Raw genomic sequence first — 144,179 nt, 5'->3', positions numbered from 1 at the left:
TTGAGGTACTCAGGGCGGATGTCATCCACTCCCGGTAGCTTGCCACCGAGGAGTTTCTTGACCACCTCAGTGACTTCAGCCCGGGTGATGGACGAGTCCACCTCTGAGCCCTCATCCTCTGCTTCCTCAATGAAAGACGTGACAGCGGGATTGAGGAGATCCTCGAAGTACTCCTTCCACCGCCCGACAACATCCTCAGTTGAGGTCAACAGCTGCCCACCTCTACTGTAAACAGCGTTGGTAGGGCACTCTTTCCCTCTCCTGAGGCGTAGGATGGTATGCCAGAATCTCTTCGAGGCCAGCCGATAGTCCTTCTCCATGGACTCACCGAACTCCTCCCAGGCCCGAGTTTTTGCCTCCACAACCACCCGGGCTGCAGCCTGCTTGGCCTGTCGGTATCCGTCAGCTGCCTCAGGAGTCCCACAAGCCAACCAGGCCTGATAGGACTCCTTCTTCAGCTTGACGGCATCCCTTACTTCCGGTGTCCACCACCGGTTTCGGGGTTTGCCGCCTCGACAGGCACCGGAGACCTTACAGCCACAGCTCCGAGCGGCCGCTTCGACAATGGCGGTGGAGAACATGGTCCACTCGGACTCAATATCTCCAGCCTCCCTCGGGATCCAGTCGAAGCTCTGCCGGAGATCTCTCTGACAGGAGACTCGGCCAGACGTTCCTAGCAGACCCTTACAGTTACAGACCCCTTACGCTTGGGCCTGCCGAGTCTGTCCAGCTTCCTCCCCCGCCATCGGATCCAACTCACCACCAGGTGGTGATCAGTTGACAGCTCCGCCCCTCTCTTCACCCGAGTGTCCAAGACATCCGGCCGCAGGTCAGATGAGACGACAACAAAGTCGATCATCGACCTGCGGCCTAGGGTGTCCTGGTGCCACGTGCACTGATGGACACCCTTTTGCATGAACATGGTGTTCGTTATGGACAAACTGTGACTAGCACAGAAGTCCAATAACTGAACACCACTCGGGTTCAGATCAGGGGGGCCGTTCCTCCCAATCACGCCCCTCCAGGTGTCACTGTCGTTGCCCACGTGGGCGTTGAAGTCCCCCAGTAGAACGTTAGAGTCCCCAGTCGGAGCACTTTCCAGCACCCCTCCCAGAGACTCCAAGAAGGTCGGGTACTCTGCACTGCCGTTCGGCCCGTAGGCACAAACAACAGTGAGAGACCTATCCCTGACCCGTAGGCGCAGGGAAACGACCCTCTCGTTCACCGGGGTAAACTCCAACACATGGCGGCAGAGCTGGGGAGCTATAAGCAAACCCACAACAGTCCGCCACCTCTCACCATGGGCAACTCCAGAGTGGTGAAGAGTCCATCCTCTCTCAAGGAGTGTGGTTCCAGAGCCCAAGCCGTGCGTAGAGGTGATCCCGACTACCTCTAATCGGAACCTCTCAACCTCACGCACGATCTCAGGCTCCTTCCCCGCCAGCGAGGTGACATTCCACGTCCCTAGAGCCAGTTTCCGTGTCCAGAGATCGGGTTGTCTAGGCCCCTGCCTTCTACTGCCGCCCGATCCTCTTCGCACCGGCCCCTTATGGTCCCTCCTGTGGGTGGTGAGCCCACGGGAAGGCGGCCCCACGTCGCCCGTTCGGGCTGAGCCCCGGCCAGGCCCCATGGGGGAAGGCCCGGCCACCAGGCACTTGCATACAAGCCCCAACCCCGGGCCTGGCTCCAGGGTGGGGCCCCGGCTGCGCCATACCGGGCGACGTCACAGAACTCAAAACTTACGCATCATTAAGGGGGTTTTGAACCGCTCTTAGTCTGACCCGTCGCCTAAGACCTGTTTGCCTTGGGAGATCCTACCAGGGGCATATAGCCCCAGACAACATACCTCCTAGGGTCACTTGGGTACTCAAACCCCTCCACCACGTTAAGGTGGCAGTTCATGGAAGGGGAGTTTGAATGTGATTGGTTTATTCTGAACACAGCCACATCTCCAGTTATAAGACGTTGTGCCTGCTTATAGGACCAGGTTACTGTAAGTTTTTTTTTTTTTCATCTTTCCCCCTCGAAGATTTCAGTTTCTTTTTCAATTGAATTGTTCACATTGTAGGTCACATTGAAAGTGGAAATAGTTCTGACATGATTTATCTTTGTCTCTTTCTTTTACATCACAAAAACGTGGCAGGGGTGTGTAGACTTTTTATATCCACTGTAGGTATAGAGGACACATACACATTAACAGAGTAGTAAGAACATTTACTTAAACTCCAATAAAGAATACTACAAAAGAGAATACTGTGGACCAGGTATTCCAAAACCGTTCAAAGGTTCTACCGAAAACAGTCAAACTTATGTGTGAGTGAGGGTGAGAGAGTAAGTGTGATTGAGTGAGGGTTCATGACAATAAGGCACACGTTTGTGCATTTAACAAGTTACACTATATTGTGGTATTATAATGTAATGTTGTACTACACTGAAACACTTTTCTATGTGCACAACCGATAAAAACCTAACATAGGCTGTCAGTAGCAAGCTAACGTTAACTGTGAGGGCTGCTACTCGGGTCAAATACTTACATAAATGTGTAAATGATTTAGCCTACAGTAGGCTATGCCAAAGGACATGAAAACTTAACATGAATTGTAAAAATGTTATGCTAAAAAATCGATGGAAACCTGGCAACCTACACATAAATCCTTCACCTTCTTCTTTGGATATGGATACATTTTCAGTTCTGATCTAGGTATTAAGTAGGCACCAATCAGAGGCAGCATTTCTCTTGTCAGTTGATTATTTCAGGGTTCATCGTATACATGGGAAGGAGTATCATTACAAAGAGTACAAGTACCGAAACCATAACAGATTAGTGTCAAGTCAATTGTTCAGATTTTACATTGCCAAGGTTCAAACTCATATTCCTTCCCAACTGTATAGGTGATAACATCAGTACCTGCAGAATGTACGTACAAGGAATAGTTGTTGCCATGGGTAGCCTAGGGAAAGCAAGGTTTGTTAAAAGACAGGAGGCATAGGAAATCATAGAATGTCAGTTACTCAATCAACCCAATTAAAAGCTCATATACACACTGTACTTGTTCTCCCAACTGTATATCAACCTGGACAGTTACTGTATAGGGTTTTCTGCTAAGATGGCACTCTCCATTAGGGGTAGGGTCCTGTTTCCTGTTGACCTTTACAATACAGGTTACAAGAACCCCCTGCTGCTGTTAAGCATTCTCCCTAAAAGGTCAGTTCATATGGTGGTTTTGGAGCCCATGCCCTAGGCATGTCTCTCTGTAAATAGACAGAGCCAAGACCCTGCACAGCCGAGATTCCACTCATTACTGCCCCTGAACAGAGAGACATTATAAGTTGCAGAAAAAGAAAGATAAGTATGTTATCATACATAATGTTTCAAGCACACAGAGTGCAAAGAACATAATAATAATCAATTAAAAAGGATACAATAATACATGAGTTTTCCATACACAATGCTTAATTTAACTGTCACATGATTGCATGTAAAATAATTTTAATCCCAACCTACAGAATCAAAACCCCCACAAGAGTCAGAATCAGTATATTCTCATCATGGAGACATACAACATACAGTTGTGCTCAAAAGTTTGCATACCCTTGGAGAATTGGTAATATTTGTACCATTTGTAAAGAAAAAATAACGTATTTTATTTGTTATGGGATACACATTCAACTGTACTCATAATAGAATGGCAACAAAGAGAAAAATGAACTGACCTCTGTTGAAAAGACTGCATACCCTTAGTTCTTAATCCTGTGTATTGCCCCCTTAAGCACCAATGACAGTGTCCTGTCTTTTGTAATAGTTGTCTATGTTGTCCTGAATTCTTGAAGGTGGTATAGCTGCCCATTCGTCTTGGCAAAATGCCTCCAGGTCATTCAAAGTCTTTGGTCGTCTTGCATGATCCGCATGTTTGAGATCTCCCCAGAGTGTCTCCGCGATATTACGGTCAGGAGACTGCGATGGCCACTCCAGAACCTTCAACAGTTTATGCTGTAACCACTGGAGGGTCAACTTGGCCTTGTCCTTAGGGTCATTGTCATGCTGGAAAGTCCAAGAGCGTCCCATGTGCAGCTTTCGTGCAGAAGCATGCAAATTGTCTGCCAGTATTTTCTGATAACATTATTTATTTATTTTTATATAGAGAATAACATGGCCTAGTTTGTAACAACAATAAACAACCACTAGGAAAAAATTTAAAAACTAGGAAAGAATTAATTATTATTTACATTAGTCCTACCCAGTGCTTTGTCTAAAACCGAAACGTGAATGTGTTAATAAAATACGGGGCCCTACTGAACAAAACAGAGGCCCTACTGAACAAGGCTGGGTCATAAAGAAAGAAGAGAATAGGTGGAGAGGTTTTATTTATGTATTTTTTTCACCACTGGTGAAGGCTAGATGACAGTATAGTGGGATTAATGCTAAATGATTAAATGATTAATGCTAGCTTGCTACTTGACCTGCTTTATATTTCTCAGCCAATACGGATGGGTCACCCTAATAGATTTAATTTTATCATAGAACTGTAAGTCTGCATTCTCCCCTTTTTCTTACCCTATTCAACCTTTGTCCTTGGACACCACTCTCTCGACACTGAGGGGAGACAGAAATTGTTACTACACATAGATCCCATCTGGGAATCTAACTAGTGTTTACCATTAAAAAAAATGTGGATCTAATCCAACAGCATTGGTGAGAAATGTTGAATTGAACTAATGTAACATTCGGGTTATGGGAAGGTTATCACCATGCTAACAATTTTCTTTTTGGGGCAATACGTCAACCTACAAGGACGGCTGTCCTTGCTTTTAGAGAGTTTTACCAAATGCATGGATCGATTGTGGCGTCACCAATACGGTTAAATAGGTAACTTGACCATCTCAGTAGTGCCTCCAATGTCGGATTGATACGGACCTCACCACAGAGATAACCACATACTCCTTAAGACTATGTGTTCTTTCTAATAATGCGAACCGCACGTGTTAACAGTACTTTGCCACTTTTGGTGGGCCAAGAAACCTGCTAACCCCTCTCCTATTCTTATAACCATTCTGTAACCATGTTCCCTGGTGAAAAGGAGAAACAAGTCAACTCCCTCACCAGTCCCTTCACCAGTCCAGCGTGTTGGCGCCTATTTGCCCTGGTGAAAAGGGATTGGGACAAACTTGTCAAACATAGGGTCTTCTATTAAAACTCAGTTTTGGATGTTATTAGTCTCTTTTGTACGTGGTATGTCAGTATAGGTGTGGGTGTATATCAAGAGTTCTGTGTGGATACTACAGATGGTGTTTATTCATTTAAAATGTAATAACAGAATTTCATGGTCTGTTTATAAAACGTCTTTTTTTTTACTTTGGTGTAGAATTGAATCAGAATTGAATCATATAAACATTAAATAAAGCCAATCAGCCAATCAATGATGAGAGGGATCTAGTATAAAGCCACCACATCCCAACACGGAAAACAAATACACCTTTTCCGTGTGTGTTGGGATGGAGCCCACCATTAGTATGTTTATTTATTCATCTATTCTTTTTTAGAGACTAGTAGAGTGCACTATTTCCTTCAGATTAAAATCTTAATTTATAACTGTCACACATTCAGGTCTTAGCACACGCGAAATCTTAGCAAGTTAAACTATAAACAATTTTGTGTCTCCTGCCTTTAATCTATTTGAATATTTTATAGTACCAGAATGAGAATGACCCATAACCAATTCAGTTGTATTAATAAACATAACCCAGTTCTATGTTGGCTACACCTCAACAGAGAATGGAATTGCATTGTATACATATATTCAGTTCATTTGTATTGCCTATATTATTACATCATTTTATGCGAGTGGTTGGCACAGATCTTTCTTCACCTGTAGAGTCATATATGTACTAGGAGAGTTAAGCGTATGGACCTGGTACCACTTCTACCCTGTTAAATGTTTTGTTCCGTTAAATGGCCTATACAAGAGAGCTAGTGACAAAGACAGGTTTAGACTAGTCATGATAAATAGTAAAAATTACTTTTTCCTATAACACCCCAAAAGATGTGTTTTTAAATTCCAAAATATGTTTATAACTGAAAATGTGTATTAATGGTCTCATAAAACCATTCATACGTTTATATGAAAGATACGTTTAAAACAAACCATAGGGAAGATAAAAGTGATCTCTGCCTGCGTGAGAGTTAATGATGTATGGGAATTGCCACTCCAGTGTTTATTTTGAAGATTACAGAGAACTTTGGAAAATACAACGCATACCCAATACAGCACACTATTATATTCAATGTGTTAGTTGTCTATACTGAACCTCCTTCCAATCCCCCAAAGAAGAATAGAGAGCTGTGACGTAATTTAAATATCCAGCTATACCATACAAGCCCTAATGGCTTATATTCATAATAATTAGTCACATATACACCTCTTGCTATAATTTTCATCAGAACATAGATCATTACATACCAAAAAATGGAAACACAGTGTAATGGTGCGATAGAAAGGAATGCAACCCAAACGCTCGTTTTATTGAGCACACATTCTCATTCTCACACACACCCAGTCTCCAACTGCGCACACACAAAAATTATTTGCTCATTTGCTCACACACGAACACTCATTCAAGGTCGACCATTCATACTTCTGTTTAACAGGGTAAAGATTTTTTTGTTCCCAAACCTAGTGTTATTGGGTATCCTCAACCTAGCGTATCTTAGGATCATTACAGAATGTTATTGGGTATCCTCAACCTAGCGTATCTTTGGATCATTACAGAACGTTATTGGGTATCCTCAACCTAGCGTATCTTTGGATCATTACAGAACGTTATTGGGTATCCTCAACCTAGCGTATCTTTGGATCATTACAGAACGTTTTTGGATATCCTCAACCTAGCGTATCTTTGGATCATTACAGAACGTTTTTGGGTATCCTCAACATAGTGTATCTTTGGATAATCTCATTTGAATTAGTTAATATATATATATATATTTTTGGACCAGCCTTGGTTTGGCCTTTAGGGATTTGTCAACCACTGCTATTGCAAACCACCAAGGGGAGTAATGTGACCAAATTAGGTTGCATCACACACCCGTCTAATCGCCTGCAAGGGGACTCTAACCACCTCTTCTGCAGTTGATAACCGGTCAAATAGCTCCCCAACTGTCAGCTCTTGAGAACCTTGCGTTGGTTATACTATACTGTTTAGGGGTTACCTTAATGATCAAGCTTTTATTAAATAATAACTGGTCAGGATAGCTCCCTCACTATTGAGTGTAATGAGGTCTCAGGGCTATACAGACATATCTGGTCAAATAGCTCCTTCACTATTGGTGTAATGAGATCTTGGGACTATGCAGACACTTTTAATGCAACAACAGTAAAACATGTACCATCAATAATCAACTGTTATTTTACATGTAATAAATCGGACTTTGTCACTCCCAGCTCTGAGGCAAACAATTCAACTCTCAAAACAGACTGATATGAACTATTGCGAATTTTATCTAGTAGGTTTCACTTACCTATTTATGATGCCGGTAGTTCAGTCAGCTGGAGAGAGTCGGAAAGCAAACAACGTCATCGTGGAGATATTGAAGTCCCATCTGGGGTGCCAAATTGTGGAAGATGGAAAATGTTCGCGATTTATACAAATGAGAACTTCTGGTATAACAGTTGATTATTTCAAGTTTAATTACATGGATCCACAGGAAAAAGTATCATGACATTGATAGAGAATTAGTACAGAGACCAGCAGAGTAACGTCATGACAGATTGTTCTGATCACATATTATGGCTTCCAACTGAACAGGGTCGTGCAAAAGATAGGGTTGATGCCTGGTGCCTTGGTTGTGGCCCTAATCACTTCTAAGAGCAGGGCAGGCTGACCTAGGTCTTCTTCTGTATGTGGCAACCATGAAAATTCTAAAGCAATTTCAGGCCTAGTCTAAAATAGTCCATTTATTACAGTTAATTTGCAGAATAAAGGATAGAATAAGAATAGGGTAATAAATAGATCCTTAACAGTTTCAATTAATTGAACATTCTATGTGGTTTTGCTGGTTGATTGCTTGATTCCCCTTATTGTATGTTAACTGTATTCATTTTTATTTTAAACAGTCTTTTACTTATTTTACTGTCTATAAATTATATAAAAGTGTATGTATGAAAAACACAATGCATAGTATTGTCAATAAATGTTGTATTTTTAATGTACGAAAAACATTTCACACTTTTAAAGGGTAATCAGAAAGAAAAAATGTTGGTACTTTATCAGACACACAAACAGAATTACACACACAAGTATCAGCTTCTGCCAACTTTTGGCTTCATTAGACACAAATGTGTAAGCGAATAGTTACACTTCACACATACACACACACAAATTCATACTTGTCATCCTTAGGTATACACCTAAGACATTCAACATAACTTGACATCAGCTACGATGAATATGAAAATGACTGGGCTCAAATAAATAACTTGTTTGTTGGATGTCTTAGGTCTATACCTCATATTCATGTTCTCAACACAACATCAACACAACAGTTTTTTATGTTATGCAGGCACTGAATTGAAGAGATGTTGATGTTGTAATGCCGAAGATGATGAGGTTAAATAATGATGAAAAGTACCTTAAAAGGCCTTGACTATAAACACAACATTAATCTTATATTACTGAATTCATTCTGTTGGATAATGTCTTACTACCCATGCTCAGAAGGAGTTTCATTCTTGGGAACCCAGCCTGGTTGGCTTCAGTAACCATAGAGGTCCAGGATTCCTGAATGTGAAGTGGTGTACTACTGAGATCCACATTACAGCATGATGAAAACTAGTCCACCAAGCAGGATCAGCAGAGCTGTGAAGAATGAGAGAGACATTAGAGATGAATGGACCCTATTATATATTACTGAAAATAATATTAAATATTTTCTATGGTATATTGAATGATATGAAACTATACACTTTGGTAATAACGCATTCATTATTTATCTTCATCTAATTGTGTAAATGCTCAAAACGTAATACCTGTATTGCTAAAAATAATCATATACAATATTCAATAAATACTTATTAAGTGCTTCTAAGTTATCATTTCAGCAGTACTTCCTATTTGGTTTTGTTACCTTGAGACAGGGTGCGTTGTAGACAAAAAGCGTGGTTAGCTGTGGTGGTTGGTGAGGCTGTTGTAGAACTGTTGCTGTTGTTCGCATTGGGTTTGGACAGGTCCACGGCTTCAGTGCTTGTAAATATAGCATTAGGACTACCTAGCACCCCTGAAGGAGGAGAGAAATAGAGGGTTCAAGAAAGACACACAGAAGGGATGCATCGTCCACAGAGGGTTTGGAGGCATGAAGCAGCTCTTAGGTGCTGATGTTGGTTAAATTGAGCATTTCCATAACTAATGGATAAGGTTAGGATTGGACGAGGGGAAGCTGATCTTAGATCTGTTCTTTGGATTGTGTACTTCACCATTAGACACGGTCCCGTTGTAGATGGAAATGAAAAAGGAGGTACTGCTGCTCTTGGTGGAAGTAGCATCGGGGACTGTAGCAGAGAACATGCACTGGATGGTCTGACCACTGACTGAGCCAGTCACCAGGTTAGAGGGCAGCTACAGGAAACAAGGATAAAAACATTATTAGAGAAACATCAGTAAAGATTAACTAAACATTTTGTCAGATATACTTTAATTCACCAGGCCCATATACCAAATGGACCACAAGTGTGTAATCAGAGATTAACCTTGCTAATTAGTATCAAAGTAAGGATCAATTAACATTAACATTGAAATTCAAGTCCATTTTTCATCTTAAGCATGTTCACAATTTTGCATGTCTTGTTGAGTTTATCAGCCCCAAACAAGAAAAACATGAAAAGTCTAATAATTCTGGCTGATGGGCCAAACCCACCGTGTTGTTCGGAGTCAGAGTTCCGTTGTTGTAAAGATTGGAAGAGAAATTAACGTTGTTGTTGATGTTAGCACACACATAGACAGAGTCATTTTGTCCCTACAGAGAGAGAGGATGAATATATAAAAATATACAATAACGAGAAGGTTTTATATTAATAAAAATATTGGAATGTGTACATTTTGGGGATTATTATTTTATTCAAAAATGAAATGTAGAATTTTATAGAAAGTAAGTTTCTAGAAAATCAACACTAATATCTAGTCAGTTTTCATACCGTTGTATTGGTTCTGGACAACCCTACAGCGACGTAGCCACTGGATTGTCCTTGAAGCTGGAAGGAAATGTTCTGTCCCGAGATTAAACTGGTTGAGACGAAGAAACAGGATCCAGACACAGATGGGTCACAGCCTGCTGGCTGAGCAGCACAGAACTGTGAGGTTCCACAATTTGCCCTTGAGATGTTTAGCTGTGTGTAAAGAGTTCCTTATTAGTGGGTCTGGTGTTTGGTATTTATTTGACCTAAAAAGGCAACCTGCAAGTGGTTAATGTAATGCTTTACTTTTAAATATATCATTTTATATATAGAAGGACATAACATCCCAACAACCCAGAAGTTAATTGTACCTTTGCTGCCCCATATAGAATTCAGTATACTCTATAAGCTTGTTTCTTACTTTTTACCTACCATGTAAAACTTTAACATGACATTTGAGAGTAGCTATTATTTGGCAAGTATCATTTTGTACAATTAGCGTAATATAGTACATTTAAAGTATTGTATTATATGTCACTACATATAATACCTGCTTTGATAACATCATTACAATACAGCAGGTATACTGTATTTTAAAATACAGACTAACTATTTGCCCAAGCTGTCTGCAAGCTACTGTAGAAGTCACTTTTACCCATTTGGGAGTTATTACATAATTTTAACTCAAAACAGCTGCTCTATGGCTTAACCCATTTCCTTTTTCCATTTGACTTTGTGAGGCTTATTGTTGAGATCTTTTAAATGTCTGCGAGGCCAAGTGGGACGTGTAGCCTAGGTAACTTACTGAAAGAGTTGTATTTGTTGTATTTGGAGCTGTTGTGGGGATCTGTGCCTCAGCTCTCATTCCCATGCACGCCATTACCATGACGACTGCGAACACAACTCTGCTTCGATTGTCCATTGCTGTTACAGTAATGTAGATACATAATGTTACGATAAAATTATAATAACAACCAATTTTAAGATATGGTAAGCCATCATGGCTTATACTGCATTTTAAGGCTTCCAAATGATGATGCATTTTATTCATGAGTTTGGATGAAGACAATAATATGAAAAAAATTAAATAAACACAGGCCTACCATTATTGTGGCGATTGGTAATTAAGTATTATGGTGGTGTATTAGAATACAACAAGCACTGAATTGTGAACTCACTAATTTTATACTGTTGTTATTACATTATTAATAACTAGGTACCTTATTTAAATTCCATAATATCAACAATATCAACAGGGAGGAAATTATTAGGATACAGCTAGTCAGCAAATAATACCCATTAAATAAAATCCATCATTATGCCAGTACTGAAATTGCCTTCCAGTATTGAAATAAATAAATATACATTTAAAAATAAAGAGTTTGTATTTGTTTAGATAACATAGCTGGTAAATGTACCTGTAATTTTGGATCTCAGAAGAACACGAAGTAAAAAAATATGTTGCTGTTCTCCTTGAACAAGTGGTTGTCACAGTCTGACTAATGGATGGCACAGGTGCGTTCAAGAAGTAGATACTCTTCTCCCAACTAAGCTTGCTCTCTATTTAAAACAGAACTCGTGAAAGGAGGAGGGACAAAGGATGAAGAAAGCCTGCCTCACTCCTTTTACATGCAGTTATTTTGTTATGATGTGTGACATCATAACAAAAAACACTGTATGTAGGTGTAAATAGGTGCACGCCCACACATTTCCAGTTCCACGTCCACAGCGTAGCATGCTCTGATTCAGTAACATGATGGTATCAGGGTGTGTGTGACAGTATGACTCAAATGCATTTACAACTCTCATACTTGAGTAAAGGTAAAAACACATCCATAGTAAATGTGATGTAGATGAATTAAAGATTCTCATCTGAAATTATGAACAGTAAATTAGATTGAAAAAGTAGTTATGTAGTACATCACTGCATTTATATACAGTTGTGCCAAAAATGTGCATGCCCTAGGAGAATTGGTAATATATATACAATTGTTTTAAGAAAACATGAGTGGGAAAAACACGTCTTTTATTTCTTATGATACACATTCAACTGTAGGTCATAACAGAATGGCAACAAAGAATACAATTAAATGATCCCTCTTCAATAGTCAGCATACCCTTAGTTCTTAATACTGTGTATTGACCCCTTTAGCATCAATGACAGTGTGCAGGCTTTTGTAATAGTTATCTATGAGGCCCCACATTTTTGCAGGTGGTATAGCTGCCCATTCGTCTTGGCAAAATGCCTCCAGGTCATGCAAAGTCTTTGGTGGTCTTGCATGAACCGCACGTTTGAAAGTGGCTCGATGATATTACGGTCAGGAGACTGTGATGGCCACTCAAAAAGCTTCGCCTTTTTCTGCTGTAACCACTGGAGGGTCAACTTGGCCTTGTCCTTTTGGTCATTGTCATTCTAGAAAGCCTTGTTGACCCCTCTCTGAACATAGCGTTTATGGTTATGACCATAAAGCTCTATTTTGGTCTCGTCACTCCAAATAACAGTATGCCAGAAGCTGTGAGGAGTGTCAAGGTGTTGTCAGGCATATTGTAACCAGGCTTTTTATTGGCATCGGCGCAGTAAAGGCTTCTTTCTGGCAACTCAACCATGCAGCAAATTTTTTGGTCAAGTATCGTCGTATCGTCTCCTTGAAACAACCACACCGTCTTTTTCCAGAGTAGCCTGTATTTCTCCTGAGGTTACCTGTGGGTTTTTCTTTGTATCCCAAACAATTCTTCTGGCAGTTTTGGCTAAAATCTTTCTTGGTCTACCTGACCTTGGCTTGGTATCAAGAGATCCCTGAATTATCCACTTTTTAATAATTAATTGAACAGTACTGACTGGCATTTGCAAGACTTTGGATATCTTTTTAAAATCTTTTCCATCTTTATAAAGTTCCATAACCTTGTTACGTAGGTCTTTTGACAGTTCTTTTCTGCTCCCCATGGCTCAGAATCTCGCCAGCTCAGTGCATCCATGTGAGAGCTAACAAACTAATTGACTATTTATACACAGACACTAATTGCAAATTAAAAAGCCACAGGTGTGGGAAAATAATCTTTAATTGCCATGTTATCCTGTTTGTGTCACCTTGTGTGTCTGTAACAAGGCCAGACATTCAAAGGTATGTAAACTTTTGATCAGGGCCATTTGGAGGATTTCTGTTATCATTATGATTTTAAAAGGAGCCAAAGAACTATGTGTTAATAAATGGCTTCATAAGATCCCTATCCTTATATAAAATAAATATTTTGCATCAGTCATATTTTCTAAATCAGTGCCAGAATTTCACAATTTCTGCCAGGGAATGCAAACTTTTGAGCACAACTGTATATTTTATCAGCAGTGACTTGATTCTGCATCTTATGTTGTTGTGCTGTTCTCTTCTTTCATAGTTCCTGGGTCCTCTACATCAGTCCTAGTAAGAGCAGTTGTGGGTCTGGTTTTTGCTGTTGTTCTGCTGACCATCGTCTTGGTCTTGCTCTGTCTATATAAAAAGAACAAAGGTTTTACTATTTATGCAAACACATGAGCACAACTGTACCTAAACTAAACACACCTCCGTTTCTAGACGGTGACCGAAATCAACAGAAACAAATAATTTTTATCTGAAACATGTCAGTCTGTTCTGAGAAATGAAGGCTGTTCCTTACGAGAAATTGTACAGGAAATAGTTTGGTTTATTCTTTGCATGGTAGAGTTTTAACTTGCATTTGTAGATGCAGCGAAGTACTGTTTTCACAGACAATAGTTTTCGGAAGTGTTCCTGAGCCGTGCAGTGATTTCCAGTACAGAATTGTCTGTTTTTAATGAAGTGCCACCTGAGGGTCCAAATATCATGTTACTACGGCAACATACTCTGTGAAGCTAGCGAGCAGGTTTGATTCAACTAACTCTGAGTTTGTTCTACTCTTTAACTGAAACCTGCTCTCTGAAGTGGCTCTTTTTCTCAAAGAGCCACTTGAAGCACAAATACTCTGCAGAAATCTCAGTCGGAAGACAGTAATCAGACCCCACTGTTTTTTATAATTCCCTAATGATTATCTGTTTGAGCATTACCGTTTTTTTTGCACAATCGATCATTCATCGGGACAATATTCTCAGCCCTCATATCGTTCCTATGCTACATGGTGGATGTGCTATCTGTTCGGAATAAATTCTTTGTGTTGCAGTTTTCTGCATAACATCAGTGATGCTGGGCATCTGTCGGGCTGTCATAGATGTGACTCTTGTACACTTTAGTAGTGTTCCTAAGTCACAGACACACAAGACTCATCAAAAGAATAATTCCACAGAATTGCAGGTATCAGTCTGAGCCGGAATCAGTTTATTTAGTATGAGGCTTTGAAACCTGAAGCAAAAATCTGTTAATATTTTAGGGTTACCAGGGGTGATTGGCTGCATAGATGGCATTCATACTCCTATCACAGCTCCTTCAGTAAATTAAGTAGATTATGTGAATAGGAAGTCTTTCCACAGCATTAATGTGCAAATAGGCCAACAAAGAAATGTACTTTTTCAGAGAATGTTACTTTTTTTCTGCTTAGAGAATTTCATTTACTACTTAAATATAGGTTGCATGTAGCCACTGAAATCTGTTTAATTAGGTAGGGAAGGCTAAATAGCATCGCAACTGCTGTTTAAAATATATTTTCTGCCAAGTACGTTTTGTGCCTGTTGGGTTACACCTGCATAAACAGATGACCTCACTTGGTCCAGGCAAGCGTACTCGGCAGTGAAAACTTCTCAAAAGCAACTGTACTTCCTGTAAAAACTCTCACCAACTACTACAGGTGCACCATTGAAAGCATCCTCTCAGGCTGCATTACTGCCTGGTACGGTAGCTTGTCTGCTGCAGACCGCAAGTTTCTCCAGAGGGTGGTGAAGTCTACGGAGTGCGTCATCAGCTGCCATCACCCCTCCATGCAAGGCATCTACAATACACAATGCCTTAAGCGCGGAACATCAAAGACTACAGCCACCAAGGCTATGGTCTGTTCACACCGCTACTGCAGTCTGGTAGACACTACCGGAGCACTTCCAGACTCAGGCCATGACTCTCCTCAACCAGCATACTGATCACACATGAACATTCCAAATGCTCTTTTGTCTTTCTATGAATATTATATTATTATGTATATTATTGCTATATTTTTGCTTTATATATTTCTTAATTCTTACTATGTAGATGTGTGCCATGTCACAAGAATGTCACTGTTCAGAATGATGCTGTGTTATTCAGTGCCTTTGATAAATACATTCTGAACTTGATATCACACCCACATGCACAAATGATATAAATGTTTAATGAGTGGAAGACTCGAGATGTGACTTTTCTTTTTTCCAGTTAATACTCACGCATTGTCTCGGTCAGCACTTTTCAGCCACGCTAGCTCACGTTCTTTTGCTGCTTATACTGTATTGCTTGAATATATACTCATGTTCTGCATGTGCATTCATTAATATACACTCACCTAAAGGATTGTTAGGAACACCATACTAATACTGTGTTTGACCCCCTTTCGCCTTCAGAACTGCCTTAATTCTATATGGCATTGATTCAATAAGGTGCTGAAAGCATTCTTTAGAAATGTTGGCCCATATTGTTAGGATTGCATCTTGCAGTTGATGGAGATTTGTGGGATGCACATCCAAGGCATGAAGCTCCCGTTCCACCACATCCCAAAGATGCTCTATTGGGTTGAAATCTGGTGACTGTGGGGGCCATTTCAGGACAGTGAACTCATTGTCATGTTCAAGAAACCAATTTGAAATGATTCGATCTTTGTGACATGGTGCATTATCCTGCTGGAAGTAGCCATCAGAGGATGGGTACATGGTGGTCATAAAGGGATGGACATGGTCAGAAACAATGCTCAGGTAGGCCGTGGCATTTAAACCATGCCTAATTGTCACTAAGGGGCTTAAATTGTGCCAAGAAAACATCCCCCACACCATTACACCACCACCACCAGCCTGCACAGTGGTAACAAGGCATGATGGATCCTTGTTCTCATTCTGTTTACGCCAAATTCTGACTCTACCATCTGAATGTCTCAACAGAAATCGAGACTCATCAGACCAGGCAACATTCTTCCAGTCTTCAACTGTCCAATTTTGGTGAGCTTGTGCAAATTGTAGCCTCTTTTCCTATTTGTAGTGGAGATGAGTGGTACCCGGTGGGGTCTTCTGCTGTTGTAGCCCATCTGCCTCAAGGTTGTGCGTGTTGTGGCTTCACAAATGCTTTGCTGCATACCTCGGTTGTAACGAGTGGTTATTTCAGTCAAAGTTGCTCTTCTATCAGCTTAAATCAGTCAACAAGGCATTTTCGCCCACAGGACTGCCACATACTGGATGTTTTTCCCTTTTCACACCATTCTTTGTAAACCCAAGAAATGGTTGTGCGTGAAAATCCCAGTAACTGAGCAGATTGTGAAATACTCAGACCGGCCCGTCTGGCACCAACAACCATGCCACGCTCAAAATTGCTTAAATCACCTTTCTTTCCCATTCTGACATTCAGTTTGGAGTTCAGGAGATTGTCTTGACCAGGACCACACCCCTAAATGCATTGAAGCAACTGCTATGTGATAGGTTGATTAGATAATTGCATTAATGAGAAATTTAACAGGTGTTCCTAATAATCCTTTAGGTGAGTGTATCTAACTCCACTGGGGATAAGTCTGAGGTCAGAGACCTTTTTCTCCTGTTGCCATGATGAATCACATTATCTGTGTTCCATTGATGAAGGAGGATGGAGGATAGCCAGCTAGTTACAGTAGGATGGTCCCAGAATTTACACAATTTGTACCAGGAATAATATTGCGAGGGGTTGTGTGTTTTTTTTTCTGTCGGGGGAGTGTTTGGTATCTTTATTTATTTTTTATTCAAGGGGAGGGACGTGTAAATAGTTTTTCCTTGTTTAGGTATACCCTGCAAATTCTGTTCCCATAATGCTCTTTGTCATCCCCAATTATTAGCTTGAAGCATAATATCCCTGAAATCCTCTTAAAGTACTGATCTACAGGCAGGATTCAAACACCGGTCCCACAATGATTCACCTAACTGCATGGCAGAGACTTTTCTGCTACACCATTCTGAGGGCCCTGATTGTATTTTAATAACAAATTGCAACAAAGTAATGAAAAAAAACAAGTAACACCTACAAACAATGTGTGATTCTAATAAAAGTGATTTTTAACTACGTGAACATCCAGTTTGATAGAACCCAAAACATGAATCTCATATGAACATATTCACATAATGTTGTAATAATTCAACAGCTATAAAACATCTGTCAAATCTTTCACTTACAGTACTCTGCAACATCTTAGGTGCAGGTTTTGAACAAAACTTTGACTTTCAGGTGCCTAAGGCTTTGCACAGAACTTTTTGTTTTTTTTACTCATGTCTAAAGAGTTGGTCGAACTACAAACAAATAGATAGGCTAAATAGATAGTAGCTAAGATAGTAGCTCATTATCACCAGCGTTGACGTATGATGCCTCACATTCATGTATTCATCAATATAGTAGAGGCATTACATTCATGTATTAATCTGTATATTAAAGGCATTACATTCATGTATTCATCAATTTATTAGAGGCATTACATTAATGTATTCATCTATATATTAGAGGCGTTACATTCATGTATTCATCAATACATTAGAAGCATTACATTCATGCTTTCATCTATATATGAGAGGCATTACATTCATGTAATCATCAATATATTAGAGGCATTACATTCATGTATTCATCAATATATTAGAGGCATTGCATTCATGTATTCATCTATATATTAGAGGCATTACATTCATGTATTCATCAACATATAAGATGCATTACATTCATGTATTCATCAACATATTAGATGCATTACATTCATGTATTCATCTACATATTAGAGGCATTACTTTCAAGTATTCATCTATATATTAGAGGCATTACATTAATGTATTCATCAATACATTTGAGGCATTACATTTATGTATTCATCTACATATTAGAGGCATCACATTAAAACAGCCAGTAGAAAACGCCATACAGTTAGTTCATAGACGCTATTTGTGGAAGTGGCTATACTGACACCCGTCAAATGTACTGCTCTGTGGTGTAGTAGTTAACAAAACAGCCTTCCACGTGGGCAACATTTCCTATTGTGGGCCGGCTGAACTAGGCTTGACTAGATTCTTGTTTTCAGAATAAAGAAAGGGAGACCCACACACCGGCAAATGAAAAATGGAACTCCGATGTGAAAACATTCAAACTTGCCCAAAGGAAAAATGTCCATAGTGCTTGAGGAAAAGGTGAAAACGTTTTGGCAATTGTCAGGGCAATTCAGAATAAAAATCTAAGTTTAAGGTACTCTGTCATCCCAGTTCCATATTGAGATACTAGCAGTCTGTCTTTGTGTAACTTTATATTTATTAGTAATGAATGCACCTTTATCATAGCTAACAATAAGCTTATTAAGGATTTGTCAGTAACAAATTACTTAAGGTTTGAATTCTTACAAAAATTAAGTCCTAATATATGGCAAATAAAACACAATAAAGGACATATTAGCTAATTCTACATACTTAAAAACAACAGTTAGTGGCTAGTATGTGTCTCTTTACAGAAAATTATATTGGTCGAAATGAAATAACACATTATTTTCCCACATTCTGCCCCCATCAGTATGGTAGAAGACAAATGTTTTTGCCTTTGCCATTGCGTATTCATACAGCATTAATCTAGATATGGTACACTTTGTTATCCCAATAACTAGACATTTCTAAACTGATGTCGGAGATTGAATATCTTAGTCAGAATGTTTGGTAATTTCTAAACATTTAACTTTTAAACATTTAAATATTTTAGGTCCAAGAAATAAGTTTAAAGTCTGTAATCATTGATCAGTCTCTTTCTATCTTCACATCTCTCTCATACTCTAAGAAACCAGTTTTGCAAGATGTTCTTCTATTTCCCATTTGGCAAAAAAAACCTGCTTGTCTTCTGATCATGCAAAAACATTGACATGGCCCCAAAAGTAATGTACTCATATAATCCTTACCTGGAAAAGGACTGGCCACCGATTAGAACCTGGTTCATCTCTAGGTTTCTTCATAATTTTGGACCCCACTAAGGGGTTTTTCCTAGAAACTTTGTATTAACACTTGTTGCTAGCTCTTTGGGGTTTCAGACTGGGCATCTGAAAATGCTCTTTGTGGCAATGGATGATGTAAAAAGTGCTTTATAAAATACATTTGACTAATTTATTGATTTTTTCAGCATGTACTTTGGTGCCCGGTGACTATCTTGTATCAGTGAAACTAGGAATATTTGGTAGCACAAAACATACTGGTTACCTGGTGATAGTGCATATGTAAGACAGACAGACTGTTTTGCTTGTGTGCTTAAAGCAATCTTTACTGGCATATGATGTACCCGTGAAGGAATGCAATCCAACCTGTTTATGAATATAATAGTTGTTTCTCTCCAAGTCACTTCTTCTCTAGTTCTGTTCTCTCTCTCCCTCCCCTTAATCACTTTCTCTATATATCCTCTCTCACTCAACCTCCCTAAATAATGTGTTTCAATATTCTGAAAGATCAAGTCATCTCATTAATTCTGAAAAAGCCTTCAGGGATGTAATTTGATTGGTCGCTTTTGGGTCGCCTATGATTCCTACAAGAGCTACGTGGGGCTAAGCCTCTATTTTTCAGTCCATTAAGAAATGTATTCACCATCACAAGTCACTGACTTACCCATACAGTATATAAACCTTCATTCCACACAGCTGTAAAATGATAGCTATGACAAAAGCATATCTTTTCATCAAACTGTTCTGGCAGGTCATGTTGTGATTGGCTCTCACCTAAAGCCGTGGTTTCTCGTGGACTGACAATAATCATTAAGAAGATTTTTTTTGTTGAAGACAAAATTCCTCTCTGTTTGTCTGTACTGTTACTGAATGCCTCAGATATGCTATACAGGTGCTGGTCATATAATTGGAATATCATCAAAAAGTTTATTTCAGTAATTCCATTCAAAATGTGAAACTTGTATAATGTATACATTCATTCCACACAGACTGATATATTTCAAGTGTTTATTTCTTTTAATTTCGATGATTATAACTGACAACTAATGAAAACCCCAAATTTAGTATCTCAGAAAATTTGAATATTGTGAATAGGTTCAATATTGAAGACACCAGGTGCCACACTCTAATCAGCTAATTAACTCAAAACATTTGCAAAGGCCTTTAAATGGTCTCTCAGTCTAGTTCTGTAGGCTACACAATCATGGCGAAGACTGCTGACTTGACAGCTGTCCAAAAGACGACCATTGACACCTTGCACAAGTAGGGCAAGACATAAAAGGTCATTGCTAAAGAGACTGGCTGTTCACAGAGCTCTGTGTCCAAACACATTAATAGAGAGGCGAAGGGAAGGAAAAGATGTGGTAGAAAAAAGTGTACAAGCAATAGGGATAACCGCACCCTGGAGAGGATGGTGAAACAAAACCCATTCAAAAATGTGGGGGAGATTCACAAAGAGTGGACTGCAGCTGGAGTCAGTGCTTCAAATACCACCATGCACAGATGTATGCAAGGGTTTCAGCTGTCGCATTCCTTGTGTCAAGCCACTCTTGAACAAGACACAGCGTCACAAGCGTCTCGCCTGGGCTAAAGACAAAAAGGACTGGACTGCTGCTGAGTTATGTTCTCTGATGAAAGTACATTTTGCCTTTCCTTTGGAAATCAAGGTCCCAGAGTCTGGAGGAAGAGAGGAGGGGCACAGAATCCACGTTGCTTGAAGTCCAGTGTAAAGTTTCCACAGTCAGTGATGGTTTGGGGTGCCATGTCATCTGCTGGTGTTGGTCCACTGTGTTTTCTGAGGTCCAAGGTCAACGCAGCCGTCTACCAAGTAGTTTTAGAGCACTTCATGCTTTCTGCTGCTGACCAACTTTATGGAGATGCAGATTTTCATTTTCCAACAGGACTTGGCACCTGCACACAGTGCCAAAGCTACCAGTACCTGGTTTAAGGACTATGGTATCCCTGTTCTTAATTGGCCAGCAAACTCGCCTGACCTTAACCCTATAGAAAATCTATGGGGTATTATGAAGAGGAAGATGCGATACGTCAGACCCAACAATGCAGAACAGCAACCTGGGCTCTCATAACATCTGAGCAGTGCCACAGACTGATCGACTCCATGCCACGCCGCATTGATGCAGTACTTCAGGCAAAAGGAGCCCCAATTAAGTATTGAGTGCTGTACATGCTCATACTTTTCATGTTTATACTTTTCAGTTGGCCAACATTGTATTGGTCTTAAGTAATATTCTAGTTTTCGGAGATACTGAATTTGGGATTTTCATTAGTTGTCAGTTATAATCATCACAATTGAAAGAAATAAACATTTGAAATATATCTGGTTCTGGTCCAGCGGGTGCATCCACCCAGTTCAATTTAGTCTGTGCACCTATCTTAGCCAACTTGTGTTTACATTTTGGTTCATCCTTTCTACCTTTCCCTGGGACTGTGGGTGGTATACAGTGCCAAAAGCATGTTTTAGGCCCAATAAGCTCTCTACCTTCTGTAAATCACTGTTCTTAAAGTGAGTCCCGTTGTCTGACCTAATTTTCTCTGGGAAGCCGTGTCTGGGAATGTACTGGTTCACTAAACACTTGATCACTGTCTGACTGTCCTCCCTTCTTGCCGGCCAGGCTTCTGGCCACCCTGTGAACATGTCCACACACACTAACATGTAACGGCACCCCCGTACTGTTTCCCCCATGTCCGTGTAGTCTATCATCTCTTGTCCAGGTCTCGTCGTCATGGGGAACGCCCCCATCTCAGGTTTAATCGTTGGTTTTGGATTGTGGTGAGTACAGATGGTGCATGTCCTAGTGTAGTTGCGTACCATGTCTACCATAAACGGGTGCCACCAGTGGCACAAGTTTCTTAACATTTGAGCCAGCCCTACATGGCCCAACCCATGAGCTTCTGCAAATGTATCTCCTCGCATGACTGGTGGAAGTATTACTCTACCGTCTGGCCCTCTCCAGAGCCCTCTCGTCTCTGTTGCTCCTCTCTGTCGCCAAATTGTTTTCTCTTGTGGGGAAGCCCCCTTTTGATGTCTCACTAGCCCGTCTCTCTCAGGGCCTTCTCCCCACCCCACTTCATCTTCTGCTCTTACCACCATCACTCGCGGAGTGTACCCTGCTGCCTGTTTCGCTGCTGTGTCTGCTGCTTGATTTCCCTGAGCTACTGCACTATTTGAGCTATCGTGTCCTTTGCATTTTATGATTGCTACCTTTTCGGGCAGGTCCAGGGCCTCGGCTAGTTCTCTCATAGCCGCCTCGTGTTTAATCGGTTTGTCTCCTGCTGTTCTAAACCCAGCTTTTAACCACTGTCCTAGCTCCACGTGTGCTGCGCCTACCACGTATGCCGAATCTGTGTAAATGTTTACTCTCTTCCCCTTGGCCTGCCTGAGTACCTCTATCACTGCTCTTACTTCTGCTCTCTGGGCTGACTGCAGCCCTTGAAGTCTCTCTGCTTTTACTGTGACTAGACCCTCTGGTGTTAGTTTCACTACCTCAAACGCTGCCCTCAGCCCATCTTGTTCGTGTCTGAAACAGCACCCATCAGTTAAGAGGTCTTCTGCCCCTTGGAGGGGTTCTGCCTCCAGATCGGTTCGTGTCTCACTCTCCCTCACTACCTCTTGCGCCCACTCATGTGGTAGCCCCGTCCCCATCTGGTCTGCCATATTTATCCCCTCGTGTGTGAAAGTCAAATTTGGAGCCCCAAGAATTTTGCTTAGGTGTTGTTGCCTGAGGGTTATAGTGAACATATGTGAACTTACATACGCCACTACACTGTGTGTTGTAAGTATCTGAAGTTGATGTCCCATTACTATGTATGCACATTTTTTAATGAGTCTCGCCACCCCCGCTGCATGCTGTGTGCAGGTGGGGTGCCTTTTTTCGGTTTTGTCAAATCCTACGCTTATGTACATAAGGATGTTCCTATCTCTGCCTTTTTTCTAAAACAGGACCCCGTTCATGACTTGTCCTGTTTCAAAAACATCTAGAAAAAAGGGTTTTGTGTAGTCGGGAATTTCCAAATCAGCTGCGGTGGCTAGTTGTTGTTCAGCATAATGAAGGCCTGGTCGGCAAGTCCAATTGAGTGTGGCTTTAAGTTTACACATTCCCTGCTCTTTAACTAGCTCTTTAAATGGCTCTGCGAGCCCTGAATAGATGTAATTGCGGCTGTACCCCGTGAGCCCCAAGAATGATAGCATTTCCTGCACTGTAGTGGGTTTAGAATGGTGGAGAATGGTTGTGCGGTGAGCTGGGGAAAGCCCCGCTCCCTTGTGCGAGATAACTCTGCCCAGAAAGGAGACCTGTGTTCTTACCAACTGTAGCTTTTCTTTCGAAACCTTGAACCCTTTCTCTGCCAGTCTGGTGAGGACCGTCATTGTAGCTTGGATGCAGGCGGCCACCGTCGGGGCCGCCAGCAGCAGGTCGTCTACGTACTGGACCAAAGTTACCCCTTTCGGCAGGCAGCATCCCTGCTGCGCTTCTCTCAGTACCTGGTTGAATATGCCAGCGGAACGAGAACCCCTGTGGTAGTCTCGTGTATCATCATTGTCGACCCCTATGTGTGAAAGAAAAGATGTCACGAAGTTCATCTGCTAATGGGAGACAGAAAAAAACATTAGCCAGGTCAATGCAGGTGAACCATTTTGGATCAGGGGTCAAATTAGTGAGTGCTACATACGGGTTAGGTAACGGTATGGTGGGTGTGAGTAAAATGTCGTTAATAGCTCTGAGATCATGGGCCATACGGTATTTCCCTGTCCCTTTTTGACCAGGAGGATAGGTGTGTTCCACGCAGAACATGACTCCTCCAACACCCCTGTGGGCCACAAACCATTCAGTGTTACATCCAACCCTTCCTCCGGCCTCTGGTTTGTGTGGGTATTGGGGCAGCCATATGGGCTCTCCCAGGCTGATTTTAAAGGTAACTGGTGGGCAATCAGTGAGCCCTACGTCCGTGGGGCCCTTGGACCACAGTGAGTCCGGCAACTCATTGAGTCTTGCCGTGGCTACAGGGTGATCCATCTTTTCCCTCCCATGATCCCGAGTTATCTCCCTTCGCTCTAAATATACCCAATCAGTCCCTGGTGCCTCTAACCGATACGTCTTACAGCTGGGTGAGTACCATACGTTTGGCGCCTGAGTGGGTGTCCAATCAGTGCATTCGACCGCCCTGGGCCCCAGGTCTTTTGCTTGGTGTTTAGGATGCAGGGCCAGAGACACATGCGGGACGGACTCCTACACCATCATGTACCACTGTTCCTGCTCGTCTGTCAACTGTACATCTGCCGCTACCCCTTCAGGGCCTACATATATGAATTTAGACCCGACCTGCCACGTGTCCCCACACACTACATCCCCAAACTCCTCTCTATATACCCCATTGCCCTGCCAATCATAAAATAGAGTCACGTGTGGGGGGTCTGGCGGAGGAAAGTACGGCTCGAGGAGGGAGATCCACGGCCTCCATTTGAAGTACTGGGACAAAATGTCCTGTTTGTCCGGCTCTTCCGGTACTAATAGTCCCCAATATATTTCCGCTATTTCACCCTTCACCGGTTGTACCAGGTACTGCCTTTGGGTGTGGTTTCAGGTCTGCACACCGCCGACGTCCCGTCTAGTAACGTGACAGTTAGTCCATCTGGAGAGCATAAGATATTAGCCCCCAGTTTTATCAACAAGTCTCTCCCCAATAAGTTCACTGGTGTGTTTGCCGACACCACATGTGTGAGGGCCTGTTTACCCAGTATCGTTTTAAGAGGAAATGTCACTGGCAAAGTCTGTCCCACCCCTTCAAACCCCACAACTTCCAGTGTCTTGGAGGATAGTAGTCCTGTGGTGTGAGGGGCGGTGATGGTGGAAAAAGTGGCACCTGTGTCAACCAGAAAGGGGAAGTCCCTCCTGTCGACATTCAGGGACAGCATAGGGTCTGCCTTTCCTCCACTGTCCCCTCCCCTCCATGTAGACCGTCACGCCTGGTCATACCCTCCCTCATAAGAGAGTGGGTATTGTCCAGGTGCACTAGGTGGTGGGACGGCGTGTGGGTTGGGAACTGGAGCTGCCCCTTGGTTTGGGTATTCTCTGCCCCTCCCGGCATTCTGTGGGCACTCTCTGGACCAGTCGTTCGGTTCCCCACAGGTAAAACAGGCTCTGTATGGGACTTGGGCTCCTGGAGCCCCTCTGCCTCTACCCCGCCCCTCCCCCTACCGTAACGTCCCCTTGGAGTCCCTGGTCGATAAGGCGCGGTGAAGGCCCCCCGGCCACCGTGAGGTTGTGGGAACAGGGTATAAATCGGGTTTTTCAGGTTCTCCCGAGCCTAGGGCTGCCATCTGTCTATGTTTCTTTTTCCCTTCATTGGCTTTTACTTTGGCTTCGCCCAGCTGTAAGCGCAGCAGTTTTTCTTTCAGTTCATCTATCTGTTTCTCTTTCTCTGTTTCCTCATCTTTAGCCCTCTGTAAATGATGCACTATGTGTCTTTCCCATACTTGTGATTCACTGCCCGGCAAGTCAGGATTTGCCATCATTGCCTCTTTTATTTTCTCTGGAAGTCCCTCTAAGACCGCCCTTCTAAACTACTCCTGCTGCAGACCTCCCTTCCCCGGGTGGTGCCCTGTGTGTTTGGCCCATGTGTCCTTACATACTTCTAGATACTGTCTATGGTGTTGCTCTTTTTCCCAAGGTAACTTGGGCATCGGGGCCCCAGCCGGCAAGGGGAAGCGGTCCCTCAAAGCTGCGGCTATACGGCCAACCACATGACTGAAAGGGGTGTCGTCAGGGTTCTGCCCAGTGGCGGCCCCTTTTTCTGTCTCAGTCATAGCCTGGGCGGACATTGTTCGGCCAATTAGTCTTTTGAGCCGATTCTACTGCGTCATGGTGTAGTTTTTGTTCTGGTGGGGGCGAACGCGGCAGAGGTTCTACATCTACGTCTTCCTTCCCCCAGTCTCTACTACTGTCTGATTCTGTGTCTTCGTCTGAGTCAGTCCATCTCCCTACTGCTTTCCCCGTGAGTATCACCCGTCCTCTATGTGAATTTCCCTTTTCCTGCTTATTTTTTGTCTTTCTCACTCTGACTCTGCCTTCCTACTCAACTTCCTCTTGTCTTGCTTCCCTGTGAACTGAGGTACGGGCTCGCTGTTCTCTGTGCCTAGGCTCAACGTTCCTTGTTCTATGCGCAGCACTGGATACAGTGGTGCGGGCGGTGCGGTAGGCGACACCGGGTCATCTTCATAGGCTAGGGATTCTATCTCTCCTTTCCTTCTCTCCTCCTCCCCACCCATTATCGTCCAATTCTCTCTCAAACTCCCCGTCCATTCTAAACTATTCGACTGTCCTTCACGCTAAATATTTCGAGGTGCCCCTAAGTCCTCGGGCCTCTAACCCGACTGGTTGCCGAGACTCTAACTCGCAACTCTCCACCATGGCGTAGGGTAGTCAACCCCACAACGATTAACGGGCCTCTAACCCGACTTACAGTGAGACTCTAACTCACACACCGTTACTCTGACCTCCTGAATTTAAACCAGTGTCCCAATACGATCTCCACAGGTTCACAATTTGGTTCACAGCAAATACGCAGATTTAGATATAACAGGCTCTGCCTACCTTTCTGATGCGCCAGCGCTGGAACCTGTGAATCCCGTGTAGGTTACCTAGACCGGATCAAATTCCTTCTCCTTTTTCCAATCCCGGACCGAGCCCCCAAAATTGTAGAACTCTAACACTTCCCTGAGTTGGTTTATTGGAAAGGAGAATAAACCACCAGAAGTCAGGTCAATTACCATACCACATATTCCGTTTATTACAAAAGCTTTTGGAGACCAGGGGTTCGCCGCACAATATTTATACTTCAAACACGCCTAAAAAGTGGGGGCGTTAAAGTAGCCAAGCAGTGTGCCATTGGTCCAATTTATGTTCTAAACCTTATATGTGTAAATGCAGCACAAGCGTCATATTTGGCCCTTATGTCTTCAGCTTTGAAGTTCCTCAGTATGTGTGTGCGTTGTCAATCTGTGTCCTGTTCCCTGTTTGTCTGAGACACACAAGCTAAATCTACTTCCTCTTCCTAGCAACCGCCTAAATAAGATTTCCTGTTTTTTCTACTTGCAACTTTCAATTTCCGCATATGCTACAGACATTCAACATTTGGCCTCAATGTTCACAACAGTTTAACAGCTTATACATTCAGTGTATCCACAGAAGCCATAGAGGCAAAAAATGTGGTGGAACAGACACTCAGCCATTTCCAAGGCTGTGGGCAGGCACGGTAAGGGGATGAGTCTGCACATTTTTAAGAACCGGTCGACAGCAACAAGGATCGTGGTGTAGCCGGAAGAGGTTGGGAGGTCTGTGACCAAGTCCGCCGCAATGTGAGACCAGGGTATGGCAAGGGATGAGGTGTAGGCAGGGGATGTAGCGCCCCCACAGGAAGTTGACGGGGGCTCTTGCACTGGGCACAGATAGGGCAAGATAGAACATAGTCACGTACATCTGCAGGCAATGTGGACCACCAGTAGGTCTTGGAGATAAGGTCAGTGGTTTCGGTGATGTCGGGGTGGCCGGAGGCCAGAGAGGTGTAGCACCACTGCATTAGTTGGGGTCTCACCGCCACAGGAACAAAGGTTTTACCGGCCGGGGTGCTGTCTAGGGCTGGTTCCGTCTGGAGTGCGTCCTCGAGGAGGGTCTGGAATGCCCATTGAATCAGGGCGACGACACAGGAGGAGGGCAGGATGGTTTCGGAATGGTTCGTACTTGTGGGTGGGTCGAATCGCCAACAGTTCACGGTTGCCAACGTCGTAGTTCCGTTAGGGGGGAGTGAGCTTTTTGGTGAAAAACACACAGGGATGGAGTTTGGCGGGGGAACCGTGTTGATGTGAAAGAACAGCCCCTACACCCACCTCCGACGCATCTACTTCTACGACGAAGGGCAGAGCAGGGTCCGGTTGACGAAGAATAGGTGCCGTGGTGAATAACTCCTTCAGATGTCGGAAGGCCGTGTGGGCTGCGTCAGACCACAGCAGGTTTCGGCTCTTTTGGCTTTTCAGGTTTTGGCTCTTTTGGCTTGCTCTTTTGGCAGTAAGGGGGGCGGCTATGGTGCTGTAGTTTCTGATGAACCGGCGGTAGTAGTTGGCGAAGCCAAGGAAACGTTGTAACTCCTCCATTGACTTGGGTGTGGGCCAGTCCTTTACCGCCGTGACTTTATCATGGTCCATACTGACCCCTCCTGGTGTCAGTACGGACCCAAGGAACGTGATGGAGTGGACATGGAACTGACTTTTCTCGGCTTTCACATATAGGTGGTTGTCTTGTAGCCTCTTTAGGACCTGCTGTACGTGCTGCACATGGTCTGTCAGGTTGTTGGAGTATATAAGGATGTCATCTATTTATACTAAGACAAAACGGTCTAGAAGATCATGAAACATTTTATTCATAAAGGACTGGAAAACAGCATGTGCGTTGGTCAGACCGTAGGGCAGGACGAGATATTCAAAATGTCCTCGGGGTGTGATGAACGCAGTTTTCCATTTGTCTCCCTCGCAGATCCGGATCAGGTTATACGCGCTGCGGAGATCAAGTTTGGTGTAGACTTGAGCCCTCCCGACCTGTTCCAGAGTTGCGGGGATGAGGGTAGCGATTTTTCACCGTGATGTCGTTCAAGGACCAGTAGTCGACGCACGGCCTCAAGCCGCCATCTATTTTGCCCACAAAAAATAAGCTGGCAGCCACCGGAGATGTAGAAGGGCGGATGGATCCCGTTTGTAAAGCCTCATCAATGTAATCATTCATTGCCTGTTTTTCAGGTATAGACAGTGGGTAGATGCGTCCTGGGAGGAGGTTTATGGAGTCTGGGGAGGAGGTTTATGGCGCAGTCCCATTGGCGATGAGCCGGGAGTTGAGAAGCCTTCTCCTTCCTGAACACCTCCGAAAACTGGGTATATTCAGGCGGAATAGGGATAGGCAGCAGAGTTTTGGTATCCTCGATGGTCGTGGCGCGACAGGGCAGGTCCATCCAATGGATTAGACAATGGTCATTCCAGGCGGTCAATTCCCCTTGACTCCAGGACAAGGAAGTATCATGTTGGCTTAACCACGGATGGCCTAGTATGAGGGGGTCTGTAGCAGAGGGAATGACCAAAAACGGTATTCGCTTGGAATGAAGGGCGCCGATCTAGGAGGGTGACAGTGGACGTTTGTTGGGTTATATAGCCGTCTCCCAAAGGCTGTCCATTGAGGGTATTAACCTGAAGAGGGGGACACACAGTATTGAGCGTCAGCCCCAATTTAGCAGCAAGTGAGCTGTCGATAAAATTGCCCGCAGCCCCGGAGTCTAAGAGCGCTGCTGTGTGTTCTTTGCGATCTGCATGCAGCAACAGGGCAGGCACATAGAGTTGCTTCTTTTTAGTGTTCATCAGGGCCGAAACACCTACCGTGACCGGGTATTGGGGCTGGGTTTTCCGCGAGGCTCGGAGACGAACTGAGCAGTTCCCCACTTCATGCCCCCCTTCTCCGCAGTATAGGCACAGGCGTTCCTGGAAGCGTCTGATCGTCTCGGCCTCTGTGAGCGGGGCTCTCCCGATCGGTAACGGCACGGGAACATGTTGGGGAATTGGGGCAGCCGGCTGCAGGGCAGGGCAGGATGACAGGGGTGCAGTTGTAGCACGTTCCTCTGGTCTGCCAGTAAGCGGTCGACTGCTATGGACATATTGATGAACCGGTTAAGGTCTGTAAGGTCTCCTCGGCAGGCAAGCTCCATCTGCAGTGCTCTGGTAAGTCCTCTGCTGTAAACAGTTAACAAGGCGGACTCACTCCATCCGCTACCGGCTGCCAGAGTCCGGAACTCCAATGCGTAATCTGCTGCCCTTCGGTCTCCCTGTCGGATGTCGCACAGCTGGTCCCCCACACTACGTCCGGAGAGTGGGTGGTCGAACACCTCCCTAAAGAGGTTCAAAAACTGTTCCAGTGTTTTCATCTCGGGGCTGTCAGCGGACCACAGGGTGGTGGCCCAATCCAGGGCTTTACCAGTCAGGAGGGAGATGATGAAGTGGATCTTATCAGTGTCCGTGTTAAAGGAATGGGCGTGGCGCAAGAAATTGATGGCGCATTGAACAAGGAAGTGGTGACCTGATGGAGCAGGCGACACAACACCTCGATGCGGTCCTCCTGTTGCTGTAAACGGTGGAGTAGCTCCGCTGGATCCATGCGTTAAGGTGAGGTATTCTGTAAAGAATGGGGAAAGGGAGAGGGAGAGAGGCTGGTTCCAATCACGGAGAAGGCGGTTTATAAGGGAGACGAACTCCCAGTAGGGCAAGACGAAGGACGGACGTACAGGCTAGGGTCAGAATCACGAGATACGAAACAATACAAAATCACAGGGCTAAAGATGAAGTCGAGGAGCAGATCAGGCGAAGGTCAAAACACGAGAATCGATATCAGGATAACACTAGGCAACGGCGAAAACAGAAGGCTCAGTAATGAATGACGGAGTGACAAACAATACCTCGCAAAGGGCAGGGAGAACTGAACCAAACTAAATAGGGGCATAAACTAGACACATGTGGAGGCACAGGTGCTCAGAATGAGGGTGATTGGGATCTGATGACTGGGGTGCGTTCGTGTGCCGTAGAGCTAGAGGTGCGTTCATGAGAGGTGGAGTGCGGAAGCGGGTCTACGCCGGCGGAGGACGTCACAGTCTGTGTGTGTTGAATGAATATAATATACAAGTTTCCCTTTTTGAATGGAATTACTGAAATAAATCTACTTTTTTATGATATTCTAATTATATGACCAGCACCTGTATCTGCATTCCGGTTGCACATGCTACCTTACTCTTTACTCTTTTATTTGCCTTGACTGCACATCTAAAATGCGTTTAGAATTGCCACACAACTATTATCTCACTTGTAATATACATTACTGTCTCTGAGATCCTGATTTTATTTTTTCTATGCTACTGGAGAAAATAAACAACTTTCAACAACATGTTTTCATCTCAGGCCCCATTCCAACCTTGGGGAAAGGAATTGAATCTTTTAGCAGACTCCTTGGGCTGAATACATGGCTGACATCGGCATGCATCAACCACGGAATAATGTTTATTGACAATTTCAATATATTTTGGAACTGTAAAGACCGCTTTAGACCTGATGGGGTTCATCCAAACATCATGAGATGCCAACATACATCACGCTATTGGAATGCCATTTCCAAACAAGATAAGAAAGAAGGACAGTACTCATAGACAGAGTATCCACCCCCCGTCTCCTGACCCTCTGACTAAAATCACCCAATGCTTCCAGAAGTTGTCCTTGTCCCCCACTACCACACTTACCCTCCCCCTTTCATCACACTCACCAATCAGGGAGCTAGTTCTAACCGAAGAGAGCAGAGCTCACCTCCCTATGCCCCCCCCCCCGTTTAAAACGTTTGCTTAGACAACTGCCACATTGTCAAAAACCTTGTCCTTTATTTCCACAGAGCACAGAATACACTTGGTGATGTGCTTTGGGTCCCTACTATTGTAAAAATAGCAATGCTGACTGTTTTGAGTACAAGCTAGGACCCAGTATCTCTATTCCTGTGTTGATTAGAAATAGAAGGAACCGTGAGCATGCAACCCATAAAGTAAACTTGTCTAATCTGTTAACTGAAACATGTACACCTACTAGTCAAAGAACCCCTACTATATCTATTAAGCTGGCTTTACTGAAAACCAGATCTCTCACCAACAAATCATTCTTGGTAAATTACATTATAATATCCTACAACCTAGATTTTATGTTTCTCAAGAAATGTGGCTAACAGCAGATTGTAGTGCTACTATTTTTAACAAGACAGCACCTGAAAAATGTGGCTATATGAATATGTGTCGAAATGGTATGAAATGAGGAGTGGCTGCCCTATTCAAAGATACATTACAGTACAAAGAAAATACATTTTATTTATTTGCAATATCCCTGTTTTTCATTGAAGGGTACCCCCAAAATGTAGTTTTTAACCATTTACAGACCTGCAAATTGTATTGATGATTTTGCTGAACTGCTCTCTCTTATATCAGATGATTATAACTTGTTTAGGATTACAGGGGATTTTAACATCCACATTGATAATAATACGGACAATAATGCTAAAGAATGTTTTGCACTACTTAACACTTTTGATCTCATTCAACATGTGAAAGAGTGTACACACACTGGAGGCCACATTCTAGATCTGGTATTCTCTAAAGGTCTGGATATATCCTGTCATGGTTAAAGACTTCGCCCTGTCTGATCATTTCGGTGTCTTTTTTGAATCACTTATCATCCCCGAATGTTCCAGTAAACTCTGTTTCTGTTAAGAAAAGGTACATTAATGAGAGTACCAATGCTCAGTTTATGGAAGCGATCTCTCCAACAATAAGTGCTGAGTCAGTTGATGTACTCCTGGATAATTTTAATGCCAAAATATTGAATGTCATGGATCGAGGTAAAGAAAACTGTGAGCAAACAGAAAACACCATGGAGAACCATCATGATGATAAGCGCCTGAAAAGAGAATGTATGAAAGCAGAACGTAAGTGGAGGAATTCAAATTCACTGTGACATCTATAAACAAAACCTTGGTAGCTTCAACAATGAGTTACACAGGGCCAGACAGGAATATTTATCGGGAATGATCAACAAGAATAAAAACAATATCGGCACTCTATTTTTCATGGTCGACAAGCTTACAAACACAATAAAGCAGATAGCATCAGAACTCATGTCCACTGTGAAATTTAATGAATTTGCATGTTTCTTTAGTGAAAAAATTATAAGTATTAGACGGACCATCAGAACTACACAGTCTAACAATGATACTGTACCATACCTAGACCACCAAGACATAACTTGGTTATAATGTCACAATTTATTACAATTGATCAAAAATCCCTATAAGAAACAGTTCGACATCTTAAAGCTTCCACATGTTCTCTCCACACACTGCCATCAGACCTTTTAAAATTAATTTCTAACTCTATAACAATGGACCTACAGCAAATAGTTAATAACTATCTGCAATCAGGCATTTTCCCAACATCTCTAAAAACAGCTGCCATTAAGCCCCTATTAAAAAAAAGAACAGTGGATCCATCTATAATGAACAACTATAGACCTGTATCAAATCTCCCTTTTATAGCCAAGATCATAGAGAAGGTTGCATTCAATCAACTCAGCAATTCAGATAAGATAACACTTCTACTTCTATTAGATCTCAGTGGAGCATTTGACACTGTAGATCATAGAACACTTATAGATAGGCTGGAATATTGGGTAGGACTCTCCGGGACAGTCCTTGATTGGTTCAGATCTTATCTAAATGGCCGGAGTTACTTTGTCAACACAGGGTAATCATGAATCTGATAGGGTGGCTATGGCATGCAGAGTTCCACAGGGATCAGTTCTTGGACCGCTTCTGTTCAAACTCTATATGCTACCTCTGGGCCAAATTCTACAGAGCAACAACATTAACTACCACAGCAATGCTGATGAGATTATTGTGTTTGGCAACAAAAATAAAAGAACAAGAATCAGTAAAGAGCTGGATTCTCAGGCCCTTAAAACCAGGGATCAATTGCGTAATCTTGGTGTTCTGATAGACTCAGACCTCACATTTAACAGTCATATCAAAGCAATCACCAAAACACCATTCTATCATCTAAAAAATATAGCCAGAATCAAATGCCTGGTGGCCCAAAAAGACCAAGAGAAGCTTGTCCATGCGTGTATTTCTAGAAGGGTTGACTACTGTAATGGCCTCTTAACTGGACTCCCCAAAAAGACTATAAAACAGCTGCCACTCATTCAGAATGCTGCTACTAGAATGTTAACCAGGACCAAGAGAACAGAGCACATCATACCGGTTCTTAAATCTTTGCACTATCTTCCAGTCAGATACAGAATAGGTTTTAAAGTGGTGCTTTTAGTTTATAAATCTCTGGTTTACATTAAATACTTGTCAATGGTTTAGGACCCAAATACAATTCTGATATGTTTGAAGAATATAAACCGAGCAGGGCTCTAATATCCATGAACACAGGTCAGCTAGTAGAGCCCAGAGTCCAAACTAAACACTGAGAAGCTGCGTTTAGTGGTTATGGTGTACACAACTGGAATAAACTACCAGAAGATCTTAGACGTGCCCCAAACATATACATTTTTAAATCCAGGTTAAAAACACTTCTCTTTTCACGTGCCTGTGACTGATCACTTAAACTTAACCACACTGTTTAGTTATAGCTTCCTATGTTTTTATCGCCTAAACTTAACTGCACTATTTAGTCTTACAGCTTTTATAACTTCCTATGTTTTTATCACGTTTTATTCTCTTTCTATTTTCTTATTCTATGTTTTATTATTAGGCTGTTATTTTATGTATTTTATATTTATTTTGTTAATACATTTTTATTTTGATATTTTTTACCAATCAAGTTCTGGTACTATCAGAGGAATAACCTGTGTAAATGTAACAATCTGTGGATGACTTATAATGCAAGTTGTTGTTGTTGTTAAAGCTGCTGTTTAGACATTGATGTTGGGTATTTTCTCACAAAAGGTATATCCAAGCGCTGGAGCGCGAGGTGTGTTGAAGTTCAGGTACAGTCCCTCTGGAGACAGAATTGTAACAATCTGACTGTTTTAATTTCATTGCATTTCTTATTTTTTATTTTAACTGTAAAGCACATTGGATAGCTTCTATGTAGGAAATGTGCTACAGTGGACATAAAGTATTCACACCTCTGTTAAAATGCCAGGTTTTTATGATGTAAAAGACTGAGACAAAGATAAATCATGTCAGAACTTTATACACTTTTAATGTGACCTATAATGTGAACAAATCAATTGAAAAACAAACTGAAATCTTCGAGGTACGTCGAATGAAAAATGAAAAATAAAAACCTTACAATAACCTGGTTGCATACAGTGGGGAGAACAAGTATTTGATACACTGCTGATTTTGCAAGTTTTCCCACTTACAAAGCATGTAGAGCATGTCTGTAATTTTTATCATAGGTACTCTTCAACTGTGAGTGACAGAATCTAAAACAAAAATCCAGGAAATCACATTGTATGATTTCTAAGTAATTAATTTGCATTTTATTGCATGACATATGTATTTGATACATCAGAAAAGCAGAACTTAATATTTGGTACAGAAACCTTTGTTTGCAATTACAGAGATCATACGTTTCTGTAGTTCTTGACCATGTTTGCACACACTGCAGCAGAGATTTTGCACTCCTCCATACAGACCTTCTCCAGATCCTTCAGGTTTCGGGGCTGTCGCTGGGCAAATCTGTTTCATTGAGTGTGTGGACAGGTGTCTTTTATACAGGTAACAAGTTCAAACAGGTGCAGTTAATACAGGTAATGAGTGGTGAATAGGAGGGCTTGTTAAAGAAAAACTAACAGGTCTGTGAGAGCCGGAATTCTTACTGGTTGGTAGGTGTTCAAATACTTATGTCATGCAATAAAATGCTAATGAATTATTTAAAAATCCTACAATGTGATTTTCGTCTCTCACAGTTGAAGTGTACCTATGATAAAAATTACAGACTTCTACATGCTTTGTAAGTAGGAAAACCTGCAAAATTGGCAGTGTTTCAAATACTTGTTCTCCCCACTGTATATGCTTAAAGTCAAGTTATTATATTTGAATAGAATTTAGATTTACTATTTTATTCTACAGTTGTGAGAAAGAAATGTAATGAATTTACCAGGTACTCTGTTTAGAAAGAAACCAGGTTTTATATAGTTGAAAAGTTTAATTTAATCAGCATTTGTCTAGCCATGATGATCAACACTGTTTTCCTTTGGCACTGTTGCTAAGAAAAATGTATTTTAAAAACAGAAGTTTGTGAAATACAATGGTTCTGTGTTGATATTTTTATTCATGTTAAGGACATTGGTATTTATTAGTTTTATATATATATATATTTTCAAAAAGGAGGTTTGTAATTTAATTTGTAATGTAATAAAATGTTAAATGACTTTTTGATTTGATTTTGTCATTCACATTAATTCCCTATAGTGATAATGAAACTTCCTCTGTAGAGAATACTTTGTTTTAACCTGGTTGGAGTAGTGATTATAAAGCCTCCTGTAATCTCCTGGATCCCGTATAGACACCACACCTCTTCATTCACAAATGAACCCCCTTATTTTAGGGCAAGCAACATGCATTATTAATATCATAACATGTTAGATCATTGACTTTAGCCTGAATTGATAGAAGAGTATTACATGAATACAACAGAACTATGGTGAATTAAACAGTGTATTAATTAATATAATAAATTAAACTACCCAAAAAGGTAAAAAGTCATTTTCAGTTTAATTTTTTAATTTTAAATTTTCCATATATTCCCTACAAAATCACCCAAATCATTCTAGATTAATTAATTATTCTCAAATAGAGCTTTTCAAGTCATCTGGTGAAGCCATCCTATATTTTTTTATTTAACAATATATCACAGAAAAACAAAATATTGCATTATTAACGTTTCTTATGAAATGAACAAAAATAACATCTACTGTATGAAGTGTATGGCTTTTGACACTGTCTGTTTTAATAGCTCACAAGCCAGTAATGCTATAATCTTACTACTTGGAATAGTCATAATAATGTAGCCCATGCTAGAGAAACTGAAGATGAAATTTACACTGCCAAAGCTATTTCATTGCATGACACAACAATGTTTCATATGTGAATGATATTGATGCAATAACTATCAATATTGGTGATGATAACTGACTTTTTTCTCAAGTGAGAAGATGAATCATGGAAACCCCTCTTTTACTGCACAAGGGGCTACGGTCTATATTAGCCATGTCACCAGTCATAGAAATGGGATGGTTGCTCAATTAGCAAATGTTCAGAGTTCCTTATTCCCGACTGTTGACATTTTTCAAACATGATCTGTCAGTAAGTTAACCTAACCTGTTTGCGTTTATTTCCTTCAAATCTGAGAAACACCTTAGACTGGCAATGAACAAGCACTCGTGATGATGGTAATAAAAGTTCCTGCCAAACATGGATGACGTGTAGAAACAATTGTATCTCTGGAGTGTTCTTTGTTTGGTCACATTTCTCAAGTTAGGAAATTCCTGTTTTCACCCATGAATGGACTGTATGCTCAGTACATACTGAATGTAATACTATATGTATGTATTAGTATTTCTCATTGGTACTATAATTAAATATTTAATGTAAAGTTAATATACAACATATACTGTGTATGTGGCTGTCGTTGAGTGGTATGGTCTGATTAGTGGCCTCTGGGTAATAGCTTTTGGGAGATATGTACTTCAGGTGCCAGCCCTGTATCGGGGAGGTTCTGGTTTGTATTAGTAAAATTTCTTTATTTCAGTGAACCTATGATTAGGAATGTAATGACGTGTGCAGAATGATCTGGCACATATGATATTCTCGGCTTTGACTGGTTTAAATTTTCTGTATTTTTGTATGTGTGACAATACAAGGAAAGGCTAATTATTCTGACTGAGATGCAATTTTCCCAGGGCTTTTTTTTGAGAGATCCAAAAAAAAAGGCCATTACACAAGTTCGATCTACTGAATATAAGCATGGATACGTTTTTCTAGAAAATGCAGACCTGATGGGCTCTTTCCTACTAAACTGTGGGCTTTGGCTTTCGCTGTGTCAACGTGTTTAACTTAAAATCCTTAACATAATAGTTGTATTTTTTGATTTATTTATAAATATATTATTTAAACAGTAAATCTATATCCAATGGGCTTCACTTTGGTTCGTCTGACAACTTAGGTTAGTCTGACAACATCTCATTAAAACCCATTAAAACCCAAGTGTCCCTCTAGTGGTTTTGAATAAAAACGGTCTTACAACCTGTACAAATACAAATGCAAATACAGTATATTGCAGAGTTGATATTCTTTGGAGACAATCACAATATACAAGTAGCACAAAATATTTTGTATTCACAAGAAATTCAAAAGTAACAATTCATGGCAAAACCTAGTTTCACAAAGGTCAAAAACCTTGAAATAAAGAACCAACCATATAGAAATGAATATAAATGTATAGTGGATCAGGAAAGTATTTACACTCCTTCCAAATTTTCTTACATTACCGCCTTATTCTAAAATTTATTAAATAGATTTTTCCCTCATCAATCTACACAAAATAACTAATAATACAGTTGTCAATATCTAATCTTCATGCTAAGCTTTGCATGAAGCTTAACATGAAAAGCTTAGCTGTTCAATCTCTACCTATACTACCTCTGAGCCAAATTCTACAGAACAACAACATTAACTACCACAGCTATGCCGATGATACTCAAATATATATAGCTCTCGAACTGTATGACAACAGCTCAATAGACTCTGTGTCACTGTATAGAGCACATAAACACCTGGATGAACAAGAATTGTCTACAATTAAACCAAGATAAAACTGAGATTATTGTGTTTGGCAACAAAAATAAAAGGACAAGTATTAGTAAAGAGCTGGATTCTCAGGCCGTTAAAACCAGGGATCAAGTGCGTAATCTTGGTGCTCTGATAGACTCAGACCTCACATTTAACAGTCATATCAAAGCGGTCACCAAAACACCATTCTATCATCTAAAAAATATAGCCAGAATCAAAGGCTTGGTGTCCCAAAAAGACCAAGAGAAGCTCATCCATGCTTTTATTTCTAGAAGGGTTGACAACTGTAATGGCCTCTTAACTGGACTCCCCCAAAAGACTGTAAAACAGCTGCAGCTCATTCAGAAAAGAGCAAATCACTCCGGTTCTTAAATCTTTGCATTGGCTTCCAGTCAGTTACAGAATACATTTTAAAGTGTTGCTTTTAGTTTATAAATCTCTGAATAGTTTAGGACCCGAATACAGTTCTGATATGTGTGAATAATATAAACCGAGCAGGGCTCTAAGATCCATGAACACAGGTCAGCTAGTAGAGCCCAAAATCCCACCTAAACATGGCGAAGCTGCGTTTAGCGGTTACGCTGTACACAACTGGAATAAACTACAACTAATCTTAGACGTGCCCCAAACGTATAAATGTTTAAATCCAGGTTAAAAACACTTCTCTTTTCACATGCCTATGACTGAGCTCTTAAACTTAACCACATTGTATAGCCTTATAGCTTCCTATGTTTTTATCACATTTTCATTATTTTTATATTCAGGTATTGTGGACAGATAAGACATAAATATGTACCAGAGTGATGCCAACAGGAAGTGGCCATTAGTAGTGGAGGGGGTTTTATGTTTCTAAATGGTTCATCTGTTATGGATGAAAACACCTCAGAAATGACAGCAAGGCTGCACTTGAACTTACTACATAGTCATTTAATGAATTGAAAAAATAAATAATAGGTGTCACTGTTTAAATACTTTTGGAGTTCAACTAGTTATCTTTGGTACATTCATCAACAAAAAAATTATGATACTATCAACAATACTACAGGAAACATTAAATATATACAAATAATTTTCTTCAGTCCTCTTCCGCCACAGTTTTTTTGAACCAGATTAATCTTTGTCCCCCTCTTCATCTTCCTCCTCCTCTTCCTCTACCTCAACTCCATCCATGGTCTTTTGCAGCTGCTCTTTGATGCGGTTGAGCTCCAACAGTCCATTTTGAAGCTCCTTACACACCTCCCTGATCTTTCCAGCAAACTCTGTCTTGGCCCCCTTGTTTAGCTCGATGGAGTCCTTCGCCAGGAAGAAGACATCAAGGGCCAGGAAGAGACCCGACATCACACCTGTAGTGATGCTTATGACCTAAAGCATTTCAGCACATGAAGGGAACAACAAGAATGTAAATATTTGTGATCCAGTTTGTTGTGAAATTTGTTGGTTGAAATTTATGCAAGGAACTTGACTGTTATTGATTCAATGCGTCAAAGTTTTCATAGTAGTTTTCCCTGACAAATAATGTATTGTTATGTTTCAGTATTGTTTATTAGAAGCACCCAAATACATAAACAATACAATATATACAGGATCTGTGATCAACATGAGAAAATCCATCTAAAATATTCAGTACAGACAAACTTCCCTTTTATCAAAAGATGAATTAACCCTTCAGATGGTTGGCAAGGTTTAGAAGCCAATTCTTTGTGCAATTTTGACTTACTACAGTGCTTTTTACCTATTCTGTTTTTTATTGCCAGAATGTACACTCACCTAAAGGATTATTAGGAACACCATACTAATACTGTGTTTGACCCCCTTTCGCCTTCAGAACTGCCTTAATTCTACGTGGCATTGATTCTACAAGGTGCTGAAAGCATTCTTTAGAAATGTTGGCCCATATTGATAGGATCGCATCTTGCAGTTGATGGAGATTTGTGGGATGCACATCCAGGGCACGAAGCTCCCGTTCCACCACATCCCAAAGATGCTCTATTGGGTTGAGATCTGGTGACTGTGGGGGCCATTTCAGTACAGTGAACTCATTGTCATGTTCAAGAAACCAATTTGTAATGATTCAAGCTTTGTGACATGGTGCATTATCCTGCTGGAAGTAGCCATCAGAGGATGGGTACATGGTGGTCATAAAGGGATGGACATGGTCAGAAACAATGCTCAGGTAGGCCGTGGCATTTAAACCATGCCCAATTGGCACTAAGGAGCCTAAAGTGTGTCAAGAAAACATCCCCCACACCATTACACCACCACCACCAGCCTGCACAGTGGTAACAAGGCATGATGGATCCATGTTCTCATTCTGTTTATGCCAAATTCTGACTCTACCGTCTGAATGTCTCAACAGAAATCGAGACTCATCAGACAAGGCAACATTCTTCCAGTCTTCAACTGTCCAATTTTGGTGAGCTCGTGCAAATTGTAGCCTCTTTTTCCTATTTGTAGTGGAGATGAGTGGTACCCGGTGGGGTCTTCTGCTGTTGTAGCCCATCCGCCTCAAGGTTGTGCGTGTTGTGGCTTCACAAATGCTTTGCTGCATACCTCGGTTGTAACGAGTGGCTTTTTCAGTCAAAATGTCAAAGTTGCTCTTCTATCAGCTTGAATCAGTCGGCCCATTCTCCTCTGACCTCTAGCATCAACAAGGCATTTCCGCCCACAGGACTGCCGCATACTGGATGTTTTTCCCTTTTCACACCATTCTTTGTAAACCCTAGAAATGGTTGTGCGTGAAAATCCCAGTAACTGAGCAGATTGTGAAATACTCAGACCGGCCCGTCTGGCACCAACAACCATACCACGCTCAAAATTGCTTAAATCCCCTTTCTTTCCCATTCTGACATTCAGTTTGGAGTTCAGGAGATTGTCTTGACCAGGACCACACCACTAAATGCATTGAAGCAACTGCCATGTGATTGGTTGATTAGATAATTGCATTAATGAGAAATTTAACAGGTGTTCCTAATAATCCTTTAGGTGAGTGTATAGGCCTTAGGTATATATTCAAGTACATTCTATAGTGGACAAATAAATTGTGGTAGAAATAAATTGTATCAAGAATGTTTTCAGGCATCGACCTTAAGAAACTTGCTGTAGTGTGTGTTGGATAAAATAAAGTGTCCAGGTATTAAAGTCAATTACCACCAGCAGTGTACCACAGTTTCAATGCACCACCTACAATTTGAAAATTGTTATCCACAAGCAACCTAAAGTTGTTATTGCAAAGAAAGAAGGCCAAATAGTAATACTGAGGGATGAATAATCATAAAAGCAACATATGTTACAATTGGTCTGGTGTCTGACTGTATATACAGTATCCAGAACAGCTTTTGTTCAGAAACAGGAATTAAGAAAGGGTGCCAAGAAGTCAAATGAAGCTCTGATAGAAGCTTTGGTAAAAAAATAAAAAATAACACTTAAAGATGCACTTCTGGCTTCTGGTATCTTTGTAGGACTTCTGGAGCTAAAACAGGTACCGGAGAAATTGTGTTCATTTACTGTACCAACATGTTCCCCCATATTGGAACCACTCACTTTCAAACATTAATTTTACGGCTAAACGAAGTATGACGTATGATACAAGATTATGCACATCTAAACATCGCTTTACGCATCCAAGTCCCAGAATGCATCTGTCAACCAGCATGCCAACTAGAATTTCTATTATTATTATTTTCATCCCGTACCTGGGCTGCTTTGGCTGCTCCTCCAGCCACGTTGAGGACCTGCACAGTGCTGATCAGATTCTCTGTGTTGATTAGTAATGCCTTGCCGGCCCGCCCGCCCTCCTTCACCACATGTTTGACATTTTGGTTAAGATGTTTCTTAGATATGCTCTCCACATACTGGTCAAAGTCCCACTCTTCCAGAGTCTGCATACCGACCTGGAGCGAATGGAGGAATGGACCAATGCAAGGTGGCGAAAGAGAAAAAAAAAAGGATGAGTAAGAAAATAGATGAAACAACATTAAGACACCCTCCTCACTGCACAGATAAGGTTTAGCTTCCCCTCCCACAATTCTAACTCTCATCAATAGTAGTAAAAATGTAAAACTGACCAAAGATCAGTCTCTAGGGAAAACTCCACCTTACACCACCAGCAAACGCTGGTGCACCCTCTGTCACCCTCTTACTCTCATGGCATAGCAAAACAGACTTGATTTTGATAAAAGTTTGAGATTTCCTGCAGTATATTTCTATGTTTCCAGGGTTTAACCAATCACCGGATCTGGGTGGGCACTGGGCTCCGGAGGGTTTGCAACTAGTTTGCTAAAGGTTACTTGCGCTGTCTTAATGTTTAGGACCCAAACCACGGGACAAAATTCCTTTGTTTTCAACACAGGTAATTAATGATGTCACATCTTTTCAATTCATGACCTACTCAGTCACAATCAGCCAATACTTAACTTCTGCACATATTTTGACATTCTCTTTTAGATTTGTCCTTCCATTTCTTTACTCCTAGTTTTGGCTGCATGGTGGCAATGCTTTAGTCAGATAGCTACTGTAGTTAGACTAATCTAGTTAAATTTTAACAACTAGGATTTTGTCAGGAAAAAAACAATTACAGCATTTTGCAATTACTCACCTGTCAGAAAGCATTTCTGCACCAATGCCTGATAGAGAATGACATTCCAAATAAACCTATGAAAAATTGAATTACCTGTTCCAAAAAAAGCGCTAACTCAGAATTCAACATTGTTCTTAGCCTTGCTAACGTTAGCTTAGAGTTCCTGGTAGCTAACTATGGAGAGTTTGGTCTAAGTCTTCTATCTCTTCTTTGCCGTTTTTGTAGCATATGCTGTAGTAGACAAGGGAGGAATTGACAGTTTGTCGTCCTGGTCTCTAGCTGCCATTAGTTTCTTTCAGTAAGCAAACTTCGCTCCCCATGGCGTTCCGATGCTATATATATCATCCAGGTAAAATGCAAATTCACAAAATAAGCTAAGGAGGACAGCCTGCCTCGCAGAAGGCAAATGTCTGGAATGAGACTGCTGGAACAGAACTGTCTGGGAAGTAGCAGCATGCTCCAAACATTATATATTGACATTCCATTAGCACTGAACTTTTGTTTTTTTACTGAAGAAATCATACCTAGTGCAGCTTTAACAAAGTCTTGTTGGTGCTGGTGTTAGGGTATCACTGATTGGCTGTTGGTAGTATAAAAATTTTTTACAGAAAAAGGTTACTAATTAATAATTATATTTAAGCCCACCAAAATGGTCCCCCCCAGGCCTGGGCCCGGAAAAAACGTTCACAAACGTTGTTATCAACGTTGTCCCCCCTGTCGGCGTTACTGCTGGGTGTTATCAATAATTTGCAGATAACTGCAAATTTAAAATGAAAAATCTTGCACCTTATTGACACCATTTCCCACAAAGTTTCCCATCTCCCTAAAGGTATCGTTGTTGAAGCCAAGTCGCACAATGGCCGGTTCTACTTCAACTACCTTGGGCCTCTTGTCTAGTCGGACCCTTCCACTGCGATGCACAGGTGACATCAGCAATATCCTGGTGCTAATTTTATATCCAAACCTACCTGCAAGAATTCCAGACACTCCTTGATATCCTTAATCTCCTCCTGGTAATCTTGAATCATCTTCTCCACCTTCTTCCTGTCCGTCTTGGAGTGGACTGTATCCGTAATATTCGCAGAGGCAGACGTCACACCGCCGGCGGTCGCCACGCCGATGCCCACCGCCGTGACGATGAGCGACGTCCCCATGGTGAAGGGCGCCAGGATGAGTCCAGTGATGGTGGTGATGCTCCCGGCTATGCTGGCGACGCCGCCCCCCACCCGGGCCGTCACCGTCTTCTTGTGGAAGCTGTCGGCGGCGTCGGACAACGAGAGAAGCTCCAGGATCTGTCGCTGTAGAGAGCAGCCTCGCTGGTTGAAGAGGCGCACGAAGAGGCGGGCTGCCAGGAAGACTCGGTCCGCTACCGCCACCACCGCTCTGGAAAGAGAGATGGACGGTGGGAAAAAGGAAAGTACAATATAAGGAAAGGATGGTGGAGGATAAAGGAGAGGGAAGAATCATTTCTAACCAGAAGGCCTTTGGAATTAGGAATAGTGAGACTTTAAACTAAACATTATTACTTAGCTTTTATTAAGTGCAGATTGGGTTCCCTGAAGATGTAATGTAACACATGCTGTCTGACATACATGAGAACTTAATGGATAAGAAATAACGCACATCTCGCCTTCATCCTCTTCAAAAGTGTTGGACTCGTTCCAAGTTTCCCAACCTGGATGAGGAAGACATATTAGCTGTATTCAAATGACCTTGCTTATTTTACTTGGTTTAGTCATTTGACAGAATGCCCAAGAGAAATGTTTAGGTCACCATCAGGCACCCTGGGAGCAATTAAGATGAACTGCCTTGCTCAAGGGCAGACGACAGATTTGTTTCAACTTGTTGGCTTTAATGTTTGATCTTGCAGTCATTGATCCAATGCTCCTGCTGGGCTAATAGCCACCCCTTACTGTTACTGAACATGCACATAGCTACACACCGGTGAAAAATGGTTCTCTATGTCAAACATACCCTCAACTGTTTTCCACCAGTCCAGAAGGCTGTCCACATCCTAAGAATGGAAAACTATTAACCACTAACACAGGTATGTTGTTACACCTGCCTATGCTCTAGGGTTCGGAATGTAAGCCATACACTCTTCAGTTCAAGTCTTGGTAAATTAGAAGGCTGTACAATGTGACACGAAGCATGTTATTAATGTCCTTGTGGGCTTCCTTCACTGGTTACTGGCACCAGAGCTATCTCCAATATCATAGTGTAATGCAATACAAGCATGTCATAGTTTAAAAAAATATTCTGATGTTGCAATATAGAACACGTGTGTTGATACGTACTTCCTCACTGTCTACTGTGCTTCCTTCACTGGTTACTGGCACTGCAGTCAATTCCAGTGTCTGGATATCCATGACGCCCCCCTGCGCTGCAGCTTGAGCATCAACGTTCTGTGGGAAAATAAAGAATTTTACATATGAATTAATGAAAGAACACCTAGAGTGGAAAGGACAGATGACTAGGAGGAAAAGGTCAACTGGGAGAATCTTTCATATCAGGACCATCTACCTCAGGCAAACAAAAAGACAGAAATGCAAGATATTCTTAATAAAAACAGGAAGAAAAATGCTTGAATTAAGTAGGAATATCTGCAAGTGGGGTGTGAAAATGCCACATGTAACTAGATAAGATTTATGAAAACAAGCTACATCGTCTAATTCAGTTACCCTTGCTGCTCTGTAGGGAAGCACCATGGTCTAGTGCAGATGGAGGGGTCTGATGGTAAAAGCAGAGAGCCCAACCAAGCGTTTGGGAATTTATTTGGGTATATTTGGGTATAACAGGGCAGGGTGGTAGTTTGAACAAACCCAACCCTATCTGAAATGGAGAGCTATGGGCCCTGTCATGATGGTTGGCCCTGGGAGAAATCCATGCAGAATATTCATTTTAATTGTTTTCGCACTCTCTAAAAAGGACTTTATATAAAAGGAATTATTTCCATCTTGCATAATCACATTCCAGATACATGTAGTCTGTAATATACTGTAATATACAATATAATACAGAAATAACACTGAATAAGAGTAACAGTCACTCATAAAGATGTATAATTTTATATATGAATACTTTAAATGCATTATAATCACTTACAATGTACTGTACAGCAACATAGTGCTTCATAATTACTGGTACTTTTTCCTATGATAGCACTATAAATGATCATCAATGTCATACATTCCTGACATTTTGGTCAATGAGTAGCACGTCACTATTACTTATTATTACATCAATAATAATAATAAGTTGATGTGGTGTTTAATACCATACCCCAGTTTGCTCGGGTAGTGGGTGTTCACTTGTTGCTGAAGACATGGCATCATTGTCTGTGTACCACACAGTCTGTAACAAATCATGGAGTTATTTTGGGTCGCCATGGGTGTGAAGTACATGAAACATTTAGTATTTTCCCAGGCGGGACATTGCAGACAGAAAGAAATACCGGATTTTCTGACGGGCTGAAGTTGATGTCATCCAGACTGTCTGAACTGGAGGAAGAATATCTGGGCAACGGCTTAGTCTCCTTGAAAAGAAGGGAAAGAGGGAGGAAGAGAGTGAGAGCAAGACAGGAATATTTTATGATATGTTACTGTTATATAGAAACGATTCCCTTTTATTCATGTAAGGAATGTGATACATAAATAAACTTCAATTTTCTTTAAATGCATATTTGTATGTTGAATCGGACATGGTATAAAACACGTAACCACCTGGATGCATTTAATTCTAGTAAGGCTTCTTACAATTTCACTAGCTTTCATAGCCAGAAGAAAAACAGGAACCACCAGTGTTCCTGAAACACGACACCATCTCACACCCTAAAACCTGAACGCAGCCCATTGAACCATTCTAGCGAGGTGAGACAAACAAATAAATGTTTTGTTTTTCTACTATAATGATTTAAGCCTTAACAGCTGGGTTTCATGGGTTTACCTTTTGGTCTGCAGAGTTGTTACTCTCAGCCAAACTGCCAGCACATGAGGACTGATCACACAGAATAGGCTGAGAGCCCCGAAAAGAATAGAGACAAAATAGAACATGTCCATTTGTAGCATAACTTTGAAATATGATATTGCATGTACATCACTGTCATTGTCACTACCCGGTTCTACATTGTGGATTTGAAAGGGTTGACCTTATGCATCATTCCCTTGAACATTCCAGTATTCTCCTGCAGCAAGACACAGTGTTTGAACGCATGGCAAACAGAAATGCGGTATGACACACAAGAGTTCTTATCTGTGCATCTGTAAGATGTATCCATCATGAACAGGTACCTTATCTGGAACGTGCTGTTCCACAGTGTCGGTTGGTTGGCCCTCATTTAACACCTGAAACATACAAATGAAAACATTAAATATCTTCTAAAATAACAAAGGCTTGGTGTTCTAGTGGCCCTGTCCATATGAAGTAAACAGTTGGGCATTGATTAAATAGGGTAGAGGCTGTATAGGCTTAAGAATAAGGATGTTGTACTGTATCTATTATAGACAGATTTGTAGTACAATACCACCTTAATACAGCACTGGAAACAATTACGAGACCACTGCAGCTTTTTCTTTTCTTTCCCAAAAAGTCGAAAAGGTTTTGAGTGAGGAACAGAAGGGTTAAAATTAAGAGACCACTGCAAATTGAATGCTTCTGTTCCTCACTCAAAACTTTCCTTTTCATCTTTTTTGAAAAAGGTACAGTGGCCTCTTAATGTTTTGCAGAGCTTTATTTCCCTGTACCTCTCTTCTTGTAAGACTGTCAGCACCAGAGGACAGCTTGTTGTATGTGGACTGAGCACGACAGAAGAATGCAAAAAATGCACAGAAAGGAAAAATAAAACGGTGTTTCAGGATTTTGCATAACATGGTTATGAATCATTTGCATTTCAGGCATTCCCCTGATGCTCTTATCCACATAAACATCACAGTTACCATCACCACCATGATTCCTCAACATCACCACTATGACTCCTCATCTGTACCGGATTCTGTGCTGTAGATTTGAATGGGTTGACTCTCTGCATCATTCCTGAGAACATTCCAGGGTTCTGTGTAAGAATGGATACATTATTTTCAATACAATAACACTGAAAGTTGAGATCTTTAGTTTCAACATACATTTCTTGACTTAATACACACTGATTCTTGAATCAAAAACTATAAAATAATTATGATCTAGTTCAACTGTTGTACACAACAAAACCCAAAGCGTCAACCTGTTTTACTCTGATATTGGTAAATGTTAAAGACAAATACTGTATATTAACATACCAAAAGTAAAACTATACAATTAGTACTATTTCAATTAGTGGATGGTTAGGCTATGCTTTTAAAACCCTGTCAGTTCATTTCACTGTAGTTACATTTCAGACGCATCGCTGAACTTTTAACAAAACACATGTGTGTGACCATGGTGTTACGTTTAAAGTTATGGATGTAGTTCTTATATTCATATCTAGTCATGTATATACTTTAATGTACATGGATGAACAGGTTTACCCGCTTGTCTTCAGGCAGCTTCTCAGTCACAAGGTGATCCACAGTGTCTCCTGTAGGGTTCTCCTTTTTCAACTGAAACTCACACAAATAGGTACCAAATGAGCTCTCTTCTGTGTAGCTGCTCCCTGCCAGACCACCAGTACTGGAGAGAACCGATGCCATCGGAACATTTGCTGTTCTGTATTAGTTGCTTAGTTTCATTTATAAGTCTGAATTGTTTTTGTGTTATAAAAGAAGTACATTATTTTGGGACCTTCTGGGCAGATCTGCCGTCAGAATGTTTGAGTAAGTAAACTGTAAGGTGACAAGTAAACCATCAACATCCTAATGTTCACTACCTGTGGCTTTGCAGTAGTCTTGAATGGGTTGACTCTCTGCATCATTCCAGTGAACAATCCAGGGTTCTGGAAGATGTAGAAATTCAACACAACTTCTCCATGAAGCAGATTGTACAATGTTACTATTCTCTCTAACACATTCCGATACTAAGGTTTACCGGTTGGCCTTCTGGTAGAGTTTCCTGATCCACTGTGTCTGCGTGAGAGTCTTCTTTCCTTAACTAAAACAGACACATGCACACACAAATGGGTACCGAATGTAACACATTCTTGTATGAGTGAGTGGATATTGGGTAATATTTGAAGAATGGATGTGAAATACACATGCAAACAACACGGTTAATGAAATGACTAATCATAACTAAAGACAAAAATGTAAAGGATCAGTAGTCAGGTGAGTGGGATTCGTTTGGATTGATGTGTAGAGCATGCAGAGCAAAAAATTTACCTGTTTTGAGTCAGATAAATTTCCCTCCCCTGTTTTCACGAACACTGGAGCTGTACTGACAGTAGAGGCCTGGAAGGAAGAGAGGGATCAATGAATATAGTAACCTGGGCCTTTATCTCTGTCTCAAGTGTTAACCTCTTACTTCAGCCCTGCCAGCAAAAGTACTATTAGCATATCTTATATATTACGACCTGAAAAGCAACACCGAAACTTACATTTTTCAAACATATTGACTGTGAGAGGAAGCCCATTGGTTACCGCATAGTTTGGCATGTCGGTAAGGGCAAACTACAGCTTTTTAAATGCCAGCACAAAACCTTGTCTAGAAATGGTTTTGAAGCGCCGCTGCATTGACATTTCCATGGTTTGTAAAGAAATACAGAGTCTTAAAATGTGCAGTTACATGCAAGGCCCCCCGGACATTGTTGGCATACTGCGATTAAAATTTGAACTCCTGGCCACAATGACAGAGCCCTGTAACCATATTATATTTTCTACACCGTGCTAACTTGTAAGGATATTGTTTTGAATAAAAGCACTGAAGAACAAAATGATTGGGGAACAGTCTAGGAAAACAATGTTATCAGTCTAGGAATAACGCTAATATAGTTACCTGTGTTGAGGATTTGAATGGATTCACTTTGTGCACGATTGCCATCACCCCAGTCTTCTATCGGACACACAGAAAAACACATCTCATCACAAAACCCACAGTCAAAGGGCTGCTAATCCATCCAGAGTTGTAGCCACACATAGATACACTGAATCCTTTTAATACCTTGTTTTGGGAGAACAGCTAAAATGAGATTTATTGTATTACATTGCCACACAACGAGTTTTAAATTACACTGACATCTAGAAAACAATGTGAAATTGCCTTGTTTGGGTAATAACTGTTTAAAATTGAATTAAATGCCTGGAAAATCAGCCTGTTCAGGTAAGATGGAACAATGTCTCAAATCATGACATCACAATGTTATTATAATGAATCTTTGACTTTGCATCTAGGTATGGATGAGCTCTAATCCATCATCTTATTACAAAATAATAGCTGCATATGTAAATATCTTCCAATTTCCAATCTACGCATTTCAATGGTCAAAGACGGCTCAGGGAAATTAAGAATTGCAGTATAGTTTGTTGTTATTTTCATTAAATGGGGGAAATGGTGTTGCTTCAACCAGGACTCTGTGGCAGTTAGTCTTCTTTCTGTATTCTGGTCTGTCTGGTCTTGCCCAGAATGAGCAAAGAAAGCTGCATGTCTTAGTCAAGTGGGGTGGTGACAGTGGCAAAGACAAAGACAAAGCCGGTCCTGCCTGGCTCTCTTCCTGCATGTTCAAGGGACTGGCGCCACCAAGTGGCTTGGCTGAGCAGGTACCACTGCCACGCAGTTGAAGCATTCCCTCGGTTCCAAAAGAGCTTTGCAAACATTCTTCACAGTCAGTGTCAAGAGGAGCAGGGAACCACCGCCTGTTGCAATTATCCAGCAAGGATAAACAATCGCTTTCAACACAACCTGCGGATTGCGCTATACTCACAAGATAATCGGAGGCCTATGATGTCACATCAGTGCAAGGGTGTAAATCCATGCCATTATGCACAGATCTGTACTTCTCGACAGTTTGGCTGTCTCAATAGTTCTGTGTGTTAGCATATATGCATGGGACTGAGGATAACATTGTTGGGATTTCAAAGGGCACGTGAAGACCTGAAACTAATATTCTATCATTTAACTTCAATGATTGTCTTTAGTAATTAAACGGACAACTCTTATGAGAACATGCTGCCTGTTGTGTAGCGACCATCATAGCGGCAAGCATTATTGCAGTTATTGTTGAATACTGAAGTAACCTGTGCGTTTAGGTTCTCTAATTTTACTATCTTCAACAAGGGTTGAGACCCTACATTTGTAAACAGGGATACACATTTTATGAATGGGTTCGTGAAAGTATTGAGACCCCTAATTACTACACATTTTGTTGGTTTACAAAGGTCATACATTCTTGACTGAAATACCTCTCAATACCCAATAATAGAAATGTGTGCTAATTTTTGGAAAACCAAAAAATAAACAATCTCCTATACATACAGTTGTGCTCATACGTTTGCATACCCTGGAACAAAAAATGTAATTATGAAATTTTACAATACATTTGGCATTGATTTTGAAAATATGATTGATCATGCAGAAAATAACTGTCAAAAGACATGCGTAAAAAAGGTAATGGAACATTATAAAGATGGAAAAGCCTTGCAAATGCCAGTCAGTATTGTTCAATCAATTATTAAGAAGTGGAAAATTCTGGGATCTCTTGATACCAAGCCACGGTCAGGTAGCCCAAGAAAGATTTCAGCCAAACCACATTTTGGTTGTTTCAAGGAGCACAATATGACGATAAAAATTAGCTGGTCGAGTTGCCAGAAAGAAGCCTTTACTGTGCCAATGCCACATAAAAGCCTGGTTACAATACACCAGACAACACCTTGACACAACGCTATGTTTGGAGAGGGCTCAACAAGGCCTATAGTGAACATAATACCATCCCCACTGTGAAGTATAGTGATGGCTCATTGATATTTTGGGGTTGTGTGATCTCTAAAGGCATGGGGAATCTTGTGAAAATTGATTGCAGGATGAATGCAACATGTTATCAGAAAATACAGGCAGACAATTTGCATTCTTCTGCACAAAAGCTGCGCATGGGACGCTCTTGGACTTTCCTGCACGACAATGACCCTAAGCACAAGGCCAAGTTGATACCTCCAGTGGTTACAGCAGAAAAAGGTGAAGGTTCTGGAGTAGCTATCACATTCTCTTGACCGTAATATCATTGAGACACTCTGGGGAGTTCTCAAACATGCGGTTCATGCAAGACAAGCAAAGACTTTGTATGACCTGGAGGCATTTTGCCAAGACAAATGGGCAGCTATACCACCTGCATTAATTCAGGGCCTCATAGACAACTATTACAAAAGACTGCACGCTGTCATTGATGTTAAAGGGGGCAATGCACAGTATTAAGAACTAAGGGTATGCAGACTTTTGAACAGGGGTCAGTTAATTTTTTGTTTTATGATTGTCCCATTCTGTTATTACCTACAGCTGAATGTGAATCCCATAAGAAATAAAAGATTTGTTTTGCCTGCTCCCTCATGTTTTCTTTACAAATGGTACATTATTACCAACTCTCCAAGGGTATGCAAACTTTTGAGCCCAACTGTAACTAACCAAACCCTTTTCTGTGACACTCCAAATTGAGCTCCATGCATCCTGTGTCCTTTGATCATTCTTGACATACACAAAAAAAAAATGTAAAGCAAAAAGTGGAAAGTTTCCAGAAATACAGTGGGCACCATCATTGTGAAATGGAAGGAGTTGGGAACCCTAAGACTTTTCCTAGAGTTAGCCACCCAGTCAAACTAAGTAACTGGGAAAGCGTGTTGGTACAGTAAGGTTCATAGTTTCTCTGAAGAGATATGGGAACCTACCAGAAATGACAACCATGTGTGAGGGATGAACCGAGCAAAATATATAGATGTCCTTGAAGTAAACATGATCCTTAGCTCATATGGCATCAGACTGGGGAGGAAGATTAATCTTTCAGCATGACAATGACCTGAAGCTACAGCAAAAACAATGCAGGAGTGGTTTTTGAACAAGTCTGTGAATGTCCTTGAATGGCCCAGGCAAACCCAGGAGTTGAACCCAACAGAACATCTCCATTGAGACCTGAAGATCACAGTTTACAAACGTTCCCCATCCGATCTGACAGAGCTTGAATAAAGAATGGGAGAAACTGCCCAAATCCAGGTTTGCAATGCTAGTGGAAACAAACCCAAGGAGAAGCTATGACTGCTGACAAAGGCACTTCTACAAAGTACTGAGTAAAGTATCTGAATACCTACGTACATGAGATTTTAGATTTTTTGTTTCAATACATTGGCACACATTTCTAAAACCCGGCTTTCACTTCATCACTTTATATGGTAATTTTTATTTTTTTTAATAAATTATAAATTCAGTCTATAACACAAAGAAATGTGGAGAAAGTGAAGGGGCCTGAATACTTTCCGAAGACAAAGGTATATGTGTCAGTACAGTTTTGTAAATATGTCTTATACCTGTGAGTTACTGCTTGTATTCTCTTTTTTCAAGCTGAGTTCGATTGAGTTGCTCATCTTCTGTTAACGGACAGACATACATAAACTGGTTACAGAACATGACAGAACAAATGAATGCAACTTTGTTTAAAAGGAAGTTATTTTCTTTCGGCTTAGGGGTAGGGTAAAACATACACTGAACAAAATTATAAACGCAACACTTTTGTTTTTGCCCCCATTTATCATGAACTGAACTCAAAGATCTAAGACTTTCTCCATATACACAATTTTCTGTCAAAAATTTCTCACAAATCTGTATATATCTGTGTTAGAGAGCACTTCTTTGCCGATTTAATCAATCCACCTCACAGGTGTGGCATATGAAGATGCTGATTAAACAGCATGATTATTGCACAGGTGTGCCTTAGGCTGGCCACAATAAAAGGCTACTCTAAAATGTGCAGTTTCATCACACAGCACAATGCCACAGATGTTGCAAGTTTTGAGGGAGCGTGGCCGACTGCAGGAATGTCGACCAGAGCTGTTACCCGTGAATTGAATATTCATTTCTCTACCATAAGCCGTCTCCAAAGGCGTTTCAGAGAATTTGGCAGTACATAGAGAAAGTCTTAGTTCAGCTCATGATAAATGGGGGCAAAAACAAAAGGGTTGCGTTTATAATTTTGTTCAGTGTACAATTGGGATCAGTATTACAACTTGGGTTAGTTTAAGGTTTAGGCATTAAGAGTTAGGTTAGGTACATGCACAATGTCTATGTTTTTAACAATACGGTTAGGGTCATTGTAGGTTTTAGTGGTTAGTGTTTGTTCTCTAAAAAGGTTGATAGAAATGCGAGCATATATGTGGTATCAGTGTCCTACCTCACTTCTGGGCCTGGGTGAAACCACTGGGGTAGATCACCTCCTAGAGAAAATATTCACTGTGTGACCTACATGAAGATCACATGATGAAAAACACTTGAAAACAGGACACAAAAAAGCATACACTCACATACGCATGTGGTTGTCAATATAACCACTCAGTGTTGCTAAACAACTGTTTATTTTGATTATCTTTATAATACTATTTTTTCAGTGGACAATCTACAGATTATGTCACAGCGTCTATAATTGGTTTCTCCTTTTTCATTGTTGTCAGCCAGAGTCATTTTCAGCATTATGAAATCCATAATATTTATAACAGTTGTAGATGTGATGGACATTGATGTTTCATAGCTAAGGAAGCTTGTACATTCACTGCTTATTCTGAGAAGTATTCTTCAGACTTAAAATGAATTAGTTGTTGATCATTAACAGCCTGGCAAACACGAATCAAGAGAGCTTGAGTCAGCCAGACTAGAACAAGCCAAGATTGTACCCTTTACAGACATAGAGCAGTTCTACATCTAGATGTCAGCAGCGATGACTGATAACCTACCTACACTGCTGAAAATACTTGGTTTTAAAGCCTTCAGCAACAATTTATCTGAAGCCCTGGAGTTAATTTTTGTAATGAACAGCACACAAAACATTTCATTCAGTGACCAGAAAAGCTGAAGCACATGTCTCGTTTGCATATTTGGCAACAATATCTCCCTCACACAGGTTTTACTATCAAGGCAATTTAACTATCAAAAATAACTGTTTTATATAACCCTTAACCCCATCTTAAACCTGAATTACCTAACCTTAACCTAATCTATTAATGCCAAACCTTAACACTTATTCAAAGCCTTATTCTAAACTTAACCCAAAGTCAGATAAAGCTTCTTGTTAAGGTGAAGATTGGCCATGTCCTCACTACGACAGATGGCTGTCAATGTTTTACTACACAGTAAAACAATTACACAAACACAACCAAACACTCAACTGAAAAAAACTAATATTTAAGGGTGTGGTGCTTGGCCTTAAACTACCTGTAATGCAATCATAACGTATGTCTTTCACTGACAACGAAAACCGATTTTTCTGAACAAATAATTACTGATTTACTGTCTATTACTGACTCCAACGTATAGGGGAACATATTTCTATGAAAGTTAATTTCAGTAGTTACGAAATGTACAGTTTTCTATTTGAAATGTTTCATTAAAACGCCTATGCCCAGTCTTTCATTCCAAAAACATTAGTTAATTTAAAAAGCTTCGAAGCTATACTTTAAACCCATCAATGTAGGCCTGTACACATTAGGTTTAGACCCACAAAAACAAGCTTAACTAATATTGTGCATATCCACTCGGTGAGACAACAGTTTCGTTTTCGTGCAAAAAAACCTAAATAACGCTGGAATCATCGATTTCTAACTTGAGCAGAATTTGTCTTCTAAGCAATGTCAATACACTAAGCGGGTGGTATATTTATAGCCTATACACAAGTTGTTTTTTTATCACTAATCACACCATAATGTGTTCTAAATACATTTCATACCTACCTTGATTACTTAATCGGTTTAAGTAATTGTTTTATTACCGAAGTGTACGGGGAAAAAAAATATAGAAACAAACCAGAACTTACACAATTCAGTTACTTCCCCTACGGTTTCTTTTGAACCCACCTCTAAAAGTTAAAAACCCTGATCACATTCAGTAAAAAAAGGTTCCAGGTCTAATTACGACTTTAGAGCCAACGTCGTGGCTTGTTTAACATCTTAGAAATACACGTTACAGCATATTTCTATCAGAATATTTCCCGAAACATTGCGTCCTGCGGAAGGGCAACCACCACCCCTTTCTGTGATTTTGTGAAAAGTTTCATGTAGACCCGCCCAACAGTATCTACTTCTCGCATGCGAGTGATTTATGCACAACAAAAAGGTAATCCTGAACAATATTTCCAAAATGGCAGTAACATGAGGATAAAATCTGTCATTAAGGCTGAAACATTTGAAGTGAAAAATTAATACAAATGTCGAATAGTAACACTTCTAAGCGTTCTCAAAATGTACTTTATTTTAGTTTAGTATAATTTATTAACATTTAAATTATTCCACGTTTTAAAAGTATAACAAATGTGCATCCAAAACATACAGTAATCCCATTACCGCAAAATGAAACATTTACTTAATCTTTTAATTTCCTGGGGAACACAGCACCAAAAGCAATACTGTAATGAGAAAAATCGACCTATTGTGGATGTATTGCCATAGCAAGTACAGTCATCTCAGCAGTACAGTCATCTCAACAGTTTCAGTTGTTCCTTGAAATACATCTATTTTAGGCACCTCACAAAGGTCTGTATGCAAGATCAAAACAGCAAAGTCACCCATACAACTGCTTTACTGTTTAGTTGTCTGAATTACCAGTTTAAAGAACTTTGGTCAAAAGGCAGATGTCCCGTTTCTCCTTTACTTTCAAACAGGAACAACATAACGGGAACTATAATAGTTGGCCAAGTCCTTAAGTCTTTGTAAAACAGAATAATCCAGGGAGATCTTGAACCGTCTTCAGTTTGGCCAGTAGAGGGGGACCTTGAGTTACATAAGTCAGTCAGGTTGCACTGTGGAAGTTGTAGGTATTTACGAATTCCCATTAGCATCCTGCAGCTCCTCCCTGATGCCGTTCAGCTCCACCAGGCCCTCATGCAGCACCTGAGCCACCTGACGAATCGTTAACACAGCCGCTTTTTTAAACCCCTTCTTCAATTCACGGGTGTCCTTGGTGAAGAATTTATCCATTCCTTTAAAGAGGCTTCTGAGGGCCAGAGCGGCTCCTTCCGTTATCTCTGTGGCCCTCGACACAGGTCTGTCAACCAGGCTGGCCATTTGAACGGCCCGGCGGACCTCCCAGTCCCCGGAGTAATGCTGGGTGCCGGCTCGGAGGAGAGGATGCCCCCGGAGTCTATACACACCCTCGCCCACAAACCTCAGGGCCTTCCTTAACTCCTCCATCATGGCGTGGTAATGCTCCAGAACCACCTCCACCTTCTTCCTCTCATTCATGTTGTTCACATTGTCCGAGATGGTGGCGGAGGCCGACGTGATACCGCCGGCCGCAGCCACGCCAACGCCCACTGCCGTGACGATGAGCGAGGCGCCGAAGGTGAAGGGGGCGAGGGCCAGGCCCACGATGGCCGCGCCTCCCCCGATGGCGGCGGTGGTACCGCCGGTGATGTTGCCGATCTTGGCCTTCTTGTGGAAGTCGGCCATGTCGTCGGCGAAGCCGTTGAGCAGGATGACGTACTGCCAGAGGACCTCGGCGCGCTCCATGAATAGCTTGTTGAAGACGCGCAGGCCCCGGCGCACCTTCTCCGCAAGCTGAGTGAACGACCTGACACGGCAAGGGAGAAACGGAGAACACAATCACAAAAAAGACAGAGGGGGCAAGAAAGAGAAGATTGAACACGTTTTCAAATGGCAGCGATGTTTCGATATCTGGCGACTACAGCTCCTGTCTGGATCAGCAGTCAGAGGATACCTCGTCTCATCCTCCTTCGCCGGCGTGTTCTCATCATCAGACGGCAGCTCATCCCATTCTGAGGGGAAAAACCATCACCGGATTACAAACTGCATGGGTGGACCACAGTACCAGTGTGTGTCTGTGTGTGTCTGTTGAGACTCACGTTCGACAGTGTTCCACCACTCCATCAAGCTGTCAGTGTCCTGTGAGAAAACGGACCACACTTTAATGTCTCGGGAAACGGCTTAAATTTAAAAAAGGTTTACCACCGAAATTGGACAGAATACCGGAGATTGATTTATTTGTGAATATTTTAACTAATCCGATATGGACTCACCCCTTCTGGCTCCTCGTCCACGAGACCTTCTGAAACGTGTTCGTCCATCTGAGCGGAACGCCACTCAGCCTGTGAGAGGGAAAAAGGTAGAAAGAGATATAGAGAACAATGTGAGAGAATGATAAGTGTGATTGAGTGAATGGAGAGAGGGAGAACGATGATGTGAGAAAATAAGTGGTAGTGTGGAGGTTAGCCTAATGGTTACAGAGTGGGCCTGTAGCCAGAGACCCCTGGTTTGATCCCCTAACCCAACAAGGTGAAACATCTGTTGTTGTGAACTGATGCAAGGACCTTAAGCCTATTGGCTCTTGTAAGTTGCTCTGGATAATTAACTACTCAATTCAGCATTTTTAAATACTACTCTGCATACATTACGGTTCGTGTAAGGATAAGGCTGAACCGCCTTTTACAAGAACCATAGCGTTTAGAAATTCTTGATTGTAAGCTTTCAGGATCTTTCTGGAGGCCCGGTTCTTCTTACCAGACATGATTGTTACAGTATGCAGCAGAACCGGTTTAGTTGCCTAACTTTGGCTGCCAGTGCAACAGCCCAAAATAAAGCCACACCCATGAATGTATAAGTCTGGATCGGAGCACATCCAAAACTAGTTGAGAATTGCCAGAACAAACAAACTTATCAGATGGAAACGGAAACCAACCGGTTGGGCCAAAGTCAGAACACACAGCTTCACTTAGAGATGATCCAAAACTTTAAATTGACTCCCGTACATTGATGGCCAGTACACCAAATAATATACAAAATAAATGGTGACTGAGGGCTTGTCTTCCTTGTCAAACAAAAACACCTGATGTTTCGGAATGACTGAGAGGAGAGTGAAATAGACAGTGGATTGCAAGTGTTGCTGTGAAGCTGGGGGGAGGGGTAATGGGTGAAAGGCAGGAAAATGTTTATGGCGACGTATCATTTGAAACGTACAGCAAACTCTTTTAGCGCAAAAAATAATTACTTGAGATGAGAACATACCTCTTGCAAAGTTTGCATCATAACCGCTTAATTACAGGAAGACTACTGATATGGCATTACATATTTTACACTGACATTAACATTTCTAACACATTTTGTTAGCAATCGTTGTCAGAAGGTTCACACACACACAATCATACATTTGCATGACTATAAAATGACTGAATATTATAATTGTGTGAAACGGCAAGATGACCTTTGACAACCTTTCTTTCATGTGGACTTTGGCACAAATCCACAGGCCCATGTGACTGTGTCAATGGAAAACAATGTGGGTGTGTTTGGGTTTCTTAATGCCATGCTGTTATGGTTGGTATTCCACGGTGGTTGCCAAATAATGCAGGATGACTCTGGACATTTTAAGTCTCTCTCTAATAAACATCAGTGAGTCAGCAAATGTTTGCCTGTGGGGTTATGGAAGTCCTGTGTCTTAGTACCTCGGCAGCCTCGGAGAGGTAGTAGTTACTACAGGTGGCGCCAGGTGGGTACTCAGCCATCCCTCCATTTCTGTCTCGATTCTGAGAAAAACACACTAACATTAGTAAACATAGGCCATTAACACCACACCCACACACCCCTACGAGCACACAAACAGTTCTTTCTGAAATTTTGAGGATTTATTCTGTATTGGAAATACATAGATTAACAACAGGATTAAATTACCTAGTAAGAGAGGACACAAGTAAATATACTAACGGATGGAAGTAGTGGCTTTGGATAAAAGTAAAATGTAGAGTTACCGGCTTGCTAAATGCAGTATCTTCATAATCGTCTTCTTTTCCTTGTGCTGAGAACAGATCTGACCTCCTCTGAGGAGTCTCATCGCCTAGAAAGCCCTCCTGAAAACCATATCCCAGGAACGTCAAAAACTCCACCATAACCAATGTGATGCGAGTTAAGCGCAGAAAACATATTCGAGGAACATGATAAAAAGCACACTCACATGGGATGCTCGCCGAGGTGTATAGCGTTCTGTTATAATCCCTGAATTTTCATGCTGAAACATTTCCTGGAGTAAATTAATAGCACACTTATAATACGGTTGTTCATAGACCAATAAAACAACAACGCACCGAACATATGTGAGAAATGACATTTCTCACAAATGTTTATTACACAATTTTGAAATAAACAAACCAAACAATCCCTGCTGCCTTTACACAGAATTACCTGGATTGGGGCTGATTTCCGACGACTTGCAAACGGTTTCTTAAATATAGATGGTTTCTTCTGTTGAGAATGCAGGAGAATTAAATTAGAGCGACCAACCCAATGGATGACAAGAGAACGTCATGTGGATTAAATGGAAAGTACCGGCTTGCAGTGCTCCATCACATTGGGTTCTTCCTCAATCTGTCCAACATAGAAGAGATCTGCTCCTTTTTGAGGCACATCACCTTCTAGAAGGTCATCCTGTAAAAAACTAAGTGTTACATTTCTAACTAGAAAACAAACAATACCTCTGAAGTTTTGTTAAATCGCACAAAATACAAACCGCAGATTTTCTTCGTGGTGAGTCTTGATGTAAACTGCTAGCCTGTAAATTCTCCCCGGCACTCTGTGAGAATGAAAATTAAAATCCACTTATATTCACTACAAAAAAAAAAAAGCACTCAAAATCAATCGCAACCAAATACAAAAACCTTACTGAAGATCTTTGACGATTTCCATGTCGAACTTTGAATTTGAATGTTTTTTTCTGTGGAAGTAAAACAATGCATATGTTGTCCTGAGCGTGATTGAAACACAGATGGTAGAAATGAGGAAAATGCTAAGCATAGATGTACCGGTTTGTAGTCTTCCATCCCGTTCTGATGACATTCATTCATCTCTTTAGTAGAAAAGGAACCAGTCCCCTTTTGAACCAAGTCCGCATCTAACAAGCCCTGCAGAAATGTTTTGTACAGTTAACAGAATGTGCAGTATGGACTAATTTAGGTCACAATTATTTTTACCAGGTATATAATGCAATTAATGTTCTTATTTACAACAAAGAGCTGGGAGCAACTACGGTTGTCTTGTTCAGGGAGAAAAAACTGTTAAGACTGGTTTCCCATTGTCGGCTCAGGGTTTAGCACCACCGATCAATCATATACTGACCCAAAGCTCCAGCACACAAGGCTACAGAGCGCTGACAACCAGATAAAAAAAAAAAAAAAAAGACCTAGAGACACACACTTTACCTTCATCCACAAGACAACAAACATTGAAACACAAATACAACCATACATACACAAACGGTACATGAACAGCAACTCACAGTACCTTGGTCTCCTTGTTTGGTGTATAACCACAGGCACCAGTTGTTTCATCAGGAGGTTTCTCCTAAGAAACATACCATTAGTACAACACTCATGATGAAGTGTAATGGAACTAACGTACACACACAGGCTCTCACATATTATATACATACAAGAAGCACAGGGGACTGCCCGCGAGGTGCATGTCCACGAACATTCTTTGGTTCATTGAGGGAACTCTACAAAAGAACATGCTAAGCATTAGACAGGAATATATAGTGGATACTAAAGCACATGCACATAGGCTGGTGAACACTTTACCTTAGCGCGGATGATGGTCAACCCTCTGCGAGGCACAAACTTCATTTTAATCAGTTTATGTCTTTTCTGTAAAAAAAAAAAAGGAAAATGTTTCAATTAACATTTTACACATTATTTTGCAAGATAAAACATGAAATAGCTATGCACCACGACCCTCAGAAATGTTAAGCTTAAGGAAAAAACATACAAGTTGACTCGTCTCATCAAGTTCATCTTCTTCCTCTTCAGATTTCTCATACAGGCCTGTGACCTTTTAAAACAGAGAGAGATTGCTCATAAGACTGCTAATTTTGCCAATGAAGCAGGTAAGTCCTTTGAAACCAATTTCATTCTTAATGATGACCGGTCATACTGTTGCAAATACAACAATACGCAGATAAACACAAATACAGAAATCAGACACTTTACATTTTGTTGTTATATAATTCATGATTTTTTTACAGAAAACACTGCATAATGACAAAGTGAAAACAGTATTTAGACCCTTTACACAGGACTTCATAAGTCATATATGGCAACGAGCACTGCTTTGAGTATTCTTTGGTAGGCCTTATTTGGCACACCTGAATTTAGGCAGTTTTGCCCTTTATAGATCTACAAGCTTCAGGTTTCCCAACCAATGTCCAATGGGCTTTCAAGCCCAAGCTTTGCAACTTAAGGACATTCAAAGACCTACTGTAAAGCCACTCCAGCCCCAGTCTGAGGTGCTGTATGCTCAAGGTCAGGTTATGCTAAAGGCTCCCTCAGCATTTTGCTCCATTCATCCTTCCTTCAATTCTGTCCTGGCAGCATGTCATATGCCATTTACTCAGAAGTATTAAGCCACCCTACCATGATTGATGGAGTGTGGCAGAGATGGTTCTCTTTCTAGCAAGTTTTATATCTGAAGAGAAACACTAAAGCTCTGGTAGAGTAGCCAATCAACTGTTAGACAAACAAAGGACACAGGATGCATCCAAGCTCAATATGTAGTGTCATGGAAAAGGGTTGGATTACTTCCAATAAATTGGCACACTTAAATTATGTTTTTGCTTTGTCATTATGCGGTAGTGTCGATGGTATATGTATTCAAAAAAATAATAATACACAGATGTATATGGAGTATAGATCATAGAGCAGCTTGATTATATTCTAAGGAAGCAGGTATGATGAAGTGTCAAGTTTGAGGCTTTAAGTCATTTTACTGATACCTGGCAGTGTGGATTAGGAAGGCCTAGCAACAGAACAAAGCAATTCTACATTTTAGTCAATGGCATACACTCCAATCCAGAGGAACTTACAGTAAGTGCTCACTTAAGAGAGGTAGGTGAAAAATCACAGCTTAGTAGTAAGGACATTCTAATCAATTAGTGAATTAGCAAAAGCCAGTGCTGGAAAGAAGACCATGGAAAGAAACAGACAAATAAGTCTACAAAAGACAACAAAGGTGATGGCAACGGAACTATTTTAGGAACTCTATGGAAAAGGTGAATTTTCTGAAGATAAGCAGTTCTATGCTAACTTAACCTCCAAGGAAAGCAATTCTAGATATAGTTGAAGGTGACCAAAAGTGAGCAGTCAAGCTACATTCTAAGGAATTTGAAAGTGTTGACAGAGTCAAACTATTATTGGAAGCCATATCTATCTCTCCAAAATATAAGTGCTGAGTCAGTTGATGTATACCTAGATCATTTTAATGCCCAACTATTGAATGTCATGGATCGTGTTGCACCGGTAAAGGTAAAGAAAACTATGAGCAAACAGAAAACACCATGGAGAACCACCATGATGGTAAGCACCCTGAAAAGATAATGTAGGAAAGCAGAACGTAAGTGGAGGAAAACTAAGCTTCAAATCCAATATGACATCTATAAACAAAGCTTCAACAATGATTTACACAGGGCCAGACAGCAACATTTATCGGGAATGATCAACAAGAATATCAACAATACCAGCACTCTATTTGTCATGGTCGACAAGCTTACTAACCCAATAAAGCAGATAGCGTCAGAACTCATGTCCACTGTGAAATTTAATGAATATGCGTGTTTCTGTAGTGAAAATTAGACGGACCATTATAACGACACCGTCTAACAAAGACTCTGTACCGTCACCACGACCACCAAGACATAACTTGGTCATTATGTCACAATTTAATACAATTTATCAGAAATCCCTAGAAGAAACAGTTCGACATCTTAATCCTTCCACATGTTGTCATGACACACTGCCATCAGACCTTTTTTAAATAAACAGTTCACTCTATACAATGGACCGGCAGCAAATAGTTAATAGCTCTCTGCAATCAGGCATTTTCCTAACGTCTGTAAAAACAGCTGTCATTAAGCCCCTATTAAAAAAGAGAAGAGAACACTGAATGCATCTATAACAAACAACTATAGACTTGTATCAAATCAAATTTTATAGCCAAGATCATTGAGAAGGTGGTCTTCAATCAACTCAGCAATTTTTTGACCTCAAGCAGTCTCTTTTCAGTCAGACTTCCGACCTCACCACAGTACTGAAATGGCCCAGATTAAAGTTTTAAATGATATATGGCTGAATACTGATTCAGATAAGATAACACTTCTACTTCTATTAGATCTCAGTGGAGCATTTGACACTGTAGATCATAGAACACTTATAGATAGGCTGTAAAATTGGGTAGGACTCTCCGGGACAGTCTTTTATTGGTTCAGATCTTATCTAGATGGCCGGAGTTACTTTGTCACCATTGGTAAACATGAATCTGATATGGTGGCAATGACATGCGGAGTTCCACAGGGATCAGTTCTTGGACCGCTTCTGTTCAATCTCTATATGCTACCTCTGGGCCAAATTCTACAGAACAACATTAACTACCACAGCTATGCCGTAATATATATGGCTCTCGAACTGTATGACAGCAGCTCAATAGACTCTGTGTCATTGTATAGAGCACATAAATACCTGGATGAACAAAAGTTGTCTACAATTAAACCAAGATAAAACAGATTGTGTTTGGCAACAAAAATAAAAGAACAAGTATTAGTAAAGAGCTGGATTCTCAGGCCCTTAAAACCAGGGATCAAATGTCTAATCTTGGTTTTCTGATAGACCTCACATTTAACAGTCATATCAAATCGGTCACCAAATCAGCATTCTATCATCTAAACATATAGCCAGAACCAAAGGCTTGGTGTCCCAAAAAGACCAAGAGAAGCTCATCCATGCTTTTATCTCTAGTAGGGTTGACTACTGTAATTGCCTCTTAACTGGACTACCCAAAAAGACTGTAAAAAAGCTGCAGCTCATTCAGAAAAGAGCACATCACTCTGGTTCTTAAATCTTCGCATTGGCGTCCAGTCAGTTACAGAATAGATTTTAAAGTGGCGCTTTTAGTTTATAAATCTCTGCATGGTTTAGGACCCGAATACAGTTCTGATATGTTTGAAGAATATAAACCGAGCGGAGCTCTCAGATCCATGAACACAGGTCAGCTAGTAGAGCCCAGAGTCCAAATTAAACAGAGAACCTGGGTTCAGCACTTATGCTGTACACAACTGGAATAAACTACCAGAAGATCTTAGACGTGCACCAAACATATACATTTTTAAATCCAGGTGAAAAACACTACTTTTCACATGCCTGTTACTGAGCACTAAAACTTAACCACACTGTTGAACCTTATAGCTTCCTATGTTTTTATCACTTAAACTTAACATAGGAAGCTATAAAAGCTGTCAGTTCATTTGTTTTATTATTTCTATTTTATTATTCTATGCTTTATTGTGCTGTATTTTAGTATTTTTGTATTTCTCTCTTTTTATTTATTTTGTTATTAAATGTATATTTTGCTATATTTTACCAATCATAATGCAAGTTCTGGTGCTATCAGAGGAATAACCTCTGTGTAAATGTTACAATCTGTGGACGACGCATAAAGCAAGTTCTAGTGTTGCTGTTTAGACATCGATATAGGGTATTTTGTCACAAAAGGACTGACGAGTTTATCCAAGCACTGGAGCGTGAGGATTGAGATACCGGGGTGGTTCAGTAAACAGTTATGGGACCTATAATTCATGAGGATGAATATAAAATGCATGTACAGACATAAATGTCCCCCTGGAGAGAGCCAAGTAAGACATGAAAATATTCTCACAAAGGGACCGACGGGTTCATCTTAGCATTGGAATGCGAGGATTGAGATACCGGGGTGGTGAAGTTCATGCAGTCCCCCTGGAGACAGCTGAGCTAGAGAATTGTAACAATCTGTTTAAATTCCATTGCATTTTGTATTTTTATTTTCACTGTAAAGCACATTGAATTGCTTCTATGTATGAATTGTGCTATATAAATAAACTTGCTTGCTTTTCAGGGTTAGAATGTTTGGGGTCAGACAGATGGAGGTATGCTGCGCTTGAAGGTATTAAGGAGTAGGTAGCTCTGTAATATGTAATTTACAACCCCTTACAAGTAAACAAACAACTACATTTAATATAAAAGATAAAAAGTACCATTTCGCCACCTTCCATCCCAATCTGTTCATCCCCATTCGCCCATGAAGATAAAGCGGCTTCCTTCTGAGGAAAGTCATCACCAAGAAGGCCCTCCTGCTAAATAAATACAAATATGTAAATCAGAGTCATATTTATATTGACATAGCTAAAATTAAAATTTTGGTTGAATACCAATATTATTTTTTTCAATTACAGTGGAAAGTATCAAAGTTCAGTGAGTTTGGTAAAATAATTTTACCAGTGAGTCTTGAGTAAAAAAGAAAAAAGAAAAGATAAGACATTTTAGGAATTGTATGCAAATTCTTCTTGTGTAAAGATTATTTTTGCCCTTTAAAAAGATTTTGGAACCAACTGGATTGAAGAAAAAAAATCTAATGAAGAATTTCTCTGAAAAATTATTTAATCTTTTCGGTGATTAGAGTTATGTTTGTTGGGATAGTTCTCAATGCATGGAGCAACCCTGAATTTATTTGCTTACTCAGCAGAGTACAAGCCCTGTCAAACTGTGCAGGGATCTCCTGTGCACAGCACTCTTTAGGCTATTCAATAGAATGTATATAGCACTGAGGTCGAGGATCTGACAGCCATTCTAGGACACTGATCTTCCTATTTAAGTTTGGCTGATTTTATTGTCATGTTGAAAGGTAAAATTCCAACTTTGTGATAATAGAATTTTTGGGATGCCAGCATGAATTTTTTTTTTGTTGCTTCCTAATACCAAAATATTTTTTTATGTTTGTATATGGAGCAGGACCAGACACTGAAAAAAAAAAAAGTCTTGTTCATCTAGATAAAACATGTTGTAAAAACGCTCTTAAAATGCATGACGGTATAATGAGTTCAGGTGTGCAGACGGTGAGAGCATGTCGCCATAATGTGTTGTAACTAATTTCCTCCTTCAGGGAAACAGGGTATAGACCTATCTCAAGATAATGGCTTCCACTAGATTTCCCTCAATTATTATGACAAATCCAGCTTGAGAACCAGCCTACCCGGTTTGCTAATTTTTGAGTATGCTACACTCACAGCAGCGATTAGCCTATTGTTGTTTTTTTAAATCCCTAGAATAGTCCCTCAGAGGTGAAACAAACTGGAATGTTCACCCTGGGGTACAGATTTATGGAAATATGGGTGGCTTTGTGCCATTAAAGATACAAAATTAATTAATAAAATATACCTTTGATCCATCTTGAGAACAAAGGGTTGATTTTTCTAGACTTTCAGCTGACAATGCATCCTAAAAAACACAAAACATGAAACTAAATTACAAATTCTGTTAAATTACAAATGAACACAGAAAAAAAAAAAAAATCCTACTTTCTGAAAGCATACCTTAAATCCCCTTTGCTGAAACACAGGAAACTGGAATTTGACTTCTGATGACTTCTGTAAAACAAAAAAGAAAACAAACAAATTACCAAACCAATTAAAATTACTCAACAAATTAAGATATTCTAACAGGTAACTGGTTGCAAAGGAAAATAATACCCGTTTGCCATGCCCCATATAATTTTCCTTGTCTTCATCTTCAAACACCTCTACCCCTTTCTTTGTAAAGTCTTGATGCAAAAAGCCCTCCTGGTGAAAATATTAATTTAATTAATCGGCTCCCAAAATTTGCTTTACAATTGCAACATGTGTTCTCTGGCAACAAGACATGTTAATCCAGACATTTTAAAATGCATGTGACCAAACCTCAAATAGCGGGGTGGTTAAAATAAATACATTTTAAGCTTAATAAATGTTGAGGCTAAAACACTCACCTCTGACCGCCGACGAAAACGACTGCCCTCTCCATCCTTAGATTCAGAAAATGTCTCCTAAACAGATGACAAATCTGGACAATAAAATAAACAAAGCTTCATACACAATACATACACTCACCTAAAGGATTATTAGGAACACCATACCAATACTGTGTTTGACCCCCTTTTGCCTTCAGAACTGCCTTAATTCTATGTGGCATTGATTCAACAAGGTGCTGAAAGCATTCTTTAGAAATATTGGCTCATATTGATAGGATAGCATCTTGCAGTTGATGGAGATTTGTGGGATGCACATCCAGGGCACGAAGCTCCCGTTCCACCACATCCCAAAGATTCTCTATTGGGTTGAGATCTGGTGACTGTGGGGGCCATTTCAATACAGTGAACTCATTGTCATGTTCAAGAAACCAATTTGAAATGATTCGAGCTTTGTGACATGGTGCATTATCCTGCTGGAAGTAGCCATCAGAGGATGGGTACATGGTGGTCATAAAGGGATGGACATGGTCAGAAACAATGCTCAGGTAGGCTGTGGCATTTAAACGATGCCCAATTGGCACTAAGGGGCCTAAGTGTGCCAAGAAAACATCCCCCACACATTACACCACCAGCCTGCACAGTGGTAACAAGGCATGATGGATCCATGTTCTCATTCTGTTTATGCCAAATTCTGACTCTACCATCTGAATGTCCCAACAGAAATCGAGACTCATCAGACCAGGCAACATTCTTCCAGTCTTCAACTGTCCAATTTTGGTGAGCTCGTGCAAATTGTAGCCTTTTTTCCCTATTTGTAGTGGAGATGAGTGGTACCAGGCGGGGTCTTCTGCTGTTGTAGCCCATCCGCCTCAAGGTTGTGCGTGTTGTGGCTTCACAAATGCTTTGCTGCATACCTCGGTTGTAACGAGTGGTTATTTCAGTCAAAGTTGCTATTCTCCTCTGACCTCTAGCATCAACAAGGCATTTTCGCCCACAGGACTGCCGCATACTGGATGTTTTTCCCTTTTCACAACATTCTTTGTAAACCCTAGATTGGGAAATACCAACAACCATGCCACGCTCAAAATTGCTTAAATCATGTTTCTTTCCCATTCTGACATTCAGATTGGAGTTCAGGAGATTGTCTTGACCAGGACCACACCCCAAAATGCATTGAAGCAACTGCCATGTGATTGGTTGATTAGATAATTGCATTAATGAGAAATTGAACAGGTGTTCCTAATAATCCTTTAGGTGAGTGTACATACAATAAAAAAAATGCCACAGCCTTCACCTTCGATCCACGACGTAGTGTGCTGCTGTCACCATTCTTCAAATCATCAGAAAATGTATTCTATAGAATAGAAACGTGTATTGAATGAGGCAGCAAAAGTGATCAGATCATCAGAAGTCCGTAAATGTTTGACTTACTTTTGACCCTCTTCTGGACAGAAAGGATACCTTGAATTTTCTCCCCCTTTTCTGAAATAAAATAATTACTGTTAAAACATTTATTAAAGAAGGGGGATGTTAGTGTAGTCTATTCAGATATCCTATGTAATCAGAGTGGAATGCTTACATTTTTTTCATCTTTTCCCATTCCATTCTCTTCCAGCTCTTCAAACCCACCATCAGTTCTGGCTTTAACCTGACAGGGTGAGAGAGATGAGGAAGAGGCAGCATTCACCTTTACTCCCACAACATCATGGGTTCTTTGAAACAATGCAGACAAACAAGTGTGATGACCTTCTTACCAATATGGACTCCCTCCTAAGCCTCAGCTTGCCAGACTGGAGAAAGACGTAAGAAAGAAATCAATCAAGTTATTCAGTCAACTAACATTCGATAAAGTGATTTAAAATAAAATAGGTTAAGTTAAATGCAGATAGAGCCAAAGTTTAATGTAAACAAAAGATGGTCTGAAAAGACTTGACTTGAGTGTTTCTTACAGGTTTCCAGTCAGGTTTGAGCTCAGGACTATCATCAGGCCAATCCTCGACACACCTCTCCTGTTTTGGTGTCAATAGGACAAATGTGTTTCACCAGGTCAGTGCAAACAACAATAAGTCAAATTATTTGAACATTTTATATACAGTGTAGATTGTTAAGGTCATAGCATAAAATGTAAACTAGATTTTAATTTCAGAAGTTAGTGGTGTTTGCTTTAAAATATTCAACATACTGTATGTTGTGGGTTGTAAGTAGATGATGTGTTCTACTTTAAAATATCAGAGAAGTAAAGGATGAAGCAAAAACTGTTTGGTCTCTTGCTTGAACAGTTCAAAAGATAGTACTTTAGGGATAATGAATGCTGTATGAATCCATGCAAATGTATGTAGTTACAGTTGATATGTTTAAGCATTTTAGTTGGGATGGCCTAACAATGTGAGACAAAGTTGGTTTGGTCTCAGTATCTTAAATGGTTCAAGTGAGAGGCACTGTTAGTATCCATAAAGGAAAAGAGCGAATTGTCTATTTAAGTTTTAAAAGTTTTAAAAGCTGTTTGAGTCGCAAACTCCAGTAATAACACTGAAATAAATCTAGAATTGTGCTTTGCCTTTGACAAGCACATCTAATAAAAACACAGCCATTTACCCAAAGTGGTAGCTCTCCAGAACATACCTGTCCAGTCAGAAGAATGTCTTCATAGACTGCATTGTCTTCAAACTGGTCTAATTGGTTGTCCTGTAAAACCATAATGTGTTAGATCAACAACTGAGTAAATAGGTCTCTGCTGAAAGAGATTTATCATGATGAGAAGCTGTATGAATAAAGGTAAAATAAAAGATTCCTATACAACACAGTCATCTCTACTGAATGTTGCCGAAAGTAAACCTGAGGAATGTTCTTCGATTGAAAGGTTCGTTGTGCAGGTTTTGGAGCCGGTTGCTCAGCCTCTGTCTAAAGAAACACAGATAAAATGTGAGACATTGACAGACATAAAAAAAATAAAGTTATGCTGACACTCAAGGAGAGAGACAAATACAATTGTGAATATTTTTTCAGCAACCGTTGCTACCTTACCTGACTTGGTAACTTGGGAAGTCTTTTTCGAGGAGCGGGTTTTGGTGGTCTGTTTGGGGTCTTCAGCTAAGAGTTCACAATAAAATGTCATTCATTGCTGCAAAGTATGCCTAGGTCACATTGGAAACCAGTGACTGTCTGAAGATGTGTGACTCTGAAGTTACCTGGACTGAATCATTAGGAGTCTCTTTGTGGGATGGGGATGTTGCCTTGAGCGAACCATTTTGCTGGGAATTTGGGGTGGACTGAAGAATGTCAAATTTGCTTCCACTGGGACTTGTCAGGAATATGTTGTACTGTTTATCAGAGGGTGTGGCCAGGTTGGAAACCTTAGTGTTTGAGAGCGATGCATTGAAAAGTTCAGCAGTCTTTTCAAAATCAGACCCAGAGAAGATGTCCGCGCCCTGCCCTGGTAACGCCGGGAATAAAGGCGTGGACTGATTGGAGTCAGTAAGGAAAAAGGCACTCTGAAAAATGTCATTAGGTGAGGACTGGAACATTTCTTGCATCTTGGATGGTGGTTGAAAGATGTCAGAAATCACTACAGAAGAGGGACTTTGGACGGGGTCAAATAACCTAGAGGGCATAGCTTGAAATAGTTTGGATGTTTCAGAAGGAGTGGAGTGGAAGAGGTCCATTTGATTGGACAATGGGGCTCGGAATAAGTCATCTTCGCTGGTGATAGGAGATTTGAAAAGGTCATCTCTCTTGGAGGAAGGAACAGTGAACAGGTCACGTCCCTTAGTGGAAGAATTGTTGAATAAGTCATTTCCATTTGTAGGAGGAGCTGTGAATACGTACTCTCCATTTTTGTAAGGAGTCACATTTAGGTCACGTCCCTGGGTATAAGGGTCTTGGAATAGGTCATCTTTCTTGGAAGCCTGAGCTTTACATGGGCCACCTCCAGTGGTAGGAGGAGCCTGGAATGGGTCATCTCCCTTTTCCCTTTTCTGTGATAGGTCTGGAATTTCGATAATCTCCACTGATTTTGAACGGCGAGTCAAATCGACTCTGTTCTGAGTCAAGGGTGTTGTTTTGAAAAGATCTGGTGATAATCTTTCAGACATGTTTTTAAAATTGTATGTCTCAGATGGTATAGTGGGAAGGTTACCATCAGCCTGTTGTTGGTCAGAGTTGAAGTCCTGTTGTGTGCTCTGAAACTCAAGAGGAGGTGCAAAGATGGTGGCTAAACCCGGCTCATTCAGAACCTCTAAATCACGCTTCTTAGAGTCCCCGTCAACATTGCTCAAATCCTGAGAGTTAAAAACATCATTATCAATAGCGTTGGACATACAGTACAACATTCAAACAGCAAGTCAGTATGATGAAATTATATGTTAGTAGATAATTCACAAAGAAACATGTATAGTATTGGAGGGATTACCTGAGGGATAGAGTGAAATGGATTCCACTGCCTCCTATCCACTTCAGTCTAAAAGGAGAGGGAGTGAAGGGAGGTAGAAAGAGGAGATCTTGATAACTGATATCTGAGAAGGCTGACAAAGTGCATGCGCTCGCATGCACGCATGCAAGCACACTTCTGACCTATCCATAATTAGGATGACAGTCTCCAGCACTGGCTGAGATGTTATCAAGACACTCTTCTAGGATGGATGAATAAGAGGATGGTACGAAAACATTTGGGACAACAGGAATAGAAATTAGAGAAGCAGTTGCCCCATAAAACAGTCTAACCTGCTGCAGATGAGTCTCATTCAAAGAGGAGTCACTGGATTCTGAGGTGGAGGGGACAAGAGTCTAAAGGGTGGAAGAGATCATACAACATTTTGGAAAATCTTGTCAACAGGCATTTTTGCAACACTAATTTAATGGAAAAGACAGTTGTGTGTGCGAATTTATTATGTATGGGTGATCTCGAGAATCATACTCATTATCTTAACTAATCTAAAGGACCCATTCTCTAGGAGGTCCTTTAGGGAGAGTGAAACCTGACAATCGATTCAGACAATGTTTCTTACCATGTCCCTACTAGAGTAGAAAATAAAGTACATTTCAGGCTTCGGTGTTATGTTTACACTACTTACTATTTGGGTTAGTGGTCAGGTATTAGATGTTAGAGTGGAACGTTTAAGTTAGGTTGGGTTTAGGGTTAAAGGTTTGGATTTTAAGGTTGGGGGATCAAAGAGTGTGTGCGTGCATGTTTACCTTGTAAGATTTACGGAACGGACTCTGTGAGGCCCTGCTCAGCATCCCCTGTAGTCTCATGATACTCTGAAATAAATAGGGATTTATATGCACAAATGAATGTCTGCTTTCTGTTTATACTCTTAATGCTTGCTTGTTTACAGTGAATGATGAACCTCATGTTTTCCCAGGTATGTTACACCAGTAAAGTGGTTCAATGTCAAATAGTGTTTATAAAAGGGTATTTTTTTTAATAAAAAGCAAATATTGTGGCTCTCAAGTATTCAACCCCCTTTTCCAAATATTGTGTAAAAAACAAGAAATCCAAATTATTAATCCAAATGATTGTGTTGATCTGTGGCAATGTCAGTGAAAAATACATAAACACATTGTTTTGAATTAATAAAAAAACTAAACAGAAAATAAAAGATTGCAATAAGTATTCACTCCTCAAGTCAATATTTGGTAGAGGCACTTTGTCAGCGATTATAGCCATGGCTATTTGGATAAGTCTATCAACATCGAACATCTGGACAAAGCAAATTTTGCCCATTCTTTGCAAAATTCCTGAACGTCTGTCAAGCAGTTTTCAACTCCCCCATAAAAGCCTGTTCTAGACCGATTCACAGTGGTGCCGTTTTCTTTTTACTGTTCGCTATGGGAAGGACAACACTTTCGAAACGTTCTTATATCCAATCCTTCATTAGTGCTTTTGAAGCACATTATTCTGGATTTACTTTGCATTTTCCGTCGTTATCATGATGTCGTTTTTGTGAAGACACGTGCGAGAATTGCTGCATAAAGGTGAAACCCTTTTTTATTATTATTGTTCACATAACACAGTAATTGGTAGAAAACAAGTCTATATACAATCTGTTAAATGTCTGAATATTATAGTGAAGTTACTTTATGTTAAGTTAAATCAATTTGATAAACTCACTGGTCTTCTTTCCCCAGAAAATCGTTCTGAGTGCTCGCTCTTCACACCTTCACCGTCCATTTGTTCCATATACTGGCAGCAACACGGGGGAAAATCGAAATGAAGAATATGGTAACTAAAGTTTGAAACGATGGTGCAGATAAAGTCAAGAGTGAAAAGGGTAAACTGCTGGACATTCTTGTTTTTTTATAGAGATAAAACATAGTAATCATTAAACAAACAATTTGGAAACACCACGCAAGACGATAATAATTTAAAGAGTCACTTGGAATGAAAGGAGATAATTTCATTTTGATCTTACCATGGTTGTTGTGGTGAAATCCGATCCACTTACACCGAATCGTTTGCACTAAACAGAGCGGTAACACAATGAACCTTGATGAAACCAAACAAGTATGTTTCAACTACGCGAGACGAAATGCCCACGTTGAACAACCCCGGCGATTGGATAATTGCTTGACAGTATCTGAAAGCATAATTGATTTAGTCCCCACAGCGCACTGGAAAAGCTATAGCACGTCCTACTATGGAAACCCTCATAAACGTTTTAGGGCTGGACATGAAGAATAGCTAAATCAAACTCACCTATTAATTGACTGTCAAACATTGTTGCTGGTGATGTTTTGGACGCAAAGTCCCGCCCAGCCGTCCCCTCCCACCACCCACCCACACTCCTTCTCTTGCCCCCATCTTTACATCCCAGCACTAAAATGCGATCCGACCAGTTGTCCTTATCCACCCACAGAAGGTTCAGTAAGTGACGCGGATAGGTGTGGAAAGGGACTGCAGTAGTAATGCCCAGTGATAATGCTATTATTGTACTGAGGCAGTCAGCTAGGTAGCCTGTGGTGATTCTCCTGTGGTATTCTCATGTTAGGATTACCTGGCCTGAGGCTGTAGCATGTTTGTGATATTGTGAAAAAAAATACCACCAGAGAGTTAAACTCTTGTGACTGTGGTCCAAACCCTGTGGGTTTGTGTGGTTATGTTAGTTTTGTCACATGGTAATAGTTGATGAGTGTGTTTGGTTGTACCTCATTATATTATATTTGTTGTGATAAAGGTATGGCAGGTGTTACTGGAATTCAGGTTTGTGTGGTTGTCATGGTGTCCTTAGACTGCTACAGGTTCTGACCCTGTGGTACTTTTTGGTTAACTTGTCCTGGAGTAACTAAAACAATGGAACAGTGTTTAAACGGATTAAGCTTATTGACATACTCCTAGTAAAAATGCAATACAATTAAACATGACAACAACAAAATACTTATGTCAACCTAAGACATTCGGTTTTTTACCTGCCATGTCTTTTTCTTCCAGTTTAATGTTTCTTTCTAGCATGTCAATGTCTTCATTTTCACACCAGGATGCAGATGCACAGTCCTCCACTTGATGTTAACCACATGCTATTTTTGCAACCCACTCTCTTCCCTTTGCGTACATATAACACGGGTTCACACTTCACAATTTCGTGCTATGCATACGCCAAAGTACTTTTTTGCGTGCAGTTCAGACGCAATCTCCTCCAATTAAGAACAATGGTGAATAAATGCGATATTAAAGTTTTACCTTTACCCTTTTAAGTTCTTTCAAGAAAAAAGTTAATCTACGGCTTTTAAACGATTAGTCACTCTTCGGGAAATCTGTGCCTCGATGATGGTGACGTCAAATAGGTTTCAGTTGGTGCGTGTCAATGAAACGATTTTATTGACAACCATTATTATTAATGGGAGGATATTGCGTCTCAACTGCACCCAAAAAAGGACTTTGGCGTATGCATAGCACGACATTGTGTGAACCCGTGTTATATGTACGCAAAAGGAAGAGAGTGGGTTGTATTTTTGATACATTTCTGATGCAACTAGGTTTTGTTTGACCTCATCACTCACATCACCAGCAACATACATCATTGTATGAGTGATGAGAACTGGCTTTAGCTACAGAACAGTTCCCATTAAATCCATCTCACTCCTCTGGTTTCCTTTTGTTTGTGTTAATGGAACATGTAGGAAGATCATAAGAGATGTTCCTTCTTGTCTACTTTGTCACACAAGTTCACAGATAGTCTTCGTACGAAATTATTAGTTCATTGTTAATTTTTGTAAATTACTGTGCCATCCCAAAATAACTCAAACAACACATACACACACCAATGCCAGGTATACACTACCATGCCTGTGGGAAGATGTTTTGAGTGTGGGTTGAAGTTAATCGTTGATGGCTGAATTGACCTGACTGCACAGGAGACACACCGGCCCTAATGATGACACAGTGAGACACAATATTTTCAAAGGCATCTCATTTTCCTCTTTGGAATTTCACCTAAATAAACAAAGTGCTTTTGGCACATTCATTTTGGGAAAAAATTGAAAAGTTTAGGCTTAAATGTGCTTTGTATTTTCATAACATTTCATGTTGTTATAGGGTGACATTAAAATATAGTTTCTATCACTGATCGACACAAAAAAGTTCAAAAATTCCAGGCAAAAATGAAAATATATAAATAGTTCTAAAACAATTGATTGCATAAGTATTCACCACCTTTTCATAAGTACACACCACACGCCTTAATGAGCTGTGGGGTAACGAATGTTCAGGTTAAAAACACTTGTCTCTGGATGGTTGTGCAACTGCAACAATAGCCAGGGTGCTTCTCAAAAGCAGACAAATGATCAGTCACGTGATCGGGCCTAGAACCTACAGAGGCAGAGAAAAGGTTTTGGCTCCGGCTTCAAATTGTCTTGAAACCATGGGAGATTGTCCCCCTAAATTAGTCCAAACTTCAGTGAGACAGACAGGGTTAAACAAAGGTTCATTGAATAAACAGTCCTTGGGAAGCAGGTTTTTCTTGTGCTGCAGAACCTTTTAGAATGTTGAAAGTTCTGCCGTATTTTCTGATTGATACTTTCGATTAAGTAAGTTGTCACAAAATCTGCAAGCCCGAAAGGCATCTTCAGTCAGGGTTTACGAACCAACTGGCAGGTATCTTCACTGACACATTCAAATCACCCTGTCTAAAGCTGCTATTCCCACTCTCTTCAATAAGACAACCATTGTCCAAATGCCCAAGAAATCCACGGTAAGATGTGACTCTCCTGCAATTCATCAGCTAAAACGGGCTGCATTGTGTTGCTTTCCGAGTGCAAAACAGAACTGCTTGGGGCATCTAGTGACGCAAACACTATATCTCCTCATCATAGCCTACCCGTTCTAAGGGGAAATTGCCTAGAAGTCATTCGAGAAAATAAGACTTTAAGTCTGTGTCACCAACGGTCAAGTCCAAGTCAAATGACGTTGCCTGTCATTGTGGACAGCTGTCATTGCCCAGTTTAAAGGCAGATTTGAAGGATTACTGGACACAAAACAGATCCATCCAGGATGCCATTGCCGTCACTCGGAACACCTACAATACGTACGACTGCTGTTGGTTGTCTAATGTTGCAGCCTTCAGCAATGTTGTTCCCTTCAAACTTGCCACCAAGTGCACTTAGATATTGGACTTTGTGCAAGGCCGACCTCAGGCTGTGTGGATTGGCATCAGAACATACTCCTCGCTGACTACTAACACAGGCATTTGTCCTCAGCCCAGCGTTTTCATCCCAAACCTTTATCTGTTAACGAAAGCAAAACAAGAGAGGGTGTTTGACTTCAGGAAAGACATGGGGGGGAGGGGGGGAGCCCCAGATGAGAGCCGTCAGTTGTACTTCGGTTAGTGTACACATAGCTGAAAACAACACTGCCAAAGTTGTCAAGAGGGCAACAAACCAGCTGTTCTCCCGAAGAGGACTAAAGAACTTCGATATCCTGTCCTGGGCCCTCTCCATGTACTACAGCCTGACCTTTAAGAGAATGCTGATCGACTGCATCACAGCCTAGTATGGGAAGTGCTCTTCACACCACCGCTAGGCCCTACAGCTCAGTACATCATCGGGGCCAAGCCCTCACCCATCCACGACATCTGTATGAAGCAGTGCCTGACTAAAGCCTGGAGCAGTAGCTAGCAGCCCACACACCCAGCCAGGCAGGTGTTTTTACTCCCAGTCAGACAAGTCGGACCATGACATCCTGTGCTAATAGGTTCAGAGAGTTTCTGTTGGGGAGCCATTACATTCCACTTCCATTGACTGACAACACACACGCTTATTGTGTGCACACTTCATAACGGCTGCTACACGCCTCCTGCACACTTCATAACGGCTGCTACACGCCTCCTATTTCCTATTCATTCATGTTCAGACTCTCACTATTCACCTCTTCCATCCCCACCTGATACAAATATAATAACTGTAAATAGTATCCTTGACATTTTGTGTTTTTTAAATGATGATTTCTTACTAAATTAACCCTTATTATGATTATTCTTATTATACTGATTTGAAGCTCCCCGTTACAGCAGCCTCATACATGTGCATCATGAACTGTCTTATGTACCTTTTACCTTTTATTTTTGTAACCCCTACATGAAGCACACACCAATAATGGTCTTATTGAACATTTATTTGACATTTTAATCATTCAGCTGACAAAATTACAAATAAAGCTTCAGCCTGTTATACTGTTTTGTCGGTGTTCAGCGCACTCTCTTGTACCATAATGCTAAAAGCCAGATCATTTCAAAATGACTTGCACAAAACCATGAAACTCTTTCATAGGTTCAAATTCACCACCTTAGGGGAAACATCATGTCCGGATATTTGCAACATGACATGAAACACATCTTTTCCGGTAACTTCTAAAGAATATATGAGGTCAAGGAGGCAACATCACAGGATCATATTTATCTGGTGATGTTCAAAGGAACTTATTAACAGGTCAAAATGAAAGGCAAAGATCAACAAAATAGTCAGATCTTGCCTGAAATAGGTCATGCCATTATCTTTCCCAATGTTCCCTTCGTGTTTGTGCTAGCCACAGCATTTTTTTTTACTATGTGCTGCATCTTGTGAATCAGCTGGTATTAGCCATTAAAAGGCCTGTAAACCTTCCCTAATTATTTTCTGCAATGGTTAGAATGGAGCGTTTACCAGACCTTTAAGGCAAATGCATTACCAGAACACTGTCTTTTGTTGATGATGTTGCCATGGCAGACATTTTTAGAGACTCAAAGATGTCTCTAAATATTGAACGGTTTGTGTGACAATAGTGGGGTACACAACAATCAAACACGCTGGTAGTCAAATTTATTTGCTATGACACATAGACAGAGCTACAGACAAATCGGTGCAGAGTCATCTGTGGCAGTTGTCTTGTAACATAAAGAAACGTCACGAACAAACAGTTGGAGAAATAGGCCCGTAAATGACCATGTTTGAATCAAGAGAGTCTCCGAAATAAGTACATTTGGTTTGTTCAAAAGGAATAGCCGATGAAGATGAAAAATCACCTTCATTATGCGCACTTACAAATAAAGTACTTAACAATTAACTGTTGGAGCAAAGAAATAATATAATTTTTTTTTTATGTATCCAATAGAGTCTGTGGAACAATGAGCTGGTTTTGGCTTTGCTCTAGAATTCCCCAAAATAAGCAATGCATAAAATCCTTTTGGAAGACCTGGTAAATTCTGCAGAATCAGCTTGTATGCATAACACAAAAGACACTTTCAGTGTCATATCAGTTTTATTTCGTTATTTTTCAGGGAAGCAAAATAGTTTCTACAACTTCAAATCAATAAAATATTGCCATCTTAATTTAACCTCTGGGATTTTAATAGAAAATGAATGCCTTGGACATCAGAGTGAAGGTTCAATCCATTTGAAAGCACCAATGACTCTTCAGAGTGACCAATAGGGGGTGCTGTAGGTGAGGAGAGTGTGGGGAGAAAAAGTGACGCGCGAGGAGAAGAAAGATGGGTATTGTTGATAGTCATCCGTTACCGCCGATCAAGGACTTACTGTCTGAGCTGCGTGGGTCTGTCCTGTTCTCAACCCTTGACCTCAAATCTGCCTCTCACCAAGTTAAGCTACATGAAGAGAGCAGAGGGCTTACCAGTTTCATCACTCACAAAGGCAGGTACAGATACTGCAGAGTTCCTTATGGACTTAGCCCCGCCCCTGCCGCATTTCAGAAGATGATGATGACGATACTCAGTGGCCTCAAGGGAGTGCAATGTTACTTGGATGATGTAATCATATACAGATCCTCTGAGGCTGAACAAGAAGCCAACCTCCGTGCTGTGCTGCAGAAAATCAACAATGCTGGTTTGAAACTCAATTTTGACAAATGTCAATTCTGTCAAACTACACTGACTTTTCTTGGCCACAAGATCTGTCCTGGCGGTCCACAGCCAGATGACTCTCACTTTACCGCAATACTGAATGAGCCTGCTCCAACTGTTCCTGTGACCCTGCGCTCATTTCTTGGACTTAGTGCATGGTATAGCACGTTGTTGCCCAACCACGCTACTGTTGTGGAGACTATGAGAGCTCTGCTGCGGAAAAACAGCCCCTTTACATGAAAGGCAGAAGCACAAGCAGTCTTTGACCAAGTCAAAAAGATGACTGTGAAACAGCCATGCCTTTGCATTGTACGACGCTGGGAAGCCTACCGCAGTCTCTACAGATGCATCAGGTTATGGGCGTGGAGCAGTCTTGACTCAGCTAGAAAAAACGGGAGAACAGACTGTTGCTTTTGCTTTGCGCAATTTATCAGATGATGAGAGGAAATACTCTGTTATACTGAAAATAGTCAATTGAGAAGGAAGCACTGGTCTGTGTCCGGTCTGCTGAGAAATGGCATGCATGGCTCTGGGGAAGGACATTTCTACTACGCACAGATCATCAAGCGCTGACAACGCTCCTGACTACCAAAGGGAACAACCGAGCTGGCTTACTGATAGCCGGATGGTCTGCCTGCCTGATGGAGTTTGACTATGGTGTTCAATATAGAACAAGATCTTCGAACTATGTTGCTGATGGTCTTTCGGGACTGGCACCGCATATGCAGGAAATGTGGAATCAGTTGCAACTATTCTGACTGCCCTAAGTGCTATTTCTGATAAAGACTTTCCGTTTATGTGGATTCTCAATTTTCTAACGATCCCACAACATTTTGTACTGCATAGTACAAGTACAAGTGGATTGTAAGATAATTGTCTACTTGTGTTGACAACACAAATTGCGTGTCTATCTCTCTCCCTCTCTTGGTGTGAAATGAATGCTTCACCAACAGACACCATTTGACTTGAGCTGCCTTTTCTGACACCATTTGACTTGAGCTGCCTTTTCTGACTGTGCCAGGGCTTAGTGACTCATTAAAGACAACAGTGGAGGCCCATCCAATGTTGAACAAAGAAAGCCTACCAACAGAGCTCCCTGTAATCTATAATCTATGACTTTTGATGGTAAATGACAAGACTGTGCACACTGGATGTGTTCTAGTTCTTCCTGAGGTGTTGGAGGTGTTCTCTGAGACTTTAAAGCTTTTCTGCGTTCTCATTACCAAACCTACGAGAATTGCAGTCCGAGCTGTTTCTCTATCCTCAAAAAAATAAAGAGCTGTTTGAGGGAATAGAACTGAGGAAACGATATCCTTAAGGTGAGTGTAATTTTTACTTAATTTGTAAGTGATTAAATATAGATGTTTCCCATCAATCTACACAGAATACCCCTAATGACCAAGAAAACACTTTTTTTTAAATGTATTTTAATGTTAAAAACTGAAATATCTCATGAAAATAAGCACTCAGACCCTTTGCCATGACACTACAAATGAGCTCAAAAGCATCCTGTGTCCTTTGATCATACTTGATACTACTGAAGTGATTTAATTCAAAGTTCAGGTGCCTAAGACTTTTGCACAGCCCTGAATAGTGTCCTACATTTTGCAGTGTGTCAGAATTGCCGAGGCATAGATCTTGTGAATATAATAAAAAAATGAAAGAATTAAGATGGGGTGCGGAAATGATGCTAATAATGTATTCACCATTGACTTGATTGATCAGCACACAGAAAAAGGGGTTGAAAAATGTACAGAGCGTAGACGTTTCTAGGGAGTGCAGTGTTCTCCATCATTGTGAAATGGAAGGACTTTACCACCACCAAAACTCTTCCTATGTGAGCCAAACGTAATACCGGGCATGAAGGACAATAATCAGGGGGGTGACCAAGTCGCCAACGGCTCAGAACAGGCTGAAGAATGTTGCTGTTTCATGTTAACTCCCTCATTCCTTTTACATTAACATTTTTACATGCATATTTTAAGCCTCATAGTACACATTGCAAGCTATTGAGTAATCAAAACAAAATACACAATATATTTCTAGTTATTAAATTGAATCTTATTTGTTACTGAAGTAGATAGAACAGTCGTGTTTCACATAGTCCATAAGCCGTCTTGGTGAAATACTTTAGCTGGTAATGTTTCAGAGAAATCTTTCCAACAAAACATTAGCTAACTAGTTGGCCAACTGCCAAGAAAATGTGAGCTGTCAGTTTAGGTGCAGGTATTTTGTTTATGTACTCCAATTTGTCATCACCAGCTCCAAATACCCAGAGGGCCCATCTTAAGACTCACAGAGGACTGCACACGACACCATAGAAAGCTTTGATGCTTGTTATAGTGCCACCCAGTGGAGGTGTGTTGAACTGCAGTTTTGGTGACATGGGGTGGAGGAGAGGGAGGACATTGAAAACAGTTGCAGCAGCTGAGCAGATAAACACCAAACGGTGTGAAACTCATTCATTGGTCACTGCACTTTCGATACAGTTAATACATTCTGACAACTTTCACTTTCAGGATGAAAGACATACCTAAAAAGTTGATATTTAACAGCTGAACCCTAATCCAGAGATAAGGTGGTCCTGGATATCTGGATATGTTACTGTAATCATCAAACGTGAATACACAATCACAATGTTTCGTTGTGTGTCATAATAATATACTTAACTAAAACAATATTCAGGGTTGTGTTTTAAAACAACATGGCAAGTACTGTTACCTAAACTTTGATCCTGATTAAACTTGATTCTGAACTGTCAAACCTTCATACACAGGTTGTCCATATCTTACTGTAATCAGAAAACATTGATAGACCTTCACACTGGAACCTTAAACACACAGTTTAGTTTCTGGCCGGTTGTAACATATCAAATTATTTTAGGAGCTTGATGTTAGTGCCAATGTGATTATATTACGTGTGATTGCTTTGCCTCGTTGAACTCTAGTTTCTCCTTGTGGGCACTTGTGTGTCCGTTAGCTCAATCAAGGTATAAGGCCAGAGAGTACATTCCTCCAGGACCATAAGGAGGTGAAACTTTCTTTTTGAGTTAACTGTCTGATAAACAAGCCCACTGGGAGTTATTGCAATGAAGCAGGGCCTTAATTGCTAATTGTATATCAAGGAATTGGGGTCAAAAACCTGGCATATATTAAAACATTAAAAAGAAATGTCCTTGCATCTGGTTTGCCGTTGATATCAGAGTTAATTGAGAAGAACCCCATTCCTACTTCAAAATATGGTGGTAGATCTCTTGGTGCATTTTGGCTTTCACTGGTAATAGGGAGTTTTTCCTAGCCACTGAAATTCAACACTACTGTTGTTTGCTCCTTGGGGTTTAAGGCCGGGTGTTTCTGTAAAAGCACTTTGTGACAACTGCTGTTGTAAAAAGGGCTTTATAAATACATTTGATTGATTGATTAATGAGACGCTTGCCAAAGTTAACGGCCTTATGAACTTTCCCACTGCCAGGATAATTCTTCCAGGTCCTTTAGATCCAGAAACTTGTCCAAAAGGGGGATCTCACCGAAACACAATGACCCCAGACATCCACATCCACGGTGTAATTGTTATATGAGTTTTATATTTTCTATCATCTTTCACTTTGAGAATGAATGGCCCAAAAGTTGATATTTAACAGCAGTGCCATAATTATCAGATATCTTTCTATTTTATTGCGATCAGATAACAGTTACACACCTTCACCACATAATTTAATTTGTGATGATTAAAGTATTGGCTGTTTGAAAACCAAAGGATTCCAGCACATTGGATTCGAAATGATTCAATGACTACAGGGTTAAAGAGACTGTCAGCTTAAACAACAGAAGAATATTACATACAATACAATAAATTAGTCATATTTAGTAGTTGGTAACAAACGGATCTTTTGATTGCCTGCAGGTCTGCAACCAATAGATATCACCAGACTTTGTGTATCTTTCTTGGTGATTCACTGACTTTACTGCAGTCATCTTCAGTTCCTACCTCTTTGAGGGCCTTTTGGCCTTCTGTCTTCACATTGTTAAAGGAATGCTCAGTTGGATTCAGATTAGACAATTGTCTGGGCTGGAAATGAAACATTTATTATTTTCAATAATGTAATTCTGCAAATTGGAAGACCGTCCTTATCCTACAAAACAAGTTAACCCGGGAAGGGATCTCCATAAGGTGTAACACATCCATGACTTCAGTTTTAACTGTGACAAATCAGCAGTTCATAACATATTAAGTAAACAGTTCCTTGAAGAATATAGACGGGCCTGCAGATTCTATTCCTTTCTGGCACTCGTTGAACTCGTAGCTAGACTGGGGGGGATGACAAGATTAGGTGACACAGGAGTGGATGACTGACAAATGCTGTCCCATTTTCTCCAAATAAACCCCCCCCCCCCCTCCACCCTCCACATATCTCCAATCAGTCGTTCTGCATTCTTCTCATTACCCCTTCGCTGTACCTATCAGCAGGACACGTTCATGTCGTTTGCGGGGCTGGGGGGCATCTGCTCTCCCTGGGAGGTCTGTGACAGGGTGCGAGAACGCCACCGCTCCCCCTCCAAGGAGCCGGTTGAAGACCGGGAGGTGGTGCGCGAACGGGCCAGGCGGGTCATGATGGATGTTGGCACTGGGACACGGAGGGAGGCAGGCCAACAGAAAGGGCCGATTATTTGATTGGTACATTTTACACTTAACGAAATGTGAAATGCAACGTGTTGGTGTCATGGTTCATGAGGTAAAAAAAAAAAGAATCCCAGGAATGTTCCATCGCAAACTTGGTTCACAAATCTGTTTACAGGATGTCAGTGATATTGAGCATTCATCCTTTGCCAAGATAATCAAATCATCTGACAGGTGTGGCATTAAAAGAAGCTGATTAAACTGCATGACCACTACACAGTTGTACCTTGAGCTGGGAACTGTAAAAGGCTTAAACTGTCTCAGTTCTTCATTAGCCTGCATACTCACCACATATATTTGGGATGCTCTGGATTGACATGTGGTTGCCTTTGAAAGTTTTATGTTGTGTTGTATGTTTTTGTTCAGTGCATATTTATATTTCAGTCATACTAGACTTTGTTTAATGAAGAAGTCATAAAAAGTTAGGGGGGGAAATGTATACAGTATATATAGTTAAACCTATATATAAATATTAAAGTTGAATTATTTTAGGAGTCATTTTTAATACAGAGAAACCACTGCACAATTATCACAGAATACAAGCAGAGGTAAACTTACTGTAGCCCATCCCCTGGACGAAGTACTTGAAAGCCTCTGTCAGTTTGCTGGGCTGGAAACAGACAGAGAATATACATTATATGATCCATCCATCCATCTTCTTCCGCTTATCCGGGGCCGGGTCGCGGGGGCAGCAGTCTAAGCAGGGATGCCCAGACTTCCCTCTCCCCAGACACTTCCTCTAGCTCTTCCGGGGGGACACCGAGGCGTTCCCAGGCCAGCCGGGAGACATAGTCCCTCCAGCGTGTCCTAGGTCTTCCCCGGGGTCTCCTCCCGGTGGGACGGGACCGGAACACCTTCCCAGGAAGGCGTTCCGGAGGCATCCGAAACAGATGCCCAAGCCACCTCAGCTGACCCCTCTCGATGTGCAGGAGCATCGGCTCTACTCTGAGCTCCTCCCGGGTGACCGAGCTTCTCACCCTATCTCTAAGGGATCGCCCAGCCACCCTGCGGAGAAAGCTTATTTCGGCCGCCTGTATCCGGGATCTTGTCCTTTCGGTCATGACCCAAAGCTCATGACCATAGGTGAGAGTAGGAACGTAGATTGACCGGTAAATCGAGAGCTTCGCCTTGCGGCTCAGCTCTTTCTTCACCACGACAGAGAGCTGAGCCGCATTATATGATGTCATGTCTAAATACATAAAGGGGGGGTTTCCCTAACATAGATAAAGCCTAGTTTAGGACAACAAGAAAAGGAACCAGGCAAGCCTAGTTTGGCTGGCCCATGATAAGAAGGGATGAATGTTCTTCATAATTTTCTTTATTCGTGAATGACTTTGATACAATTGCTATCAATATAGGTGACTCACCAAACTTTTTTGTCAAGTGAGAAGACGAGAGAATCAGGAAAGTTTTTTGTCTATCCTGAACAAATCCTAAAGCATAATTAGTTTTGTGCTATTTCATGTCATGGCACAAACACTTTCATTCATGAATGACATTGATACAATAATTATCAATATAGGTGTCAATAACTTTCTTTTTTGTCAAGTGAAAATAATTTGTGTTGTGATATTTCATTTCATGGCACAACAACGTTCATTTTTGTTTCATTTGTGAATGACATTGATACAATAACTATCAATACAGGTGATGATAACTGACTTTTTTGTGAAAAGAGAGGTGAAAAGAGAAGTGAAATGACAAGAGAATTGTGGAAACCCCTCCTCTTTTACTGCGCAAGTGGTTGTGATCTACTGTATATTACCCCAAAAAGCATGCACGGATGCGTACTTCGAAAATCCACTAGATACAGTAGCAACAGTTTTATTTTAGGCTTACTATATTGTAGCCAGCAAAGTTTTTGTCTATCCTTGAATACATCATTTCTTTGACTGTGGTGAGGCTTGAACACGGATCCCTCGCATGGCAGTCCACGTCTCGAACCACTACACTATTTAAGACGCGGTAGCCAGTCACTCATTCACTCACTCTGTAAGAGACATTCGCTCTTCTTGGGTGGCTCTGCTATCTTGGGCAGGCAAAAACATCAAGTTCAGGGGAGAACTCCATTGGGCTTGTTTTTTTTTAGCCCTAGACAAGACTAAATCTGCATGCAAATCCTATGTAACTCGATAGTAACACTTTTAAGTATGTGTAAAATGTGTTACCTGGGTGAGCTGTGGAAGACCCCCAGCATCTGCCATCTGAGGGAGAAGAAGACAAGAGGTTTGAATTGACAGCAAGGTTTCATACTGACAGTAGAGCTAAGTACAGGTATCTACAGAAATTGGGATAGAGATTGATCACCTTGACGAATGAGGTTGTCGTTGGGTTCAGTTTGCTGTTGCATTTCACCTAGTTGACAAAGACGAGTAGTGTAACAGCTTTGTCAGCCATGTATTTATTATCTCCTTTCTACATTGGTACAAATGGAGGGTTCACAGTGAAGATACAATTTATCTGGAAGGCTTACAGCAGCTTCTTCATGAGGTGACTTATCCCCAACCACCAGCATCACAGGACACCTGGAAGTGTGAGAAATGTAGAGAGGGAAAATATTGACAAATTAGTAACTTTTAAGTAGAGAGTGGGAGACATTTCCATACTACTGTCAGTGCTGATGTCGGTGGTGAAAATGTGATATGATCAGATAGTAAGATGCTTACTTGAACGTGTTGTAATCAATTATCAGTTCTTTGTGGCTGGAACACAAGTGAAAAATGAAATTATGTTTAGGTGGGTCCAGGAGAGTTGAAGATTGGAAAGTGCATGTATGGGTGGTGTACCTGTTGTAGCTCTTCCAGAAGAGCTCAGTGTTGATGAAGTTTGGGGCTTTAGAGATTCGTTGTCTGTGTGACTTCACCAGATCTCCGTTTGCTGACATTTCCTCCTACAAAACCAAAACAGAAACGATATGACAGCCATATATTTCGTACTGTAGATTGTGTTATCATTAACAAAACAATATACAGCTATAAAACACACCCGGTGGTGTAACACTCTGTAATGATACACACCTGACTAAATAGATGATTCAAGATCTGCTCTGTGATGAAGGTAGTCAGGCTAGTAACCTGCCAGCATTGAGATAGAATGATAGATAGGAGAGAGAACGAAAGAGAGAAGAAAGGAGAGAGAATGATAGAAAGATAGGAGAGCGAATGATAGAGAGATAGCAGACAGAATGATAGAGAGATGAGAGAGAATGATAGAGAGAATAAAGGAGAAGTACAAAAGGCTTATTCATTATGACATTTGACATCACGACATGAGAGAATGACACTTCACCAAGATGCTGTTGTGGACATTAGTGATATTAAAGTAATTAAGTTAAGTCTTGGCGGAAGAATGCCTCAATATAAGCGTATTGGCAATAATGCTATATGTCACTGGATGCATTGAAGAGACAGTAACCATCTTTATAGTCCATTCCATCCACCCTTTAGCTTTGGGTTCAAAGTTGATGAGGACGAGACCGTCAACTGAGGTTGGGTTGGCCATCTGAGAGGGGAAGACAGAAAGAATGAGTCTGTAATTGGGATATGTTCTCAGTTTCCCCAAAACACAGTACAATGCCAGAGAAATACAAATACACCACATTTGACAGATTTTCCCAAACCTCTGTTAACTCAATGCTCAGACTACTATGTAGCAACAGATTCCATTAGAGGACCTACCAGGATTTTGGAATGTGATTTATCATTGGACTGTTGGAAGTGAAAACGTCTCAGTAACAGGATAAAAAGAAATTCAGACACTCACTGTAAACCTGGAGAGAATGTAAGCACCAGCTCCCACTCCCATTCCGATAACAGAACGAAAACTGGAAAAAGACAGGGAGTAAAAATCCAGACACTCCAATGTTTATTTTCCCTAAGGGCCGATTCATTATAGACATGTTGATAGACAAACACAAAAACAGAAGGAGCAATGTGTGTACCGAAGACAACACTACTAAGGCTGTTGGAGAAAGCTGAGTGTATGAATTTAGATTTTTGACCATAACAAAGCTTTTACTTAGTCTTGTATTTCAACACTGTTAAATGATATTGTTTTACATAAAAAAGTACTAAAGACTTTGTGAAAGACATAAACAAATGATAATCATGTAATAAAATGTGTGACTCACTCGAAATAAGTCAGGACTGCAGGGATCATCTCAGCAATCTGATCCATTGATGGATACTGGTACCTAAAACACATGAACGATAACAAATGGTTAAATGCAGACACACACACAAACCGTACCCCACAGACACACAATGTACCCCTCAAACACACCCTGTAATCCACAAACACACACCGTACCCCTCAAACACACACCGTACCCTCAAACACACACTGTTTCCCACAAACACACACCGTACCCCTGAAATACACACCGTACCCCAAAAACACACACTGTACCCTCAAACACACCCTGTACCCCACAAACACACACTGTACCTCACAAATACACACTGTACTCCTCAAACACACACCGTACCCCACAAATACACACCGTACCTCACAAATACACACGGTACCTCACAAACACACACCGTACCCCACAAATACACACCATACCTCACAAATACACACGGTACCTCACAAACACACACTGTACCCCTCAAACATACACCATACTCCACAAACACATAGCTTAATTCACAAACACACTGCTTATCCCACAAACACACACTGTACCCCACAAACACACACTGTACCCCTCAAACACACACTGTACCCCTCAAACACACACTGTAACCTTCAAACACACACTGTACCCCACAAACACACGACTTACCCCATGGGATAGGCCGATGCTCCCTCCTCCTGGCCAGGGGCATCAATGTGGACCCGGGTGAAGTTCTTCACTATTTCCTGCATCTCGTCAAACTCAAACAGAGGAGAGAAGCAGCTTTTACCTGGGAGAGATTGGTAAGGATGGTGAGAGAGACAAAGAAAGATATGTGGAGGGATAGAGAGAGACAATCCAAATATATCAAACACAATTAGTCAAAACAAAATTAACTATTGGGAAATCCAAGCGCAAAGCAAGATGCATCTAAAAATGCTTCCACAGATGTGTACCTGTGATTATTATTTGTTTTTTACATATTTGTTTTTCTTGATCACTCTGTCAATCTCCTTACCTGCTAAGGTTCTATTGTTTGTCATTGTCAGAGGCGTCATTGTCAGAGGCATCATTGTTAGTCATTGTCAGAGGCATCATTGTTAGTCATTGTCAGAGGCGTCATTGTTAGTCATTGTCAGAGGATTCATTGTCAGTCATTGTCAGAGGCATCATTGTTAGTCATTGTCAGAGGCATCATTGTTAGTCATTGTCAGAGGCGTCATCGTTAGTCATTGTCAGAGGCATCATTGTTAGTCATTGTCAGAGGCATCATTGTTAGTCATTGTCAGAGGCATCATTGTTAGTCATTATCAGAGGCATGATTGTCAATCATTGTCAGAGGCATCATTGTTAGTCATTGTCAGAGGCATCATTGTTAGTCATTGTCAGAGGCATCATTGTTAGTCATTGTCAGAGGCGTCATTGTCAGTCATTGTCAGAGGCATCATTGTTAGTCATTGTCAGAGGCGTCATTGTTAGTCATTGTCAGAGGCATCATTGTCAGAGGCGTCATTGTCAGTCTTTGTCAGAGGCATCATTGTTAGTCATTGTCAGAGGCGTCATTGTTAATCATTGTCAGAGGCATGATTGTTAGTCATTGTCCGAGGCATCATTGTTAGTCATTGTCAGAGTCGTGATTGTTAGTCATTGTCAGAGGCGTCATTGTTAGTCATTGTAAAACTTTCCAACTGCTGGAGGACCCGACTGGGGAACCAGATAGACTGAAGAGATGAGAAGGAAAGGCAGAAGGATGAAAAGAGCGACTCACTGTCCAGGCCAACGTCATGGACGGTGAGTATGACCGGGCGGCCTGTGTTGGTCGTTCCATACAGAGTAACATGGAGGACACCATGAGGAGTCTTAATACTGTGTTCCTGTTAGGGAGGGAGAGAAGGGAGGAGCTGCCTACTGTACTGGAACTTACCAACACATAAAGGTATCCTACATACACGTACGAATCTCCTACTTAAACATAAGTTAAACACAAACCCAATTTCCCATACCCATAAGACATCAACTATCAGCCTCACCTGACTCTGGTTCAACAGTATCCGGGCTGCAATCTCTGCATCCTACAAACATGGTTAAAACAAAGACAAATACCAAGTCTCCAAACAAGGCACGACAAATGACTATTGAAATTATAACATTCAGATCGGGAGATTGACTGGCCCGTCAAGAACATTCCTGAAGAACTCCTTGGTTGCTTCAATGGTTAGTTTTGTGTTGGTGAAGTGCGGTCGAATGAGTTTTGAAGCATTTGGTTTGATCTGACTAGACAAGACTGAACACTTCAGAATTCATCCCGGCGCTGACATTAGCAGTTACATCGTCAATGAAGACAAGTAAGACATATGAGACGGTATGCCAGATAATATGATATGAGAGAGAGAGAGGGAGAGAGTTGAGATTTTGCATGTGCGATGGGAGGTCGTTTATAATGCACCTGTACAGACACTGACCTTTTCAGGATCGGTCTGACCTGGAAGTAAAGGCTTCTCCTCAGTGATAGCGATCTTCTGCATCTCAGTCGTCATGGTTTTGCTTGTTTAAGTCCTCACGAAGAATGAAAACAAACGTATATATTCATATTTCTTTCAGAAATCAAAGCCTCTGTTTCTCTCTTTTTGTTTCTATGTCTCTAAGCACAATTGTGAATAATAATATTAATACTCCCTATGGTTATTATATTTAAAAATGTAGAAGTTAAAGGCGTGTCTGCAAAAAAGTTTACACCACTACACAACAACTGGAGGTGAACTAATTCCCCAGCCAACCAACACGAATGAGCTTTAAGGTGCCAAGCCTAACAGAAGGAGTTGCTAGAACGCGAAGAGAAAAGGCAGGCATGTCTAACATCCACCTGTGGAGCACAGACAATATGCGCCACCATCTGCTTCCGTAAAAAGTCAATGACAAGTTATTATGGTTTGGAAAATAAAATACACATTTCTCACGCACCATGAGTTTAAAACCACTGCTTTCAACTTTTCTAGACTGATGCTGTTAACCTATTCTTGATATCTAACACAGGCTATGGCAAAGAGCTAACCACTGGAGACACTTCAACATTAATTTTAGGAATATTTTTTCAGATGATACTACAAAATGGAAGAAGTTGGGGGAGTGGGGGAGAATGAGTTTGGTGGTAACTGAATGGAGTAGGCTGAGACACCATTGATGTGTGCCAAAATAATAATCATCTCTCAGCATCAATGTTTCTCCGTAATATTGAGAAAGCATGAGAAATGTCTCCCTTTGTAATAACATATCTAATATCGTAGCGCTGCACAATCATTTTAAACTGAAAGTAGCCTGTTTATAGTTGTTACATAATACATCAGAAAAACATTATCTTATAGAATGATAGAGGAACAGTATTTTGTAAATTAATCAGCAGAATTGTGTCTGATCTGATCTTGGGTTAAGGCTGGATGACTAGTGATCTACTAGATATTGTCAATAATGGGACCTGCCTTTAGGATGGGTTTGTATTTACAGTGGGGAGAACAAGTATTTGATACACTGCCGATTTTGCAGGTTTTCCCATTTACAAAGCATGTGGAAGTCTGTAATTTTTATCATAGGTACTCTTCAACTGTGAGTGACGGAATCTAAAACAAAAATCCAGAAAATCACATTGTATGATTTTTAAGTAATTAATTTGCATTTTATTGCATGACATAAGTATTTGATACATCAGAAAAGCAGAACTTAATATTTGGTACAGAAACCTTTGTTTGCAATTACAGAGATCATACGTTTCTGTAGTTCTTGACCATGTTTGCACACACTGCAACAGAGATTTTGCACTCCTCCATACAGACCTTCTCCAGATCCTTCAGGTTTCGGGGCTGTCGCTGGGCAATACGGACTTTCAGCTCCCTCCAAAGATTTTCTATTGGGTTCAGGTCTGGAGACTGGCCAGGCCCATCCAGGACCTTGAGATGCTTCTTACGGACCCACTCCTTAGTTGCCCTGACTGTGTGTTTCGGGTTGTTGTCATGCTGGAAGACCCAGCCACGAACCATCTTCAATGCACTTACTGAGGGAAGGAGGTTGTTGGCCAAGATCTCGCGATACATGGCCCCATCCATCCTCCCCTCAATACGGTGCAGTCGTCCTGTCCCCTTTGCAGAATGATGTTTCCACCTCCTTTGCTTCACGGTTGGGATGGTGTTCTTGGGGTTATACTCATCCTTCCTCTTCCTCTAAACACGGCAAGTGGAGTTTAGACCAAAAAGCTCTATTGTTGTCTCATCAGCCCACATGACCTTCTCCCATTCCTCCTCTGGATCATCCAGATGGTCATTGGCAAACTTCAGACGGGCCCGGACATGCGCTGGCTTGAGCAGGGGGACCTTGCGTGCGCTGCAGGATTTTAATCCATGTTGGTGTAGTGTGTTACTAATGGTTTTCTATGAGACTGTGGTCCCAGCTCTCTTCAGGTCATTGACCAGGTCCTGCCGTGTAGTTCTGGGCTGATCCCTCACCTTCCTCATAATCATTGATGCCCCACAAGGTGAGATCTTGCATGGAGCCTCAGACCGAGGGAGACTGACCGCCATCTTGAACTTCTTCCATTTTCTAATAATTGTGCCAACAGTTGTTGCCTTCTCACCAAGCTGCTTGCCTATTGTCCTGTAGCCCATCCCAGCCTTGTACAGGTGTACAATTTTATCACTGATGTCCTTACACAGCTCTCTGGTCTTGGCCATTGTGGAGCGGTTGGAGTCTGTTTGATTGAGTGTGTGGACAGGTGTCTTTTATACAGGTAACAAGTTCAAACAGATGCAGTTAATACAGGTAATGAGTGGAGAACAGGAGGGCTTCTTAAAGAAAAACTAACAGGTCTGTGAGAGCCGGAATTCTTATGTCATGCAATAAAATGCTAATTAATTATTAAAAAATCATACAATGTGATTTTCTGGATTTTTGTTTTAGATTCTGTCTCTCACAGTTGAAGTGTACCTATGGTCAAAATTGCAGACCTCTACATGCTTTGTAAGTAAGAAAACCTGCAAAATCGGCAGTGTATCAAATACTTCTCCCCACTGTATGTACTTCCTGTCAGTACTTACACCTAATATCAAAGTTCACCCCATATCTGCTCTAGTACTCTAATCCTCCTTCCTCCAACTCTCTTATCACTTTGCAGTCTCTCTCTCTTCGCACACTCCTCTCTCTCGTGCCCTCTCCCTTTTTGTAGTCTTCTTTCTCTCTCTTTACAATCTCCTCTCCTTGTTTTCTTTTACTTTCATATTCTCTCCCTAAATAAAACTTGCCCTCCCTCTGTGTCAATTTATTGGTCACTTAAAAACAATGGATAGTACCAGGGTTTGAGAGCACTGGGCAGGCTGAAATGCGAATCGACTTTTACAGGAAATGGAAACCGTATCAAACTATCCAGGCATTTCCAAGAAGTAGACGTGAGAGAAGACACGGAGTGACCTACAAAAAAATTACTTTGAAAAAACTACAGTTCATTGGCCGGGAGGGGAGGGAATGGTACACATTTTTTATTAATATACATGCAAGCAACGTATTTCCGTTTACATTTTTCTTAAAATGTTTTCATGCAGACACTTCCGAACATAAAATCATTGTCACCGTACAATATTTGATATTGATATTGAAGTTTCATGTGTTTAGTGCAATTCAATAACATTAATGACTTGGTCAGGATTCTGAATAATATGCAAAGCACTGTGTACTAACGGATTAGTGAAATCTGTATTTCTTTGAATTTATACATTAGAAGTAAACAGGCTTAGGTTGAAAGCTTGGTTCAGATTTTTCTGATTACACCCTGTATTTAATGCATTCATATATGCAAAATAACCCAGTGTATATATGCAATTGAAGAACCTTTTGATTACAAAGTATACATGACCATATCATTATACTTTATTCATACATTATACAAAGAAAAATTCTGAAAATAACTTACCTGCAATTTCTGTTGTGTTATCGTATTCTGTATGTCATGCAGTGACGTGTCCTTCAAATTCTACCTTCAGTTAAAAAGTTTAAGATATATGAGACACGCAATAATTGAGACCACTAAAGTTTGCAAATGAACTTAAGCTGTTAATTTTGATTGGTCTCCTGTATTTTCAGGAGGTAACTGATAAACTGTTATGCATGACTGTTAAAATCCCATATTTTCCCTCCACCCTGGGAGTGGAATCATTTTGGGGGCGGATACAGTGCAACAGCCCAGCCTCAAATCTGTAAAAAAAATAAAAATTGACAGTTGCTGTCATCTCATTTTATGACACTAATATCAGGCAATGTAAGCAACACTAAAATGCAATGCTTTACTACATAACATAACTTTTCTCCATTTGTCATGATATGACATCAAAGCCTACACTGTAGGGGAGGCTTCGTTCAAGACAGAAAAAAGACACACTAGGAAAGGAGGAACATAAATAGGGCAGTGAAAAGGGACACAGGTGAGGGCGCTAACAAACAGTGCTCTGAATGAGGGAGAGAGGGCGTTGGATCTCACAGCTCCAATTATGTCCTAATCATGTTTACAGAGTTTTTGAGGTCATTATTTTTTATAGATAAACTTTTTACCAATATGTTATTTTCCCAATAGTATAGGATTGTGAATAAAAACCTGTTTATATTTCTCAGCTTTCCTAATGCAATCATTTTTGAACAAACCCCTACATCACTAGCGGCAATGCACCCCCAGACCTTCTGCTTCCCAAGAATGCAGCAGGCAGGCCTCCATGTACTTCTGGACAACTGTTCTTCTGACACATTTGAATCTTTGTGAACAAAAACCTGTCATGTTCTGCCACTGGTTGTTGCTCCATGTTTCAGATACATTTTTCAAACAAAACATTAGCCTAGCTAGCAACCTTGACAACTGCAAGCCAAGATATGTAAACCTCCAATTCCTCATCCCCAGTTCCAACAGGACCAGAGGGCACACATTATTAAGACACCTAAAAGACAATCTATGCAAAATCAGCTTAATCTAATGAACCGTAGTCCTGCCACTCTGTGGTATTGTGTTGTACTACAGTTTTGGTGGGAAGCTAAACACCAAAATGTGTGGAGAACACTGTAAACATTTCCACAGCATTTCTCAGCTCTTGTATAAAAACAATAGTAAGAAAATAATGTATTTTCTCCCAAAATTGCCTCATATATTCCCCATATGAATACCTATGGCCTTGTGTAAAACATAATTGAAGATTGAGATCTTATGTCTCAACTTGGCTGTTGCCAGTAGTTGAGACTTTTACGTATTTATTTATTACCTATAACTGTTTTTTCGATCATTTCTGACTGAATAACTGTGATTATTCATGTACACGAACATCTGGAGATACCACTAGGGGTTGCATTGGTGGAGATCCCTGTCAGTTTACATTGAACACATTAAGAGCACACAACACTGGATTAATCCAAAATGGTTCATTACTTTCTTAGCAAAAAAAGGGATTAATGAAAAGTTAGTACATTTGAGTATTTTATGGAAAGGGACTATGATAATGTGTCATTTTTGTGTGTCATTCTTCCATGTTTACGAAGCAGACAGGTTTGAAACCAGAGAAAACCTGTTGCTGTTCTGAAAGACTCTTTATCATATAAAACACCAGACAGACATATTTCATTATCACACCTGCAGCATAATAATAATAATAAATCAAATTGCCCTCTTTGAGATGAACATTTGGAGGGCTCCTGTGTGGCGCGGGACCCCTCCTGGGGACCTCCAGACTTGTCACCATTCTGTTGTACCTTGGATTAGCTCACTACATATGCCTTTGGAGTTGGATTAGCTCACTACATATGCCTTTGGAGTTGGATTAGCTCACTACATATGCCCTTACAGTTGGATTAGCTCACTACGTATGCCCTTGGAGTTGGATTAGCTCACTACGTATGCCCTTACAGTTGGATTAGCTCACTACGTATGCCCTTGGAGTTGGATTAGCTCACTACGTATGCCCTTGGAGTTGGATTAGCTCACTACGTATGCCCTTGGAATTGGATTAGCTCACTACGTATGCCCTTGGAATTGGATTAGCTCACTACGTATGCCCTTGGAGTTGCAGCTTGCTGGATCACAGTTCAATGTGTTCCCTCTGTGGTTAATGTCACGTTTTCACCTGGTAGGTTTTCAGGTAAAGTACGTGCTCTTGGACGTTGTGGCTGTTTGTTGTTTCTGGCATTCATTTTGAGACCCATTTCCAAATGGGACAAAATCAGCTTCTCTCTTACATGAACTCATTTCCATTTTGAATTCCATACAGACTAATAAAGATGGGGAAGCACAGTCAAGATTTCTTCTTTGATTAATATTTATTTTTTTAAGGATGTTCATTATATTACACAAACAAATTAGCCACACCAGTTAATGCAATTGTACTATTCATTATCATTTGTATGTTAATTAATTATAATGTTCTTAATTTTTTGTGCTAATGCAAAAAATTTTACACAAGAACTAACACATTTTTTACTTTTAACCACAATGGGAGGGTAAACTAACACATGAACCAAATGTTCAAAAAAATAAAAAGCATGAATTAAAGAAAAACAAGAGTAAAAACAAAAAAGAAATGGACAAGCGTACATTCACTCAGCCCTAGCCCACTCTTTTTGGGAAATTTCTTGGCTCCACCCATTTTCCAATTTTTGGTAGCCGCTCTCACGCCAGATTGGTTTGATTCTCATAGCAAGACTGGGAGGAGCAAAATTATTTAATTTCCATTTTACTGTTCAGTCTTTATCACCTCTCTGCATCACCAACATGGCATCTCTAAAAGTCACTAGGAACAAATTCATCCTTTTAACCACACCCATGTCTTCATCAACAAAATTCACTTTTTTTGTGACTTATCCTCAGAATGTTCATCATCAATGATCCAAACAGCTCTACTGTCAGTAACTTAGTTAGGGGGAGCTATAAAGGGAGTTGTAAATAATTGTAATAGTTTTCATTAGAATTAGACACATGAACTACAACTCCAAAGAGTTAGGTTTATGTCTTGCATTTTAAAAAATGAATATCTGACAGTTTAAATACGTCATGTTAATGATTGCACGCATCTACAGAAACCAATACACAAACACAGACACAAACTGCACGCAAACACATACACACTCCCAGAAATATAAACACAGCTCTCCAAGTGTTTTCTGTAACTGGGTCATGAAAGTTCATTCAATCCATTGGTTTGACATATTAAATGTGTAGCTTTTGACCAGGTTTTTTCCTGTTTAAATCACAAATTACAATTTAAAGTGTAATTTCATTAAAATTGTATTACAATCCTAACAAACCAATGAGCTTTTCTTTTTAGTCTTTGTGGGATGCCTCCGGCAACCCATACTGTTTGGTAATGGGCTTCAAATGTCATAAATCAAAGATATTTTTTGAGCTTTGTTATTATTAGCCAGTAAATATGCAGAAAACTGGCATTTGGTTAGTCATTTACTGGGAAACATAAACATTTTAATGAACAGCGCTTTCATACAGCTGAATATGCTAATTTGAAGCAGAGGGGGCCAGTCAATCATAGGGACCTTTTTAACATGTGGTACATGTTCTAACTGTGCCATGTACACAGATATCAATTCCATTAGTAGGATTTGAGGAATATATAGTCAGGCCTTTAGATAAGGGACGTGGCTATTTCCTGTTGGCAGCATAGGGGCTGGTTCATTGTCAGTCCTTTAAATAGTGCTAAGAAGGTATGAGAGCACACACACACACACACACTTGCACGTAAACACAAACACACACCTAAGCAATGCCATTGTAATGTCTCACTCACACTCACGACTTTAAACATTATCTAAATATTCCAGTCTAGTACCTCCCACTCCATATAGCTCCTACTTCAGAAAGACCACCACGCTATTGGCGCTCTCACCTGTCAGTCATGACCAGTGCATCACTTCAGGTATGTGCAACACCGACGCGTCAAGCCACGGAACAACATACAGTATGTTAGTTCAGGAAGGTATCATATCTGTTGGATTAAGACTCAAGTAGGTTAGTAGTATCTCATAGGAGGTATATGTCTATGTAGGCCAGGGTAAGGCTGTCAGCCCCATAGGAAAACACAGTGAACCCACATGGTAGAGTCTGGGACTGCCAGCAGTATCGGAAGCACTGTTACTGATTAACTGCTATAGGTGTTTGTTTACTAGGACAATTTCATGCTTCATCCCCCATCCTCACTCTCGCTATACCTCACCTATCGGCTTAATCAGAAACGCACACATCCCAAAAACTCATCTTTGCAATTCAAAGGAAAAGAAAACATCCAGTATATTCACATTTGCTGAAATCCAATCAGGCATGCATTTACTTCAGAGAGTCAAATCCCAAAATACACCCCCAACCCACCCACCCTAACTACAACTAGTCACAAAGTCGACCAATGAAATCTGCTTGGCAACAGCGAGTGGGAAGCAGATTCTCATTAGCTGTTGCTATGGTTAATGATCATGTGTCCAATGAGAAGCCCCATCCCTTCACCAAGACAAGTTGTAAAAAAACTAAATTAAAAAAGACACCGAAAACAAGATTAAAACAGGTTGACAGACACATCTTTTTATTTAAAGTATTCCTGTTATATTTATTATCCCCCTATTCTATTTTATATTATTTCAAACTTAAAAATTAAAGATAAACAACGTTATAATATTACTAAAACATCATTGTCATTATTACTCTGCATTAATATAATTTTCATCTTTCTCATTATCCTAATCATTACTACAGGTTAACACTTATATGAGGCCCCTCCCACTCTCTAAGGTAAAGGGCTTTATTGGCTAAAAGCGTTTCCACTGTGGGAGGGAGGGGACTGGCCAAACCATCTGAAACACACCTACATTCCCTTTATTGTTCCCTTTATTACATTCCCGTTTTTGTTTTGTTTTGTTTATCCGTTCCCTCTATTGTTTGTTGTCTGGGTGTAGAGACGAATAGACCAGGTTGAGGTGAATTGTGGAGGACAGGCTATTAGTGTCTTTGTCTTTCATTTCCCCTCCGCTCCTCTACCTCTCCTTTAAGCCACTTTCCCGTAAGTCTCTCTTCCGTTCGGTCTCTGGCGCTCTCTGTTCACCCTTTTAGCTAGACTGAGGCAACGACAGGGATAAGTGACGCGGGACTGGATTAGTGACAAACGCCTTCCCATTTCATCCAAAACTCTCACCCCCCATCCTCAACCAATCACCCATGCGTCTCTCTTTCCACTCCTCTACTTATACCTCTCTCTCTCTCTCTCTCTCCATCCATCCCTCGCTCTCTACATTCCTCTCACTGCCCCCTTTTCTCCCTTCAGCAGGACACCTCCATGGTTTTGGAGGGGCTGGAAGACCCCTGCCCCCCCTGGGAGCTCTGAGACAGGGTGCGAGAGCGCTCGCGCATCAGCCCGCCCTGGGAGCTCTGAGACAAGGTGCGAGAGCGCACGCGGTCTCCCTCCATGGAGTAGATGGAGGACAGGGAGGCGGTGCGTGAGCGGGAGAGACGGGTCATGACGGACGACGCCACTATGGGAAAGGTTGAAAGAAGGGGGGGGGGGGTGAGGGAAGGGAGAGAAAGAAAAGGGGGGAGAGATCAAGAAGGAGAGAAGGTTATTTGACTTTAGTATCTTATTACGTTAGAGCAGTGTTTCCCAATCCGGGTCCTTGGGACCCAAAGGGGTGCATGTTTTTGTGTTTGCCCTAGCACTCACAAAGCTGTTTCAAATGTTGCCCTGCCACCTACACACTTGTTTGATGTAATCAACCCATCATCAAGTCTTTCATTTGAATCAGGTGTGTGAGAGCTAGGGCAAAAACAAAAAAGTGAACCCCTTTGGGTCTCAAGGACAACGATTAGGAAACACTGCTTTAGAGACTCTTACATGCAGAGAAAGAGTTGCGTAATCAGTTGTCATTCCAACAGAATACAAGCAGAAGTAAACTTACTGTAGCCCATCCCCTGGACGAAGTACTTGAAAGCCTCTGTCAGTTTGCTAGGCTGGAAAACGACATAGAAGATACATTATATGATATCATGTCTAAATACATGTGGTGTTGTGTAACTGGACAGTAACAAGTTCAGTGGATATAAAAAGTCTACACACCCCTGTTAAAATGCCAGGTTCTTGTGATGTAAAAGAATGAGACAGATAAATCATGTCAGAACTTTTTCCACCTTTAATGTGACCTATAATGTGAACAATTCAGTTGAAAAACAAACTGAAATCTTTGAGGAAAAAATAAATAAATAATAAAAACTCACAATAACCCTGGTTGCATAAGTGTGCACACCCTTAAACTAATACTTTGTTGAAGCACCTTTTGATTTTATTAATAAATTATGGCCAGTAATAAATTAGTAATAAATTATGGCCAAAAAGTTCAACCTTTGTTTTTTCAGACCATAACACATTTTCCTATGTGCTTTTGGGTGATTTGATGTTTGTTTTTGCAAACTTCAGCTGGGCTTGTGTGTTTTTCTTTGTAAGAAAAGGCTTCTGTCTTGCCATCCTACCCCATAGCCCATTCATATGAAGAATACAGGAGATTGTTGTCACATGTAGCACACAGCCAGTACTTGCCAGAAATTCCTGCAGTTCCTTTAATGTTGCTGTAGGCCTCTTGGAAGCCTCCTTGACCAGTTTTCTTCTCGTCAATTTTAGAGGGACGTCCAGTTCTTGGTAATGTCTCTGTTGTGCCATATTTTGATGATAACTGTCTTCACTGTGTTCCATGATATATCTAATGCTTTGGAAATAATTTTGTCCCCATCTTCTGACTGATATCTTTCAACAATGAGATCCCTCTGATGCTTTGGAAGGTCTCTGTGGACCATGGCTTTTGCTCTGAGATGCAACTAAGAAAATGTCAGGAAAATCCTACTAAAGCTGAACTTTATTTGTTATCAGAGTCACTTTAAATGATGGCAGGTGTGTAATGACTTCTATTTAACATGAGAAGTCTATTAGTTTGAATGTGATTGGTTAATTCTGAAGACAGCCACATCCCCAGTTATAAGAGGGTGTGCACACTTATGCAACCAGGTTATTGTAAGGTTTTTATTTTATATTTTTACCCCTTGAAGATTTCAGTTTGTTTTTCAATTGAATTGTTCACATTATAGGTCACGTTAAAGGTGGAAAAAGTTCTGACATGATTTATCTTTGTCTCATTCTTTTACATCACAAAAACCTGGCATTTTAACAGGGGTGTGTAGACTTTTTATATCCACAGTATGTGTAAAATATGTTACCTGGGTGAGCTGTGGAAGACCCCCAGCATCGGCCATCTGAGGGAGAAGAAGATGAAGAAGATGTAATGTTTGAATTGACAGCAAAGTTACTGACAGCAGAGATACGAAATGGCAACCACATGTCAGACCAAAGACTCGAGTGGAAATTGATCACCTTGAGGAATGAGGTTGTTGTTGGGTTCAGTTTGCTGTTGCACTCCATCTAGTGGACAAGGAGGGAAAAACAAATAAGTCCTCACCATTAGTCATCAGCCACATCATTCATTACATTCATTATGCTCTGTATACAAGGGTTCAAGAAGGGGGTCCATCACTGAAGGTATAATGTATGTGGTTGTCTTACAGCAGCCTCTTCATACGGTGCCTGATCCCCAACCACCAGCATCACAGGACACCTGAGAGACAGACACAGAAAACGGGGATGTGATAGTATCTAAATACTACGCAGCCAGTGAGAGACATGTTCCATTCTACTGTTGGGGCTGATAGGCAGATGTTAAATGGCTCACTTGAAGTTGTTGTTGCGTTCCACGGGAAGTTCGCTGCGGCTGAAACGCATAGGAGGAATGGGAGGTTAGATAGTGGTTGTCATTTTTTCACCCCCCCCCCGTTTCGTGGTGTCCGATTCTTTCTCGACTATGGCTTCGCCTGGTCGGGGCCCCTTCAGGCGGGGCCAGGGGAGTTGAAGGTCAGGTCGTGGGAGGTTCGGATTGTGTGCCGTGTGCATTTGTATGTGCGCTGGTGTACCTGATGTAGCTCTTCCAGAAGAGCTCGATGTTGGAAAAGTTGGGGGCTTTGGAGATGCGTTCTCTGTGTGACTTCACCAGGTCTCCATTTTCGGATATTTCCTCCTACAAACCAAAACAGATATTATACAACAGCCATCCTCACTGTGTCATGTATTATACGGTATAATGTGTAATCATACAGATAAAGGGACAGTTATAAAACACACCCAGCCATGTAACACACAAGTAACACACACACACCCTACTGAATAGATGACTCAAGATCTGCTCTGTAAGTGAGGACGTCAGCATACTGATCTGCAGACAGAGAAAGGAAAGGATAGAGAGAAGAGATAGAAGGATATTGAGGAGAAAGATGGACAGAAGAGTGAGAGGGAGAGAGAGGATAGAGAATATAAATATATGTATACAGAAAAATCAATCCCACCTCAGTTAAAACCAGCTCTTTCTAGTAGTTAATTCATTTCAACAAGGATGACTCATGCAGTCACTTCGTCCTACTAATGTTTCCTAAGTGCATGCTGACGTTTTCCTCATGGGCGACCGCAGCGGGAACCAAACCGACAACCGTTGCGGCAGTAAGCAGCCTGTTGCCTTTAAATGTATTGAAGAGACAGTAACCTTGTGGGCAGCCCAGTCGATCCACCCTCTGGCTTCGGGGTCGATGTTGATGAGAACGAGACCTTCAACAGAGTCTGGGTGGGCCATCTGAGAGCAGGCAAGGGAGTTAGGAAGTTAGACTGTGCATCGGGGGAAGGGAACTTGAATAACTGTCTCATTGTTGTGTCCCACCAACGCACTGCTTGGACTGCACCTTTGTGGACCTGGAGGAATAGGCTCCCTGTATTTGAGTTCTTTCAGTAACAGCAGGTTTGTACTAACCTCTGTTCATTCGAAGCACGTACTGATGCCAACAGATCCCATTAGAGACATTACCAGGATTTCATAATGTGATTTATCACAGGGCAGCTGTTGGAAGTGAAAAAGGCTCCGTAACAGGATGAGGGGAAATCCGACACTCACTGTAAAACTGGAGAGAATGTAAGCACCAGCTCCCACTCCCATTCCGATAACAGAACGGAAACTAGGAAAAGAGAGGGAGAAAAGAGCTTGAGTCCAACCTGGATTACCGCATAAGGCAATTCATTTTGCAGTTAAAAAAAGTTAAATGCAGACATGATGATAAGTATAGAGAAAACCTGAAGAAGCAATATGTACACATAAGACATTACAAGCAAAGCTGAGTGTATGAATTTAGATTTTTGACTGTAACAAAGCTGTACTTAGACTTGCATTTTAATGCAGTAATTTATTTATTTTTCGTTATAAAATAATAAACAGCATGTAGCAACATGTGTGACTCACTTGAAATAAGTCAGGACTGCAGGGATCATCTCAGCAAGCTGATCCATTGATGGATACTGGTACCTAAAACACATGAACGGTAACAAATGGTTAAATGCAGACTCACACAAAATGTACCCTTCAAACACACCCTGTAATCCACAAACACACACCGTACCCCACAAACACACACCGTACCCCACAAAGACACACCGTACCCCACAAACACACACTGTACCCCTGAAATACACACCGTACCCAGCAAACACACACCATACCCCTCAAACACACTGTACTCCACAAAAACACACTGTATCCCACAAACACACACCACACCCCTGAAACACATACCGTATCCATAAACACAAAGCTCACCCCTCAAACACATACCGTGCCCCACAGACACATAGCTTAACCCAAAGAAACAGAGCTTATTCCTCAAACACACACTGTGCCCCTAAAACACACACTGTACCCCACAAACACACACTGTACCCCTCAAACACACACTGTACCCCTCAAACACACACTGTACCCCACAAACACACACTGTACCCCTCAAACACACACTGTACCCCACACCCACTGTACCCCTCAAACACACACTGTACCCCTCAAACACACACTGTACCCCTCAAACACACACTGTACCCCACACACACTGTACCCCTCAAACACACACTGTACCCCTCAAACACACGTCTTACCCCACAAACACACACTGTACCCCTGAAATACAAACCGTACCCCACAAACACACACCGTACCCCTCAAACACACACTGTACCCCACACACACTGTACCCCTCAAACACACACTGTACCCCTCAAACACACGCCTTACCCCACAAACACACACTGTACCCCTGAAATACAAACCGTACCCCACAAACACACACCGTACCCCTCAAACACACACCGTACCCCACAAACACACACCATACCCCACAAATACAAACCGTACCTCACAAATACACACGGTACCTCACAAACACACACTGTACCCCTCAAACACACACCATACTCCACAAACACATAGCTTAATCCACAAACACACTGCTTATCCCACAAACACACACTGTACCCCTCAAACACACACCATTCTCCACAAACACATAGCTTAATCCACAAACACACTGCTTATCCCACAAACACACACTGTACCCTTCAAGCACACACCATACTCCACAAACACATAGCTTAATCCACAAACACACTGCTTATCCCACAAACACACACTGTACCCCTCAAACACACACCATACTCCACAAACACATAGCTTAATCCACAAACACACTGCTTATCCCACAAACACACACTGTACCCCTCAAACACACACCATACTCCACAAACACATAGCTTAATCCACAAACACACTGCTTATCCCACAAACACACACTGTACCCCACAAACACACACTGTACCCCACAAACACACACTGTACCCCTCAAACACACGCCTTACCCCATGGGATAGGCCGAGGCTCCCTCCTCCTGGCCAGGGGCATCAATGTGGACCCGGGTGAAGTTCTTCACTATTTCCTGCATCTCGTCAAACTCAAACAGAGGAGAGAAGCAGCTTTTACCTGGGAGAGATTGGTAAGAATGGTGAGAAAATTAAATTTCACGTTGCAAATGTCACAGAGAAAAAAAAGGGTTTGAGTGTTTAAAAACCCTTAATTTGGGTCAGAAATCCCACGAACACTTTTTCACACAAAGAGGTCAACACTGAACCTTTCTCATTAGTTAATAGGCTGATGAAAAACTACATAAACTGTTTGGTAACAAGCACAACACCAAATGCATTGCTATACTGTCTTAAATGAACTATAACTATAATATTACTATATAGTATTTGATTAAAGTTAATGATCAAACACTTTAAAGCTATAATAACATCAAGCCCATCATCTATTCCATAGCAACCTATAACTACAGTTGTGCTCAAAGTTTGCATACCTTTGGAGAATTGGTAACTGCAACTTATTCTTTCCTTTCCAAAATGTCGAACAGGGAAGGTTTTGATTGAAGAACAGAAAGGTTAAAATTAAGAGACCACTTTAAAACTGAACGCTTCTGTTCCTCAAAACATTCCTTTTCAACTTTTATGGAAAGGAAACAAAAAGCTGCAGTGGTCTATTAATTTTTTCTGGAGCTGTATGTACCATTTGTAAAGAAAACATAAGTGAGCAGGCAAAACACACATTTATTTCTTATGGGATTCATATTCAAGTGTAGGTAATAAAAGAATGGCACAATCACAAAACAGAATATGGCAACAAAGAAAAAAATTAACTGACCCCTGTTCAAAAGTCTGCATACCCTTAGTTCTTAATACTGTGTATTGCCCCCTTTAGCATCAATGTTATGACCTACAGTTGAATGTGAATCCCATAAGAAATAAAATACATTAATGTTTTCTTTGCAAATTGTGCATATATTACCAATTCTCCAAGGTTATGCAAACTTTTGAGCACAGCTGTATGCGCCACCATACCCTCACAGATGCTGGCTTTTGAACTGTGTGCTGTTAACAAGCCGGATGGTCCCTCTCTTCTTTAGCCCGGGGGACACATTATCCATGATTCCCAATAATATGTTGATTAATCAGACCACAGGACAGTTTTCCACTTCACGTCTGTTCATCTAAAATGAGCTTGGGCCCAGAGAAGGTGCTGGTATTTCTTGATGTTGTTTATGTTTGGTTTCTTCTTTGCATGGAAGAGTATTAACTTGCAATTGTGGATGTGGCAACATACTGTGTTCACAGAAGTGTTTTGGAAGGGTTCCTGAGCCCAAGCAGTGATTTCCACTACGTGTCTGTTTTTAATGCTGTGTCGCCACAGGGCTCGAAGATCACATCCATCCAGTATTGGTTTACGGCCTTGTCCCTTTTTCGGATATAGAGATTACTCCAAATTCTCTGAATCTTTTAATGATATTGTGTACCGTATATGAAGATATCCCCACATTCTTTGCCATTTTACATTGTGATATGTTATTCTTGAACTGTGGCACTATTTGCCTGTGCTGTTGTTCACAGAGTGGTGAACCCCTCCCCATCCTCACTTCTGCCAGACCCATCCTCTCTGGAATTATTTTAATACCGAATCATGTTACTGACCTGTTGCCAATTTACCTAATTAGTTGTGTGATATTCCACCATGTGATGTTTTTAGCGTTACACAACCTTTCCAGTCGTTTGGTGCCTATGTTTAATCTTTTTTGAAATGCTGGCATCAAAGTGAGCATGTGTTTTTCAAGAAACAATAACATTTCTTAGATTCAACATTTTGTTAGGGGGAAACAGATTGACTACATGACTAGAGAAACAGATTGACTACATGACATGAGAAACAGACTACATGACTGAGGAAACAGATTGACTACATGACTGGAGAAACAGATTGACTACATGACAGGAGAAACAGATTGACTACATGACTAGAGAAACAGACTACATGACTAAGGAAACAGATTGACTATATGACAGGAGAAACAGATTGACTACATGACTAGAGAAACAGACTACATGACTAAGGAAACAGATTGACTACATGACTGGAGAAACAGATTGACTACATGACTGGAGAAACAGATTGACTACATGACAAGAGAAACAAATTGACTACATGACTGAGGAAACAGACTGACTACATGACTGAGGAAACAGATTGACTACATGACTAGAGAACCAGATAGACTGAAGAGATGAGAAGGAAAGACAGAAGGATGAAAAGAGCGACTCACTGTCCAGGCCAACGTCATGGATGGTGAGGATGGCCGGGCGGCGTGTTTTGGACGTTCCGTACAGAGTAACGTGGAGGACACCATGAGGAGTCTCAATACTGTGTTCCTGTTAGGGAGGGAGAGAAGGAGGGAGGGATGGGAGGAGAGTTGAGATACCAGCAAGAATACAGAGAAAATAACACATACAGTCACAAACGCGGACACGCAGGAACATGCATGCTGAACAATCATCCATGGATGAATACCAACAACAGAAACTGTCTTACCTGGCCCTGGTCCAAAAGTATCCGAGCTGCAGCTTCGACATCCTACAAACATGCATAAAAACCACAAAATTAAAAAGTCACCCATTTCAGGTGACAATTCCTACCTAGGAACGAAATGAGTATCTGCAGCCATTTGCAGGAAAAGGTCAAAGGTAGCTTAGTGCAGTTATTGACCAAGGCATGGGTTCAGTTCCCTCACATGTTCACTTCCACCACATAAAGTACTTGCACCTATTTAAATTTGAGTCAAGCCCTGACCTAGAATTAGCGCTGCACAAGCCCGTTTATTCTTTGAAACCGTGGTTCCTCATTGTAACCAGTAGGGGGCGGCACTTATAATGAATCTTAACCCTTCTCTCCAGGACTGTAATGACATCCAGGAGAAGCATCTCATCCAACACAGCCTCAGGGCTCAGACGTCAGCCACGCTGGGCCAGCCCAGCCCAGAAATCCCAAACACACACACACACGCGCATATAGAAACACAAGATAAATGCAAGCATCTGCCCCCACAAGTATATGGCCCGTTGAGATTTACTGTGACAGTGTGTATGTGTAAGGAGCTGGAGGATAAGGATTGTGTATATGTGTATGTGTGTCAGACAGAGTTGACGCGGTTGGGAGGACATTTATATAACGTTTGTGTACAGTCACTGACCTTTACAGGATCAGGCTGACCAGGAAGTAAAGGCTTCTCCTCTGTGATGGCGATCTCCTGCATCTCAGTTGTCATGGCTTCACTCGTTAACGTCCTAGAGATAATACATGTATACATAAATATCTGTTCTTATATGAAAGCATCTCTTTCCCGCTCTCTGTCTACTACACACACAAACATAAAGATGCTAACGCACACCAACTGGATTAGGAAAGTGTCAGGGTGTAATGCAATGTTATGAGCACCCATCTATGTGATGGGATAATACCGTCCATGTGATGAGATATTACCGTCCATGTGATGAGATATTACCGTCCATGTGATGAAATAATACCGTCCATGTGATGGGATAATACCATCCATGTGATGGGATAATACCGTCCATGTGATGGGATAATACCGTCCATGTGATGGGATAATACCGTCCATGTGATGGGATAACACCATCCATGTGATGAGATATTACCGTCCATGTGATGGGATAATACCATCCATGTGATGGGATAATACCGTCCATGTGATGGGATAACACCATCCATGTGATGGGATAACACCATCCATGTGATGAGATATTACCGTCCATGTGATGGGATAATACCGTCCATGTGATGGGATAATACCGTCCATGTGATGGGATAATACCGTCCATGTGATAGGATAATACCATCCATGTGATGAGATATTACCGTCCATGTGATGAGATAATACCGTCCATGTGATGGGATAATACCATCCATGTGATGAGATATTACCGTCCATGTGATGGGATATTACCATCCATGTGATTGCAAATTACCATCCATGAGATAGGTTGTCACCATTTATGTGGTAGGATAACCATTTGTAAAACAGACCCGCACATTGCTATGTCATGAATATCTTCAGTTTTTTCCCCAATTGACTATATTTCACTACAAAACCTGTATATTGAGTTATCGCCAGAGAACTGGCAACAATCTCTCGACATTGATCCGAGCCAAAGGGGTCAATATAAAACTTGCAACATTGTATCGATTAGTCTGGAGTCTGCTGTGCCTGTGAGTTAAGGACAGAAGAAGAGAAGGAAGACCTGTTCAGGTGTGTTATGAAGTTTCCACCCGATCTATTGGATAAATCATATTAGTCGATGTCGCCCTGTTATATAAAGTATGTGCATAGGAGTGTTGGGAAATATTTTATACATTGAGGAAGTGAACTATTGTCATTCACCAACAGCTAAGAATGAGAGACCACAAGAGGATGAGAGACTCCAAGCAGAGCAAAATTCTGTCGGTGGTACAGTAGCTGAAAAAGGTTGGGAACCACTGTGAGGAGGGTACTGTAGTAACTAACTGTATATAATAAAAAACATAAAGCTGGATTAGAGAGATATATGTAAAAATATAAAAAAACACATTAGCAATGGATGTAAAAGCTCAGCTCATTAACGGCACTCCAGGTTGGGACTCCCACAGTTCGCCGCTACGTGACTTGTGTTAAGTTCCCCTGATGGATTGCTGGTGCAGTGCTGTCTCTCCAGCAAAGCCATAGCGAGGAGGGCAGGGCGTGACAAAGCTAGATATCTTTCACTCCTGGCTTTAGCAAAGTGGCCACTTCTTGTCGCTGTCTGTGTGCCACATTATTTTTAATACCCCGCATGCATCAGTGCCAAATGTATGCAAAATACTTCCCCCTCGTCTTGAGGCAGAATAATGTGAGGTGTTGTGCTGTCAGCCGTGCGTCTTGGTCTGGTGAGCTAGGAAAAGGCAGCCCTTGTCAATCTGCCGACCTGCGACCACCACCCTATTCTGCCCAATGGGCGAGGCAGCCCTGAACACAAACACACACTCATACAGGCAGTCTAAATATCGCTCAACTCATCTGGGACCTTCGAGGTTCTATGGGGTTTGAAAGAAGTGAATTAAAAATGAAAGTTTGCTTAATAATTAACAGGGAAGAAGTGAGGAAGAAGGGAAGTGAGACGGCGTGACGGACAGACACACAGACATACAAACATAAGGGCAGAGACAAACGGACAGGGAGATTAGGTAAAAGGCAATGCATGAAATTATAATAAGATTTAGACACCTTATAGGGGGAATGGAACTGGACATGATTATTCATGGCAGTTTAACTGAACATTGACATCAGGGGAAACATTCAGAAACCAATAGCTTAACTTTCCCCTGTGTTCGTTTGTGTGTGTAGGATGTGTGTGTGTGTGTGTGTGTGTGTGAGGGGGTGTGTCTTTGTTTGTGTGTCTGTTTGGGGGTGTGCGCGTGCGTGTGTAGGGTTGTTTGTGTGTGGGGTTGTGTGCAGCTCCTAGGGATCTTGTGTCTGTGTCTCAAGGGAAAACGATTAGTTAGCCAAGAGCATCCCAGTGGCACACACCGTGCCCATCTGTCTCTGAAGTTGCCTTTTACTGAGGGACCATCCAATTTGAGTGACCTCACTGAGTGAAGTATTTGCCATCTGTTTTCAGTGAATCGAAGGACTGAGGTGGGGTATTAAATTGAGCTGACGATCACACAAACTAACACTTTGTTTACCTCCAGTGAAGCCTAGGCCAGCCACTCCAAAAAGCTACAGAGAAGCTAACTAGCTAATAGCCGACAAAATTTGTTTTAATGAAGCAAGAACCGCCTTGTTATGCCCGCAGTCAGAGCAGACGAGCAGCCCAGATGTGCTGTATGCTCAGTTGTCTAACATCAGTTTTAAAACTTTGCCACCGGTGTTTGGGTGACACATAGAGGAAGGTACTTGGGATATGATAGGTGGCGTGAATATCTCACAACATTCTTAGTGGCCAATGAAGGCCCTTGTTCGACAGGCCTCAACACCTTTTCCTATTGTGGGCACCAAATCTCTAAAAATTTACAGGAGCACTATCTGCGGAATAATTTTTGCTTTTTTAGGATTGTTTCTGCGACACATGTGTTGGAGGTGAACACATTCCACAGCCAACAACCATGACAGAGCTTGCAGACGCCAAACCTACCCCAAGGAGTCATTAAAGCGCGACTAGACATGGCAGCCCATTCTGACCTGGACCGCTGGCGACGCGGAGGCAGCCAACCACCGTGGCATGGTCAGTATGCCGCGACCACGATCTGAACACCTCGAAATAAGGACAGTTGTCACTAAACAACAATACAACAATTCACAGACCTCAGCTTGAAAAACACTGCTCTAGATTGTTGTTGTAGGCCTATTTCATTAGACGGGACGGAGAACGAACGGACAGAAACAAAGAGAAACCGTTAGGGGTTTTAAGGTTTCATTGTACAGACACAAAGAGACAGCATGACACAGCACATAGAGTAAGGTTGTATCAGGCAGTAGGCTGTGTGTGAACTTATCCTGACACCACTGTCATTAAGCAATGGCTGTGTTTCAGTGCCACAAAAGTATCCTCACAACTCGGTTTAAGTTTATTCCTGAGAAGTTCATGAACATTTTACTGAATTAGCACAGTGTGGTAATTCAGTCAGTTTACACGTCAGTTTACAAGGGCAATTACGATAGAGACAATAATCTGGTGCGCCCATATGGACAGGAGCTCTGTGCGACAACGGTGAGTGACATTGCATCACAGCACTATATCATGGGTCAATCAGCCACACTGGGTCATGTGTAATCTAGCGCCAGAGCTGGCTAGCTGTCGACAGTACAGGGTCAATGACAGAGTCGCGGGCCCTGCCAGTAAGATGGGCATGTGCATTAACTAAAATTATGTCTCATGTACTTCCCTCCGTTATTCACAACCTATATGCCCACCCATCACCCGCTACAGCACTCTCACCCTCCTCTTAAAGTCTCCTTCTCTTTCTCTCTACCGGTCAGTGAGTCAAACTGCACGTGTGTCACTCCATGTTAATGCACAGTGACAGAGAGAGTAAGAGTGAGATGGGGGGTGGTTGATTTTGCTCTAGCTATTATGGATGCTATTCAATAGCTGCTTCTGTTTTCATTCCTAAAGCGCTGGGCAGGCTGACACGCAAAATCAGCTTTAACAGACATCTCGCCGGGTTATTCTGTGTGCACAGGCTTTACATATCTACTTCAGCGGAGTAGTCAGCGCTGCTGCAAAGTTCATTTGTTCATTTGGAAATGACGGGGTTTAGGTCAGAAGGCATGGTTCAGGTGGGTGCAACATTCAGAGCAGTATGGATAAACGTTGGGCACTAGATCTGATGCGATACTTCAGGCTATTTTCAAAACACACAATCTTATCTATGCTAATTCTTTCTAGCTGCTCCTGCTGTAATGTTCCACTCCTCTGAACGCAACCCAGGTGTGAGGCCTCACTGTTGCTCCAGTCAAAGACTCCAGTATGACTCCATAATAGAATTTAAATTGCTCCGCTTCTAGTGAGCTCCCACTGTTCCAACTCCTTTGAACTGCTATCTGTCAGCCTTGAGTCAGCAAGGAAATATGTCAACAACTTCCAGATCATTCTACCCCTAATGAATTTGACTGTTTGACTTTCATAACTGAGACTAGAACACCCAGAACGCACAGTGAGATCCTCCTGTGAAACCACATTAATGTGGGCAGGTCAGTGACCTGGAGGTTTGTCGTGTCCCTTCTAGGTGTGTTGATTTTGCGTTCGCCTTCAAATGTTCAAACATTGACTGACCAGAGAGTCCACTCCGCTCTGCACAACTGGTCAATAAGCCAGACAATATACCCCTGGCCTAGGCCATGGTCAACAAAGCACGATGAAAGCCTGTGAACTCTACAGCCCTCGAGGGCCACAGTCAGGGACATCTAGCGTAATAGCTTGCACAACACTCCTCACAAAATGGAATCGGAAAACACTGGAAACATTCTTTTTTCTCTCTATGAAATAAAACTCTTCGTAGTAGGTGAATCCCTGCAGGAGAATATCGGTGTTGGGTTGTCGGACATTTTGTTCTACGTACGTGTTATTTCAACTCATTACTCAGTGGCTTCGGGATATTCGGTCATTGATGTATAGCTTGCATGTTGCTGCTCACTGAGGTGTGTCCAGCACTGCTGTGTTTCTGTGCCGCGGACAACATGAAACAGCACCCGGCAGTGCTGAACCTCTCTGAGAGGCCAATCAGTCTCTAACATACCTGCAGTCTGACATGAGATTAATAAGTAGCAGTTCTTCCATCTAGATCTCTCTTTTTTGCTTTCTTTTGTTATACATGTTTTCCCTCTCTTTGTCCTATTTTCTTCCCAGAATTTTTCTAAATCAGATTTGTGACTATGGCCTGGTCTAATCACAGCAAAGCCCGGACGAGTCAAAAGATTGGGATATGCTTTTCGTTCAACTGCCCGCTTAACTGGGACACAGTCAGCTTGCGGTTACCAGGCCGGCAGCAAGGAGTCACTAGAGCTAGACGTGACGAGGCAACCATCACAGACCTTCCCTCCCCCAACCCGTACGGTGCTGGCCCAATTTGCAACGCCCTTAAAGAGAGTCCTTGCCACCATTATCATGGTGCAACCGCACAATTAACCAGGTTTTCAGTGACATGCCCGTGTTTTCCCCTTCACTACATCTGTCTGTCTCTCACACTCTCTCTCCCATTTTCTCTGTGTTCCTCTCTTATTAACCCTGTCCCCATACCCTCAACATCCCTCTTGATTCTCCCATTTTCTCTGTGTTCCTCTCTTATTAACCCTGTCCCCGTACCCTCAACATCCCTCTTGATTCTCTCCCTCATTCCTCTTTTCATCTTTCTCTCTCCATCCAAAAACAAGCGTCCAGTGAAAAGGGAAATGGGGTAAACAACCATGTTGGCAGGGGATCCCCTCTCACAGTCGGCCCCTAGCTCTGTTGAGCAGGCCCCAGACAAACAACACACGCGCACAAGCACGCACGTTAAGGGGAGTCTAAAAGTGGAATGTAAGCTAAAGGTTGAAATGATGTGTCACATGGTGTGTGTGTGTGTGTGTTCGAGTGTTTGCAACCTGAATCGGCGGCAAACTGCCAGTTATTCAGGGGTTAAATCCCAACAGAGTATAAAACTGCTGTAACTTTATAGTTGAAATCTCATAAAGTAATTGAAAAAAAATGTAATCTTAGGTGCTAAGAGGTTAAATACCTGATAAATATAATTATGTGCCAACGGGTTAAATACCTTATGAATAATAGTAAATATTTTTTTCCCACTGAGCTTTGTTTGGCCACTCAAAAGCTTCTGATCATGCGGCCTACAGGAATTCCATTTTCACAATATTATCACACCCAGCCCACACAACCACATACTGTACGTCCTGTGATTGAAACAACATTGACAATTATTGAAAATGGAAGAACTGGAAGACAAGGTTGTTCACTTCACCTACAGTACATGTTGTTACTGGCGTTAGTGTTCCGGCAACTATTATGTGGACCGTGAACTAGCAGCTCAGGTGTCTGTTCCATGTTCTAAATAGTCACATGACCAACTGATGTGTTATGGACCTTATCTATGTTTCCCACATTGTGCGTGTTTCAGTAATCGGTGTGTGTGTGCGTGCGTGCGTGCGTGAATGTGTCAGTAAAAATCAGCTTGGTTCTGAACAAGTATTCCTTTGAGAAGTGGCAAAACAGAGAGAGCAAAGAGAGAGAGGCAAGAGGACAGAGGCGAGAGAACAGAGAGCAAGAGTGAGAGGACAGAGAGGGGGGGGGGAGTAAAAAGGAGAAAATGTCTAAGGGAAAAGAAAGCGCAACTCTAGCCACCATGGAGATAATAAGAGGTGCCAAAGCTCGAATAGTTGTTTTTCTTCGCTCACCCTTCTCCTCATCGCTCTCTGCTCTCTCTTTCACCCGTGTGTTTCCCACGGGCAAGAGAAATCACACAGTAGATCGCCTATCTAAAGAAATATCCACCAATCTGTGTAAATACATAACCACTCGCCCACCTATGTGTACACATCTCTCACTACAAGGTTCGTTAATGCCCTGAAACGAGAAGCCTTTTCCCCCTCTGGCCACATAATCTATCCGTCCATCATGGCTGAACTGCTCTGTCGGCAAATCCACTCTTCATGCTGTTTTAGATTGATTTCATAAAGAGACCACAATGGAGAAACTGCTTATGAATATGACTCATAGTCCTTCACAGTGAATAAAATCGTGGTGAATGACACATACGTGCACACGCGCAAACGTGCATATACAAACGCGCATGAAAACGTACACGTAGGCACACACGCCGACACACCACCCCCCTACTCACATACACACCCACACACACAGATATGACCTTCACGCTAGGACAAATCGCTTGGCAGGAGTACATTTAGTGAACCAGGCGTGTGGCAGATATGACCAATAACTTCACGTGGTAGGGCTGCCAGATGGCCTGGCTGAACTCGGTTCTCAACGAGGAAGCGAAAAAAACACAGACATCAATCCAAAGTCTAGCCGGCAGTTAAAAGAGCATTTTGAGTCGACTTCCTACAAATCAAATGCATATCCCGGTTGAGTATAATGTAATAATGGTTTCCTATGAGGAGTCAACTATACCAAGTATTAACCATAACTGTAGTGAGAACCACAATTTAATTCAGTTATCTACAAATAAACTGTAGCCTACATCAGACTGTGGCAACAAAACATTTGAGAAATGCTCATGGGCATTCTGTTATATGTCCTTTACAGCCAGGCCATGTTAGTTATTGAATGCACATGAAAATCAATCAATTCCAGAGATGTCACTATGAACTAGTAGCACTGAAGCCTAGGACAGACCTGATGGGAAAGGAAAGTACTTGACTAACCCTAACCATAACCCTTACCCTATTCTTTTCATTACATTTGTGCATATGGCTTTACCTCACACAGTCTTGTTGCAGAGAGATGGCCCAGGTTAGAGTTAGGGTCCCATTTCTTTTACAGGAGCCTACAGGGCATCAACAGTGCAGATCACAAAGAGCGGTAATAAAAATATCTGGACATCCAACAGAGTATGAGACCAAATGTCAACCAAATGAATCAGAGATGTTCTCTTTCTAGAACGCTGCATTAAACTAGCAAAGTCAGCAATAACACTAGTTTCACTTCCCGATATATTTCAAGGAGTGTGTTCCCTCCAATGTTTAAGGAATTCATTCTAGACAACCTGGATAGTTGAGCAGTGTGATTAGAAGCAGAACGGCTTTGTAAGTGCTTTAGAAGACACATACAGTGGGGAGAACAAGTGTTTGATTTGGCAGGTTTTCCTACTTACAAAGCATGTAGAGGTCTGTAATGTTTATCATAGGTACTCTTCAACTGTGAGTGACAGAATCTAAAACTAAAATCCAGAAATTCACATTGTATGATTTTTAAGTAATTAATTAGCATTTTATTGCATTACATAACTATTTGATACATCAGAAAAGCAGAACTTAATATTTGGTACAGAAAACTTTGTTTGCAGTTACAAAGATCATATGTTTCCTGTAGTTCTTGACCAGGTTTGCACACACTGCAGCTGGGATTTTGGCCCACTCCTCCATACAGACCTTCTCCAGATCCTTCAGGTTTCAGGGCTGTCGCTGGGCAATATGGACTTTCAACTCCCTCCAAAGATTTTCTATTGGGTTCAGTTCTGGAGACTGGCTAGGCCACATCGACCCATCTTCAATGCTCTTACTGAGGGAAGGAGGTTGTTGGCCAAGATCTTGCGATACATGGCCCCATCCATCCTCCCCTCAATACGGTGCAGTCGTCCTGTCCCCTTTGCAGAAAAGTATCCCCAAAGAATGATGTTTCCACATCTATGCTTCACGGTTGGGATGGTGTTCTTGGGGTTGTACTCATCCTTCTTCATCCTCCAAACACGGCGAGTGGAGTTTAGACCAAAATGCTCTATTGTTGTCTCATCAGACCACATTACCTTCTCCCATTCGTCCTCTGGATCATCCAGATGGTCTTTGGCAAACTTCAGATGGGCCTGGACATGCACTGGCTTGAGCAGGGGGACCTTGCGTGCGCTGCAGGATTTTAATCCATGACGGCGTAGTGTGTTACTAATGGTTTTCTTTGAGACTGTGGTCCCAGCTCTCTTCAGGTCATTGACCAGGTCCTGCCGTGTAGTTCTGGGCTGATCCCTGACCTTCCTCATGATCATTGATGCCCCACGAGGTGAGATCTCACATGGAGCCCCAGACCGAGGGAGATTGACCGTCAACTTGAACTTCTTCCATTTTCTAAAAATGGCAAAAGTTGTTGCCTTCTCCCCAAGCTGCTTGCCAATTGTCCTGTAGCCCATCCCAGCCTTGTGCAGGTCTACAATTTTATGTCCTTACACAGCTCTCTGGTCTTGGCCATTGTGGAGAGGTTGGAGTCTGTATGATTGAGTGTGTGGACAGGTGTCTTTTACACAGGTAACGAGTTCAAACAGGTGCAGTTAATACAGGTAATGAGTGGAGAACAGGAGGGCTTCTTAAAGAAAAACAAACAGGTCTGTGAGAGACGGAATTCTTACTGGTTGGTAGGTGATCAAATTCTTATGTCATGCAATAAAATGCTAATTAATAATAAACAAGTCATACAAAGTGATTTACTGGGTTTTTGTGTACCTATGATAAAAATTACAGACCTCTACATGCTTTGTAAGTAGGAAAACCTGCAAAATCGGCAGTGTATCAAATACTTGTTCTCCGTACTGTACCTTGACATCAACAGTCCCAAATCAGCTCAGAAAGGCTGCAATGAAGCATTGCCTTAATTACAATTTGTATCAACAAAAATTGGTGGGGGTGGGGGGGTTAAAAGTAACAAAATAAATAATATGATATAACAAACAGAAAATACTATGCATGTAAGCTGTAATGAAAATGCCCCTACCAGTCCAGGAGCTGTCATATTTCAAATATTTACATCCTATGTAGGGGGCTGATAAATCCATTTGTCAATTAAATCTTGCTGGATTAATTGCTTTCATTTTAAAACTGCAACTCTTGAATCTTCTTCATCAGCCTATGGTTTTTGCCCAATGACCATTATGACTTTAAACAACATTTAGAATGACCATCAAACATTTGTTTAACGCCTGAAAAGAGCCATGATAGAATACATGTGTGGTGCAACTATAAAAACGCTAAAGTTTTGTTAGGTATTTAATGCACCGCCTTGACACATAACTGGTTTATATTTGGTACTGATCATTATCTGATCACTTAATTCAGTTAAAATGTGTTCAAACTAGATTAAAAGCAACTTTAAAAATCATCACAAGGATAACTGTGATATTTTCTATGACCCTGCAAACAAAGGAAATGTAGCTATAGATATGTGTTATCTAGAGCCAAACATGTTTAAATTACTTCATGTACACATAAAGTAATTTATATCGAAGCACATACTTTGTAAAGCCAATACTTCTTTAATGTTGTCCAGTATGAACAAGGTCTTTAAGCAGGATCCTCTAATTCCTACATTAATAAAAGATGAGGTAAATTAATTCAAATACTTTTTCATTATTTAGTTGGTCAACCAAGTCCTTCCATTTATGACCTGCACAATTATATTTGCCAACACAATCTTTACGGGGAGATTCTGTGATGTCTAGCTGAGATTCTAAGCTGGTGTTTTTATTCAATAAGTTTTTTTATATGTTGAAAATCAGTCTAAAAAAGAGTAGTCTGTTGAAAAAAAAGAGTAGTCTATCTGTCTGTCATTATTAACTAGAACTAACAACACTATATATTGTATATTATTAGTATTATTATCACTATTACTAGTATTTAGGCACACAGTTGCATGGGAAAGACTAACTGACAAGACTGTCTAATCACGTAGGTTTCTCTGTGTCTCTTCCTCTGTGTCTAGGAATGCCGCCCTCCCGTTAGTCGATCTTCAACATGCAATAAATATCAACAAGTACAAGGCTGTTGCAGTTTGACAGGTTTTTCTCCAGGAGCAAAAAATAAACAGTTATGTGACCAGTCTAGAAAAGGTCTGGTCTTGTCATCATCCACATTAAATCTTCTTACGACAGTTAGGGTTAGTTAAATGTTCAGGTTTGCACTGGAATCTTACATGGAGAATGTGTGTTAATTACAAGATGAGACAAGTCCACCTTTTGACTGCAGCAATCAAAATCACAATGTTTTTAACATGGCATACAGTATTCTATGGTTTCGCAATGACTTGGCATATATAAGCATGTTTTATTGCAGTAAGCTCTCATTCTTGACATCCAACATGGAATTATATTTTCTGGAACCCGGCTCTATTTGCTGTGTGAGTACAATAAATAAGATAGATACTAACTACTGAAAATACATAGGCAACAATGTATTTTACAAAAGTATGCAAATGAACCTAGAAACTGCCAAGCTTCACCAGTCAAACCTATTTTCAGCAGCTTACTGATTTGACCTGGTAAAATCCCTAATGGTGTGTTATCGGCCCACCCTCGGAATGGATTTTATGTGTGCGGGGGTGTGGGGGCAGTTATTAAGGGCAACAACTCAAGCTGAAATTTGTGAAACAAAAGTGTTGAGAATTTAAGTTTTTTTATAATACTAATGTCAGACAATGGAAACCGCATTATTTTGGAATGTTTCACTACATAACATTACTTTTCTCTATGTGTCATGATACAGTATGACTTTCAAGCCCAGACTGTATGGTACCCGCACTGTATGGGACCCGCACTTTATGGGACCCGCACTGTATGGGACCCGCTCCGTATGAGACCCGCAGTGTAGAAGCGGTTAACTAAAACGGTAATTATCATTTTCAATTTTCCTGCTTTGTGGTTGTTTGACTTCTAGATTCCCCACTGAAACCTTGAGTCATTTAATTTCTAACAGAATAGTGTAAGTTATATAACAATGGTTCCAAATGGTTACAGTTGCATACAGTCTTGATGTTTTTATTATAACGTGGTTGCGTAGAATTATAATTCCCAATACCAAACATTGGAACTTGCATATATATTCAACCAAATTTTTTGGTGTTAACAGTAATAGAAAATCAACATCTAAAATGCTTAATCTAAGCATTGCTGACAATATTTTACAGATATCCATCCATGTCCTATTATATAATTTACATTTAAGTAAGAGCCCTGCTCTTTTCCAGAGCAACTTGTCAATAAATAGATGTATGAGTTCATTTCAAGCATAGGTCAGTTCATCATTGGAATATGCCGATCAAAACAGCTTTAATGACATATGTCATTTTAAAGTATAAAATATGCAAATATTACAATTACATCACAAAATGTCAATGCCTATCCAGAGTAGCCTAACCATCACCAGGTCTAAATGCTAGCTGCCATGTCTAACCAGGCATGTTCTCTGTCTAGAAATCTCCACTGACTGTAATTCAAGCCATTACTGTTGCGATTGAGAGCTAGCATGTCATGTGAAGATTTGGCACCAGGCTAGTTTTCTAATATTCTTGTGCGCATCTTAACAAGAAACCTTGATCAACCTGCCACCCTGTCTTATCATTAAAAAACATGCTATTGTTTCTGCATAGAAAACTATTTCGACTAGCAATAATTCAAGCCATAATTGGAGGAACAGCACATAATTAAGTGTGAGACTGAGTTAGCATTTGGCAGGCCTCAGAACCACTAGTCAAAGGTGCGCGCATTTTCCACCTCTCTCAATGTACGCTGCTGCGTATCAAAGCACTGGTCCGTTATGCTAGATTAACACTCATTCATATTGACACTGGTTCAAACGCTGGATTTAAAAATGGAATTTATCACTCATAAAGAAGGTAATGTCAAACACTGGTCAGTACCAGTTAAGTAAGACATAATTTTATACATGCAAATCTTAAATGGATCCACAGCCCCAGACCAACAAACACAGCATTCCTCAGGGCACTACCACCCCGCTCAAACTCACTCACACACATACCTGATGGCTACGCACTGAAACACTGCAAGGTACCACCTTGCCACCTGTAGCTAACTGGACCCGGCGACAAAAACATGAATGAAGGAGAGATGCATGTGTTGTGATCATTATAAATAGGGCTCTGCTGAACGGCTGTGAGGACAATAAGTATCTGCATGTGCAGAATGGGAACAGACAAAGTATTGTACTGGCTTGCCTATCTATGTCTGGACCTGGGCCACTGGGCTCAGCAGGGAACACTGCTAAAACGTACAGTGCTGTACATAGAAACAGACTGGCAAATCACTGACTTAGTTCAAAACAATACTGACAGTCAGCAACACAGCAAGGGGAGAAATAAGGTAGACCTATACTGATACAGTTGGCAGAGCCTAGCGAGACGGACATGCAGCATGTCGGCTGTAGACAACTCACTGTCACAGGAACGGACACAGACAAGTCACTAGCGGTCAACACAGCTGTAAGTTGACCGTCAACCATACTGAAAGAAACAGCTGGGACGCGATGTACGCCGTCAACAGTCAACCTACCGACTGCGCCTGAATTGGCTGCCACGTTCGCCTTGAGACGGACTAGCGAAAAGGATTCCATTGAGGACCCACGTCTACTTTTAAAAGGCAACATGGTCAGTTTACAATACGGCTAAGAAGCCAGGGCCAAGCCTGAGACATTGACACAGTCAACTCACTGCCACAGTCAGTCGGGCACACCCGGAGACACATGTACCAGCAGCGGTAAGTGGAGACGTCAAGTACAGTAGGGGGCTTGGTAGAGATTCCCAATGCCTTAAATGGCTAATAGTCCAATAATAGTAGAGTAGGCTAGGCATACTCTGACCTAATTTAAATAAGACCTTCTCCACCCCACCCACCACTGGGTATGCCAATGTCTCAATATCTCTGTGCAAAATGTGCCCACAGGCAACTGTGTGCATGAACATGCATGTGATATCGCGGTCTCAATCATGGAACAGTGGAGCTGGCTTGAGTGTCGGTTGGTGCCGTGGTGTTGGGGCGTGTGCCCCTGGGCGCATGCGCACAGGCATCCGAGCTAGGGAAAAGACCTAGCAGCTGGGCTTGGACAATTCCGTTTTGGGGGATCGGGGGGCGAAGTGTTTAGGAAACACTGGTGTAGTGTAGGCCTACAGGCTACAGGATACAGCGTTTTGCACTTGGCCTTTTACACACAATGACCGAAATGTTTGTTTTTATTCAGAAACAAATCAGAGTGGCAAATGTGTGATTTCATCACAGTAACTTCACAGGCGTCAATTTCTTTTTACCAGTTTGGGGCTTTGAATTTATTGTCCAGGTCTCTGAATGTGTAACTTCTCATGGACCTGGTATGAAAAAAAAGCCATATTGGAATACTGTTTCTCTGCATTCTATTTTATTCATCAGCAAGCAGGCAGTCAGGTTAGCCTGTTAGATGAAAACACAACACTAACCTAAGCTACACATGCTAACATGGCAATACAGCTATAAAAATAACACCATGCAAGTACTCCACAACCTGGAAGTTGCCAAATCCAAAGAGAGGTTCTGGACTATATTTTCACCACTATGCACGTTAATTACAATATTTACTCCATTGAAGGTTTTGAAAAGTCTTTGTTGTAGCATCTATTGGCGAGTGACACTCATTTCTCTAGTCTTTGTTAGACTGCAGTCATTACCCAGAAGCATCTTCTATCTTTCTCATTTGACCCCTGTTTTAAGCTACATTTCTACAAGTTATGTTTCTAAATTCAGTGGTCAGTGGAAAAGGTAACTAGTCATATAACTATGTAATTGTCAATTGTCAACGACTTGGAATGCCAGTTACTAGTTGAAGCAGGTCTGTTAACATAAAAAATGTCCCTCACCAACCTGACTACTCAGCCAATCAGGAGCCGCCACTGCCTCTGTAACCCAATAATGATCGAAGTCTAGCCTAAACTGCCTATCAATCATTGTTCTTGCGACCCATGTACAGCCGGTGACAAATGTGATCTTGAAACGGTTTGGATAACATCCAATATGGACTACAGAAGACTGAGGCAGTCAAACTCCATGAGTGGTGCTTTCCTTGCTCAATCTAATTCTGCTGATTCAATATTTTTCCACTGGGCTACGATACAAGAAACAACATTTTAAAGACATTCACTTTATCAGGTGATTAATACATTAAAGTGTCACCAAAAAAAGTGAATCTATCAGCTTATAGCAAATATGGCAATCATCAAACATATCCAGATAGCCCTTTTATTGGCGCTCTAAGTATGTCATTATCTTTTTCCACAATGTTTTAAAGCAGTAAGTATTCCATGATAACAAAAATACAGAGTGGTTAAATAGGTTACACGTTTTTAAGATGTAGACAGGCAAAAAATAATAATATTTCAGAATATTGTTTTTAATGTGCATTAAGACCAATCATATTATTGTATGTTTTGAGGTAGACATTATTTCCGTCATGATGCTGCCATGGGGTAGATGTAAGATAATTTGCTGTAACAGCCGGAGCTGTCTGAAACGCACAAAGAACAACATGAACACAACGCGGATGAGTCCACTTGCAGCTCGCGTTTGACATTGACACATTTTCACCCCATAGCGTGAACATACAGTGGGCCAACAGCTACGTACAGTACAGCCCCCCCCCACCCCCAAAATCACACATTCACAGAACATACATGAAAACCGTACTTGTTACATGCAAAAACATGACCAGATGACTGGAATACAAGGTTGGAGTGGGCGGGGCCCGTCTAGCTAAAGCCCCTCGAGTTCAAGTTCAAGCGTACGTTATTCGTGTAATTCAATCAATGGCAGTATTCGGAAACAAGCTTTCGAGGCTTCTGTCTGGTTTTATTGGGTTTTCTGTTATGTCTAGAAAGTGAAAACTCTGAACAAAGACCGTCAATGGTAACGTGACATGTGCGCGTGGATAAACACACACACCCACCTACCAATACGATTCGGTCTGAAATGTTATATAATTTCGTTTGTATCCCCGTCCCATTGCTAGTTATGATAAACAGAACGTCTAATGAACCAGGCGTAATGTTTACTAATAGCAGTGATCAGTCCATGGTTTAATTCAGCATAAATATTGGAGGCAGCGGAAATGATCGTAACAAAATCTATTATTCTGCACAGTTGCCGAATCAGAAGGGTTAACACAAAGCCTCCTTAAAATCCTAACTTCGTAAATAAACGGCAATATGTTCTCACTCTATTCAATGCAAATGCTGTCTGAAAGATTTAGGCTATGGTTTTTAATTGCATTGAGGTTGTTATATTAGGAAAAAAAATACAAAAGACATGTCTAAAATGACTTGAGAAAAATAAAGCACAAACAATATCTAAACAACAATTTACTGAAATGACAACAGGCTACTTACCCTAAATCAAGAAAATAAATCTGAGAAAATGACGAAAAACAAAATGCAAATGTCAAAAATATTTAATGCTTTCTTCTTTTCACACGTGTTTCCTCCTTGGATGCTCCCGACATACAGTCTTTCTTAAAATTTCACTTTCTTCCACCACGTTATATTTCACTAACCGTTCGTTCTCAGGTTGCTTTTTACTGTCCTTTCTCAGATCGAAAAATCGTATAAAAAAATATGGACCTGTCAATCAAACGACACGGGTATAGTTACGTTACTACGATTTAGGGGAGGACTATATTTTTATGAAACGTATTATCGGTCCGGTTAGCAATATTAGGCATCTATCTTAATACATGTATTCTAAATGCACAACTCTATTCTAAACAGCCCACAACAACGATAGCCTAACGATTAAATGGCGATGGGATATCTGGGAGAGCTGCTCTCTTCCTCTTGGCTCCCCCCCTATTTTGAGTGATGGTATGTGCCTGACGTTGAAATGGCTTGTGAAACAAAACGCACATGCATTCCAAGGTTCTGGTTACAGCTGTGAAGCAGACACCATGCTATTTGGTGATGTGCCAAAAGAAAAATTTACAAACCTCTAAGTAAAAAAACAAAAACATCCAATGAGATGCCTACAAAAGGATGTCTTAGGATTGGAGTTCCCAATCCGGATAGGGAGTCAGGCAATGGGGTTTTGGATGCTGGCTTTAACTTGCAGTGGTGGTGCTGTTGGAAAGGTTGGAGTTTACGCATTAACTGTTAAGCTACTAAACATATATAATGTTAAAATAAAGCATTATGAGTTGAAAGAGTAGCCTAATGGAAAACGTATGTGTTGGAAGTCAGCCTATTATTACTTTCATTATGTTTTTATAATCTACACTGAACAAACATGTAAACACAATTTGTTGATTCCATGTTGAATTATCTGAAATAAAAGATCCCAGAGATTGTGGTATGTACGTAAAACTAGGGTTGGTTGTCTCACAAGTTGATTTTTCATAGACATCAGGCCATCTGTCAAGGATCTAAAGCAGGACCGAAAATGTGAATATGTCTCCTAAAAAAAACAATGACTCAAAGCATTCAAGTAGATCTATACCAAAAAAAAGTCTCAGGAGAAAGAAGATCTGTGTTTTGGATTGGTCAAGTCAAAGTCTAGACCATAATCCAATCGAGATACTGTGGAAGGACCTGAAGTGGGCAGTATGTGCCAGAACTCTTTTTAAACCTCAGTTTGCCTGAGTTCTCTAAGGAGGTGTTGGCAAAAAATCCCTTAATAGATGTCAGAGACTGTTTAATGGCTACAGGAGACTCCAAGTTATCGAGTTTACTCCAAGTTATCGCTACAAGCAATTGACAGATTTTTTATGCACCAGCACACATTTTTTACAAGCATGATTTCCTCTAAACCACCATATGGAACTGGCACCTGTCAACCATTTATGTCAGATAATACAGATAAAACATAAAAAAGTTTGGAAAAAAATGATGTGTCGGGAGATGGCTATGTTTAGGGGTAACAAACTGTAAAAGACAATAAAAAGCTACATTTAAAAGGCTACATGTGTTTTTTTAAGAAAGTGAAATTATGTTCAGCTAGTGGAGTAAGAAGCACCTCCCATGGCAGTGTTTCCCAATCCTGGTCCTGGGCATCCCAAGGAGTGCATGCTTTTGTGTGTGAGTGTTAGGGCATAACAACGTGGACCCGGGACCAGGATTGGAACAAAAACTGCCCTATGAGTTCGGGAGACTGCAGATTTTCTGTTCTACTGAAGTGGAACCCACCTGGTGTTCCAGGTCTAAATAAGTTCCTGGTTAGAGGGTTTCAATAAAAAATATAAGTGGATCTGGATACCCGGTCAAGGTTTGAGAAATGTCCATCTTGGGTTTTTAAATCACCTGCACATGAATTCAATTTTTTCCCCCTTACACTCCATTATGTGCAGTTAAATCAAACTCATTATCATTTAAATAATCAAAATTAAAAGTTCTAGCAACATGACCAAATTATTTTAATAACAACCTCATTTCCAAATAAGTTGTGATGCTGTGTAAAAAAATGCAAATATGCACATAATGCAATGATTTTATTGAAAATAGTAAAAAGACAACATATCACATGATGAAAAAGACATTGTCTGGATGGCAGAATATGTTGCTCCAAAACCTGTATATATTGTTCAGCATTAATGGTGCCTTTACAGATGTGCAAGTCACCCATGCTATGTGCATTTATGCACCCCCATACCATCACAGATGCTGGCTTTTGAACTGTGTAATGATGGTCCCTTTCCTTATTAGCCCGGAGGACGCTTCTCCTCAGTCCATCTTCTCCTCAGTCCATCTTAAATGAGCTTGGGCCCTGAGAAGGCAGTGCTGTTCCTGGATCTTGTTTATATATGGTTTCTTTTTTGTCTTGTAGAGTATTAACTTATATTTGTGGATGCAGCAACGTACTGTGTTCACAGAAAATGTTTTTTGGAAGTGTCAACTACAGAATCAGGTCTATTTTTAATGAAATGCCGCCTGAGGGCCCGAAGATCACGGCCATCCAATATTGGCAACTCATAATGTGACTCCATAGTCTGTATGGCCTCCATGTGCCTGTATGCACTCCTGAAAACGTCTGGACATGCACCTGATGAGGCGACAAATGCTGTCCTGGGGGATCTCCTCCCAGACCTGGACCAGGCAGGGTACCATTGGCTAGCACATGGAGGTCTGTGCGACCCTCCAAGGATATGCCTCCCCAGACCATCACTGACCCACTGCCAACCCGGTCATGCTGGATCACCACCGTGCACAAACCTTCCAAGGGGCATGTGTCGAATCTTAAAAAGTGGGCGGCATTGTCGGCTGACACGGGCAGACGATGTGTTGTCGGCTGACAACCTGCCAACGAAAACAAAACGAAGTTTGACAACCCCAACACGCCACCCACGAAAACCAACAACGCCATTCCTGCCACTATCTGCTCCTGGACCGAATCAGGAATAGCCGCCGCTGGGGAGAGGAAAGGCACGCCAGCCTGGACACAAGGAACGGCGTTACCCAGGGTGTGGAGAACCCTAACCCAACCCAAGGTGTAGTGTAGCACCACATCCAACAACCCCTGCTGCGGGAAAACCACTGCGGTCAGACACCGACAACGCGACTCCAGGAGTGAAGATGAACGCATTTGAAATAATTTGCAGGATATTTATTAATTGCACTACAATGCTATTTAAAATCATGTGTTACCACTATACTGTACTAAAGTATGGACTTAGAGGTTCCATTTAAAAACACTTTAGTATACTCTTACTAACATACTATTTTAATAATTATACTTATGTTTTGGATACAGGGCTGTCCAGTATCAAAATTACAGCTAGAAAGAAATGATCAACGATGAAGGTACAAGATACCCCCATGGAGGGGGTTGGCCTTGCCCCCAACATACATTAGATTAGATTAAACTTTATTGTCAGTACAAGTACTGTACAAATATTTCTGAACCTTACTGTATTTGAGGCAAAGTCTTCTGATAAATCTGTCACCTCAGAGCCCAACTTGAAGAGAATTTAATCTGGTATGATTTGGGTGGAATAATCTTTCTGTTTTTACCTCAATGCTATATACATTTTTAAACACTTACCGGTCACAAAATTGGCATTAACATGTTTTATATAGCATAAGACTTGTAACCATACTGTGTACATATTACTAGGTTTTGTGAAAAGATTCCAGATAAATCCCTTTCAATTCATTTTTATTGTATTTTATGGCAGAACATTCTGACCACTGTGCAAGGTCTGTGTAGTCTAGTTAAGCAGGCACTGTACTTCCTTCAAGCCCTTCAACAAACCAGAAAAATGAATACAAATGATTCTGTATGTGAGTGTGTGTGTGCTTGTCCCACACCACACAGGTCACCATGACATAAAAAGATCACATATCTCAGTTGCAGACCATTGAAATGAATACAGGTATATCTGTTCGTGCTTGTGTGTGTGTGATTTATTGTCTCATGCCTCAAGGGTCAAAATGACATAGAAAGGTCGTATCTCAGTAACAGGAAAAGGTTTATGAGTCAACTACGGAAACATTGGAAATCACAATAGAAAAAGAAACATACAAATGTACCAGCACAATCGTTCATTTCAATAGTATAGTATGGTTAGAGTCAACAAAATATATTATCATGAACTCAGCAGCCCTCTTTGACACAATACCATAGCCTGCTTATTAATTGTAGAATGAAATACAGGAACAGTGTTTGACAGGCAGGGGAATAAAAAGTGTTTCATTTATTTTGTAGATAAGGATGTAATAGCAAATAAAACACTAGGAGCTAGGCCATTTAAGAACAGAAGGAAAAGTACAAAAAAAAACATTTTGGCAAAATGTGTGTTTGTGTGTATGTGTGTGTGCATGTGTCCCATTGAGTGTGTATGTCTGTGTGCATGTGTGTTTGCATGTGTCCCGTTGAGTGTGTATGTCTGTGTGCATGTGTGTGTGCATGTGTCCCGTTGAGTGTGTATGTCTGTGTGCATCTGTGTGTGCATGTGTCCCGTTGAGTGTGTATGTCTGTGTGCATCTGTGTGTGCATGTGTCCCGTTGAGTGTGTATGTCTGTGTGCATGTGTCCCAATGAGTGTGTATGTCTGTGTGCATGTGTGTGCATGTGTTCCGTTGAGTGTGTATGTCTGTGTGCATGTGTGTGCATGTGTTCCGTTGAGTGTGTATGTCTGTGTGCATGTGTGTGCATGTGTTCCGTTGAGTGTGTATGTCTGTGTGCATTTGTGTGCATGTGTTCCGTTGAGTGTGTATGTCTGTGTGCATGTGTGTGCATGTGTTCCGTTGAGTGTGTATGTCTGTGTGCATGTACAAGGCTGTAGTACACATAAAGATTAACAAGATCACATACAAACTATTGTGAACTTAATTGTCATTTTGTAAATGCCAGGTCTCTGACAAGATGAATCATTGGAAGTAGAGATTGGATGTGCTTTGGAAGACACGTATCTCATATCCTGAGTTCATTGGGAGTTACTACAATGAAGCAGGGCCTTAGTCTTGAATTGGATATTCGATTTGGGGGAGAAAAATATAGAGAAATAAATCTGTGGTGCCTGAGATATAGTGTGAGTAGGCAGATACATCCCTGAGCCTGTGTGCCAAATTTAATCTTTACCTTATGTGATTTGTGAGGAGAGGGTGCACCAGCTTTCTTGACTTTTGGTCTTAAGGGAGGGGGGGGGGGGGGCATTCCTTCATACAGTGGCTTTCTGAGGATTTCATTCATATATCCATGTTGGTCATTTCACCAAATGCCTCCCTCCCATTTCCATATCTGAATGTGTGCGGATTAAATAGAGACTTTTGTTCAGGACTCATCGACTTGGGTTAACATTCTATTAGAAATTGTACAAATAATTCTGTTGTGCTTGACTGATCTTTTCCTGGCGCTGTGCCATCCAAAACCTTGCCTTTCTGGCTCTTGGCTCCTACTCTTGAAGTATTATATATTTTTTATTTTTTTAAACAATTTCAGCCTGCTGGACTGTGCGGTAAATCTTTCTAGTGTAATGAGGATTGGATTGGAGCTGCTGCATCATTCGATACAGTGATAGAATCACACATTGGGGTGTTAACTGGCCGGCTGGCCCAAGTCCACCATTACATCCACATTGTCAACTACCGCTGAGTTGAGTAAGCAAGCTATCATTCTCTACAAGGCACTTTCGCATTGCTGGGTCAGCTTCGTCAATCTTGCTCTGCTTCCTACTAAGAAATTCCCTTGGTCTGTAACACAGATTGTTCTAACCCATTTGGGTCTCTCATCGCAGCCTTTCTTCAGATTATTTTCAGTTTGAATATCTTATCCAAGTTCTTCCTTGTGGACGGCCGTTAATCAAACAAACTCCATTCCACCTACGAGCCCATTTGTTATTATATGGCAATGTACACCTCCTCATCTCCAGGGATGTCTGTTCAACAAAGAGCCCTGTTGCAGTCAAGCAGTTTAATCCTACTGATGCAAAATCCTCGATAACCCTGCCTCTTTTTTTTAAACAAAGTATCAGTCATCTCAGTATTGCTTTTCATGGGTTTACCCTGGTCCTACAATCTTTGATTCCTACATTCCAACAAAACATCTGACCTGAGTGCTACCATCTCTCTCATCTTTCCTTCTCTTTCTCTCATCCTTCACATAATCTCAGTAAACTTAAATGTCAGTGAAATTTGAGTCTATTTCCAGCATAATTATCACTACGACTCAGGCCTTGAGGATATAGAGTTGTGCTCAGAAGTTTGCATACCCTAGCAGAAATTTTTAACTTTTGGCATTGATTTTGAAAATATGACTGATCATGCAAAGAAGTCTTTTATTAAAGGATAGTGATCATATGAAGCCATGTATTGTCACATAGTTGTTTGGCTCCTTTCTAATTCATAATGATAACAGAAATCACCCAAATGGCCCTGATCAAATGTTTACATACCCTTGTAAATTTGGGCTTGTTACAAACACACAAGGTGACACACAGGTGAAAATGGCAATTAAAGGTGAATTTCCCACACCTGTCTTTTAAAATTGCAATTAGTGTCTGTGTATGAATAATCAATTAATTTTTTAGCTAGATACTGAGCCATGGGGAGCAGAAATAACTGTCAAAAGACCTGCGTAACAAGGTAATGGAACTTTATAAAGATGGAAAAAGATATAAAAAAATATCCAAAGCCTTGCAAATGCCAGTTAGTACTGTTCAATCACTTATTAAGAAGTGGAAGAATTGTAGATCTCTAGATACCAAGCCAATGTGAGGTAGACCAAGAAAGATTTTTGTCAAAACCGCCAGAAGAATTGTTCGGGATACAAAGAAAAACCCACAGGTAAACTCAGGAGAAATATGCTCTGGAAAAAGATGGTGTACTTGTTTCAAGGAGCACAATACGACAATACTTTAACAAAAATTTGCTGCATGGTTGAGTTGCCAGAAAGAAGCCTATATTGTGCCACAAAAAAACCCAATTACAATATGCACGACAACACCTTGACACTCCTCACAGCTTCTGGTACACTGTAATTTTTGGAATCTTGTGAAAATTGATGGCAAGGTGAATGCAGCACGTTATCAGAAAATACAGGCAGACAAAGTGTATTCTTCTTCATGAAAGCTGAGCATGGACTTTCCAGCACGACAATGACCCTAAGCACATGGCCAGGGTAACCCTCCAGTGGTTGTTGCAAAACATTATGAAAATTCTGGGCCTCATAGACAACTATTACAAAAGACTGCACACTGTCATTGATGCTAAAGGGGGCAATACACAGTATTAAGAACTAAGGGTATGCAGACTTTTGAACAGGGGTCAGTTAATTATGTTTTTTGTTGCCATGTTTTGTTTTATGATTGTGCCATTCTGTTATGACCTACAATTGAATGTGAATCCCATTAGAAATAAAAGAAATGTGTTTTGCCTGCTCACTCATGTTTTCTTTACAAATAGTACATATATTACTAAACAAATTTTGAGCCCAACTGTAAATACCCATTGTACCTGGTACCCTCTTTGCTGGTTTCTTAGCTGCTGATTCCATTATATGTTCTTTGTACTTATCTCAGTGATATTTTCCAGTCTTGTTCTGGCATTTTGGCTTGCTCGTTTTTCACAACCTGGCCTCTCTTTCAGATAGATGGGGTTTATCTGATATCTCTGCCATGTGATCTGCTGCTGGTTTCTTTTAATCAGTTGATCTGAACCCTAACCCCAAGCGCAAATCTCCAACCACCCTCCTCAACTCTAACCCCCCACCCCTCTTTAACTTCCCAATGTAGTGCTGTTGCTGTTTGTTAGAGGGAATCAGGGTTAATGTTGTTCAAGAGAGAGAAAAAAAAAGAGAAAAACTCAGTGGTAATGATCCTGGCCCATTCACAGCTCCGTTGCTTTCTCTCTCTCGCGAACCCCATGGCTTATGAAGAACTATGTCATCTCGTTCATGTCAACACAGACACTCCGGGAAGTTTCATTTTGGTGACACTTTTTGAAGAATGGTTTCTAGTCCTTAATTAAAAAGCACTGTCAGGAGAGAATCCATCTGGTCCCAGACTAGATTTCATCTGTATTTTGAAAACCAGCCCTAATCGTAATATTGTAAGAGGATATTTTGGATAGTTTGCTGCATTACCATCATACACAGAACATTTGGGGTTGTTTTCTAGTCATAAACATTACTCAGGTTTTAAAGTGCTGACTGCGCACCAAGACGGGTCAAAACATACTGGAGAGATTCCACTACTATTTTTGAGACATTAGAATAAGTAATAACTTTTTAAGATCTGGGCGTAAGCTGCAATAATTGCATAATAATTGTGCAACAGAAGTAAATTGCTGATGCACTTCTTAACAACCGCCCTCATGTCAACATCAAAACAGATGACTTGAAAAGGGTATAAAAGATGGAGACGAGATGCCACAACCACAACAGGAAAGAACACAGCACAATGACTCTCTTTAACGTTGCATTGTTTGGCCTTCTTATGTTTGCCACTGGTTCCAGGGAGCAAGCACAGGACTCTGAGCAGACTAAGACATCCACCCATCACGAAGATATCAAGAAAATTTAGATCAAGATTGCAGCTCTGGAACTGAAGCTTAAAGATATACAGAACAAAGCAGGTATTGTCATGCAGAAATGAACGTCAGTTACCAATGTGGTAATGAATACTGATCTAAACTATGCATGTACATGTAACTGTTACAGCTCTGGAAAAAATTAAGAGACCACTGCACCTTTTTCTTTCCTTTCCCAAAAAGTTGAAAAGGAAGGTTTTGAGTGAGGAACAGAAGGGTTAAAATTAAGAGACCACTTCAAATTGAACGCTTCTGTTCCTCACTCAAAACTTTCCTTTTCAACCTTTTTGGAAAAGAAAGAAAAAGGTGCAGTGGTCTCTTAATTTTTTCCAGAGCTGTATGTTATTTTATCGGTGAGGCCCGTGGCAATTTGAAACTTCACGTCTCGAATGAGTGAAGTTTCAAGTTTCCTCAGATTTGGTTTGTTCTCTTTCCTCAATACCGACAAACCAGCTGTGGCTTTTTCTGCTGGGCTCCAAGGAAGATACTTAGGCCCTTAAAACACTGAAATCACTCTGAAATTCCAGAACGTTCAACTGAACGAAGGACAGGCTTACAACGCGATCACAGGTAGAATGTACTATATGCTTGTGTTGCCTGTGTGTGTGCGTGTGTTTGTGTGTGTGTTTGTGTGTGTGTGTGTGTTTGTGTGTGTGTGCGGTAAGAAAGGGGTCATACCTAATCGTTCTCTACCTCCCTGTGACAGGCATCTTCACAGCACCAGTGAAAGGAATCTATTACTTCACCTTAAGCTGCTTCAAACCCAACAACTACATAATGAATGTGTACTTGTACAAGAATCAAGTCCCGATTGCCGTTGTGTACGATCACAATGGTCAAAGTGGGGATGACACAGTGACCAATGGAGTTACCCTGTTGAGGTTGGGGCGCAGGTCTATGCTAACCTAATTCGATCCACACACGTCACTGGCTCGCCCCTGCAAACCACTTTCACTGGTTTCTTACTCTTTCCCATGTGAGAACGCTGGTCAAGAGAGGCAGAGTTTTACTCACTTTACAATGAAAAAATGGTGGCAAGCCTTAATCAAATTATTGCGTTACTATATGTTTATATAATCATTAGAAAATTAAATGTTCCAAATATTTTCTTAAAATAAAATAATCATAATTTCCACTGTTTTTTGCTGGACCGTGCTAGCTTCTCAAAGAATGGAGATGTGTAAAATGTTTTCAAGACATAAAATAAAGTAAAAAAAGTGCTGTCATTTCTATGAGTTGATATTCTGCACTTCAATATCTTAGTGATTGTATCATATCAAATTAAAATCGCTGGATTACATACAGAGCCCAAAGAACAAAATACAGGTCATCGCTTGAACCTCCATATACAATGCCTTCATCATATCTTTCTGGAAATACAATGCAGTATTTTATCTATTTGTTTGATTTCTTATTCTTGTTGACCTTGTTTCTCTCTCTCTACATATACACACACACACACACACACACACACGCATGGTTTCCCCATCCTCTCCCCCTCTCTGTTCCTCAGGAGTGCTGATGGCTCAGCAGAGATCTGCCTGCTTGTCTTTGTCCTGTATGCTGGCAGCACCAGACCAGGTCTCACCCAGTCTGATTAATACCCACTGCACACCCCTAAGCTCTGCTTTACAAGGACAGGCACAGTTGTTTTGATAAACTATCAGTCATGCACAGAATCATATTAAAACAAGGTTCAGTGACGAAAGAACTATGTATACAGGAAGTATACAGGAAGAGAAGTGGGGGGGGGGAAAGCAGAAGACAAAGAGAGGGAGAGAGTGGTTTTATCCCCGCAGATTAAAGAAGTCTGTTGTGTATATCTGGTTGTGCTGTTGAGACAGCTGCTGGACTTTGGGAGATGGGCGGGGACAAAGGAAGAAATGGGGCGGGGGTTTCCGGTGGGTTTGTTGTGCTGAGGCAGTGGCAGCTAAGGGGTGTTGGCCTCATTCGTGGCCTCAGTCAGAACTAAGAGAACTCTAATTGCAATCACACTCTCTAACTGGTTGTCTGAAGAGGAGTTTAACCAACTAGCAAGTCGGACATTTGCGAGTTTCCTAGTGTGCCTAGTGGCATGTGTTCCGGCGGGCCAACTCCACTGGGAGTGACATCACAACATTGTGCCTGACCTACTTAAACAAGCAACAGTCACTATGATGTCAGAACTGTCCCTTTCATTCCCTTTCTTTCTGTCCCTTTTTCACTTCCCTGTCTCCTTTTTCACTTCCCTGTCTCCTTTGCTTCTTACCTGTTAATCATTCTTTTCAGCCTTACTCTCTGTCGCCTCCTTTCACACCTGCCATGTTCTGTGCTTTTCCCTCTCCATTGATCCCTCTCTTCACCCCATCTTTTTCTCTCAGATACACAGGCGCAACCGCAGCAAGCTAAAGAATCAGCCACTGTTGCCAACATATCGATTTCCGCAGATTAAAGAAACATATCGATGAATGTCAATGAGATCCCAGACGATGATTAAGGAAAACACAGTTCCCATATGGTTGGAACCTCTATCACCAAATGGTTTCTATGTATAAAGCGCCGATTTACAAACTTCAGAGAATGTCATGACGTTCCAGTCTGAGTAGTAGAAACATTTTACATTTCTTTTAGCTTGCTCATTCAGTGGTTGCACTGTAGTCAGTGTCCTTAACACATTTCTTTTTATATAAATCCATTTTGTAAGTAAACTGCATGTGCAATCTAAAGCAGGATTGTTAGAATCCGGGTAGGGTTCTTACATAATGGATTGGGACACGAGAAGATTCCTGGTTGACTATCTGGACTAAAACTGTATTGTTTGACCTTGAGATGCTCAGAGAGAACAGGAGAGTGAGAGACAGGTAGAGAAATAGAGAAATAAAACACGAGAGGAGGGAGAGAAAGCATAAGAGAAGAGGCAGGGGGAGACAAAGGACACACAAAAAGGGGGGGGGGCGACGACAAGTAGAGAGGACGAGAAAGCGCTAAGGACCGAGAAAACATGTATGGTAAGAGGAATACAAACGTAAAGAGACGGCATGAGAGAAGAGAAAAAGAGATAGCTAATCCCCTCCCTCCCTCAAGGGATACAAAGAAGGAAACAAAACAGCCCTAAGCACCAATGCCCCCCCCCCCCCACACACACCCGCCTCTCCTCTCCTTTCTTTACTACAACACTGTCTTCAACGCACAGAAAGGCTGCCCATTTTTCCTCTCCCCGTTTTCTTCTAATGTACTCCCTTGTTCCAGCCCCCCCTTTTCTCCCTCTCAACCTGTCCCTCTCTCCTTCACCACTGTTCCCTTCCAGAGTTTTCTTCTCATTGACATTCAGTCCAGCTCTGAGGCTAGTCGCAGGGCAACCAGAGCACAATAATATGCTGAAATGTAAATGTGCACATACGCACACAGGCAGGCACACTCACACACTCACACACACGCACATCATGGCGGGTGATAAGGGACTTTAATAAGCTATTTAAAGGACCTAACGTGCATACCACCGCGTATGCGACCGTGTATACGTCTATATGCGTATGCCACCGCGTACACACGTTCATATACCCGTATACGCCACGCGTCAGTATACACGTTCATATACCCGTATACGCCACGCGTCAGTATACACGTTCATATACCCGTATACGCCACGCGTCAGTATACACGTTCATATACCCGTATACGCCACGCGTCAGTATACACGTTCATATACCCGTATACGCCACGCGTCAGTATACACGTTCATATACCCGTATACGCCACGCGTCAGTATACACGTTCAGTCGACTGTTGTAGATGACCTACCCAGACGACTGAACGCACGTGTATACACGTGTAGACATTATTCTATACAGCAGAGAGCGTCATTCATCTAGCTAAAACCACCAGGCATGTTTGACTGGAGGTGCTTGCTTACATGCAATATAGCTAGTTACCATTGTTTTTTTTTTTCCTCTAATTCAAATTGCAGACATTAACATGTTTTTAATCTACAATTTCACATCTCTCTTTCAGGTTTGCCATGAATAATCTATTTTATTTGAAGCTTTTCTGTAAACAGGTCTTCTTTCTCTTAAATTTTTCTTCACAGGAAAATGATAGGTCTACCAGTAATGTGTAGCCTGTAGGCCTATACGTTATTTTCCAGTATTGTAGATATCTTGTAAATGTACATTGTAAATACTGAAATAAATGTTTTAACGACCGGTTGATTACTGATTATTATTCAATAAATGTACTATATACATTTTCAAGGAATCCCTAACAACTGCATTGCAGTTTTACATTGTGATTACACTGTGCAGATCGAGTGTCATATTTCTCTAGAGAATATTCTAAATAATTTTGTACTTCTTACATTGATTAAATTTACATTTTAAATTTTTAACATTATGACCATTTCCAGTTTTATATTATCAATAGATTTATTTAAATAACAACAGTAGAATTCTAACCAGCTATGACCATGTAGTCTTACCAACACCCACCAATCTAATTATTAATTTATCGGCTACTTCATTTAAGAAGGTACTGAAAAAACATCATAAATATGTCATAGCACAAACTTGGCAGGAAGCGTGGATAAATAAAATGCAAAGCATGCTATTCGTGTTCGTGTAAAATCAGACACACAGCAGATGTTTTCATGCCTTGGCTAAAGAAATATTAAGTTATTTATTTGGGATTGTGAATGGCTGTATTAAATAAGTCTAAAAATTATGCAGATGTAGACCTACTGTCAAAATTCATCGTGGCTCCAGTCATTCTGCATTTCATTTCTGGCGACAATAGGCTAAACTATAAAACTATTTTCTGAAATAGCCTATAAGTAGCATTTGTATGGTAAAATAAGTGCCGGTAAATAAATAAGTTGGTTGCATTACCATGCGGCACAACTTTGCGACATACTTAGCATAGATGAATACAAATATATTTAAATAAATAGTCTTACCAAGCTATTAGCTATGTTTTAAACCATTCCTAAACAAATGTAGATGTTGTTTAATTGTGTTTATGGCTATCTCAAATCTATTTAACAGACTAACAGAACGATAGGATTCTTTGTCAAACATTACTCAGAATTGATTATGTCTTGGTTTCTAAATCTAGCCTAACTTTGTGCTAGAAAAATTAAGGGTCCACAAATAGTAATTCCATAACCATTTGGTAACTATAAACACCCTCCCTATTATTTTATATTCCATTTAATTCTAACTGCTAAATATGCATGGACAATGTTATGGGGAAAAATATATGCTAGCCTATATAATAATTTTGAAATAAATCTTCTTCAAATAAAATCATGTTTTAGTGTAGCTTATATCACATCTCCTGGTCGATCAAATTCAGCAACATATTTTACTGTCAGAATGTCTAAATTAATAGAACGGGGAACTATTTTTAGCTATGAAGTGGCTTTTTGATCCAGAGGTTTTGTTGCAGCAGTTCATTTTCGAAACTGAGATAATCCAAGCAATTTTGAGCAATTTTTGACAAAGAGAAATCTTGCATTTACCACTCATCACCTGCATATAATTCTCTATCAACACAGGGTTGTCACCTTGAAGTATATTAAAACAGACAAAGTGCAAAAACTGATTTGAATTCAATTATTCTAAACAAAGATTTTCCTTAACAGTAGGCTACAGTGAATAAAAAAAACAGTATAAAAACGAACTGAACTTCCTTCCGATGTTTGGTTCAGCCTTCTTCAGAATAAAAATCCACGGAAGAACAGCGCCCTCTACCGGATAAGTGAATAAATGCATACACATATACACGTGCGTCCAATCGTCTGAGGGCGTATACTGATGCTATGTATGAGGGGTGATTTGTGCATTTAATAGGCCTAGGGAAGCTGTCTCCGCTTCTATGGTTGTGTATAATGGAACATCTGAATAACGTATTGTGTAAATGTTTGCACAGCCCCACCTGTTGTCAGCAGAAGGAACTGCAATAAAATTGTTATTTTTATTTCTCAAAGATGACTTCTTATAATAATAATAGCTAGCTTGTCAGCTTCACAAACGCCAGTTAACTTGAGTTATCTGCCATTTGTGAATAAAGTGGATTTCATACTCGAGCACCTGTTTGAAACCCTTAATTTGGCAGAGAAACTTAAAGTAAAGCGACTTGGTGCCCATCAGCCACAGGATATTGTCATCAGTCAAACTGCTGGTAAAAGTAACCGCAGGTTTAGGTGGAGTGGTTTTTGAAGAAAAAGTGGCTAACGGTTAGCATACAAAAGAAGGCAATCTTCTGTTTTACATGTCTGCTATTTGGTGGAGATGGTACTTGGTCGAAGACGGGTTAATAAAGATTTGAAACATCTTTCTGAGAGGATTGTGAAACATGAGGGCAGCGGGAGTCATCTGAACAATGCTGTGGAATTGGGCTTACTTGGAAGGGTAAATGTCACAGCCCAAGTTGACAGTGCATACAGGCGCTCCATTGAGCAGCATAACATACAGTACAATCTCAGTTGGATCGTAACGCATTAAACTGTGTGGAAAATGTGAAACCGCACTGCGGGGGCACAACAAGTCGGTGGACTCCCTGAAACCTGGAATATTCAGATGCATTTTCAAGACTATATGTGAGGGCGATTCAAGACTTCAGAGGCACTTTGACGCTCAGCCCATCTTCAAAGGGACATCCAGCACTGTACAAAACAAACTGTTAGACTGTATGTATGAAGTGTATAGGGAGGAGACAGCCAAGCAAGTGGACGAGACATCCTTTGTTGCCATACAGGCAGATGAGACAACTGATGTCTCCTGTAAATCACAAATGGTGGTTGTGTTGCGATACTTGTTGCCTGACAATACAGTGACAGAGAGGTTTTTGGAGTTTGTGGAAGTCAAAGGTAAAACTGGACTCTGCCTCTCTAATATCATCAAGGGTGTGCTGGAACCATTGAAGCTGGGAGAAAAGCTGATCACTCAGACTTATGATGGTGTGACTGACCTCAGAAGGAGTGGAAACCTCAGAGGGGTACAGACGCTAATGAAAGAGACATACCCACATGTCCAGTTTGTTCACTGCTATGCTCACCAGCTAAACCTGGCCTTGGAGCAACTTTGTTCGGCAAGGATGACCATACTGAAGGTGTTTTTTTTCAGATTTTACTGCTTTTGCCACCTTTTTCTCCAAAACGTGTTGCGGCACTTGCTGAGGCAACACAGAGATGCATTCCAAGGCCACCCGTTGTACGATGGAACTTTAAAAGTACAACTGTCAATGCCGTTTGGGAAAACCGCGCCGCTATGCTCCTGTGTATGGAGGACATATGCACACAACCAAGATGGGATGAGGCCACCATAAGTGAGGCATACGGCCTGTCAAAACAACTCTGGGACCGAGCCTTTCGGCAGTTGCTGAATTTCTTTTCTTCCTTATGCCAGAAGTTGATGTTTTATACAACACTCTGCAAAAACGGAGCATCGATGCATCTGGGATTAGCAGTGCACTCACCCGTTTCTAAGCGAATGTCCAGAATATGCGGAAGCAAACTGATGAATGGGCTGCCCCCGTTCACGATGGAACAGACAAGCAAGGTGTAACCAACCCAGCGCCGGTGATGAAGGAGGCATGTGACACGGTCATCTCCCAGGTGAAGCAGGGGTTTTCACAAGGTAAGCACCTGATCGCTGCGAAGCGGGTTGAAAGCTCGCTCTTCCCACAATTTGTCCTGTTATTGCCTCCATCTAAGCTTGACTGTGCGGTGAAACAATGGCCTCTAGGACACAAGGAAAAGTTGAAGACTGAGCTGACCACTCTGTACCGCCACACTGAGCTTCACACTGGTAAGACGGCCATGTCTCTGTTAAGATCCATCCATGAGAACAACCTAGAGGAGGCTTTTGCTGAGACTGTCACTGCTGAAAATGATCATAACACCTATGACGACATCCGAGTCAGAGAGGAACTTTTCCACCTTGAAGAGGGTAAAAACTGTCACTCGCAATACCATGGGACAGATGAGAATCAACGCATTGGCCATATGGTCCATTAAAAGTCAGCTGATTCAGCAGCTACATGACTTCATTCCCAAAGTAATCGAAAAGTTTGCCCAGAGGAAGAACCGCCGTGCCACCTTTCTCTTCAAGTGAGCCCTCAGCCTTGGTGAGTGAAAGCATATTTTATCATCCTGCATATGTGGTGCTGGTCCGTGCATTGGTCATATTTTTGTGCAATATCGATTGATATAGATTGTGACGCGTGTCAGTGTGTCCATGCTTATCTATTAAGGTTGTTGTCATAGAATGGATCTGTATCCCTAAAAAGCCGCTGTCATTAAAAGTGTTTTGTGGAGCCACGCTGTTTGTTAATGTGTTAAATAAACATTTCAGAAGCAAGAGGAAGTTTTGTAGCTTTATTGGTATGTATCCTATATTTTGAAATGGTTTGTGCCCCACAAATATTTTACATATAAAAACACCAGTGCGCGCGCACACGCACACACCCTGCTGGGAGAAACTGATAAATCACTCTATGGGCTTACAGCTTCATCTCTCCCTCTCTCTCTTTCCCTCGCTTCCTCTGTCCCATGAGGTCCGTGGTGCCAAAAAGCGCTCTTTCATCTGCCTCTTCTCTCACACCCTTCTCATCTTTTTGGGTCTCTTAGCGACAATGACGGCTCTTTAGCTCATGTTTCCTCCTTGTCCCAATACGAAACCAGGGTGGAGACTACCAGGTGGTGTCTGTACGTACGAACGGGTACCAAAAGCAAAATCTCAGACACACACTTGGACGTTTTTGAGGAAATCTTTGTAGATGTTGTTTCGCCACTGAGGTAATACATTTACATAACACGTAACGATTAAAAATGAAAACGTATCAAGTTCTCATCCCATCATAACATCCAACATGGAAAGGTTTTCCATTATTTTGAATATTGTGAAAGACAGAACGGCTGGTGAATACAAGTCAGCATGCTGCGCTGCCTTAAACATCAGTTTTAGATTAGTAGGTCTCTGTTGCGCCCATTGTGCAACTGGGGTGAACTCTGCTGGCAACACTCGGCCCTCATTTCAGGGAGGTTGCAGTGTCCCTTTGGTTGATGCTTGACAATGTGGGTGGATTGACCTCCGGTCTGTTGGGCCCTGTATGGGGCCTCCCCCCGGATAGGGTCAGATCTCCTTCTCCACTGTAAATCCTTGTACACCTAAGGAATGCACTCTCTAAATGTCCTTGTCTCCTGCTCCATTCAAACTTAGGAGGACATGAGGTCTTGGCCCACAACTCCGGAGTACCAGGCTCTAAAGACTTGTTGCTGCCACTGTCCAAAGTCCTCCTGGCTGTGTTGCAGATCAAGACGATACCTGAAGATTCCAGCTGCATGTCTGATAACCACCCCCAGCCCCCCCTCCACCCCGCTGTCCCTGTCCTTGTCCATCTGGTCATGCTTCTGACCTGGATTAGGTTTTATAGACTCTGGACATAACCCAAACACATTTACTAATTATTACAACTTGTACTCTTAAAATGTACACCCGGCACAGCCCGAAGAGGACTGGTAACTCCTCCGAGCCTGGTTCCTCTCTAGGTTTCTTCCCACATTTTGGTCCTTCTCAGGGAGTTTTTCCTAGCCACTGTGCTTCAACATTCTTGTTGCAGCCACTTCATGACTGCTGATGTAAAAAGGACTTTATAAATACTTTTGATTGATTGATTTGATTAATGATTAACATGTGTACAGAGTGCAATAATTCTGTCCCACTTTTTCTCTACTAGTTGATTCTTCTGGATAGAATACCAGCTCAGCCCTTATCTAACCCTTATACATCAGGGACGATTATAACATCACATTATATAACATCACAAAAATTACAACAAGGCATAATAACTTAACATCCTATTATACACCCGACATTTCGTCACCCTCCGCGGGGCCCCAAGAAAACAGAAACCTCTGGTTTTCAGTGATATTTCCCCACTGAAACCTGGAGGTTGAAACTCCATTAAGGCAGACCAAATATGTCAGGTCAACATCATATTAACTTACAGAATACATTTTAATAACACACAATATGAAAGTTATGATGTGTTCATACCAGTGGCATTTTGGATGGTCAACTCAAATCTTATCACAATAAC

The 144,179-nt window shown here is 41.1% G+C and overlaps 5 protein-coding genes and 1 non-coding gene across 17 annotated transcripts; 1 reads left to right on the top strand and 5 right to left on the bottom strand.

Annotated features, from left to right (window-relative positions):
• Positions 1-8,237: 8,237 nt before the first annotated feature.
• Positions 8,238-11,715, bottom strand: LOC105006420 (putative ferric-chelate reductase 1). The gene is made up of 7 exons (XM_010864950.5): positions 11,582-11,715; positions 10,969-11,087; positions 10,185-10,376; positions 9,908-10,006; positions 9,468-9,609; positions 9,122-9,271; positions 8,238-8,853 (listed from the first exon to the last, which is right to left on the bottom strand). Exons 2-7 carry the CDS (start codon positions 11,083-11,085, stop codon positions 8,810-8,812), a joined length of 744 nt encoding a protein of 247 aa, XP_010863252.2. The 5' UTR covers positions 11,086-11,087; positions 11,582-11,715; the 3' UTR covers positions 8,238-8,809.
• Positions 11,716-39,589: 27,874 nt separating this feature from the next.
• On the bottom strand, positions 39,590-56,393 carry LOC105006419 (apolipoprotein L6-like). 7 transcript variants are annotated; one of them, XM_010864944.4, is made up of 18 exons: positions 56,161-56,393; positions 54,529-54,596; positions 53,669-53,728; positions 50,160-50,216; positions 49,547-49,615; positions 49,257-49,319; positions 49,099-49,164; positions 48,761-48,832; positions 48,244-48,309; positions 47,549-47,602; positions 46,714-46,794; positions 46,542-46,613; positions 45,557-45,664; positions 45,234-45,273; positions 44,883-44,934; positions 44,228-44,642; positions 42,376-42,573; positions 39,590-40,045 (listed from the first exon to the last, which is right to left on the bottom strand). In XM_010864944.4, the coding sequence occupies exons 3-18, from the start codon at positions 53,723-53,725 to the stop codon at positions 39,794-39,796; spliced, it is 1,722 nt and encodes a 573-aa protein (XP_010863246.2). In that variant the 5' UTR covers positions 53,726-53,728; positions 54,529-54,596; positions 56,161-56,393; the 3' UTR covers positions 39,590-39,793. The 7 variants fall into 7 exon arrangements, with proteins under 7 accessions (XP_010863246.2, XP_010863251.2, XP_010863248.2 ...); XM_010864949.4 differs by having other exon boundaries at positions 50,160-50,213; XM_010864946.4 differs by having other exon boundaries at positions 54,529-54,571.
• Positions 56,394-56,572: 179 nt separating this feature from the next.
• si:cabz01007807.1 lies at positions 56,573-74,886 on the bottom strand. Of its 3 annotated transcripts, XM_010864940.4 has the most exons (36): positions 74,841-74,886; positions 74,557-74,604; positions 74,256-74,327; positions 73,337-73,402; positions 72,866-72,928; positions 72,555-72,602; positions 71,335-72,423; positions 71,171-71,236; positions 70,982-71,047; positions 70,769-70,831; positions 70,096-70,155; positions 69,901-69,936; positions 69,726-69,794; positions 69,578-69,628; positions 69,441-69,500; positions 68,165-68,221; positions 67,890-67,979; positions 67,734-67,787; positions 67,579-67,638; positions 66,399-66,497; positions 62,111-62,173; positions 61,924-61,989; positions 61,776-61,841; positions 61,628-61,687; positions 61,150-61,248; positions 61,011-61,061; positions 60,858-60,920; positions 60,677-60,775; positions 60,533-60,592; positions 60,306-60,371; positions 60,103-60,201; positions 59,800-59,880; positions 58,378-58,446; positions 58,204-58,243; positions 58,059-58,116; positions 56,573-57,911 (listed from the first exon to the last, which is right to left on the bottom strand). In XM_010864940.4, the coding sequence occupies exons 2-36, from the start codon at positions 74,557-74,559 to the stop codon at positions 57,161-57,163; spliced, it is 3,963 nt and encodes a 1,320-aa protein (XP_010863242.2). In that variant the 5' UTR covers positions 74,560-74,604; positions 74,841-74,886; the 3' UTR covers positions 56,573-57,160. The 3 variants fall into 3 exon arrangements, with proteins under 3 accessions (XP_010863242.2, XP_010863243.2, XP_010863244.2); XM_010864941.5 differs by lacking the exon at positions 74,841-74,886 and having other exon boundaries at positions 74,256-74,370; positions 74,557-74,826; XM_010864942.5 differs by lacking the exon at positions 74,841-74,886 and having other exon boundaries at positions 60,306-60,359; positions 74,557-74,826.
• A 9,207-nt stretch (positions 74,887-84,093) lies between these two features.
• Positions 84,094-95,437, bottom strand: LOC109615027 (protein NDRG2-like). Of its 3 annotated transcripts, none has more exons than XM_020043223.3 (17): positions 95,214-95,437; positions 91,726-91,819; positions 91,294-91,335; positions 91,032-91,137; positions 89,933-90,053; positions 89,276-89,338; positions 88,909-88,969; positions 88,561-88,647; positions 88,164-88,220; positions 87,933-88,036; positions 87,813-87,848; positions 87,620-87,671; positions 87,454-87,501; positions 87,315-87,350; positions 85,705-85,756; positions 84,914-85,093; positions 84,094-84,537 (listed from the first exon to the last, which is right to left on the bottom strand). In XM_020043223.3, exons 2-16 carry the CDS (start codon positions 91,798-91,800, stop codon positions 84,930-84,932), a joined length of 1,104 nt encoding a protein of 367 aa, XP_019898782.2. In that variant the 5' UTR covers positions 91,801-91,819; positions 95,214-95,437; the 3' UTR covers positions 84,094-84,537; positions 84,914-84,929. The 3 variants fall into 3 exon arrangements, with proteins under 3 accessions (XP_019898782.2, XP_019898781.2, XP_019898780.2); XM_020043222.3 differs by having other exon boundaries at positions 84,927-85,093; XM_020043221.3 differs by lacking the exon at positions 84,094-84,537 and having other exon boundaries at positions 84,813-85,093.
• Positions 95,438-98,688: 3,251 nt separating this feature from the next.
• On the bottom strand, positions 98,689-125,894 carry LOC105006415 (protein NDRG2). Its single transcript, XM_020043251.3, has 16 exons — positions 125,485-125,894; positions 109,290-109,383; positions 108,632-108,673; positions 108,366-108,471; positions 106,081-106,201; positions 104,639-104,701; positions 104,297-104,357; positions 103,895-103,981; positions 103,514-103,570; positions 103,272-103,375; positions 103,034-103,072; positions 102,868-102,919; positions 102,679-102,726; positions 102,525-102,560; positions 101,219-101,270; positions 98,689-100,798 (listed from the first exon to the last, which is right to left on the bottom strand). The coding sequence occupies exons 2-16, from the start codon at positions 109,362-109,364 to the stop codon at positions 100,587-100,589; spliced, it is 1,155 nt and encodes a 384-aa protein (XP_019898810.2). The 5' UTR covers positions 109,365-109,383; positions 125,485-125,894; the 3' UTR covers positions 98,689-100,586.
• LOC105007117 lies at positions 122,165-137,516 on the top strand. Of its 2 annotated transcripts, XR_002196044.3 has the most exons (4): positions 122,165-122,833; positions 134,032-134,150; positions 134,559-134,675; positions 134,812-137,516. It is a non-coding gene; the product is annotated as an uncharacterized LOC105007117 (transcript). The 2 variants fall into 2 exon arrangements; XR_004575350.1 differs by lacking the exon at positions 122,165-122,833 and having other exon boundaries at positions 133,973-134,150.
• Positions 137,517-144,179: the final 6,663 nt, after the last annotated feature.

Source organism: Esox lucius, chromosome 24 (assembly GCF_011004845.1).
Source record: "Esox lucius isolate fEsoLuc1 chromosome 24, fEsoLuc1.pri, whole genome shotgun sequence".
In the NCBI taxonomy this organism is placed as follows: Eukaryota; Metazoa; Chordata; class Actinopteri; order Esociformes; family Esocidae; genus Esox; species Esox lucius.
This window is presented reverse-complemented; position numbering and strand designations above follow the sequence as displayed.

What these genes read in the sequence shown, in the direction of transcription:
- LOC105006420 (XM_010864950.5), bottom strand. Translation starts at nt 11,085, where the DNA reads ATGGACAATCGAAGCAGAGTTGTGTTCGCAGTCGTCATGGTAATGGCG. An exon ending in CAACAAATACAACTCTTTCA is followed by an intron (nt 10,377 to 10,968) that starts GTAAGTTACCTA and finishes CTTTACACACAG; the next exon opens with CTAAACATCTCAAGGGCAAA. An exon ending in TGTCCAGAACCAATACAACG is followed by an intron (nt 10,007 to 10,184) that starts GTATGAAAACTG and finishes CTCTCTCTGTAG; the next exon opens with GGACAAAATGACTCTGTCTA.
- LOC105006419 (XM_010864944.4), bottom strand. Translation starts at nt 53,725, where the DNA reads ATGAGCAACTCAATCGAACTCAGCTTGAAAAAAGAGAATACAAGCAGT. An exon ending in ATTTATCTGACTCAAAACAG is followed by an intron (nt 49,320 to 49,546) that starts GTAAATTTTTTG and finishes TGTCTGTTTTAG; the next exon opens with TTAAGGAAAGAAGACTCTCA. An exon ending in AGACTACTGCAAAGCCACAG is followed by an intron (nt 48,833 to 49,098) that starts GTAGTGAACATT and finishes TGTGAGTTTCAG; the next exon opens with TTGAAAAAGGAGAACCCTAC.
- si:cabz01007807.1 (XM_010864940.4), bottom strand. An exon ending in GGATGGAAGGTGGCGAAATG is followed by an intron (nt 62,174 to 66,398) that starts GTACTTTTTATC and finishes CTGTTTTAAAAG; the next exon opens with GTCACAGGCCTGTATGAGAA. An exon ending in CACCAAACAAGGAGACCAAG is followed by an intron (nt 61,249 to 61,627) that starts GTACTGTGAGTT and finishes ACATTTCTGCAG; the next exon opens with GGCTTGTTAGATGCGGACTT.
- LOC109615027 (XM_020043223.3), bottom strand. Translation starts at nt 91,800, where the DNA reads ATGACGACTGAGATGCAGAAGATCGCTATCACTGAGGAGAAGCCTTTA. An exon ending in GTCAGACCGATCCTGAAAAG is followed by an intron (nt 91,336 to 91,725) that starts GTCAGTGTCTGT and finishes CCATGTTTGTAG; the next exon opens with GATGCAGAGATTGCAGCCCG. An exon ending in CACCTCATGAAGAAGCTGCT is followed by an intron (nt 87,502 to 87,619) that starts GTAAGCCTTCCA and finishes TTTGTCAACTAG; the next exon opens with GTGAAATGCAACAGCAAACT.
- LOC105006415 (XM_020043251.3), bottom strand. Translation starts at nt 109,364, where the DNA reads ATGACAACTGAGATGCAGGAGATCGCCATCACAGAGGAGAAGCCTTTA. An exon ending in GCAGTCCTGACTTATTTCAA is followed by an intron (nt 104,358 to 104,638) that starts GTGAGTCACACA and finishes CTCTTTTCCTAG; the next exon opens with TTTCCGTTCTGTTATCGGAA. An exon ending in CAACAACCTCATTCCTCAAG is followed by an intron (nt 102,561 to 102,678) that starts GTGATCAATTTC and finishes CTTCTCCCTCAG; the next exon opens with ATGGCCGATGCTGGGGGTCT.